Genomic DNA, 121,896 nt, shown 5'->3' with positions numbered 1-121,896 from the left:
ATTTCCTTGTACAGGTGATGTGCTGATGCAGTTGAAGTTGAGTGACGGCCGAAGCGACAGTGAGCAAGATAGCGCTGAGCAAAGGGTCAAGCGCTGTGTCATTATTTTGCTTTCACACGTCCTTTTGATGCTTTGAGTCTCTCCGTCCATCCAAAGGTCTCCGTTCAGGATGGATCAGCAGCCAGGCAAAATTAAAATGTTGCCCTGGCGATGCTCATCAGAAGTCACGGTGCCTCATGTGGGAATTGCATGAGACAGCAAATGGTTCCCACGTCAGTCACACGGTCACCGCACACTAGGCGTTTCAGCGCTCGCTGAGGAAGCACAACCGAGGGGGCGATTTAGAACTTGATCTTGTGTAGACGGCTGCATGGAGGGATATCGCCTCAGCTCGCCGTTCACTCTCTGGACCACCTACTGACGGATTAACACCCAGATTCCACAATCCTGAGTCTTAAATTGGTTTTTGCTTTCTCTTTTTTTTCTTTCCTCCAAGCTTTCACAAAGAAATAGTCCAACACCGGTTAAATAAATCTTAACAGGGTCAAATCGGGGGGAAGAAGTCTACCAGCTGCACATATGTTTGAAAAGATATCAACAATTCCCAAAATTCTAGATTCTGCAAAGGATTAAAATGGGGGAATTTACGCTGTATTTTTTTTAACCTGCAACTGCTCTAGTTGTTAATGTAACCTTCAACACCAATTGGATATTTTGGATTTCAATTAAAATCTTGCTCATCTGTTTTGGCAGCCTCTAACACAAAGTATTTTCACTCAACTTTAAGACTGAGCCATCTTTCTTTTCATTGCGATTAAACCACCCACCGGCTACTTCTGCGATGTGCCCTTTAAGAACCCCCACAAGATGAAGAGCGTAACTGCTGCCACTTTCAATCAGAATTGGGCAAAAGTGGTCACATTAAAAGAGCTGCATGTACTGTCTGGGGCTGTAGATTCAGGAAACTTAAGGTGTTTTCGATCAATTTTCCTTTGAAAAACCCAGAGCATCTTTCACGACAGAGAACACTGTGGATTTTCCTTGTCTACAGTTCATCTATTTATAAATAATTGGGTTTGAACATTAAATATACTTCCAAATTAAAAGTTTCATCTTTGTAAGGAAATGGTGTTAGAAATAGAGGAAAAAGCAGAAGAAGAAAAAAATCGAGTCTAATAGAAATTGTTGTTGTTTGTTCCTTCTAGGCTTTAATAGGAAATGGTGGCCCCCATTAAACGAGAACTGCAGTCAACCGCAAACAGAAAGACATTGATTCCATAAAGGTAATTGCACACTGCAATAAACATAGGTGAGGAAATTACATTCCATTTTTTTCACGGTGTCTATCTGTAGCACACTGGGCCTTTACATGAAGACATAAAGACAACACTGAAGGCTTTTCTCTGTGGACAACATTTCTTCATTTCATTCCTCACTGACTTTGGCTTGAATTTGGTTAAACATCTCAGGGCATCGTTACTCACCTCAGGCCAGTGAAACTATTAGGAAGCCTTGACTTCTGGCTATCTTTTGGACAAATCTGTTCAACTACCAATACTTCACTACCATAGAGATGAACTTTTACCTTCTGGAAGCCCAAATATAAGCTAAATTTGTTTCAATACCAACCTTTGCCTTCCTCAATCACCTTTGTAAACAGGAGTCTTTAAGCATGAAGCTTGCAGGATTTTACAATGATGTCATGTATTTTTCATTCTTTGTTTTAACATGTGTTTTGACAGGCATATTGTATAGCATCACATTTGATTTTATCATATCATAGTGACACTATCATATCATACTTTATTGGGTCATATTATACTGTACAGTATTGTATAATATGATACTGTATGCTACTGTATTATACTGTATAGCATTGTTTTGCATCATGTCCTGTTGTGTCAAATCGGATCATATTGTGCTTGGGCACACTGGCAGTAACCAAACTGATTGGTCCTATTGCGACAGACAGCTGATTCTCCCAATCCCCTTCAAGTTATCGCCTCCCCTGTCACAAACATTTTCTGTGTTCCTTGATGTGCCAGGTTGTAATTTTTCCAATTTTTTTGGATTCCTGAGGCACTAAAAGTACTTTGGAGCCCTTTCAAGGCAGAGAGCAGTTGACCGCAAATGACAAGTCTCCCTTCACTAAACTGACCACGCTTGTCATGGGTGACCTTTCCCTTTTCTCTTGTAACGTCTGAACCGATTAGCTTTTCCTTGGTGGCAGGTACGGCACAGCTTAGCGCCACTGGCCAAGCTACCCGATAACAACTCGAGCAAAGATTTCCCCCCCTTTCAATGTTGGAGCTCACATCGTAGCTGCCCTGGAATTTGTTGGCTCTTTTTTGAGTGCAATAGATAGCCCCTATCTACAGATGTGTTAATTGGCCTTTCAGAAGAAGGAAGTCAACCTATTAGAATGACCTGGGGAAGGGAGAGGAGCAATTGGCAAAACGGACCAAAGCCTGGTGAAATCGCATGTGATTGTGGCTGACCTTCATCTAATTTGTAGTCTGGGGAATTGTACATAGCTGTCTGAAATAGCTTTGTCTACACTGTCCAGTAGATGGGTGGGGAGGGGGGGCGGGGGGGGTGGGGGTACTCCACCACCAACTGGCCACAGAAACACCCTGGAGTCAAGAGATGTGGTGCATAAATTTATTTTTTTCCTCATATATTAACATTTTATTTATATATTTATTTTTTATTTTTATTTAAAGACACAATACACAGAGTATTTACATGGACGTCTAAATCAACATTTCCTTGGATTGAGATAAATTAACATGGCTGCTCTCTGGAGCTTAAATTCAATTAAATTAAAAATTTAATTGAAAAAAGCATTGTTTTACATTTTCTCACATAACAACTCATATGAGAAGGAAAAAACAAACTGGACATAATAACAGGCAAATATCAGACAGTGCTTATGGCCATGATGGTGCTAGAACAGTGTGCCATTTACACGGGGGGGCTACATGTAATTATGGATTCAAAGGTCACGTTTTAAAATATCATGAGATATTTTTTTCAAGGATGCTCATGTTCCATTTCATGGCGTTAAACTGCATCACAACGCAGATTCCCTCCTTATTTTTTTTTCCCGAGCCGTCCACTCTGATGCCTGTCTTGTAGTGACATTAAGACGCCGCATTACACGACACACAGACAGAGCAGCGAGCTGCAGGGACGGGGAAAACTCATCCCACATCAATCCGCTGCCGGATTACCTTGCAACAGTCCCTGCGAGGCGTACAATACGTCCCTTCGAGGAGACGTCATCACCAATCAGGTCAAATTTGTCCAATCAAGGCAATGAAAAGAGACAAGGGAAAATGATAGTGCTTTGATTATATGTGAGGAAGACCAGCATTTCGGTCCTCGTAAAAAAACAAAAAAACAATAATAATAATAATAAAAATGACATGTGAGAATCTGCAGAAATGTGTCACGGAGCCTAATAAGCCAAGCAGCTGTCGAGAGGAGCGGTGGGGTGACTGGGAGGGGAGGACAGTGGCCAGTTGCTTCATTTGGGCTCAATTAGACTTGATTTTCAAGTGGAGGACAGAAGCTGAGAGCGCCGACGCTGTCACTATGGCGACAGAGCTGATGGGTCACACACACTCAAACGTGAATGATCGAACAGTTTGTGACGCTTTCGTAATTGCAGAGAAGAATGGTTGGCGCGGTCGGGATCAGTCACGGGCGACACAGCAGTCGTCCCTCCGGACGGGAGACACCTGGGCTCCGCCGTCGTCCTCATCCATTTGGAGGAGCTCCCACAGCGTGAAGGCCGGGAGATCTAATTAAAACTGAGGGCAGGAACGGGCGGCGGAGAGGAGGAGAACACCACGCGCCAGCCTTTTTGATTATAATATCGCATCTCGGCAATTTCAAACGCCACTTGCGACGCCGGGGCGGATTCATTTGTTTGCTATCATACAGCCGGATTGTGCTGAAGGGTCTGAATGGGCCGCGCTAACTGAGCGCCCAGGAAGCGTGATGATTCAGGGCAGGAAATGAATGATTCAAAAGGCTGTGGAGGCTGGAAGATGGAGGGATGAGCACATGAACACTTGAACGACTTCACAGGGTCGTTGGAATGCGATTCAGCTCAGGCACGAGCCCAAACGGCTAAACCTAAAACAGACAACAGCAGCTGCTACCATGTTGTACACTGTGATAGATTGTTTTCCTAATGTATATGTTCAGCTTTCGATATACTGTACATTATATTTTATTTTGTTGCTACATACAGTGCGTTGCCTTGATAGCAACTGTAAAACCCCAAATCCTCCCTTGGCCCCGGCCCTATAAAAAAATTGTAGAGCTACATACATCATACTACCTGATATTATGGTGCAACCGTAGAAATTTCACATGATTTACACTGAAGTCAGAATTTTAACTTGTCTTCTTTCTTCTTTTTTTTTAGAAAAAAATTGTGCTTTAGCATTTTGAGAATCGCACACACACACACACACACACACACACACACACACACACACACACACAGTAGGTAAAAAAGAAAAAAAGGAAGAGATATTTCATCTCCGTCCTCTTCGTTAACCAGTCTTTTCAATTTGTACCGTCCCTGTATTGTAATGTGTCACACCGGAATGAAATCTCACAACGAGCAGTTCGGGGGGGAAAAAAAAAAAAAGTGGAGGACGTGTCTCCCGGCCATTCGGCAGAGTTCCATTAATAATCAAACAGGAAGTGACCCACTGAAGTGTCCTGAGGTGATGTCAAATACTGAGAATTTGTCTCGGCGGCACCCACATGAAAGGCTGCTACATGGAGAATATGAAGAGTTCACTTTTCTCTCACCGTCTCTTGATAGTTTCATATCTTCTCAGAGAAGAAAACCCAATTTTATGCAGCGGACGTTATCAGAAGGGTGGCACTGAGACTGGACCGGGGGTCGCTCTTAGATCACTGGCCGTTAGCCGAGACGCTATCAGCCTCCCCGGAGCTCCCCAGATTGCTAAACTCTGCTTTCAAAGTCAGTTATGGAGCGATGGCTGAGAACTGAAGTCTTACTTAGGGATATTAGCACCGCCGCGGCGTGTGTGTATGTGTTGGGGGGGCGAAAACGCACGGCCGTCTGGATGGCAGAGTGAGCCGCTGAGGAGGAGCGACACCGGCGGAGCGTCTCGGTGGACGCCGCCGTGCTTTAAGGAAGCCGTCTTTGGTCATAAATCAAAACCCAAACAGCCATGTGCTTCTGATAAGCTGTCCGAGCAGGTGCCGCTGATTGATGACGCACGTTGCTGCGGCCGGGCGGGGTGGGGGGGCTAGTGTGATCCTGAGCTTCTCTCTCAAGCTGAAAGTACCTCTCTGTTTGGGGGGGGTTCTCGTCTCCCTCTGAGGTCGTCACCAACGACCTCTTCCCAGCTTTGCGTTCTCTGCGAAGAGCAATCTCGTCCCCACCGCTCACATTACACTCCGCCCGCTCACACGCAGATTTCGATGGCGGTCGCCATCACCATCTGGCTTTTGTTCTTGTCTCGACCCGGTGACTGGTGCTGTCCGGACTCGTCCCTGGGAGACAGGGGGTCGGAGAGGACGCTGCGTTTGAGCGGCGCCGGCCGCAGGCAGGTCGTCCCCGGCGGCGTGGAGGGCTCGGGGTGTCTGTGGGCGGCGCGCGAGGAGGACGACGACGAGGAGGAGGAGGACGAGGACGCGCAGCTGCTGGTGCACACACCCGAGCTGGACCTCTCACCCCGCTTGGCTCGGCAGGAGGCCCTGCGCCGGAGCTCGCTGACCAGCTCGTACTTGACGAAGCAGAAGACGTCCTTCACGCCGCAGCGCTTCTCGGGCTCAGCGGCGAGCAGCCGCTGAAACATGCGCAGGGCGTCGTCGGTGAAGCGGCGCCACTGGGACGGGTAGGTCCCCACGGGGCAGCCGGCCTTCTGCCAGCGCCGGAACTCCTCGTAGAAGGCGTCGGCCGGCAGCGCCGCCTCCCAGGGGAAGTTGCCCGTCAGCATGCAGAAGACCAGCACGCCAAACGCCCACACATCCAGGCTGGTGGTCACCACGAAGCCCTCGGCCCGGCTGGCCCGGCACACCTCCGGCGCCGTGTACGGGATGGTGCCGCTCACACGCTTGACGCGGCAGCCGACGCGGCGGGTCATGCCGAAGTCGGCCAGCTTGATGCGGCGGCACTCGCGGTCGAACAGCAGCACGTTCTCGGGCTTGACGTCGCGGTGCACCAGGCTCTTGCTGTGCATGAAGTCCAGCGCCAGGCCCAGCTGCTGCATGCAGCGCTTCACCATCTCTTCTGGGAGACCCACCTGAAAAGAGAGAAGACAGAGAGGGGGACGGGGGGTAAAGGGAGGAGTTAACAAAACAGACCGCTCCGTTGTGAGAGGTCCCAGCGCGAGGTGCGTTGGGAGAGAAAGGCTTTTGCTGCGTGAAGGTGAGTGAAGAAAGTGACTAATGGACTGAGGAGGGGGAAAAACACAAGCCAGCAGTGAAAAGTCAAACTGCCATGGCTCTAAATTCAGCTGCAACTGTTTTTAAGGAGTCTTTAAAACAAGTTTGAAGGGATGCGTTTCAAGCATCATCTACTAGAAATACTGCAAAAAAAGCAGAGCAGAGAGGAGGGGGAAAAAATGGCGCTGACACGAGGATCCAATCCCAGGGAGAGCTTGTTAAACTGGCAGACTGATTGGCACAGCTGCAGCCGATTGGGGACAGTGATTGGTGGAGATGGGGCAGCGCCGGCTGCTTTACCTGCGGTGGGATGATGTCGAAAAGGTCCCCGGCGGGGGCAAATTCTTGTCCGAACACGTAGCTGTCCTCCGTCTCGAAGAGCACGTCCAGGACTTTGATGATGAACGGGCTGCAGCCGAGCGAGCCCGTCAGGCTGTACTCCCGCAGGAAGTTCTTCAGCTTGGTCTTGTTCTTGGTGACAAACTTCAGCGCGATCTTGGTGCCTGCAAGAGTTGGAGGTTAAACCGGGCTGAGGAGAGGAGGCGTGTGGGGTTTCAACCATGGCCTGAAACTCTGGAGCTGCGAAGGGCTGCTCGCATTGTCTGGTGCTCAGCCCAAGCCTGGCGGCCCAACAGCTGATACGTTCATTCATATTAACATGTAGAGTGAATGATTAGTGCCGCAGTCTCACACATGCGACCAGCTGTTCGCGATCACAGCTGCAGAAATAGAGGCCCACGCTGCATTTTGAATGTGCTGGCCCCTCTGACACTGTTCACACTGTTTTGTGTATCAACTCACAGCTAGCATTCATTTTAATAGCTGAAAAAGTCCCATATTGCCCCCATTTCAAGTATTTACTTTTGCTTTTTGGGAGCCAGTGAAGCAGATTTTCACTGTATATTCTGAAAAAAAAAGAAAGAAAAGAAAACATCTGTAGCGCTCCAGAAGCATTGCACTATGTTTAGCCCTCTGTTTACAGCCTGCAACAGTCATCAACATGTGTTGAATCTAGACTGCGTGACCTGATTGGCAGTCTGTTACATCACAGTGTGTAACCTTTCACAAAATTCTGGGTTTCAACTTCTTGTTAAAAGTGTTGGAACCCACGGCATATACGAGTACTGCAAAAAAGTACTCTTTGTGACAGTTTTCTAGGAAATGTTTTTTTTTTTAAATGCAACAATTAAGATACATAACAGATTAACTCCCCCATCGATGCATCAAATTTGTTATTCTATAAGATTATAACTCATATTAGATGTTCAACAACAAACCCAAAATTATTAGAAAACTCTAAAGTGAATTTTGCTTCATATGGGACCTCTAAGCATCCTAATCTAAGTGTTGTATCTCCAATTCCACACACACAAAGCACAATTACAAGACAAAAAAAAGTTGGAGAAATGCCGTCTTCTCCCACTGACCTTGTGTCCGGTGCGCCACCAGGTCCACCTTGCCGTACGTGCCCTTCCCCAGCTCTCGGATATGCTCATATTGCTTGGCTACATCTGCTGCTGACAGAGAGGTGATGGCCAGGGCCTGCATGTCCTCCACGGGCACCGCTCCGCAGTAGCCCGTCTTGGATGTGGGCGAGCTCCCTCCGCTGCCCGCCCGGCCCGGCCCCGACGGAGAAAGAGACAGGCTCGCCTTGACGCTGTGGGGCAGACTGCAGGGAGAAGAGGAACGCTCAGAGCAGATCGTACACAGGCACGTCTTCATTTCGTCACGCGCGCTGCCATATACACGCTGCTGTCTGCACGCCAAGGGTGGCTAAATCAGAGGGACTTTAACGGGCCTTCATTTCCAGGCAGCTACGAGGGAAAGCTTTCAGCAAATGCATTGGACTTCCTGCCATCTCTATAGATCACGCCGGCCCGGGCTTTCAGATATGGCCTGTCTCTAACAGCACTTACTGGCATAGAGCTATGAGGAAAATCAATATGGGCAGGTAGAGGGACTGACAAATGAAGAGCGCGGACGGCTTTAAGGTGTGTCCGTTGTGGTAAGGCGGGCCACAGATCATTTGCCGCTGATGCTTCTTATGTACTAACGCTCTTGATACGTACAGAGGGGCTGGAAGAAAGCAGGGGGGCTTGGTCTTGCTCAGGGGAAAAAAGAGAGAGAGAGAGAGATCTGGTTTGCCAGAGTGACTTTTTGGATTTGCATTTTTGGAGCTGATTTCTTTCTTTTTTTTAGATGTGTCAGGTTCAAAATAGGTCGAGCTGATTTGAACCACTCCAGCAAAGATTGAGCCTGTGCCAACTGACAACAAATTTAACATCAGGGCATTAAAAAAAAAAAAAGTGCATTTTTAAATTGAAATTAAAAACAAGTAAAGCCAGTGTGGGCCTTCAGGGGGGGGGAAGAAAAGGGCATCGCGTAATGATCTTATCCACTGTCTCTGATAAATCCTCCCCTCTTCCCTCCACGCACTATCAAATTGAATCATTGAATCATCCTAGCAGGCGCGGCGGGATGCACACGCGTGCACATACTAATAGGCCCCCCAAATCAGCACAAAACAATTCTGCTGATGGCCTTTTTCATCCGTCACTCAAAGGCAGCGGCTTTGGCTCTTTGTTCTCCCTCCCCCCCCCCGGCCACCGCTTTTCTCCGTACCAGCGGTTTAAATAAGGGCATCAAGGAAATACGCCTGTGTCGACTGTCAGGTGCATTGTGAGAGGTGTCAAAGCAGCGCAGAGTTTTATTTCTTCCTAAGAAAACTCCGCCGGTCTCAGAGTCTCTCACATATCCTGTGATTATATTTAGCCGCTAGGACAGTGACGGTTAAAATAGGAAATGCGACCGCTGGCATTCTTGGCTCCTCATCGACGAGAAACAGAAAGACTGGCCCGCATGTATCTCGGCAGATAACGCCGGCGTCTTGACGAGCTTGGGGATCGTTATATAAGAGACTATGAATATTGTAGCCTACTCATCGCAGATCGCGCCCACTGCGTAGCCTTCGGCGAGCCGACAAAAAAGACTTTGATTGGGATCCAGATCAGTTCGCGGTCCAGGCCTGGCGAATTAAACATTGAGATGGGACGGGCAAGGCAGTCAGACAGACTGACCGGAGGCACATTTCCTCGGACCACCCATCCTGCGAGGACCCCCGGCCTTTATCGGCGGGAACAGCGCGGAGCGAGAAGGCGGTGCTTGTTTACTGACACTTCCTCCGGTCGGCCGACTGCGCGGCGCACCAGCACGGATCTTAATCGCATTACTCAGCTCCCGCCAAGACAAAAGCAGCGCACCCCACCCAGCAGCGCACGCTGCCTGCCGCTCATTTCCTCTGCAGAAGTGGATTAAGCATCCCGAAATGTGATGAGTGGCTGAGGGCTGTGTGTGGGGCTTTGTACATCGTTCCCAAGATGCCGTGAACCACAGACCTGAAGTTTCTCTTGATCTCCGGGAGATGATTGTGCAGAAGTGTTTGGAAAGTCAGGCTAGGGTTGTGGGGGTGTGGAGGGGTCTGCATAGTGGCACGCCGTCAAAGGCCTTTTTAGTGTTGCCACCTCCTCTGCTGCTGGGAAGCTCAGAGCCGGCAGCACGGCGCTTCCCTCTCTCCTCCCGAGGAAGTGGGACTGAGCGATAAACCCAGCGATAAACACAGATGAGGATTTGACTTGAAATGCGTTTTAATCCAGTCCCACATATTGTTAATCATCTGTAAGCCTTTCCGTGGGCTGCTCACTAATTCCTGTCTAGAGGTACCACCTTGGGGTTTTTTTCCCCCGCATAATTTTCATTATTTAACAGCGATTAATAAAAAAGTGTGAGGGGGAAAAAAAAACGCAGCAGTCAGACAAAAACATGTTGATCTCATTACTTCCTGAAAATTGACCTTTTCTCACTCAGCAACATTAAAATGTTTCCCCCATATTAACTTCCTCTCAAATAGAGATTGATGACCACGCTCCATTTAGCAGTCACTCAAATAAAGTGGAGTGCATTTACAACGCAACCCTCTTAAACACCGCATTGTTTCCAGGAAACTAAATAACATCCTGTTTTACACCCAAACGACCACAGGAGGGATGTTGTGCTGGACTTCACAAGTCTAAGCTATGGAAACTGATGACCTTTTCCTCCTACAGAGGCATAGCAGAATGTGAGAATGAAAATCAGCACTCCTACCCCACTGATAGATTTCCTCTCTCAAGCACTGTCTGGTTAGGTTGATACGAAAGCAAAGGGGCAACCAAATACAAAGTGTTGCACTGTTACCAACTGTTTCATTGGTATGGAAAAAATCTAATTGGCCTGTTTCAAAAGTCTTTTTTTTCCATTCAAAAGAGATGGTCTGCTTTATTTGTCTGCTTTGAATGTAAGAAACATTTAAAACAGACCGTCGGAGAAGAATAGACCAACAATAACAGACTCTTTGACTAAATGTGTGAAATGATTTCCGGGAATATATGCAGAGATCCAACATAAGAGGGTTTTCCAAGTTGTTTGCTATGGGATGACAAGAAAAAATAACATCTTGGGCAAGTTGTTTTTACAGGAAACTTAATATTTTTCAGGTCCCAGTTTTAAAAGGATCCTTCAGTGAACACGTGGGAAGTAGCTCCGATATGAGGTATTTGTTGTTGTTTCCAAGCGACGGGGGAGAGACATTCATTCTGGATCCTGAGTGGACGTCTGTTCAGCACTGGGCAAAGACTGGATCTTTGTTTACATCATAGGTTCAAGGCCAAGGTCCTCAATAACGGAAATAAATTGGGCTTATTTGTTCTCAGTGTACCCACTGAGCACCAACGCTAACACGTTTCCAATTCATTATCGAAATAAGGTGGACTGGCAATTAAAAAAGAAAAAGAAAAACAACACAAACATCTGTGCAGCATTTTTTGCAAACTGATTATGATGAAGTGAAATATTTTGTTCAGCTACACTGTGGGAGTATAGACTTCCTGGGCAATTCTGTAACATGACACAAAACATTGATTAATGTTGTGGGAAATACACAGTTTCAGACACCAATGTAGACACAGGCAGTTTAATTGGTGGCGCAGAATTTTCTTTCATTAATTCACAAAAAGCTAGACTTAAATATAGAATTGATTTTAGAGTCAGTGGCTTTTCACACTCCACTGATTTGGTCTTATCCTGTCCCGATCGTCTCTTTGCCTCCTGTCTGTTCCAGGAAATGTAAACGAGGGACCACTGGAACAAATAAATAGATCGGCTCTCGTCTTTACCTCCCCTCCATCACTAATGGACTAGTTGCTGTTGCTCTTGGCAGACGAGTCATTACGGGCGAAGACTGATCTCCTGTGTCCAATTTACTGTCAAAACGCCAAACGTGCCTTGCCTCTGGGTCAAAAGGAAAACAGTGAGTGAAATATGATGTGACTGCTGAGGCGCCTCTCGCAGTCTGTCCGGGGAGAAGGGCTCTCTGGATGGACGGACGAGGTGTCTTGTTATATACAAGAGGCAATTTTCACCAGTTTTTCTATAGAGATCTACTAATGTACTCGATGCTACACCAACACACCAGCCTGGGCCACTATACACTGTGCAGCCAAATCCAAACCCAAGCTTGTGACAGACAGTTGCAGTCAGCCCACTTTATTCCCCATTGGCATAAAAATATAAATCCCCTCTTTTAACGGAGCGTAAACCAGAAAAGCCACATTGAAACAGTGGGTTTAGCCTCTCCTTGCCATGAAGCCTCCTGCTGTGTTGTGATACGTTAACCTGCAGCCCAGACCACGGACGCTTGCTTTGATAAATCACCTGTTCTCAGCTTTGCCCGACTGTCCTGATCTCCCGCTGAGATAGCGCTCCTTCCCTGACATGCCTCCCCTCTGCTCTCCTTCCCCACAGCCACTTTCCCCCCTCACTGTGTCACACGTCCTGTGGAGATGGCGCTGGAACTAAGTGCGCCGGCAGGAACCCGGTTGCCTTTTGGGGACCCTGCTGGGGGTGACCTGTGACCCCTGAAGACATCACCACCAGAGGTTTTAGAAGGTGGCTTAGGCTGCACAGGAGGACAAAAAAATGTGTCCATAGTAAAAACAAAACATGGCATTTGCAGCGTATTGTTTCAGGTTAAATATTTGGAATTAGATCCTGCCGAGCTTCTGGTGAGTGCTGTGTCATCGCCAACCTCACTGTAATCATGTCCTGCGAAAACATTTACCGAGGGAACACGGTGTACCCTCCCGTCAACATATTCTATTACAATCCAACAGCCTCAATTTCCAACAGGAATGCCTCGTTGTGACCACAGAGAGACACAGTGATGCAGGCGTAGCGTGACGGGGGGAATCCAATAAGGCAGAATAAGGTGTTTCTCCCATTTCATCAGATCTTAGACCATGTTCTTATGATGAGGGATACATGGGGCAATGCGAGTCTAATACCAGTGACAAAACAGGGGTCTGGGGAAGGGGGGTGTGGCCAAATGATCTTATCACAGGCTGAGGAGGACACGGCAACCACACAACGATACGTGTCGATTAGCGGCGAGGCCGGTGAGCGAAATCGATGCGCTGGCCGACGCCGATTGTGATCAGGCTGAGCTCACGCTGTCTTCCTCCTCCCGCCGCAAGTTCAGCTGCCATTGCACAGCTGACAATAAGCAATTAGCGCAGCGTCAATGCGAGAAAAGTAAGGCTATTAGAGAGAACACACTTTGCGCGCATCAGACATGGAGGAAAGCAAATTATGCACATAATGCGATTATATTCCTATAGCAAACACACCCACACACACCTCCAGTGTACATAGTGTGCAGACTGTCGGGCGTCGCTTCTGTATTTTTTTCCAGTCAGCAGGACACACGATTGAAAACATCACGGAAGAGGTTGGACCGAAAAAAAAAAAAAAAAAAAGCTTCTTATTCGCTTTGTGTCCAGTTATTTACAGAGTCTCTTTCCTCCCGGCAGGCATAATTGTCTTTCAGCTCATTTAGTTTCGCCATAGGATTAGTTCATCCCCCCCCCACCCCCTGCACAGCTTACTGAGGGCCCATGTTGGATGAGGAATGTGAATTCTTTATTTCACAGTAGACTGACGCTGATGTATACCTTCTGTTGAAGAACACTGTAGGGTTACCAAGTGGAGCCGTTCAATTATTGATAATTCAATTATTGAATTACACTTAATAACGATCTAGTTATGGTTTTAGGGCAAGATGAACATGTGTATACAACCCATTCAGGGCTCCAGTTCTAAATATTTGCTTGTTTTGAGGTAAAACATTGAAGTAAATGCATCTTGGCCTAAATGCTGCTGCTCACCTCAACCAAAACAATAACAGTGACAAAAACAAATCGGGCTGCCGTCTTGTTTCATTTGGAGTCCTCTCCCACTGTCTGGGTTGTCCCTCCCTCCCCGGGGTTTGATCTGTCAGGTCAGCTGCTTATTTAAATGCATTAGACAGCGTTAATGGATGATATCACCTGTCTGCCCCAGACAATGTATAAGAAAACCATTAACGTGGAGTGGCCCGGATGCCCTCGCATCCATCTAGCACAAACTGAACCGTTAAGAACAGAGCTGGGAAACCAATAGGTGCGCGAACATGAGGATGAAAATGCTAATTAAATTGCAGCCAAACCATTAACACTTGATTTAATCCGAGGCTAATGGCATAGTAATTTGTAAGCCTCGGTTCTTTGTTATTGTTCAGTGCATTAGTATTATATGAATATAGTCCATTAGAGTGGGTCAAAGTTTAAATAAGATGAAGTGGAAGCAATGCTCTCTGAATAATAAACGCGTGCGCTTAATAATGTGTCTGGGTGAACAGACAGCCTTGGATAAGGCACATGCTTTGTTTTGATCTCCCTGACTGTATCATGATGCCGTACACACTGACCCCGATTCTGGCACCTCGGGGTGCATCCTGACCGGCTCACCTGCTGGCGACCTGTCTCTCTCCTCCATGGTCCTGCATCCGCTCGACGCACAGAGCTGCTGCGCTCTGATCCGCTGGGCTCCGCACGAAAGCTGGCAGACGGGTGGCTCTCCTTCCCGTGTGAAGAAGTTATTTATAAATTTTTTAAGAAAAATAATAATCAGATGTTAATTCTCGCGAAACAGTTCGCTTCCGTTGAGGAAAAAGCCAGCTATTCTTCCGTGCCGTGCAATTCCAAAGCTAGAAAGATCTTGGATGAGGTCCGTCTTTGCGTTGCGCTCCTCCTGCCTTCTGATGATTCCCCGTCCAGTTTGTGGAGATGCTCGTCAGTTTGTGACTTACTTCGGGGGCGGATCGAATCACAGCATCATCTGATGGCCGAGAGCCGCGCTGAGGACTCAACCTGGGATCCCTCCTCTGCGCGCCCACCTTCTCAACCTGCCAAGACGCGGGAGGAGAGTGCGTGTTTATCTCTCGCTCCTCCGGTGGTCCACATGACCCAGTTCGGCATCGCGCACACGCACAGACTCGCACACGAACCTATTCATTCACGTCCACACACAGGGTGGGTTCTGAGTCTCTGCGACACGCGCGCGCGCGTACACATACACACACGCACACGGGCAGATCTTGCGCGTCCCCTGTCTATCTGGAAGCTGCGCGGCGCGTCCCGCTCTGCGCGTCCATCCGTCAGTACCCGTCTGTCGGTCGGTCCAGCGCCACTCTTTTGGGGGGGGGGGGGTTACGGATGTGGGGCGCAGGGGCTTTCAGATGTTCCTCCGCTGGTTCCACCAGTCAGCTCCCTCATTGTTCATCGTCTCCACCCTCTGGCAAACTAATACGCTCACGTGTCCCGGGTCCTAGCGCCGGGACACGCTTAATCCAGTCACTCCGTGCGCATTTATTATTTAATTAATGAATTATTTATTTATTTATTTATTTATTTATTTTTTACTATTTTTTATTTTTATTTTTTATTTTTTTACTTTGATTCATGCTCTGAAGGAACAAGCTGCTGCCCTCTTGCATAATTCAACAGCTTATGGCCCCCAAGAACTTGACGCGGTGACTTTGCCAACTGTCCTGATTAGGTAACAGCGAAGCAAGACTTTGAGTTAATTCCCCGCCCTGGCAGCGCGCCCCTCGTTTTTTTCTTTTAAACTGTACTCGTTTAACAACAGGCCTGCTGCCAGCAGGAATAGATTGGTCCAGGTAATCATCCTCATGTCTGGGATCACTGTAACGACCCAACACCACTGAGATAAAGTACATTGGAAGGGAGGGGATGTTAAAGATCATGCATGATGACTGCTGTAAAATGTTGTATTTCTCCCACCATGAGCCCATCCGATGTGGCCACAAATGCCATAAATGGTCCTGATATTTCTTGAAAGTCATGTAATTGTGATTTATCATTTGCACCTAAGACAACTTAACATTTTTAAGAAACCAGAAATGCAGGTGCAACCAAGTTTATCGGCTTAGAAAGCTGAAAATAATGTTTTTGTATGTTTTCAAGCAACAACAAAAAAAGCTATTCTCGTTGCAAGTGATGTTTAATTTTATTCCCTGATGCAAAATAGCCTCTGTGTTTCAAAAGAAGTGAATGGACATCACCTTGAGACTTTGCTGGTGCAGCAGACTTGGCACCAAACAGGCAGCATGGGGCAGAGTTTCCTCAGGGTTATCGCGAAGAGAGTTGTCATAAATCATAGTGAAGGTCAAGCACTTTGGGTTGACAGCAGGCAGCATCCTGGTTCACACACATGGGACATACACACACACACACACACACACACACACACACACACACACACACACACACACACACACACACACACATGAGCTTTGAGCAAATGGAGCAGCACCGCTCCTTCCTCTCTCTGCAAGCCAGCTCTCCTTACTCCATCTTCAGACACCACTTTCGTGTCCTAGTTCTTACTTTTAATGTGTCACCCCAAGTTCTTCCAAATCTTGCTGCAAAGTGCTGGCCTTGTTTTCTCACTGTGCTCAAAATGATCTTTAAGCAGCAAAACACTTTTAACAGCAGTGTCATTGTTCAAGGACATCCACAAGGTACATATCAGTGTTTTTGCAAGCATTTTTAAAACTATATAATTGTCATTGATTCATGTAAAATTGTGGACTGTGGAACAATTGATGATCAACTTTTTTTTTTCTTTTTTTTTTTTTTTAAAGCAAAGGATGGTTTCGTTTTGCAGCTTATGATGCCAACTACTGGAATTCAAACACATTTAAAATCAGGGAATCAACATTTGCTGTTTAGGCAGAGGGATTAAATGAAGATGATCAAACCGAGTTGCTTTCATTTGTCATTCATCCCCACTTAAAATATTTACAGTAACGTTTGCCTCAATTTTCAGATCAATAAAAAAGTGAGTCATCTTTATCCATCTTTGATTTCCATGAACATGAATGACTCAGACATGTTACTGTCTTTAACACAATACGTTGTTAGCATCTACTTAATTTAGGATTTTTGGAATTCACAAGCCATACTGCTGGCCTGTGAAATATTTTTTGCTCCTTGGATACAAAAAGTTGTTCATCTAAGTCCACATAAATAGTAAACTTGCACACCTAGACTAAAACGCGTGTTACCTTGGGCGTTTTTGGTAAGTAAATCCCTAAAAGGCATACAGATGACGTCTTTCTGCTCTTTAACCAGCAAGACTTCGTTTCCCACAATGCCACAGGGTCATGCTTGCTCGCGGTTGGTTAGTCGGTAGGTGACGCCAAAAGCACGCGCAAGTAGGTAACCTTGTGATACGGCGGCGTTGTCGGCGCAGATGTGTAACTTCTGTGTTATTCCGGAGTCATGAGCAAATACATCTTACCGGTGTCTGTGTTCGGGACCGTTTTCGGCAGCGCTGTTTTGCTGAAGTGAGTAAAAAAAAAAAAAAGAAAGCAACGTCTTGTTCATTCATGGTCACGGTAAACTGACGTAACTGTACTGCAAGTGTTACTGCTGAGGTTGTAGTGTCTTCTCTTGTCTTGCCAGTCAGCGACTCAAGGTCCTGCGCTATGCAGACTTCTCTTTTGCAGCGATTTCAAATCTCTGATACATCAGTTTATTCGTTTTTGCTTGCTCTGCCTTTCAGTTTGCTGAAACACAGTTCTTGAAATTAGCCCGTTGTGACGCCAGAAAGAGCACCCCCGCCCTTTTCTGACGTCACACTCCCAGCCAGGTGCTCATTCCACCTTGCAGCTGTTTTAGTTTTAGTCTCCTTGGGAATATGTGGGAGTTCCAGCCAAGTATCAGCTTCTAAGGAGTCTGAACTTTCTTTTAAACATGTTTAGTACAGACATCAGTTGTTTGTTTTTTGTTTTTTGTTTTTTACACAGGAAACATACTTGACTATACTATGACTTAATCAATTATTCATTCAGTGATCATGATTCATTTTTCAAAAACAAATATTTAACTTGAAAATTAAGATGACGTTTCATGTACAGATTGTTAATAAGTGCATGCAAATGGCATCGTATGGTTTGTGTTCTTCATATGATGCATTGTTACCAGCACACTCATTTGATTAAGACCTCAGCATCGATTTTCTACATTACTTTAATGATTCTGGACAACCATGGACAGAAATCGCTGCTGGATTGTTGCAGAGTGATGCAACCAGGGGGTTACAATAATAGTAATGATGTTTTTTTTATTGCAAACTTTGAAATCTATCTAATCTATACAGTTTCTAGCATAAAGTGTAATCTCGTTAGTTGATTTCACAAGGTTATTATGTGTTTATTGGTTGGGGTTTTAAGCAATATGAAATAAAAATTAACTGGCCAAAAATTCTTAAAACTTCCTCAATTTTCAACAGAAACCATGTGACAGGAGGTCGGTGTACCAGTAAGGCCACCATTGATGGGAAGACTGTGGTCATAACAGGAGCCAACACAGGAATTGGGAAAGAAACTGCCCAAGAACTGGCCCAGAGAGGTTGGCAGCATGAGATGCAAAAAAAAAAAAAAGCAATATATCAAAACTTGGGCAGTCATTTTGCTCACAGTGACTCACCGATCTTCCCTTGCTCATGTCAACAGGGGGTCGTATCATTATGGGATGCCGGGACATGGAGAAGTGTGAGGCAGCCGCAAAGGAAATACGTGGGAAAACTCTTAATCATAATGTTTACGCTTGCCGCCTCGACCTGGCCTCCATGAAATCCATCCGGGAGTTTGCGGAGAGAATTAAGCGAGGTGAGGATGACATTTAGACACAAAACCCCATGCAGTGTTAAGTTATTGAAGGAAAGCAAACATAGTAACGGCTTCTTTTCTTTTCCCTTCTTTTCTTTGGAAACAGAGGAGAAGTCAGTGGATGTGCTGATAAACAATGCCGGCGTCATGAGATGTCCAGCATGGAAGACAGACGACGGCTTTGACATGCAGTTTGGCGTTAACCACTTAGGTACAATAGTAAACCAGACTGGGGTTTTTTCTTGTCCTTCGAGAAGAGACTGTTTCACGGTCAGGCGATAGATATACACAAAATGGGCGTAGTGAACGCGATGATGCAGCAAAGCACAAGGCGGAGGACATAAACATACAATGGCTCATTTACATGCATCAGGTACAGTAGCTGAGACGGTCACAGCCTAAACACAGCCGACTTGCAAAGCTGTTGTTTGTGGGGGACAGTTGTTGAGACTTTGTTTGGATCTTGGGACAAAGATAGTTTAGAAATTCAAGACTGAGTTTATTGTCCATTGTGTAAAGCTGAGGTATTTGAAGTGCTCCAACACTCCTTTATTTCTCAACCGGCGGTGTTGATATCTTTATTCGACAGAGTGAGAGTGACTTTTTGTTGAGTAGTTTCTAGTGTTGGAGGGTGTGCAGAGATGAGTACACAGCCTAGCAAATTGTCAACGCTCAGAATGATGATCTGTGGCGGTGAACTGTCAGCTTCTACTGCACGAGGTCTGTTTGGAGAGGAGTTTGGAATTTAACGGTGTTGTAGCTCTCTGATGGCCTGATGGTATCCGACAGTGTCGAAGACAAAGGTGAAGTTGATGAAGTGGAGTTGAGTGTCGTTGAATGAGGGAAGTCCTGACTGCATTTTTGATTGCGTTGCAGGTCATTTGATTTTGAGTATGGGACAATTTTATAGAGATTTTATTTTAAATATAGTGTACAATAATATGGTATCTTTTTATATGGCCCTTTTATCACAAGTGTTGATATTTGGTATTAAGCCCAACCCCCCCAACCTCCGTGTTATCTGTGTTTAGAGCTCCCATAAACATGACCCAATTCAAGACGAAACATTACATTTAAAAATAAAACTGGGAAGAAAAAGAAATCTGATCAGCTGTGGTTAAATGAACTCTCTCTTTTTACTCAATTGCTGCCAGATTGTGAGATCTTAACGCTTTCTTTCTCTCTCTCTCTCTCTCTCTCTCTGTCTCGCTCAATCTCACTCTGTCTCCAGGCCACTTCTTCCTGACACTTCTTCTGCTGGATAAGTTGAAGGAGTCCGCCCCCAGCAGAGTGATCAACCTGGCCTCTCTCGCCCACATCGTTGGGAAGATTGACTTCGAGGACCTAAACTGGGAGAGGAAGAAGTTTGATACCAAGCAGGCGTACTGTCAGAGCAAGCTTGCCAATGTTCTTTTCACCAGAGAGCTGGCCAAGCGATTGCAAGGCAAGTCGGCCGGCTGCTGCATATGTGGGCATGTGTGGGCGGAAGCGCAGCCTATGTTCTGGTTCGCTGTTGGTCAGTGGATGTATATTTGTGAACAATGTGCTTTCTTTGTGTGTGTGTGTTTGTGTGTGTGTGTGTGTGTGTGTGTGTGTGTGTGTGTGTGTGTGTGTGCGTGCGTGCGCGTGTTTAACAGGCACAGGAGTCACGGTGAATGCCGTCCACCCCGGCGTTGTTGCCACGGAGCTGGGGAGGCACACGGGTCTGCACCAATCACAGTTCTCCAGCTCGGTGCTCAGTGAGTGTCCTGCCTCCCTCCTGGATTCTGTGCTTGAGGGCAATCAGTCACTGCCACTTTAACGCATACACAACTACGAGTTGCAACAACATATACACTTCAGCAGGCTGCACCTGTGTTCCCATCCAATTTTCCCTTCTTGGCTAATCTGTCAGTCTGACAGTTTAGTTTCTGGACACTCTTTTGGTTTGGAGCCTTGATAGGGGAAGTATCATTTATGTGCTTCAAAATAACAGGGCAATTGTCAAATTCTCTGCAAAAAAAGAGTTTAATACAAACTTTTTTCTGATATGAAAAGTCTTTTTTATTTGTACATTTATATAAAATATTTTTTAGGATAGCAATAATTATTTTTCTGTGTTAGTTGTCGTCATATTTCACTTTTTGGCAGTTGAAGTTTGAAAGCTAGAAACTCAATTTACTTTTATGTCACGAGGCCAGGGGCAGTGAGTGAACGCTTGCAGAAAAAGAAATCTGTCAGGATCTTTTTGCTGCCAGATTTAAATTGAAAAAACAAAACAAAAATACATCAGCTGTAAATCATGCAGCGTGTGGGGTGATTTTCGTGATTTGAGTGGTGATGATGTTCAGACATTACGCAAGCAAGAGCTTTCATGTAGTCGGCCACGTGGGGGGTTTCTCACACGGAGCAACTACTAACAGCACTGTTGTGCCATACAAATAAAAATAGAGCTTTACTTCTTTTTGATAAATGTATCATTATAAAGAAGAAGAAGAAGTCTTTTATTGATCCCAGAGTGGGGAAATTTGTATAATTACGGCAGCAACTGCATGGAGCAAAAAGATGGAGAATCATATTCATTAAAAGAGATAAGGCAATAAAAAATAAAATATTTGTAGGGTATAAATGGAAAAGAAAACGATATTTACATCTTATGGACATTTTGATTTACAGCTATCTACATACTGACAAATAAATAACTTTATTGCACCTTTGAGAAAAATGTAAAGCTGTTAAGAGGGAGGATGCATTTTATTGAGTGCAGTTGTACAGCCTTATGGCTGCAGGCAGGAATGACCTGCGGTAGCGCTCCTTCTTGCACTGAGGGTGCAGCAGCCTTGAGCTAACAAAGACCTAACAAAGTTTAACATAATTGTTTATGTAATAGCATGTTTTTCAGAATATCTATTTATGCAGAATTTTTTATTTTATTGATTCGATTGGATTGATTTTAAACCTAGTGGCTTGGCAGTGCAGAGCAGTGGCTGGCACTGTTGCATCGCTGGAGGAAGTTTGTGGGTTTGATTGTAACAAAGGACTGTCTGTTAATAACAACAATCAGCTCCCACGACCCTGGAGATGGAGAGATGAAACTAATCTGCTGTTTGGACGACAAACTTATCACGTTAAAATGTGAATCAAGTTGCGCCATGGTCAATTCTAATGCGACAATGTACAACTCATGTTTAAATAGAGACAATGATTGGCATTTGTGGACTATGCCACATTTAGGCAATTTCATTTTGTCGAGATGTCGACATGGTGAAATTCTGGCTATCTGGCATGGTGGAACAATTAGTGTTATCAGTTCTGGCAAATGAATATATATTTATTGCTTTCTGTGGCTTTGTTGTTGCCTTTTTTAGCCCTTTTTTGTATTTCCAGTGGTCAGCCTGCTGTGCCTGAGTGAGCATTTAAACGCTGCTGAATTTCCCCTCAGGACTGATAAAGTTGCACTCAAGTCAAGTTTTAACGGCTTTCGCATTTCAACTTGATGTGTTCATAACAAAATAAATCATCAAGCTCTATTCCTACTTCAATCCCAATGCATGGGCACACATCTGTAGCCTGGACTGCCTGCAAAATAATGCCACATTTTTCTCCGTGCGCTGGTATTTTGTCATTTTCAACCGGTTCTGTGCTGCTTTCCCACTATTGCTACACCGTGGAGCTGTAATTGTCACAGCACACACTGGCCCTGATAGACCTTGCAGGAACCATTTTACACAGTGATTGCACACGTTTTTGTTTGATTTTCATTTTAAAATTAGCATGTGTTTTTTTTTTCATTCCCCATGCACAGGCTTCATTAAAATCCTCCGCTGAGGGGAAAACAGTGTTTGTTTTCCCCAAAAAAGTAAAAAAGAAAACAAAAAAAATGCAAGTGAGCCGAATATGCATAATAATAAATTAAATTTAACATGCGTGGTTCATTTTAATCACAGACCACAAAATAAACAACAATCTTGTTAGTACTTGGACTGATACATGACATACAATTCATGTATTTCATCTGAAATAAAAACCTGTGATCTTTGGTTCAAACACTAAAGCTGTCATCTCTTCGAAACCTCCTGCAGATCCATTTTTCTCCATGTTGGTGAAGAGCCCAGAACTGGGAGCCCAGCCTGCCGTCTACCTGGCTGTGTCTGAGGACATGGAGGGTGTGACGGGGAGGTACTACGATGTGATGACGGAAAAGGAACCAGCTCCCCAGGCCCTGGATGAGGAGGTGGCTCGCAGGCTGTGGGAGGTCAGCAGCAGGTTGGTGGGTCTGGCGCAGGACGAACCCTCCACCGAGATAAAACCCCCAGCAGAAGGTGGACAGAGTTCAGCAGCAGCAGCTGCGGGGTCGTAGGTCACCTGCGGCTGCTAGGACAATACAGGATGAGGAACTCTTTGAGGAAGATACGGGGTCAATTTCCTGTCTGTAATTCTGGTTGTCTTCATAATGATTGTTCTGTTGACATGCCTTAAGTTCCTGTATCAGGATATTATATCTGAAAAATAAATTAACTTTTTTTTTCTTAAGAAAGTCTGGAGTCTTTTGAAATGGCTTTTTTGCTTTTGTTCACTTTATTAAACTGTTGAAGTCACTGTACTTTCTCAGGAGGTTTGCAAGTGTGCAAGACTATGTTGGCCTTAATTACCCTTAAAATGCATTTATTTTATCAGTCACATGGATTTAAATGATCAATTTATGGCAGATTTTTTTTTCTATCTGTTTGGCGCCTGCTACAGTGTCATGAAAAGAGAAAGATGAATAGAGACAATTAGAAGTCTCCCCAAGTTATAATGAACAACATCTATTGACTAAGGGAAGAAAAAAAGCTGTATTTTTATTTAATATACATTTGTCTGCGCTTGCCGTGAGTTGCAGCATATACTCCCCAGGCTTTACATTTGTAATAAAGGATCATTTATTAATGAATGAAGGATTCAAATAACTGCTTCTATGATGAAAAAAAGTACCTGAGGATAAATGTTCAAGGATTGGAGGCAGCTGCTAGTTTGTATACAAGAAGGAAGAAAATGAGAAAGAGCGCCATCTGGCTACCAAATGATATGAAAAAAAGTGGAGGAATCCGGGTTTTAGTTTTTTCTAAGTTAATAGTCATGCACACGTATGTGTTTTTCATTGCACCTTGCAATAATGTAAATGTACAAAATTTTAAGACAGTCAAAACAACAATGAAAACATAAAAGGGTACTGAACACTAAACATCTGATGAACAGACAAATTATGGAAATCAATCATTATCCTTTAGCCAAAGATTATCAAAAGTTCTGTTTGCTTCTATACTTATATAGAAGCAATATATATAACTCAACCAGGCATCTCTGCAAATAAACCAGTTACAAATAAATAAATAAAGCTCCTGTGTTGAATTTTTGTTTCTCCCAGTTCAAAGAAAAACACCCATCTCTAAAAGTGTTTGAGGGATCTATTGCATGGGGCTGAGTGCAAATCGATTAGGGCATCTCTCTGGGCTAATGGACACTGATCAGCCTCAGGGGCTGAAACTGGACACGTTGGATCGTTCATTTCAGTGTTGTATGACCAGAGGAGACCCAGCCTGGTGCCATTCAAGATGATGATGATTATAGATCAGTAACAGAATATGAGTGTTTTCTTCAGCTCTAGAGACATGTGGTCTCAAAATCCTGATGCTGTCAGTGTTTTTCTGGCATTTATCCAGTATACACTGATGCAAAAGTTTTGTGCACACGTTATGTGCTGAACTTTGCATTTACTCTCTGCATAGTCCAGTCAGTGCACATCCAGTACTGAAATACACTCACTGGCCCCTCAATTAGGTACAATGATGAATTGCTTGCCATCTCAAACTGCTTATGAGCCAAGAGCTTGGCAGCAACTCAACATATTTAATCATGCAAATGTGTTAAAGACAACTTTTTGAATTTCTAATTTAGCATCAGAATGGGTAAGAAAGGGAATTTGTGACTGAACGTGTTGAACATGGTTGTTGGTGCCAGACGGGTTGCACGTCTGAGTGTTTCACTAACTGCTGCTTGATCTACTGGGATTTATTTTCACCATCTCAATCCATCTCTACGGTTTACAAAGAATGATTCCAAAAAGAAAAGAAAATATCCAGAGAGGAAATGCCTTGCTAGGGTCAGAGGTCAGAATGGGCAGACTTGTTGGAGACCATCGAAGGGGTGTCAGGGACCACAATAACCACTGGTTACAACAAAGGTCTACGGAAAAGCATCCCCGAACATCCCACATGCCCAATCTTGAGGCAGTAGTGCTCTTGAACACACCATTGGTGGACTTCATTACCCAGAATGCATTGTGAGTTGTCGTCAAGAAAGGAAAAGGTGAGCGTCCAAAGTTCGAGGAGTGAGGAGAAACACGTAATCTGAAGGGAAAAAACGTGAACAAGCCTTGTCAGACTGCATCAAAGGCGTCGTGAGTGAGCTCCGCGTCACTTCAGAAGAGTTGGACCGTGTTTCTGTATCGCAGCTCTTCGAAAGCTAGCTTGTTTTTCTGCAGGTAATGATGCGTTTCGTCATGATGCGTTTTCGTACAGTTTATTGGTGAACTTGACGTGTGTGTGTGTGTGTGTGTGTGTGTGTGTGTGTGTGTGTGTGTGTGTGTGTGTGTGTGTGTGTGTGTGTGTGTGTGTTTAATACATCACCAGTTGCGAACACTTTCCACTATTGATTTTTCTCCCGTGAACTTAGCTTTACTTTTCGTAAAATTTGTCATGTTGCTTTGACGATATATAGCTTGACGAAATACAGCGCCGCCACCACCACACGCATTAATATTTAATATATTCTTTTTTTTTTTTTTTTTTTTTTTTTTAGTAATAAAAAAAAACCCAACAACTTCTCTAAATGCTTGACAGAAAAGCTAAAAGACTTATTTGATTATTCAAAGTTTGCTTAACCAAAGCTCTCTCATAGCTGTTGGAGTGTAAATATATCTCTGTATTTACACACCTGCTAGTTGCAGCAGTGGGGACAGAACAGAAAAGTGATGGTTTCTTTAAACTGGTTTAAATCTGCATCATTCACTAGAATGGCAGAGCCACAGAGACAAGGTGAGCGGCTGCCGGAAGACGTCGGCACGGACGACTGCCTCACCTCCTATACACACATCTACAGTCCAGACTTACTGAAGTAAGCCCTGGTCCACAGTCACGAGTCCTCTAATGTATGTTGATGCTGTATGTGGTAATTGTGTTGAGGTAATTCTTTGCTCTTGGTTTCTTTTCTTTTTTTTCTTTCTTTCTGTTTTTTCGCAGAGATCAGGTTGCTTTCATCACAGGCGGTGGATCAGGAATTGGACTAAGGATAGCAGAGATCTTCATGAGGTCACAGCATAAAACTGCCTTTGCTGACTGATGCTCCTCTTACATTTTCAGACATGACTACTACATGTGTAGGCCAGAAAGAGATTCTTAAAATGCTAATTTTGGAAGGTTCAGCTGCACGTAATCATAAGAGAGCACATTGATATTTTTATCTAATCTAAGATAAAAAGAAACACATATTTTCTGTTCCATTTCACACCAATAGGCCCTACTTGATGTTATAACTTGAACTTTTTAAATGAAAAAAGAACACTGTGTCTTAGCTTTGACCCTGAAAGAGTCGAACTTGTGAGTGAGATAATATGTGTGTGTACTTTCAACCTTCTGTGTTATCTGGCCTTCATCATTTGACATGTGTGACAAGGCCAAAACAGTTCAATAATTTACTCATAATTCACAAAAACAAGGCTAACTTCTCTTTTTTTCCTAATCTGGCAGGCATGGCTGTGACACGGTGATTGCAAGCAGGAACTTGGAGAAGCTCAAAGAGGTCATTCCTCTTAACTAATTTCCATAATCCTAATTTCTTTCCTCAACACCAAATGATAATATATTTTCCTTGTGCATTATAATTGTTGGTTTGGGTGTGCGTGTCCATCCTTTAGGCTGCTAATAAGCTGTCTGCCGTGTCAGGACGCCGCTGTCTGCCACTGTGCATGGATGTGAGGCAACCTGACACCATTGCTGCTGCCGTGGATGAGACACTGAAAGTGTTTGGCCGTCTAGATATTCTTATTAACAGTATGTGCCGTTTCCCCTAAATGCATATTTATTTAGACCTCCAGGTTGCTCAGTTTGTTTTAAGAGCCGTGCCTAATGCAGCTGTTATATAACGGGTTCTCATTCACTCTAAGACATCTGCAAGGTACTGTTATCATCAAATTTCCTAATGCTGCACTTATCTTTACCTGCAATCTGTACATCTGTACACCCTTAGTCTCTTCTGCAAACTGTTATGTAATTTCAACGCTATCGCAACAGTGTGACCCAAAATTATTTCTTCTTCTGTGGAGTGAAGCATTCATTTACTTTTAATGGGTTTGTCAGGCCTTTCATGTGGTGGTGCTTCATGATTTTTGACTTTGACTTTAAAATGCTGTTGCTGATTTTGACAGATGCTGCAGGAAACTTCCTCTGCCCAGCAGCCTCGCTCTCCTTTAATGCCTTCAAGACAGTGATAGAGATAGATACCATGGGTACTTTCAACGCCAGTAAGGTGGTCTACGAGAAATGGTTCCAGGTACAAGTTATGATTTTTTATTTTTTTATTTTTTGTTAAAAGACCTGAGCTAGTTTTTCTTTTTTGTTTGTGCACTAATGTCGGAGGTTCCTATTGTCTGTTGTCCAGAACCATGGAGGCAACATCGTCAACATCTCTGCTACACTGCCGTATAAGGGACAGGGCCTCCAGGTGCATGCGGGCTCTGCTAAAGCCGCAAACGGTAATAGCAATGTAGATTTTTATTATATATACTCGAACTTTACAAAATCCCATTGAGATTTCCATAGCTCATTTGTCCTCATACTGTCCCAAGATGCTATGACTCGGCACTTGGCTGTGGAGTGGGGCCCCAGTGGGGTGAGAGTCAATGCTGTGGCACCAGGTCCAATCTCTGGCACAGAGGGTTACCGCAGACTGGGTACGGATTTAAATCAAGATTAGCAAACTGGATAATCATTTTGAGAAATGTTTATATGTCAGTAAAATGTAAAGGCATTTTAGTGTGGCTAATTTCTTAATTTCAATTTCCTAGGTGGTCCCAAAGGTGAAGCTGCCGGTGCATTCCAGTCCCTTCCTCTGCAGCGGGCAGGAAACAAGACTGAGATGGCTCACTGCACTCTTTTCTTGGCCAGCCGGGCCTCTTCCTACGTGACTGGAGCCATCCTGGTAGCGGACGGCGGATCATGGCTGACTTCGCCCAATGACGTCGCTATGCTAATGGGTATAGCCTCCTCTAAATCTGCTAAACTCTAAACAGAGGCTCATCTGTCCTCCTCCTAAACCCAGGTGTGTAGGAGGAGGATCTGCGGGTCCTCACTGCATGACTGACCATTGTGTTCACATTAACGTGAAATATACATTTATATATATATATATATATTAAAAAAAAAAAACATTTTCCTTTTTGGTTCTTTCAGGTTACTGGTCATCTGAGAAGACAAGAGACAAGTAAATGCGGAAATTAAAACAAGAATCATCAGGCCCCTCATCAGTATTACTGTATATCTGTTGCCTTCAGAGTATGTTGTTGGAGGAAGACATTAAACTCTCCCACTCTATACTTCATATATAATGTGGGTTTATAATATTCATGATAAATCAATATTTTTAAACTCATGTAGTAATAAAATATTTCCATTCACACTGACTCATTGTGCTTGATTTTGTAAACTATTGGTTTTGAGGCCAGACAACTGTCCTCTTCTTCTAGGTGGGATATAAATGTTTCTGGGACCCTGATTCATGACCGAGAAAATATAAGGCCATAATAAACATAAAGGTGCGCATTATACGAAATATAAGCAAAGTTGGTATTTAACGTTTGACCTTTTTTTTGGTTTATTTCCTCATTCAGTATTGGACTCCATAAGCAGCCAACTTCTTTAAAGTCTCAAATGTTATTCTGGTTATAATTTGGATTTATTTTTTTATTTTTTACAAAGCCATCCACCAACCCAGATTGGGTTGCTCACAAATATGCTCATATATTCAGGCACATAATGGGTAATAACTTTGTTTGCCAGAAGGGGGAGCCCGAACATCACAATTCAGAGTGTTCAACAACTCGTTTTTTCCTAAAGATAATACATTTCCACTGTTGATTGCGGTTTTCTACTTTATCATGAAAGCTTATTTAAATAGTGGCATCACAGAGCGCGTAGCTCATCACAACAAGGCTTTGCAACAGGATTTCCTTCATCAATAAGAGGCATGGTTTAACTGACGAGCAACCATCTTGCTGAGGTGATGCGAAGACAGACGGTGATCACTCTCAGCACCTTTTGAAGCACCTGAAGTGCAACGTGGTGCACTTCCAGCACTAATCATCACCTGTCGCGTTGACGTGCTGCTGCGAGCCCGCTGATACTGCGGGGTGACTTGTACGCTTGCGTGAAACGTCAGCGGTGTGTATGCGGCTGGAGGAGGAGGAGGAGGAGGAGAAGGCGGAGGATAGGACACCGCTGATGCTGATGCGAGAGCTTTAGGAGCCTGCTCGAGAACGTTACTGGACTAAACGATGGAGAACCTCGGCCTCATCCGCTGATCCGATCGCTTCATCGTGTGTACCGACGGGGACACTATTGCCATTGATGTGTGTTTTGGGTGGTGAGGGCGACGGGAGGATTTGATGAGCAAACAACGGTTTCGTCCCGTCACTCGTCTGGCCTGTCTTGTTCCTGACATCGACACAGGTGGATCGCCGCTGGAATGAAAGGCGCCGAAAACAGGACGTAAACCCGGACTGTCAAACTGGTGACATTTTCCCACGTTGCATATTCCGCCGTTTTAACTGCCGAAGGCGCAAATCGGTTCGTTTTGTGTCCGAGGGGTAGAAGCGAGCGCTGTTTGGAGGGTTAGCAAGCTAATAGGCTAATTTGCCCTGGCTAGCCAGTTAGCGGCTCCGCTGGCCAATGGCACCAAAGCAGTGGGATGCTCCAAGGAGGAGTTAACGTCAGTTGCTCGCAAAAAATAAGAAAATTCTACCGAGAGCTCCAGCTGCTCGTGCTATCCACGCAGTAAACCACCTTGCTGTGAAATTGTTGTCATTACCAGCCAGTGTTTTCGTCTAACACCATCAGTTTCTTCGCCATTTCACATTCACTGGCTGCGCAAATTAGCCAGCGATGTGCATGGCGCGGTAATCGGCTGAGGGAGCTAATGTTGACAAACAGCGGGGATTTAACGCGTTCGTTTGAACGGTCTTTCTAATCGGCTCTGCCGCAGCGATGAAGTCAGACGTCATATTAAGTCGTGGGGCTTGTTTTCGGTGGGCTTCTCTTGCTCTCGGGCCGGAGTAATGCATGTGGATGCCTGGTTCGCTCAAGCTGAATCATTCGGTAACAGCCAGAAATGGACCTGCCATGACCGAACGGGATGTCGTGAGTGAGAACGTGTTAAAAACGGTGCTCATTCATTAGGACAATGTCCATACGAAGGTAACGTTTTCATTTAGGCGTGGGTGACAACCGCAGAAGTTGAGAAAATGTTAAGTTGTTACTCCATTCCTGACTGTCATTCTTGCGAAATTAACCCGTCAAACGACATATACCTTTAATAGTGGATCTTATATTTTGTGTGTGCAATAAAGAAACCCACTAGCCTTTTACAGTCAGAAGTGGGTAATGCGTGTACTAATTAAAACACACACACTCTTTGCGTTTTACGGTTAAAGAACATGGCAATCATCTTGATAAACATGATCTTAACCACCTCAGTGAGATAAGACGCAAACGTCAGCTTTTCATGAGAATAAGAAAAGTGGAACGTCCAAAATAAATGGAGTCGACAGTCCTGTCTGGCCCTTTGGGGCACACACAGTGGGAGACAGACCAACCATTTCCCCTGGGATTTCACACACTGGGAACAGACAATGGAGGTGTGCCCTTTACAAACACGACCGGTCAGGCAGGTTTTCAGGATTTCAGGAATGGCGACCCGGATAAAACATCCCAACAAAGTGAGGACATTGTTTACAAGGACAAGCCTGTGGATTTGGACAACCTCATTGACATCTCTGACTTTTCATTTGGAGATTTAGAACTTGTGGGAGATCAGTCCCTATCCCAACTTCCTGTCTCTAGTTCTCATATAGTGGATTTACCTCTTACGGAAGCAAATGAAGGAGCTAATGAAATGAGTGACTGCACATTGCCTTGGTCTTTTTCTCCCAAACATATTGATATGGCTGGGAAAACATCTGCCAGTGAGGATCTGAGTCTGACACTTAAGGACCCTCTAGAAAACTCAGATGCCTCCTGTAATGAGGCAACTCTAACAAGACTCAATGCACCTGTTTCCCCCTCTGAGACTCCAGAAATTGTCACAGTGGATCCCTTTTTGCTGGTGGATCTTCTATCAAACGAAACCTCACATGTCCCTTCAGGTGAAATTACCCCACAGGGTGTCAGTGAGGAGCTGCTAACCCTATCACAAGAGGAACAGGCAGGCCTCCCTCCCTCACAGACGTGGGAGACTTTATCACCTGAAACCGGAGACAAAGGTTTATATTCTAGTCAAGTGACCGATCTGCCTGGAACCTGCAGCTCCAGCCTACAGGGTTTATCTGACAACAGCCCTCTGCTCAACCACATCAGCACACCACTGGAGATTTCTGAAGGAGCTGTGCCTTTGTTGGATTTGGATATTCCGGATTGTGACAGCGGTCTGAGTCTGTGCCCTTCGAGTGTGGGATCAGCATCAGCATCAGAACCAGAACCATCGATAGAAGAGTCTGAGGTGAAACATTTAGAAGGTGACTCAGTTACATGCCAGACTTTAGAACAAGGAGAGAATGAGTCATGTGCTGTGGCTTCGTCAGTGGAACCTTCGCCGTTGACAGGCGAAGATGATGTCACACTGGGTGCTTTCACCGGTGAGCGTCACCCTGCGAAAAATGACTTCAAAGAGTTGATGGAAGACGATACTTGTTCTGAAGCCAGAGGTCAGGGAAATGTGGCAATGGCTTTGGATTTGTGCTTGACTACTGATGAGGTATGCCATAAAGAGACCTGGGACTGGAAAGTGCAGGAGGGCATTCAGAATGGAAGCGTCCCCGATTTGACTACTGAACGGAGGGAAGGGGAGAGTTTGGCGGACGCTAACAAGTCAGAAGTATCAGACTGTCACGAAGTTGCTTCTTTAGACTTTTCTGTTCAGGACTTGGATAGTTCTACCCCGGAGGCTGGATGGACTCGCGAGCAAACTGTGACGATCTCGCTCTCCAAGATGGTGGCGGATGACTCACTGCCAATGGTCTCGGATGGGAGCACAAGGGAGGAAGATGTTTCTCCGCTCAAAGCTGTGTTTGATGCTCTGGACCAGGACGGTGATGGCTTCGTTCGTATCGAGGAGTTTATGGAGTTCGCCGCTGCCTACGGGGCTGATCAGGTGAGATACTCTTTAGAGTTGGCTCTCTTTAGCTCGCATCCACTGGCACAATGCATTCAAAGCGATGCTCTACAATAAAATACATTCATAACTGATTTATCATTGATTTCCTGCTGTGCTTCGAAGAGCTTCCTGCAAAGCGCACTTAATTCAATGAATTTAAAGCTATCAGACTGATGTCACTTTCCTGCTAGTATTTTGTGTCTGCAATAACGCAATTGAGTAAGGTGCTGTGCAGTTACTACCATTTATGGGCAGTAAATGCTTTTGTAAAGGATGCCATAGCTGAATAGTTGGTGGAGAGTGTTGTACCTTGTTTATTGTTGCAGAATTAATGTCACTGCTGCCTGTGAGCTGCCGTCATTTACCCAGCTGCCCTTGACATACGGTGAAATAGATTCCCCTCATGCCATGACATAGTAAAACAAAATGAAAAAAAGCTCTGGATTAGCTTGCTGTCCATATTTGGAGGGTGTTCAAGAATCCGGATTTAGGTTATCATGCAGATATATTTGTCAGACATATTGGCTGTAATGAATTCCGTCAGGCCAGGGACTTCCTCCATATGTCAGATGACACCGCCCCTCAACCCCCACCTTCCTATTTGCATATCCTGCGGTTTGAGGATAATCCCATGTGATAAGCTAATGCATCCTCCTCTGCTCGTGACCTGCATCTGTTTGTTGTGTACAGTCCCTTTGCGCTTGACAGTACACTTGTCTGTCATTTTTACTGTCAATATACAAGGCATGTTGCACAGGACTTTTTTTCTAAATAGAGTTCCTGTTGCAATATATTTTTTTTTTAAGTCCTGTTAATGGTCTACACAGACTCCATAAAAACTGTATGGAAAGCAATTGTTTTTTTTAACCTTATGAATGACTATACTCTTATACAGAGACTTTCCATGTGGTGAGTTGGTTTAGGTGTGTGACCTGAATTCGCTTCAGGCAAGACCATGACATCATTTTCTTTTCCTGTCAGACGTGCTTGTCTTCTGCAAGATATGTAAATAAACTAGAATGAACTTTAGCACGTGAAACGATTAGAACGTGACAAAACACACAACCTAAATGTATCAGCGTAATCACAAGTGTGTGCTATTCATGTTAAAATAAGGATGCTTTTTTTAATTTATACTTTTGTGACATCCTGTATATTGCTCTCATGACCAACTAAGACTATATGCGTGAGTTTAACAAGTCTGATTTTCCAACGATTGGCCTTAAAATGAGGATAGATTCTAGTTGTTAGTCTTCACGCGTTCGTATCAAGGAGTTTATGGAGTTCATTGCAGCCTATGGGGCTGATCAGGTAAAAAGCTGTAGTTCAGTCTCACTAATGCTAAACCCTTCTCAACCAGTTCAAATCGCTTCTGTACTGTTTGGTCCCATTTACCAGCTCTAGATATCTCTGGCTCCCCAAGCAGGAAAATGGGAAGGATTAAGAATAAAATGTATTTTCAGGAATCAAGGTGGCACTGGATTGTTTCCATCCCTCAAAAGTGTCTGTGACCTTACTTTCAGAGGCAGCAGAGGGAAGTTGTTGTCAGCTCACTCTCACCTAAGTAAAATTTCCCACTTTTGTTGACATGACATTGGGAGTTGGTTTTACACGGGCGTGGTGTGTTCTTCACTGGAACTCGTTACCGTTTGGTTTCTGGGGAAGTTCTCCAAAAGTACCTCAGCATTCCTTGTCGAGTCCAGCAGTTTTTTCCCTCACAGGGCTTTCCTTGAACTTCCAAAAAGACTTTGCTAATTTATTACAGCTGAATATTCCTTTGAGTTACTCTGCCGGCTATCTGGCTTTTAAGAGCCACGGGCTTAGAGAAAGCTCCTTTTAGGCTTCTTTTCTATGTGGATCAAAGAGAGGGAGCCTTTGACGCTGCTGACTTTTCGCATTCACAATAAGTAATGAGGCAGCAGACTGAATTATCTTCAGAATTTGAGGAATGTTATGTAACACTTTCAGCTCTTTTTGTGGATATGGAAGAAAAGTTGGTCTGATCTAATAGGACCTTCATGGAAGCTGTCTTATGGCGGAGCTCTTTTGACTTGTGTGACAGAATGCAAAGCTGGAGATGAAGCCACTTTTGATAGAACGTGTTCCTGTTAAACTTCATGCCAGCATGATGGAGGCCTCTGGAGGCCAATCACAGCCAATAACAGCACACAGCATGATAGATGGCAACATAGCAGCACGTTTACAGCCAGGAGTTGCTAAATACCACTGGTCCCACAAAACATGCCTAATTGGTGAACAAACTCTGTAATGTATTTCTTTTTTTCCCCACTGTAATGTATGTTAATGCACAAGGCAGCTCCTGGGGATTGCAAGCTCAAGGTTACTGAAGTGTTGTTGTGTTTGAGGGCTGAAAGTTTGACATTTTTTTAATGTCATAGCAAACCGGATACCTGAGAGTCTTGCGGTCGGTTGAAATGGACCACAGATGTGAATGTTTACACTTTCTTTTTAAGGTACTGCAAGAGTGCACTGCAAGCAGGTGAAGCAAATATTGGGTTGGAGAAGAAGGAAGGAAGTGTGTCTTCTTTTTGCTCAGCACCAGCTGCTAATTTAGACATGCAGCCACAAGTGGCAGGTTATGTGAATGATTTTAGTGAAACAGACTTCTTTACAATTTTCAGAATGGCAAGGAATGCTTTAAATGTTGGGTTTGTTTGAGATTTTTTTTAATTTTATTTATTTTACTTCAATGTACACGGTATTGAATGTTGAATGACAAATGTTGATCTTTAGTTATTGTTGAAAAAAAATTGAAGATGTACCTGTTTTGGTACTTGTATGTAAGTGACCCAGTGCTTATTTTGAATTGATCTGATTATGTTTGACTTGTTCCATTCACAATGCCACTTAATCAGATTTAGGTTCTATAGGAGGTAAAAAAAACAAAACAAATAGATGTGGACTTCTTGGGCCTGCTGTGCGAACGTAACCTAATACTGAGAGGTCCATAAATAACTAAAAAGTGGACTGTGAACCTTAAGTGCCTCACTCAGTACGTAAAAGAGTGAAAAATAATGTTTTCAGTTGTTGCTTTGTTTGTTTTTACTGCACCAAGTTACTTCCACTTGCCGCTTCTGTCCACAACAAGCATTCCCCAGCAACATGTTGTGTTTTCTTTTAGATGGTCGCAAGCAGGTTGTGGACTCTCGTTGTGTTTGTATTATCCTCTAATATCCTTGCAAATATCACAGCAGCCTGTCAGGAGAGAGTAGGGAGATATTTATAAGATATTTGCATGCATGTGGAACTTGTGCTCGTACGCCAAACCAAATGCAAATGCCTCCTCCACACACAGTCTAGGATGTGGCATTGAATGTATGTGTGTGCACATCGCTTGCTGTCTGGATAGAAGCATCTTGGCGTAGAATACTGTATATACATTTTAAAACTGCAGTCCGGATAGACCGACATTATAAAGTCACCTTCCCAATATGTAAATCTTGCATTTTATTTATGTGACCGTGCCTTTCCCCCTGTGAAAGTAACAGTCAAGATGGGAAATACAGTATATGTCTTCTCTTAAAGCTCATACTTCTTCCTTTAAATGCCTGATCTGCTTCACAAAGCAGTACAACACTTCAAACAAATGATTGTGGCGTAACAGCGCTGAATAGGTCAAAGTTACAAATGTGCACCCAAACTGTTGCAAGTTACATGTTCAGTGTTACAAAACAGTTTGTTGGTTTCCGTTGCTTTCTGTTTTGTCTCTGTTTCTCTGACACCTTTAGCGGAAACTGCTGCTGTCAAATCAGAGTATCTAGTGTCCTGGATCTTTGCTAAACTCCGCTCACCGGTTTTGACCCTAATTTTGCACAAAAGCCACATTGAACTGCATTGTGGCCGCGTCCCTCCCTCGCATCATTCGACACTAACCGACCCCACTTTGGCCAGCCAGGCCCCCCTCCCCCCGCTGGCCGCTTTTATTTGTTGCCCCTCTAATCTACAAAGGAATGTACCACACCATGAACCGTCCTCTCCCTTGAGTACCCTTTTGTACGCGGTCGCGTGAATGTTTTATCATCCACCAGTCATTCTGTCGTGATGCATCGTCTATTTTTTTTCCAGCCCCGATGGTGGTTATCAGTTTTGTGAAGGAACTATTGTGAAAATTCCCCTCCAGGAAAGACTCTGTGGGTATTCCTTTTCGCGGGGTTATGCACAACAGCGGTCTGTGTGGAGGCAGTCAACCGTGTCATGGCACTGATCAAAAACAAATAAAGGAAACTGAAAAAACCACAATGCCCACCCCCCAGGAAGTGTCTGACAGCGTTGCCTTTGACTTGGCTCGTTATCTTCCTCCCCACGCTGTGTCTCAGGGATAGCCTTACCTGATGTAAAGATACAAAACTCTTGCATTATACAGTCGATATTAGCTTTGGCTTGCGGAAATATGTGTTCAAACATGGCACACCTTTTGGAAATAATCATGAAAAGTACCTCGTAGTATATTTAGGAAGTCAATCAAAACAAGAACAAGAAAAAAAAAAAGTTACTGTGTGATCTCACAAGTCGTCAGTGGTGTAACTGAGGTCAAGAGTTTTGTTCGCGCTGTGGTTTAGTGATTGTTCACGGGACTGAAAGCAAAGGGGAACAAAATGAAACACAGTGTTATCTGTAAATAAACCGCTGGGTTAGAAACCTTTTAGAACATGTCACCAGAGAGGGCTGCATCAAAGATAATATACCTTTTATTTACACGTAAACATTCAATTTACAGGCATTGTTGTGAAAAAACGGCTTATGTCAGTTGTTTATGTCAGACTAAACTGTAAATCATTGGAATGAAGTCCAATTGGGGGCATTTACTGGACTTCTAAAGAGCTTTGAGCCCAATATGCCTCTGAATCCAACTTACACCCACCTTGTTTCATTATTACTAAATGCAACCCTAGAGATTGCCAACAGACGGTGCTCACAGGACCTGCGGGGCCTGGCACTGCTGCTCAGGCTTATCCTCGATATGGGTCATCGCATAGCAGGTTTTTATGGCAGCGGCCGCTTTAGCCGCTGCTGCACTTCATCCAGCTTGACCGTCGCTTCGTTAATGCGGCGTTAATGCTTTCGACGCCTCGGCTGTTCCAAATAAACTCTTGATGATAGCGGCCGTGTATTTCAGACTGCAGCCGCGCCCACCAGGCAGCCAGCTTCAGCTTGGTTTTCGCACCTCAGCTAGCAGAGGTGTTGATGAACACGGAAAAAGTGTCTGGTGCGTGGCAGATTTCTACCCAAGCGGTCGTTGCACTGTGACTGGGCCTCCATTTCACACGCCAACCTTAGCATTAAAGCACAGCGTTAGCCAGCGAGTAGAGAGCCGCCCCTTCGCTCCCGCTTGCCAAGTACAGCTGGGTTCAATTGGCTAAACCCAGATCATAAGCCACGAAGCCCGCCGAAGGCAGTTTATTATGAGTTTCAGCCTCCTAAAAACGGAGCTTGGTGTTGCTAAGCAGATTGGCTTGTTTTTAAGTGTAACCGATATAGAAAGTACATGCGAGGGAAAGCCACACAGGCTGAGGGAAAGTCTTTTTTTATTTTATTATGTTTTTTTCAAATCGAAGAACAAGCAAGCCGAAACCACTGGAACCTCACCCAGCAAGCAGTCTCATGCTGTCCAGGCTAAGTTTGTCAGAGATACACGCCTGGAATCAGACTGGGGTTAGTGCTGCGTCGTAATGGACAGTATTTAGAAATAGAAATAGATGCCAAACAAACCGGCATTATAAATGTAACACATTATGCCAACGCATTCTGCTGGTGTAAATGGTTAAGTTAGATGTATTCACACGCCAGAAATAAAAGTTTAGATGTGAATTTTTTTCATCTGCTCAGTAATGTGGAGATCGTAGCGCACCACCTCCTGTTGCCAGGTTACCGTGTGTGGGGGGATACAGAGAATGTAGGTGTGCTTTCATAACACATTTTAACAGCTGATGGTGGCAGAGTTGCTGCGCAAGAAATTCTGCGTCGCCTCGCAGTGTTTTTCTATTTTTTAAGTGTCGCTGCATTTCTTTTCACACCACCTTCCCTTTGGTCATATGCCCTGAGAAAAGACGCTGCCCTTTGCACACATTAAAATCCAAATAAACTTCACTCTGCTTTGTCTGCAAAAGCAGTTTTTCTCCCGCAGGTCAGCCTGTCCGGCTGTATAACTGTAAAGATGTGCTGTCAGTCGGCTCGTCATGCTTAAACCACAAACTAGGCTGTTCTTTAATACGCTACTCTGCTTATGTCAGCATTGCCGCCGTCTTCCCATGACATCATCCAGAAGCATCTGGACAGAGCTGATAAGAGATGAATGTGTTTGTGTTGCCGTGGCGACACTGACTGGAATTGATTTGGTTTGTTACTCGTGTCTTCCCAGGTGAAGGATTTGACCAAGTTTCTGGATCCCAGTGGCCTCGGGGTGATCAGCTTCGAAGACTTCCACCGCGGAATCTCTGCCATCAGCAATGGAGGTGAACCATCTCACCAGAGTCTCTAGTCAGCACATGAATGTCACTGACACTAGCTGAGTTTCCATTACAGTTTTTTTGCAAACTAAGCGATAATTTTAAAATTTCTACAAAGTACAATTGCGATTTGCAGGTGTTTCCATTGAATGGTGTCGTTTGTTTGCTGTCAAGAATGGTTGTTATATTTTTCTCTTTCATTACTGGTAAAATATATTCTGTCTCCTCCTGCGTCCAAACTTGACGCACCATTTTCACTTGACGTGAAGTCGTCAAGTGACCCCGTACGTCACGTCTGGTGACGTGTAAATGCGAAAAAAGTGTTTCCATGACACCTTTGCCATCTCTCTATCAATACGTCTGAAAACCACCTCATGAGAGTTTAGGTGTTTCCATGACCAGTTTTCTATTGCGATATTTTGCTTTTGTGCAATTTCAGGGGTAATGGAAACACATTAGTATGTCAAGTAGTCAGAAATTTCAGTCCGATTGGAGGAGGTGGTGTTCAAAACCCATCCAAAAAGATCTGATCATTTGATTCAGTTTTCATGTTAACGGGAGAGTCTGGTGCCTCAGTTTGAAATGGTTGAGTCAGATGGACAAAACACGTCACCATGTAAACACACCTTGTGCCAGCTGAGGTGATGGTTAACCAGACCTTTTTTTTTTTCCTCAAACGACTCAAACGGTGATTCCTTCCTCCTCAGATGTTCTTTTTTTTTCTCTCGAAACAAAACATCTACTGGCAAATCAGCTGCATTTCCCCTTCAAAACAAAAAGCAGGAATGATTGATTCCGCGTTGTAATTTGCACAACCAGTTGTGCCTGTGCTGAAGTGAAATCAGATGCCACCACGTGTGCAGTTGTATGCCAGGCTACTGTACGTCCACGAGGCCGCGTCAGGCTATCAATCCGCACTCCCTCCCTTCCCCAAAAAGGCTTTCTGGGTTGCTCCGCTCTTGTTACTCACACCATTAATAAGTCATGCACTGGAAGGCATGAGATGCTCATGGGCTCGCTGGCAGGGTTTCATAGCGGGAGAGACACAGAGTCCTATTCACATGAATTATTCACGCCCCTGGAACTGCTTTGTTCTGTCCGGTGGTTCTCTTTCTGTCCCCAGTCACAAAGCTGTGTGCCGAGGCCAGATTGGACGTTAAAGGCAAATATATCAGTGTAGTTGACACGTAAAAAATAAATCCCATTTTGTCCATGCTATTTGGTAGGCGCAGTGAACATTGTTTGGCTACTGACCTGAAGTCTAACTGTAAGGTCAAAGGTCAGAATCCAGCCCAGGAATCATTAGACCACATCCCCCCCTCACTCTGCTTCTCTTTCTGCTTATCTTCAATATTTTCTGTCTGGTCTGCACTGTGTAGCCAGTGAATCGGTTATTTTTCTGCGGTTTCCCATTACTGTGCGAGGATCAGCCCTCGGCCGCAGCCCTCCGGAGCTATTCACAGTCTGCCGACAGAATTCCACTATCCTCATAAAGGTGGAGTCCGCTCTACAGACACTTTACAGCCGAGCGGGATTTGCTCTCTGCCTGGAATGTATGAGAATTACAAATAATTTTTTCTTCATAATCAGGCCCTGTGCTGCTCCCACGGCTACATTTCCTTAATGCTCAAGCATCTTCTTTAATTTTCCTGATCCGACGACTTTCTCTATTTCATAAAAACACGCCTGCGGGCTATGGAAATGCCTCGTCCCCTGCAGACTGTGGCATGTCTTCACCAACCAGACCCGACGTCCAACAAGTCTACGTCCTCGGCCAGTTTGGCTTGCGTCCAAGGAGCTGCAGTTGTTGTGTTTTTCCAGCAGAACCCCCCCTTGAAGAGAAGACTTGTTTTAATGGCCTGCTGTGTCTATATATGATCAGGAGCAACAGGCAATGTGAACCAGGGACCACAAAAGCCCCTTGGATTTATTGGCAGCCTCGGAGGACGCTGTTTGTGCTCTGCTCTCTCAGCGAGGCGCCATTCAGCGCTCTGTTTGCTAGATACAGGAGCGCAAAGGTTGACAGGGCTCCATCTTGTTGGTTCGTCTCAAGTTACAGATTTTTTTTTTTCACCTTGATTGATTTTCAGCAGAGGCCCCGTATTGACCAGATGCTAAATTGGCTCCAGTCTGCTTTTTTTTCTCCACTGTTTTATTTTGCCTGCATATGGCTAGTACACGGCATTCTAGAGCCCTTGTGTAAAAAGAGGTGTAAAAGTTACACAATGCCAGCTGACTGTAAACATGACAAAGTAGGGCAGCCCGGAGCAGATAAAGCAAACACATTTATGTCACACAACAGGTGTCTATGATTAACGACAATTAAGCATCCAATAGCATAGCATTAAGGTTTTTTTTTTATTATGTATGTATTTGTGTATTTATTCAACCTTTATTTGCCGAGTCAAGCCATCAAGAGCAAATTCTTATTAACAAAATGCAGGTGGCTTGTTATGCAACATCACTGTGCAGTAATGTTTATTGTTCCATGAAATATCGGATTAGTCACCTTGTCACCTTTTTTTTGCTGCAATATGTTTTTTCTGTGTGCACATGTGTCTGTGATGTTCGCTGACACACACACAGTGACGCTTACGTAACTTAATTTGATTCGTTTTTACGTGCTAATCCTCCCGTTTTTGTCCTGTTATTGCAGGTCCAGAGCCGCAGCTCTACAGCGCCAACTTCAGTCAGGGTGACAGCACTGGGGGCTGCCCGGAGGAGTATGACGAGGTAGGGGGCGCCGCATCCATCCGTGTGTGTGTGTGTGTGTGTGTGTGTGTGTGTGTGTGTGTGTGTGTGTGTGCGTGTGTCGCAAGTTACTGATCCTCCATTTTCCCGCCTGTTCACATGGGAGCAGAGCGCGGCACTGGTGCGGCTGAACTCCCCATGCACTTTCACTCTTCCTCCTCCTGTGATTTAGCAGGCGGCTTGCACAGCTATCATTACCACTCTGTGAACGTTCCACAGACACTGAACACGGCGGTTTGGGTCCCACTGAAAACCCTTGGCAGGCCTGGCTGGCCCCTGAGCTTTCTCTGAAACAGTTGAATTTTCTGGAATGCGCGCTCAGTTTTTACATCTGTGCGGATTGGTGTTGTTACAGTTGTGGTTAGCATATCTGGAATTCCTGCCTCCTCTCGGAACCTATATATTTAACCATCGCCGCCGCCACTGGCCTCTGCAAAATTTCAGGTTTTCTGCCATTGTCTGCCTCTGGAGTGTTGCAGGCCTGTGACTGTTGTAACACTGCTCACCACCAGCGCCCTCTGTTGCTGCCGTCTGGAAGTGCAGCCCAATTCAACACATTTAAAATTAGGCAGAGCACTGCACTGGTGAAAACTTCTAGAGTAGAAGATTATCTGTAATATATTTTATGGTGCCGTGATTTTACCTTGTTTACTGTAAAGCATTTTGCTCTACTTTGATTGTTTTTTTTTTTTAATTTATTTATTTATTTAAAAGGGACAGTGCATATTAATAAACATGTAAATGTAAATATGCCAGAATTGGCCAAAGGCTACTTTCCATCGGCAGTCCCTGGCAGGTCAGAAAAAATAACAATACAAGGACAAATACAAATGAAAAATACAAAAAATGAATAATGCGATAAAAGAATTGGACAACTGACACTGACAAAGTAACAAAGAACACTAAGAGGGACCTAAATTTAAAATTAGTGCTGACAGATCTGGTTTCTTTTCAGCCACTTTTTTAGATTGACTTTGAAAGTGTTACATTTGTTACAGTCTCTTATTGGCGCTGGAATCTCATTCTAGACCTCAGTACCTTTGACTGATGGCACCTGATTACTGAAGGTTGTATGTCGATGTTGAACTGCACAGTCACCTCTAGTGGAGGCTCTCGTTGTTGCAAGTCCATGCAGAATCTTATACACAGATCTAGCAAGTTTAAACTTTTTAATATTATCAAAACTTAAAATATTGTATTTCTGGAGAATAGGGCAGTGATGGAAAGAAAAATATTTCTTATCCAGTACTTTAAGAACGTTTTTGAAGAGAGATTCTATGGGTTTTAGTGTACTTAGACTTGCCAGTGACAAGTTGGTGATCCAATATTATATATGAGAAAAAAAATCATACAGTGAAGAAACATTTTTGCAACCCTCTCTGGAAGTAACCGAAATATATTTGAACTTGTCCACACTTTTCAAATGTGCATTATAAATATAGTAGACTGCAGTTATCTCAATTCATTGCAAATATTGAATTTTGCGGTATGTTTTTTTTTTCATAATTGGTCATGCCTCTAATAAACCCTGTAGTCACATGTGTGTTTTTTATTTTAAATGAAATAGGAAAAAGAACCTTGTTTAAAGTCAGATCTTCCCCAGGACTGGTTTTATACTGCCAGTGAGACGTCAATATTTCATGCCCTCCGGTTTACAAACGTGCCTTTGTAGTTTCCTGGAACCTGCGCAGGGACTTCTGGGGAAGCTTGTGTTTGTGTTCTGAGGTCAGCGCTACACCTGTGCCCGAGCTCTTGTTTGTCCTTTAGGTTTCTGGCGGAAAGAGAGTTCCTCTCCCTCAATGAGCGTGCTGTTCCTGCGCTGTTTGCTTTCAAAACAGTCAAGGTGAAGCTGGGCGAGCGGGACACGGCACAAGGAAAGAAGAAGAAAAAAAAAAAAAAGGAACGTGCAGCCCTCCGTTTCCTTCCAAACATATTTTCTGTCGTTGCATTTCCATCTCACATCAGAGTTTTTACAGTAGCAGTTACCCCTTCTTGGTTGGTGTGACAGCCTGTCTAATGTTTTTAGAGTGAACGCCTGCTCTCTGCGGTGCTAAAGTCCATGTTAAAGACGCTGCATTATATCCATTTTAGAAATGGAGAACATGTGAAAACAGATGCTTTGCTGCAACTCCCACATCTTTGGAATGCAACAAAAAAGGGAAGTCTCTCAAGGAGCAACCAACACCTGCCTGGAGATGTGGAGAATCATGCTTATCTTGGAGGAGTACCAGTGTCCTTTCAAAACATGAACCAGTTTATTTTGTTCTGTTGACTTGCAGCGAGGCAGTTCTGACTGGCTGCTGTAATCTGTAACCCAGGATGAGCCCAAATAATAATAAGTAATGACTTCTGTCACCACCCTGGCTGAGGTGGAGACATAAACACACAGACAGCTGACGGTGTTGCTGCGTCTTCACTCACTTGATTGCACACCTCAGGCTGCAGCTGAGTCCTGCTACTCGTTGGACTTTGTTCCGTGACTCCGCCTCCGTGGCCGCCTGGTCGAGAGCCGGATGACCCCCTCCCCTGCCCTCCTCCATCCCTCTCTGCCTTGCACCCTCCTCTCTCCTGCACACACTTCCAACCCGCTCCCTTTCACTCACCGAGGCTGAAAGTGAGCGGGACGCAGGGAGGAGAAGGTCTCTCTCATGGCCGACCGTCGATCCTGGAGGTGACACCTGGCGGGGAGAGTCATGGTCTTGGACACGGCGGGCGGCCTCCTGGGCGCTGCTCCTCATGACGCTGCATTCGGAAGGGTACACTCATGCGTTGGTCGCATCGCACCTGTCTTTCCTCACGGCTCTGATTCCTGTAAAAGCGTCTCCAACGGCAAACGGCCTCATGTGTTTTCTGGCTTGTATTAGCGAGGGTTGCTGGGAAAAGCTTGAAGCTGAGTCATTTTTACTTAACCCGCTTTGCTTTGTGGTTTTATTGCAGTCAGGGTTGCATAAAGCGCCGCAGATTGTCTCTGAAGTGCGCTTGTGTCTCTAATTACATGTTTTTGGTGTAATTGTTGTCATTTCCAGCGGTTAACAGACGGAGGGCTGAAGCTTTCTTTGCCACACTTTCCATTCACTTTGTGTTTTACCTGCCTTTAATTTGTCTTATCAGCTATTATAAAATTACACAGCAGTAAACCTAGTTTTGTTCAGCCTAGTTTTGTGAAAGAGTTCACAGGCCTTGCTTTTATTTTGATCCCAAAATTCAGCTTACATTCATCTTATGGCTTGTTTTGAAAGCACAGCCGTTTTCTTCACATGCTAATATACCAGTTGGTGCCTTCTGCAGGTTTTTGATTCTTGCTGCTCTTGACTCTTTCAGTGTTTATTTGTGTGCATGTGCATGTGTGTGTGTGAGACATGGATGTGACAAATGTTGGAATGGTGAGGGTGTCAGAATTCCATTCTGTGTACTTAACATTTCTTTCCTGTTCATACCAGATCAGTGTGTGTCTGTTTGTATTGAACGGGTTTTGCTCTCTCCTGCTTCCATCCGTGCAGCAAAATGAGGTGACGGACAGCGCCTACCTGGGCTCGGAGAGCACCTACAGCGAGTGCGAGACCTTCACCGATGAGGACACGGGGGCCCTCGTGCCCCCAGAGATGCACGAGGACGTGGAGACGGACAGCGGCATCGAGGCCACGCTGCACGACCCTGAAGATGGTGCAAATCGGTGAGTGCAGATCGGTTTTATGCTTCACTGGTTTTCAACTAATGGGCTCCTCGGTTCGCTGGATGCCCATTGGCTGTTGGCGTACATAGCTTGTGTCAGACCTTATCAGTTAAAATCTATAAGAGCCAGATTAGTGTCATGACAATCTTAGTGACTGCAGCTTAATTTAGGGCCTGTTTGCCTCAGAAATCCGTCTTTAAGTTAGCCTTGAAGTTCTAAACAGACTCCTTCTGACCAACCACATGACCGGCGACTCCTTAACTCTTCACGCTTGATCAGCTGGGCTCCCTCAGGGCGACTAGGCAGGTAATGAGCCTAATGCTTTAAAGGTTTCAGGTTTTACTTATTCTCAGTTGAAAAGCTTTGCAGATCGTAATATCCAGTAAACTGCATATTTTGCCACATTTGCAGCGTCTCGGTTTCGCTTCCTGCAAAAAATGTTTTGTTGAACCTTTCATATATATAGGTGGAGAGAAAAAGACGATTCTTATTTCGCTGGAGTTCATCAATAGGCAATAAACACACACAAAAAAGCGAGCCAAATATGAGATAGCAAATTTTTATTTTTGCATTTTAAGTGTTTTCCTTGTGAGTCGGTAAGATCCTGGCGCACCGCTAACAGCTCGCTGAAGCTCCTTCAGTCACCAGCCAGGCATTTCACTACTAAGAAACGTCACGCTTCCAAAAACTGGAATGTGCAGTCTGAGACCAAGAGACTTTTGAAGACGAAGCACGTCAGCCTCTCTGGTGTCTGTCGGCTCCTCGCCTCTTCTGAATTCACACAGTTTAAAGTGCTAGCGCTCACAGTAGGTGATGTGTTCCAGGTGCGATTCCCACACTGCACTCAGCTGCGTTTTGGTGTTTTGTCACCTGTTGAGATGCTTTCATTTTTTATTTATTTTTTTGACTTGGTGGCGTTGAAGGTGAACAGTTGTGCCAGTTCCCCTGTGTGACGCTGCTTTCGGAGCTCGATCAGCTGACCACTTCTGCCTTTCACATCTGCTTTAAATGGAAGGGCATGACAAGTTACACATTTGGGTCACATGTCTGTCTCAGTCTTTTTTTTTAATAGTGTACTGAATGTTGAACGTTGTGTGGTTTAGAGTTAGTGTTTTGAATCAGCCAACAGACTGATCTGAGGTCTGAGTTTTCTTAAGATTTCAGGATTATTAAACAACTACAGTTACTTGTGTAATATATGTCATTCATCAGTAGTAATTTAGTTTGGACCAAACGTTAAAAGGATAATTTTGAGTGGTCGTACATAGTGATCTACATATGATCTACAGTCTTGGATGTACAGAGGCTGGTATTTCCTGGATGTTGGTACTCGGAGCCCCATGTTTGACTCTGTGACCCATCTCCCCGGCGTGATGACAGATTGGAGCGCTCTGCCCGACGTGGATGTGTTTAGACTTCCCATTCCGTGATTGGAGCCTTAAATTCCAGGAAGTGTCGACTTAGCTCTTTTTTCCCCCTCCCTCACCACTGTTTTCTCTCTGTGCCACAGGCTGATATGAATGCCCTCCCTTCTTACTCACACCAGAACTCGCTGTGTTGCTCTTTTTATTTTACCTCACATTTATTATCCTTTGGGACTCCGTGACCGTCATAAGTTTTCGTTCCGTTGCAGCGTGTCAGAAATCTGGAAAGTCCAAGAGATAAAGACTCCTTCATGCCAGTATTTGTGTACGTTTTCAGACATCGTGCCAAATTCCCAACTCCTAAAGGGGGCTTCCAAGTTAAACAAAACAAACTGCTGTGATGTGTAAACAGTTGACTGACTGGTTCCAGCCCGTTTGATTCCCTTCGTTGTTATTTACGGCGGCAGCTTTGGAGTCATTGCGTTTCATCGTCCCCGTTGATTGCTCGGAAGAACGTGCCGCTCTCCAATTTCTCCATCAGCTGGAACCGAGTGCTGGCAGACAGACACCAAAGCAGCCAAGAACCGCTTTGCCTTTCCACGGGGACGGCTCGTCAGAGAGCCCACATCATTATAGCGCTGTGTACATTGCGCCTGTACAGTTCCCCACTTTCCCACAAGGGCGACTAATTCTAGCATCATTGGCTTTGCGGCTCTCCGTTGGCACGCAAACACAACTGCTCCCATGTACTTTTTGTGCCACTTCTTCACGTCCATGTTTGTTGCCGTGCTATGCTGAAGCCCTGCTGGCTGAGGGAAGCTTCTTCATCTGTCAAAAGATAAGAAACTGGTTCCACGTTGAGCATGGGTCTTGGAGCGGCTGAGGTCAAGAACGTCTAAAAACGTTTTTTGTGGCATGGAGTAGAATTGATGAATAGAGTTTATTGTCATTTGTACAGGTTAAAACAGGCACACTGGAATTCTTGTGCATGTTCCTGAGTCAGTAAGTCACAAAATTGACAAACAAACGGACATACATACGGTGTCTCATAAGGTGCAAGATGGTTTGGAAAACCTTGCTTATCCCTGCCTCTGCACAATTTGACTGTCTTTTGCACATCTGCTTTGGTTGTTTGTTGTACACAGATTCATTTGAGTGTTTTTGCAACTACTATATAGTTTGTTTTTTGTAAAAAAAAAAAATAATAATTGTGCTGCAACAGTGTAGTTTCCCAATTTGGGATCAATAAAGTACATCTGCAGTATCTATCTATCTATCTATCTATCTATCTATCTATCTATCTATCTATCTGTCTACCTGTCTATCTATCTATCTATCTATCTGTCTGTCTGTCTGTCTGTCTGTCTGTCTGTCCATTTAAGATGCATGAGAAAGATTATTGGTCAGCAATATACAGACACAATGTTCTATATCAGCTGATGGTATAAATGGCCAACATCCTGTGCAAGTGAATGCAGCTCAGAGGTCAGTAAGTGAGCAGAGATTCTACACACTGCAGCCTGGTTCTCTCGCCAACCATATTCAGTTTAAGAGTCCGCAGGCAGGCACTGGACTAGGGATTAAGATTCTAACAGGATTAGCCTCCCTCCGCCCCCACTGTGTCCTAACCGCGTCCCCAGGCACATTTGGCCCCCGGACGGTCAACAGGACTGTCTGCCTGCCGCTGCTTAGCCTCAAATCTACTTAACCCACTCACGGTCAACCCTCTCTGGTTGGGCCACGAGTCTGCGCGCAGCTCAGTCGACGCGTCAGTCATGTGCTGCGCGCTGTAGCCTTGTTGGACATCGGTACCGCACGCTTGGACGTTCCCCAGGTTGCCCTTGGTTTCCTCTCAACGAGAGTCTTGTGTGTGGGGGTTTTTTGGGGCTTTTGTTTTGTTTTTTATATCGTTGTTGGCCGCGAGACTTCAGGATTCCACTCTGGTTGTCCGGAGTTTTGACCCCGGTTGCTCCACGGCTCACACGCCAGGGCAGCGGAGGCCGTTCAAAGATGCGTTCGCTCCCCACACCGTCCCTCTGTCCAGGGAACCTGAATATGGGGCCAAGCAGTAATAGCCTGGGTAAAGGGTAAGTGACTTCAGAGCGACTCGCTGCTATTTCTGTCCAGTTCCAACGTGTCCGCACGAAGGCACCGCTGAGTCAAACTGCGTTTTTGGTTGTTTTGCCTTAAACGGGACAAATGTCGTTCTTATGGTGAACAAGTCAAACAGGCCGTGTCACGGCATGCTGAGAAAGCAAGGTTTTTCTGCTGAAGCTGCACCTCCGACGGACGACGTATCCTGTGGAACAACAGGAAAGGACAGTTTTCCTGTGGAGCGGAGATCAAACGGATCATTCACTGAAGTTGCGGTGACACTTTCAACAGAGAGCCCTCATGTCAACCAAGTAGGTGTTTGTCTTTGGCTGCGTTAGTCCAGCCAGCCACTTAAGAGCCCCTTGTCTCAGCTCGACTCTCCAGGTTGACCCACATTCAACCACATGAAGGCTCCTCTCACATGTCTCGAGTGTTTTCCGTCGGGAGTTTTACATCAGCGGCGAGCCAAAAGACATTTTGTTTCAGCCAAAGCAGCCTTGGGGATTAATCTGAATTAACAGATTACCTTCGAAGACAAGTGATCGGCGAACTAGTCCAGATTGCTGCTCCAGGCTGAGAGGGAAGATTAATTATACTTGTTTGAGGATTAACAGAGAGACTCGTCGGGTTACTTCCAGGACGCCAACCAACTTATTCCCATCCCTGAGCTAAACTTAACTCTGCTGCTGCTGCTGTTATTGTTGTGAGCCCACGTTGACCTGGTAATCTGTCCTCACGCGTCCCTCAGGTTCTCCCTGAACTCGGAGCTCCACAGCCACCAGCCAGCCATGGTGACGATGATCAGCGGAGAGGAGGAGCACTTTGAGGACTTTGGGGAGAGCAACACGTCAGAGCTGCTCCTGGAGGGCATCGTGGAGGTGACGGAGGAGCAGGTCGACTCCCCGCTGGTCAAGACCCCCGAGCAGGTCAATGGCTCCTCGCTGCTGTCTCCCAGGTAGGAGCTCCAGGTCGATGCAGAGCAACTTTGACAAGTGCACAATCAGATGCAAACAGATGCTGACTTTTCACTCAGCCGTCAACAATCTTTGAACAGCCCATCTTGATTTGATGCCGCTCATAATTACTCTGATTTAAAACAATTCAAGTTATCAATGTTTTCTAACAATGTTATGTTTGTCTAGTCCAGGGGTCACCAACGTCTATTCTAGGGGCCCCTAAGGATCTCATTAGTAGCCCGCAGGCCTGTTCAAAAAATTGCACAACTCATACAGCTGTGTGTAAAATTCAATTTTACCCAACCTTGTTAAGTCATTGTTGATAATTATTGAATCTCATTAACTTGATAAGTGTCTTCACAGAGATGACTATCATTAATAATAATATATAACTGTAGCAAAGTGGTAGCCCTTCATATGACTCAGGACCCATGAAGTAGCTTTCAGTGTCAAAAAGGTTGGCGACTCCTGGTCTAGTCTGTCAGTGAAATAAAAGAAAAACCTCAAATCTATCCTTAAATTCCTTAATTTTCTCAGATTTACAAAAAAAGCCCTGCTAAAATGCCCATTTCTGTAAATGAGGCCTTTGTGATGTCACAAAGGACATTTATACACTTATATTGTTAGAGCCTGCATGGCAGAATTTTCACATGAAAATAAAGATCTGAAAATTGTTATAATATGGGACCTTTTAAAACCCTTGATCTACGGCCTTTAGATAAAATATTTCTCTAACACTGATAAAAAAGCTTTCTCTAGACGTCCTCCAGTCTTTGTCCTTCTCCTCCTTATCTGTCCCCATTTCTACTGAAAGTCAAGATAAATCAAGTGTATTCAAAGGTCATTCCACCAGCAGCCTCGGCCCCTCCTCTGTCACGGTGCCTAAATCTGTTCTTGCACTTTTGTAACCAGTTTCACCGTCAACCTGTTGCTAATTCGCTCTGGATCCCACCGAGGTGGATGTTTCGGAGTTGAGTTCAGACGTCTTAGGGAGCGTCTAACTGGCTTGGCCTGCGTGCTGCAGTGGCGCAGATGTGCACGTATCTGGCCTCCAACTAATGCAAAACATCCAGCCGTACGAAAACACGAACACATTGTCAGTTGTGTTTAAAGCCCGATTGGAATGTGGACACTCGGAAATGTCGGAATCTCTGAACTAAAAAAAGTCAAAGACTAATAATTGGGCTTCTGGTTTCAGTTGTAGCTAATTCCCTCTGTTGAAACATTATGCTGGTCTTAGTGGATTACTATAATAATAACACAATAATAACACATTAATAACATTAGTAGCTTATCAATATTATCCGTTAAAGCTCCATAAAGCAGACTAATTTTGACAAAATGCTGCTATTATAAAAGAAAACCGGGGTGTGAATAACACACAGGCTTATTGTTTTCCCCCCTCAATGAAATGACAGCTCACAACCATCCAAAGTATGTGAAAGATTACATGACACACAAGCGGTGCAGGGAGCTACATGGTACTTAAGGCTATAAAAAAAATTATCGCTGCATCCCACAAACTTCGCCCACACGCTGCGAATGCGTCACTGTGTTTTGAAGCCAGTCATGCTCGTCTCTGCCGCATGGCGCAGCCCACGCAAACAATCCCACATTTACCCATCTGCATATCTCAGAGAGCTTTTGCCTCTTCGCAGCCGGAGTGCGCGGCCTGAGCGTTATTTAACAAAGTCATTCCCTTTTACGTTGTCAGCGAGGAAGATGTCACGATGGGACAAGTGACAGCGACAAAGTCTGCTGTGCCTCGTTTCTGCCGACATAAACCAGATCCGGTGCACTGCCAGCAGGTTGCATAATTCAGAGCCGACTCGCTCTGTGAATGAACAATCGGACGGTGGAGGTGAAGCCAGGATTCAAAACAATGACAGTCATCAACTTTGTGTGGCCCGAGAGCTTGTGTGTGTTTGCAGTTTGTTCACTTCAAGGTCCAATGTGTAACATCCACATGGACATAGCGACTTGAGGTTGAATAGAAAGTACTGCATGTACCCACACACTTGGTTAGATCAAGTGATTAAGATAAATAGCTGCTGTATTTCATGGTAAAAACAGGCATTTCCAGTTATTTGAAGAGCAGTTCTACTTGTGAAAGAAGCAGGTGTATTGCTTAATCACATGTCTACAGTAGTACAGACATGCATAGACATTTATCTGGTCAAAGTTTCATGATTTTTATCCTAAAATCAACGCTGATTAAGAAAAGCTCGGTGACGTCAAACATCCTTTTCCATATTTTTGGATAAGAATAAAAATGTTTTTATTGAGGCAAAGTTCTGCAGGACAAGCCAGTCAGGGTATTGTGCTTAAAGGTGACAATAGCATGACAGCCAGCACGGGCCTTGGACTAAAGATTCAAAATCTACAGCTCTTCATAGCCGCGTTCAGCAGACTGAGAGCCAAAATCCAATTTTTAGCCCATCCAGATTGAAACTGGATGGCTCTTTTGTCTGAGCAGTCACAGATCACATGAAATCCGACTTTTGCGAAACAGATTGAAATCACCTTCGGGAGATCATTTCAAATGGCATTTGGACAGGTGCGTCTCAGTCTGAACAGCACCAAACACATCGATGGGTTTTGACTGTCCGTGACGTCACTCTACACGACGCAAGACCCAATGCACCAGACCAGGGAGCGCCATTCCAAGTGCAGAGCTGTAACGTCATGGAGCAGACAGAAGAAGTAGAAAACAGCAGTCCCAGGACCGAGGAGGAAACTCATTGGCTAATCAATCTGTGGGGAGATAACTCCATTCAAGCCAAGCTCCAGGGCAGGTATCTCAGCAAGTGCCGCTGTCGCAATGATATGACGTCACACACTACACGCTACGCTGGACGAAGCTTCCGCTCCGATGTCGTTGCTACAGCAACCTGTCAGATGGGCCAATAATGTGGTCCAGTCTGAATAGAGCCAGATCCCATTTGGACACTTGCTAAACACAGTGTGGACAGTCAGTGGACAGACTGGTCAATCCCTAAAAATCGGATTTGAGAAGGAATCTGATTTGAATCACGTTCGCCTGCAGTCTGAACGCAGCTCATTTGTATGCAGAATACAGTACGTTTTCTCACCATGAGATGCTACTGAGCTTGTCACCACATGAACAAGTGAAAAGACAAAACATTTGTTTCCTCAACCCCGAAAAAGAATCTCAACTCACAACGCAGTTTGTCACCGTCACCACCAACACTCGCACACTTTTCCCTTTTAAAATGTTGTTGCATTTCACGAATAACACACCTCCCTTCACTCTGAGGCGTCCAGGCCCCTCCCCTGTCTTGTCTGTCACTACTCACCACTTCCTGCTCCTCTTCCTCCTTTCTGTTCTCTCCTCTCTCCAGTGCACCCGCTCCTCTCCCTGACCGCTTTCAGAGCTTCCTCAGGGAGGAGGCGCTGGACTTTTTCTGTAGCCAGTGTCACAAACAAATAAGTCGTCTCGAGGACCTCTCCACCCGCCTCAATTTCCTAGAGATGACTAGGTAACGCCTCGTCCACAGCCCCTCCACCTCTCCCCTCCTCCCGCTGTGTGCCGTGCTCAGTAGATGCATGCCGTCCCCCGTACCCACCGGGATGTGCAGCAGCAGCGTGTTGTGTTTTTATGTGTGTCCTAAGTCGTACTTGTAACACATTATGCACACGCATTAGCGCTCTCGTGCGTGGATCACCTTTCAACTCATCTTCCTCAGCGCTTCTTTCCAATGTCTTCTCATCCCTTTGCCCTTCGTCGTGGTTGCAGTGTGGCAGTTCCTACCATTGACTAATACATAAAACATATTTATTACATTTCACTGGCTGTCATGCATTACGTATGTGGTGGTTGAAAGTTTCTTCCCACCTCACCGACTTGACTGTGATTTGCCGCTCCATACATGATAAACGTTTCTCATCAAAATAAAAGCTTGTGAGGCTCATTGTGCACGAAGCGTGATTTCACAGGTAAGTGGTTTGTGTGTTTGGCCGTGATTTAGTGTCTCCATGCCATTATCGTCACGCTTCATTTGGTTTTCGAACCGGCTGCTGGTAGTTGTGTGAAGCTTTGAAGGACCTGCTTTCATTGGGACAGAGGAGCTGATCCAGGATCACTGACCAACAAACAAGAACAGAAACTTACCAATTCAAAAATCCTATTTAAGCTTCAGAAAGCTAATGATAATTCTTCTTCTTCTACTACTTCTTCCCATTCTTCTTCTCCTCCTCCTCCTTCTTCCCCTTCTTCTCCTTCTCCTTCTCCTCCTCCTCCTCCTCCTCCTCCTCCCCTCCCCCCCTCCTACTTCCTCTTCTTCTTATTATTATCATCACGATTACTATTACTGGCTTACTTTGAAGTTTGCTGTAATTCTGACCAGAAATAAAAGGATCCTGGGTGAGCTGTTGTCACACATGATTAGAGGACGTGTTTGGATTTAACTGCTGTGTTGTGTGAACTTTTAGCGTGAACAGAATTTATTTGTTTTTTGTTTTTTTTGTTTTTTTTGAAACAACACCTCGTCAGTGGGGCCTCCTGTGCCGGCTGACAGGCGCTCGGGGACAAATGTTCACAGATAGTGTCTCCTTCCTCTATCCGTCCACTCTTCCTGACCAGTTTTCCTGTTGTTTTGTCCTCCCCTCCATCCAGCGCTGGCAAGAGGCTGTCCAGCAAGAAAGTAGCAAGGTAAGCAAAAAAAACAAAAAAAACTAGCTCAGAAAAAGTGGCAGTTCAATGGCAGCGGCTCGACAAGGTCTGGAACTGTTCTCCAGAGGAGACAGAGTAGACTGCAGGGACAAGTGATTCAAAGCCTTCCTCTCTGCCCGTGCAGACATCTCCTCCAGAACAACTCCATGACGCTGGACACCATGAGCGACTTGACCCGGGACATCATGGAGCTCGCCAACAATGACATCACAGACAAGGTCAGGCCTCGCTTTCCCGAAGACGCAGCTGATCCGCCTTTACTGTAAATCACAACCTCTTTTGTTCTCCCCCAGGTGCTCCTCCTGGAGCGCCGGGTTGCCGAACTGGAAAAAGAGTCTGAGTCTTCTGTGGAGCAGCACGCACGGCTCCGCCAGGAGAACCTGCAGCTGGTGCACCGGGCCAACGCCTTGGACGAGCAGCTGAAGGAGCAGGAGCTGTGCGCCGACGAGCAGATGCAGCTGGAGAGCCGTCGGCAGAAGGACGCCATGGTCAAGATGGAGAGGGAGAGAGGCCTGGAGGTGGAGAACCTGCAGGCCAGGTGAGCAGCGTGCGCTCTGGCTCATCGCTGAACGATTGTTACGCTTTCCGATTGGATTTTCCAAAAACGTCTGTTGTTGCGACTTCACCCTCAAAGCAGGAAAATGTTTCTGTTCTTTCCTGGAAAAGAAATGGTGGATGAAACCATTTACTCACCAAAATTCACGTGAGATTGCCTTGTAATGAAGGCCCAATACTGCCCCACTGTGGTTTGAGAATACCACAACCTGTCTGCAAAGTCTTCGCAAAGAACAATGAATGGACTAGGGATGCAAATTATCAATTAATTCATTAATGTTAGTTGATTGCCCTTATCGATCAACAAACAATTCATTTATAAGTAGCGATTTTTCCTGAGAACCTAAATTTCACAAGGAAAAATGTGTTAACACATATTTAACCCTTAAATAATGTTGAGGGTCCAATGTGAGCCATTTTTACATTAGAGAACAGTAACAACACCTTAAACACCCTTTGACTTCAGTTGACTTGTAATGGGTCACATTTCAACTTTTTTTAAAAAAGTTTAAAAGTAACTTGTTCTAGGTATATTATGACCATCACAATCTCTACAGGTGAATAGCTCTTTCCTGCCATTACACTGTTATAAGGATATTAACTACCCGTGTAAAAAATGTTCAATTAATTGGGACTAATTTAATTTAATCAATTTAATTCTGAATCGACAATTAATCAATAACCGATTCATTGTTAACATCCCTAGAATGGACGGATGCAAATCCCTGCATTGTGGCTGAGTTTTATCTGCTCTGTGTGCATGTATCAGAAGGTTTTTTTTCTGTTCCTCAGGTTGCAGCAGCTGGATGAGGAGAACAGTGAGCTGAGGTCGTGTGTTCCTTGTCTGCGAGCAAACATAGAACGATTAGAGGAGGTGAGGCCAATGAAGTGGGACTTTTCTGGGGTTTTATTTGCCCACCTGGTGGACTCACTGGATTATTAGAAAGTGCAAACCCTCCTCATGCTCCCCTATTTTTTTTTTTTTTTTGTTATTCTCCAGGAGAAGAGGAAACTGCAGGATGAAACGGAGGCCATGTCAGACCGGCTGAGCGACGAGAGCGAGTCCCGTAAGAAGATGGCCGACAAGCTGAGCCATGAGCGCCACCAGAACCAGAAGGAGAAGGAGGCCACACAAGAGGTGAGGCTGCCAGTCGCTGTGCAGAGTACACTGGAAGCTTTGCAGAGATGTGAAATATTACTACACATGCAGTAGTGGGAAGACTTGCTCACATGATCACGAGAATCCAGTTTATCAGGCTTCTCTGACTTGTTTTTTTTTCTGTGGCTTAGCTTATCGAAGACCTGCGGAAACAGCTGGAGCACCTGCAGCTGTACAAGCTGGAGGCTGAAGCAAAAAGAGGACGCACGCCTGGCGCAGGCCTGCAGGAATATCAGACTCGCACCCGGGAGGCCGAACTGGAGCAGGAGATAAAACGGCTCAAGCAGGTAGAACACAGAATCTGAGAATTGCTGTTTTTTTTGTTCTTGTTATTACCACTTTTATTCCATCAGATTTTTCTTGCACCTCATGTCTACAGCAGTTGCTGATCTGCTCTGGCTTTCGCGGTCTTTGCACTGACGTCAAAGCTCAAATAAGAAAAACACAAGATAAAGTGAAACACCTGCAAACAAGGATTAACATCAGAGTCTTTTCCCATATGGAATTTCTTGATAAGAAAAATATTTGCTGATGTGATGCCGACATCGTTGATTGCAATTTGTTATTTATTTATTTCTTGATAGTCGGAACTAAAATGACAACAAGGCAAAAATTAAAAACAATAATAAATAGTTTTACATTTTTGCACAGTATGCTTTCTTACTAAGAGATGCTGCTAAATGTTGAACACTGGTCCTTTAAATATAAGAACGGCCTGAACACTGATGTTAAATTTCTCCCGTGATGCCTTCCTGCAGGACAACCGCAGCCTGAAGGATCAGAATGATGAGTTGAACGGGCAGATCATCAACCTGAGCATCCAGGGAGCGAAGAACCTGATGTCGGCTTCCTTCTCCGACTCCCTGGCAGCCGAGATCAACTCAGTATCTCGCACAGAGGCATGTCTGAAAACGATCCTAATTCTGATCGTCATAGTTTAGCCTTCACCTTTAATTGCCGTATTTTCAACTGAGATGTCCCTCTGTGTTTGCAGTTGATGGAGGCTGTACACAAACAGGAGGAGATCAACTACCGGCTCCAGGACTACATCGACAAAATCATCGTGGCCATCATGGAGTGCAACCCCTCCATCCTGGAGGTGAAGTAGACAGCCTGCGGCCGCACACAGTCTGTTCTCTGGCTGTTGGAAAATACTGAAGACTCTGCCCAAAGAAAATGTAAAAAGAATTAAGACATTAGATCACTGGTTGGACGACAGCAAGACACTAAACTTTATGAACTCCCCGCCAACCCTGAAAAGAGAAGAATCGCAGATCCACAAGAAGCCCCCTGACCAAGCATCTTTTCATTGGATATCCCTTGTATGTGTATGTGTGCGTGCGTGCGTGCGTGCGTGTGTGTATGGGTATGTGTATGCTTGTGTGTGTGTGTGTGTGTGTGTGTTAACCCCCCGAAGCTTGGGTTCTGGTGACTTCCATGTTATTTGATCAGAGGTACCTTCCTCCTTTAGAAAGTCCTCAAAAATAGAAAAGAAGTGATTGTTTGGTTGAGCTCCAAAACACGATCAGACACATTTACACTACCGAAAAGGCCTTAAGTGGAAGGTTATCTTTAAAAAAAAAACAACAACCCATCAACAGTTCGTCGCTAACATACCTCAGGAGCTCTCTCCTTCTGAACCAGGCTGAATCGGCCTCGTATTGGTCAGACGATCGCATGAAGCCTGGCGCAGCAGAGCAGAGCAGCATTTCCCTCTCGTTGAATCGTCATGTAGTTTGTTTACCAGCTTGCTGTGCTGCCTATCTCTGTAAATGACCGTGTGACAACATGTCTTCCCATTGAACCCAAGTGAGGGACGTTTCTGAGCGGGAAGATCAGAAATGGCCGGAGGGGTTTTTTGTTTTCTTTTGTTTTTTGTTTTCTCTGTGTGAGTGTGGTTTATTATTTGTCCTCATTTACCTGGGAATAATTTGGGGATGACAATGAAGGAAGTGTTTGGTGTGTTATTTGCCTCATTTTTTCGACATGAAGAAACAGGGTCCTGGAGCTCAGGTGGGCTGGAAAACTGCAAAATATTCGACATCTTAGGTGCAGCAAAAGTAGAGCCGGTTATTTCCCGCTTTGTAATAACAGGATGAAGAGAAACTAAATTGCGATTTTACTGTAGTGTTGTTCCCTTTTGGTTCCTCCTGCCCACCTGATCCCAGTGTTGCCCACACTGACTGAAAATGAAGGCAAGCGATCTCTCTCTTTTCTGTTGTTGTTGATGTTGAAAATGACGACAAAGTTGTGAATAATCAAACTGTTGTACTTTGCACTAATTTTTTTTTTTTGGTATGTTATTTTGTTGTTGAAAAGATTTATTTTGAAGGGATCAAACTATAACTGAACATTTCAGGGCCTGTATGGGGACGACGGTGTGCAGCTTGTGTAGTAACTGACAGTAGCAGCTGGGGGGGCTGCAATCCAACACTTGAAAAAGAATGCGTCACGCAATTCATTTTGAATTCCATACTGAATTTAAAATATTAATGAATAATGCATAAAATAAGCAATTTGAAGCCACGTCTTAAGTCTTTAATTCACATACTATATCGCTTTATTCCTTTTAGAGGTTTTTTTTCCTTGATCTACAAACTGTTTTACATTTCTTCAAAACCTGATCTGCAGATGATGATGATTTGGAAATTGGTGAAGGGCAGGTTAAAAGAACCATCTTCATTTCCTGTACTGGATCGACTTTTCTCCCAGAGAGGTTGGAACTGATTCTTCACAGATTGACATTCATCACACCACACTTTCTCACCGAACAACTGGACAAAAACTTTTCACTTCAGCCACCAGATGTCTTGATGGACTTATTTGTCCAGACAGCATGACGTTCTGCACCCTTGTGGTCAAAAAAAAAAAAAGTTCCTGTTCTTTCTCACCCTGTTCACCACTGCTCTGCACCTGCCACTCCACTGTAAAAATGGCCTTGGATGTAAATGACTTGTACATGTAAAAGTTTTTTCTACACTCATTCTAGATTCTAGGTATTTTTATAGTCGGGAAGAAAAGTGTTTCTTCTTCTTGTCTTACGCTGAGAGACAGCCGCCTGTACTCTTCTCTAGCATGTAGCGTGTACAGCACCTGATGATGGTTTTGGTTTCTTTTTTTCTAGTTTGAAATAACATGCTGATATTTATTCTTCATTTGTCACAGAGGACAACTCACTTAGATCTGCTGAAAATATCTCATCACTTTTGAATCTGAGAGAGGTTAGATGAGCTTGGTTCGAAATGTCAACAGATGTGAAGGAGTTTCTTGTACTACGGTCCGTTTTTCTTTTTTTCTTTTTTTTTTTCCGGTGCTGGGTTGGGAGTTACTTCATGGGACTTTACCCCCGCTAAAAGGCCGACTGTGGCCGGCTCGGAATGACCATTTGTCAAGGTCGACACATTCCCATAACGATGATGTTGCTCTGACCCCTACAGGCTTCTCTAAAATATGGCAGAGTCTGCAGTTTCTGCTGTTGTCTTCCCAGATGGAGTCAGGACATGCATGAAATCACCTACTTTTTTTATTGTACAGTGCAAAATTCCAATAATTTTGACGGACAAATCACATTGTTGAGAGAGTTGCAGGATGTGACACCTTTATGACAGACACACACATACACACAGACAGCCATACTTCCAACAGGTTTAACATTTCCCTGAAGTTCTAAGTAATTTTCAATGGGCTCACACCTAATCAGCAAAGGTTTAACAGACTTCATTTCTCCCTCTGCTTTGTACTGACGTGTCTGTGTTTGATGGCTACCTTGGAGGGTCGACAGGAACAGAACAAGTCGACAGTGACACTGCAGAGTTTACAGAGTTATTCCTTTTAGGGCAGAGCTCAAGGTGATTGCACTTTATCCACGTTCAAATTTCTGCTCTCAAAATGACCAAAGACAGATGTGAGAGCTTCAACTGTTTAATCAATCGGAATCATCGTCGCCATAAATCAACCAACTGTGAATTTGCCCTGGAAGGAGAACAAAACTGGGCCACTAGTCGAAACACTGTGCCTCTGTCTCACACTTGGCCTCCTTCCCAACCTGATGATGATGATTATGAGCCCTGGGGGAAAGCACTGACCACATGACTCAGTTTGTTAAATGATGAAATCTAAACTGTAAATATGATTTGTGATCTCCCCTCCTCCCCCCTGTCTTTCATGGTCTCACACTCACTTCTGGTGTCTGGAGAAAGTTTGCTCAAGGCACAAACGTCACTACTGTAGTAGTGCATGGCTTGCCATTATGTGACATGGGAAGATTGAAAAAAATAAAATAAGAAAATATTGTAGAAAAGAGTTTAAATTTATTCCTATTTTCAAAGATAAATGTATAAATTATAACAGTATTGGTTACAGCTGTATTTTATTTTGAAGACCCCCAAATGATCTAATCCTAACTGTTATCGGGGGAATTATACTTTCAGTCGTTGTAAAAAGAGATCAATTTAAAGGTAAGCAGTGAATCTAAGAGTAGAAAAATAAATGGATTATAAAATTACTCTGAGATTGGTTGTTTGTTTTTTTTTCTCTCTGCATGTTTCCTTGTGGTCTCAGTTTGCATGTTCTGCACTTATCCAGAATTGTTATGGTTGTTTTTTGCATTATAGGACATTGTGTAAATTTCACTGCACTTTGAGTTGACCAAGTGCTGAGAGTGCACACGTCACGGCTATAAGTGTACATTTAGTCCTTAAAAAAAAAAAACTAGCAAAAAACTAGTATTTCAGATATTTTCTAAATTACTTTTTCAAAAACAAAAACAATAGCAAGACTTACATACATCCTCTTCTGCACTTTTACATTAGCTGCAATAGTCCCTCAAATTCATAGTTCCCACTTAACCGTGACCTAATAATTACAATGTCGTTATCAAGACCGAAAATGCATTTTCCCGCTTCTGCTACAAGTTTAAATTGTCGGTTAAACTTTGTCCAGAATCATATACACTATGTTTATTCAAATCTATTTGAAGACTGATGTTGTTTAGAAGTTTTCAAAGCATTACAAAAACCGTAGGTATCTTGAACACAACACGCGGACTATCCCCGGAACCATTTCCTCAGCACTTGGCCTTCCCACGGACATATTTTGATGGAGCACCGTGCGCACCATTTAAGTGACTCGTGTGGACCTTCTCGTGAAGGCATTCACGAAATGACAGATATTTCTAATCTGTAAAAAGTAAATATATGGCGGTCACGCCTCAATTGTAACTCCGTCCCATTGCTGTAAGGTAATGTTTTTAAGAAGTAAAACAAGCTAGTTACGTTACAGAGATGGAACCAAACACGCCGAGTTCGGAGGTTCGTCTGGCCGTAGCTCAGTGTTACCGCAGCCTCACTGCATCCACAGACAGCGACGAAGGTATCACCGCACTGCAAACTTTCCACTCCTACCTGGATGAAGGACCAAACAGCAGGACCACTGTGGTCCAGCGCGAGGAGTTCAGGAGAGCTCACTTCACTCGGACTCTTCAGTTCCTGGTCAGCAACATCCAGGCCGACTGGTTGCGCCGCCTCTCAGTAGCCCGGCGCGTTGAACTATGGGACGGCCTCTTTCTCAAGGGCCCTGCGGAGCAGACGCTGCTGGTGTTGATGCAGGGAATAGGAGACCTAAGGTGGGCGGGGTTGATCAAGCTATACATATATATATTTTTTATTATTTTATTATTAATTCATTTCTGTAAGTATGTATTTTCACTTTGCTAAATACCAATTACCTTTGTTTCTTCAACAGCCCGAGTAAAAATCTGGACCACTTAGTCGGCATCACTGAGAGGTTCCTCCAGACTGGTCGCCTTGCCGACCTCCTGTGGTTCTACTGTCAGCAGACGGGTCCTTGTGACTCCCCCCAGCTCAGAGAGACTCTAATTGGTCGCATTGTGGGACTGCCAGACCTCACAGCAAACAAGTTGCATCTAAACAACAAAGCTCTTTTTTCCCCTCAGCAGTATTACCTACTACTTGCCACAGAGATGCTCACTGCCCTGGAGCGCACCTGCCAAGCTCTGAAAGGCAAATTAACAGCCGTTTAAACTCTTGTCAGTGTTTACCACTTTCACATTAGAGGTTTAGAATTGGGACATTACACTTTTTTTTCTCCTTTCTGTTTTCCCGAATTTGTTGACAGATGGAATGGACTGCTCCTTGACTTTCCTGGCTCAGGTACTTGGCAAAGTGTGCATCCAGGGCCACAGTGGTGAGTTCCGAGCTTGTTTCTTTAAATGTCATATTTAAAAATTAGTTACTAAATTGCAGTGCATGTGATGTTAAAGGTTTTATAGGCAAAACATACTGCACATCCTAAACTATTTTTCTTCCTATTTGCTTGTTTGTTTTTTCTGTTTTATTTTGGCTTCTGAAGTCTTAAAGTGCATACTTTGACATTATTGGCTACATTGACATTAACAACGTTTGAATATTTTTTTCCTGTAATGTCTGTAATGTAAAGCATTGTTTTACTCTTCCTGTGCACAGGCTTAGTTCTGGGAGTGATGACTCCTCGGCTGTCGGCGCGCAGCCGCACAGACATGGTGTGGCAGAGAGTTTGCCGGAAGCTTCTTGAGGACGTTCCACAGCGCTGCATGGAGAGCGTTATCACCGGTCTGGTGCAGGCTGTCAGCGGGTAAAGAAGCCGTAAAACAAAGTGTTTGTGGTTTATTTTCAGATACAGCACTTTTCTGTCTCTGTTTAACAGCCTGTTTTTGTAGGCCTGACGTTTTGGGTCAGATCATTGGGAATTTGGTCTTGACAAATAAAAAGACTCAGTTTGTCATAGCCCATAAGCTGCTGTTACTACAATACAAATATGAGGTATGCAGATGAGCTGAACACTGACATGAATCATCATAAATGAGCGTTTTGTGGAGAAAAAAAGTTGACACCAAGCAAAACATTACTCTCCACAGACTCGGGTCCTGAGAATTATTCTGGGTTACCTCGCAGCAGACCGGGAACGACGGCCGCTGCTGGTTCAGGCAGGTTTAGCACAGTGGCGAGCAGTAAAATAACAACATATTATGCATTTTTGGAGATTTTCACCCTTGTGTGTGTTTGTGTGTGTGTTGTCAGGTGTTACGGTCTTTGTCCCAGGCCTGGGCTAACCCCAGTGCAGTGAAGCACACTCCTCTGGAGCAGCAGCTGTATGTCAGCAAAGCGCTGCTGCTGAGTGTGAATCTGCTGGACGACTCTGAGCTACAGCAGCTGCAGTCAGGTACAAAAAAAGCAGCAACAACAACAACAACAACAGTGATGTGTTAGCAGATGAAAAGCGCTCCTTTGACGGCTGTGGCCCTCTTTTCCTAGAGTTGCTGCAGTGCATGCTGGGTGGCATGCAGAGCCACCTGGACAGCAGTGTGGTGCGCATCAGACAGATGGGCATGGTGGTGGGAGAGTGTCTCAGCTCCCGCATGAATATCAACGGAAACAAGCTGAAGTTTGAGGTAATATTAAAGTGTTTTCTTCTCCCGTTTATGATTCTTGACTGACATGATTCTGTGATGGTTATCTTTGATTTGTCATCCTGCTGTGTTGCAGTATGATCAAGACGAGGAAACGCAGGAACTCCTCTCACTGATGACACCATGTGCTGAGGATGAGCCGGAGACTGATTCTGTGTCTGTAAATGGGTATGTTTTATTTTCCCTTTACATTACACAAATGATCACACCACAAAACAATCAAATCTTCATGTATTGATTGTCTAATCCTCTCTGCCCACAACCTATTTTGCGAAAGGGATCAATATCTCTCTACATGCAGCTGCACTATTGATATCAGAATTTACCTGCAGATGCAGGTACAGTGCAGGTGCAATATATGCTATTTATTTGGGTTATGTTCTATTTAGTGTGGCAGAGCCTTTCTAACAGGCACATGAGCAGTTTTTGTGTGTTTATAAATGGAACAGAATCAGGTTCTTAAATAGCACCTATAAAAATGCCCAGTAGCTCAGCCTTGTCTGATTAATTGGCTCTTAATGAAGTAATGAAGTTTAATGCAGTGATAAAGTAAATGCAGTTCTTCTGTATAATTCCTAACAACGATGAGCACTGCATTCCAGCCATTGGTTTTGCTCTAAAAAATATCTTATTCACCTCTAGGACCGACTCTTTGGAAGAGACTGATCTAAGATCTCCTTCTTCTCAAGATAATTTATCTCATGATAAACCAGAAGGTCAGCCAGACTCGGACCTGGACAGGTAAGTCAGGTCATCATTAGACAGTAATGACTGAATTCAAACTTTATTTGTGGTGTTTGATGTGTTCTGTTGCCTTTGTGTGTCTCAGCGATGATGAACTCACTCCATACGACATGTCAGGAGATCAGGAGATGAGCAGCGCCTCCCCACCGCGCTACCTACGAGACTGTCTAGAATGTATGGTTCCAATAATCCAAACCTCAACTTTCTCCCGCAATTTAACGCAGCAGTAACTCAGGTTTGATGTTTGCTTGTCTGTCCTCCGACACTTCCAGCTTTAATTTCGTCCGAGGACTCGGTGCGTGTGGAGCTCAGCCTGAGAGCTGCTGAGGATTTGGTGAGAAGGAATGTCTTTGCAGCTAAAGAGGTGAGCAAGACACAAATAGGAGGTGGGCAATTTTTTGGGTATTGACATGAAATAGAGCTTGAATTTTAATTTTGAATCACCAAGATCATTATGTCACTACATTTCACACTGTTATGTTTGTATTTCAGATCAGTGTCCAGCTGACTAAGGTCCTCCTTCACATGGAGGACAAATACAGCATAAAGGGCTTCCTGAGGCTCCGGCAGGCGACCATGGTGGCGATCACCGTCACTGACTGCGTTCCTGTACGATTCTAATTACCTCTATGCATTAAAATTTCACTTTGGTTTTACAAAAGCTAATTTCTCTCTTTTTTTCAAATCTGTATTCCCTGCTAGGTGACTCAGTACTTAACCACAGAGTTTTACTCCTTGAACTACAGCCTCGGCCAGCGGCTGGAAATCCTGGAGGTGAACAACACTCACTGATTGATTTGACTGGTCATCGCTATTTGGATTTGCAGGGAGTGACAATGCTGCTTGTTTCCATGTGTTTGGTGAGTCAGGTCCTTGCTCTGGCGGCGCAGGAGCTCTCCAGGCCCGACACCCAGAAGAAGGCTCCACCCGCTGTCAGTGCGAGTGATGATTTGTCCCCACGCGGCAGCGGCGACAAGCCCGTTGACTGGCGGCAGGAGGTGGAGAGGCGGATTCAAAGCAAGACCAGACGTCTTACAAAGGTAGTGACTGCATTCAGACATATGGGGCTTTTTTCTTTCCTTTTTTTTTCTTATTGCACGTTGATGCTAATTTCTTGCGTGTCGCAGGGCGTCACCAAAGCTTTACCCGAGGCCACGCCGAACCGCTACGCCAGCCTGGCTGGTCACTTCTTCTTTCCTTTGCTCAGGAATTACGATAAGTGAGTCTTTTCAGTACACATAAGCATCAAACCTTTTTTACAGCCAAGTGTGCAACAGTGCTGCTTTACTTAATTCTCTCTCTTTCAGGGCGCAGGTGACCTTCGATCTGCTGGGCAGCGACCATCTTGTCCTGGGCAAGTTGATCCACACGCTGGGCCTCTTCATGCATCTGGCAGCCAATGCACCAGTAAATGAATCTATTTGTCAAGAGATGTGGCAAGATCTTAGTGTCCGGTGTATTATTCTACTTATTGTGAACATGAATTCACCGTTGTTTGATATCTATTTTTTCCTTTCCTCACAGATTGCCACACAGATGGGCTGCGCTTTGCTGGACTTTGTGTGGGCGGTGCGCTACCATGTTGATCAGTAAGTCTGACGTGTGTCTAAATCCCTGGAGTTGTAATTTAAGTAGAGAGTCTGCAGGAAGTGTTTGTTAGTTTTAAATGGGAAAAGGTCACATTGGTCCTTTTAAAAACAAACCAGAATAGTGACTAGTTTCCATGCACCAATCCTCCTTTTACCAGTTTGGATGTGACCGCATGACCCAGATCAGAGTGGACCTTTTATTGGAGGGCAGGATAGAGCCAGCATTAAGGGCAGGATGTGGGAGTCAGGCTTGACCTGTTGTCCCTTAAATAGGAAAAGTTACAACTACACAACCAAGGCTATAGTGTAACCTGTACAGTGTAGACTAGAGTGGAAATCATGGATGTATAAATAGATACTTCCTATCCAGTTATGTCTGGTCCAACTTAAATGTACTGAATTGAATAATAAAAATGAATTATAAGGGTACATTTCAAATGATGATTACAATATTGCAGTAATTAAAACATTAGTAACGGCTGCACTTTCATTTACCAAATTTAGCCTGTCAATGCCTGCACTATGAAATTGACCAGATTTTAGAATGTTTTAGAAATGTAGCCATAGAAATGGCCATAAAAAGCTAAACTAATAAATAAAAAAATATTTCTGATCATCACCGCATTTAATCATCCATCTTCAATGAACTGCATCACATTCCTCCAGCAAAATGTGTTCTTTCCATGATTTATTCTGAATAGTCAGTATAATCTGCATTCTCTTTTTCTGACATCTGTGTGTTTTAGAATGGTGAGACGAAGCGTCCTCTTTGCCGTTTGCTCTGTCTTTATGAGCATGAACAGTCAGAACCTGCTGCTGGACCTCGGTGAACAACTTTTCGAGACCCGAACTTGGCTGGCTGGTAAAAACAGAACAATAAAAATTGATGCGCACGCACGCACGCACGCACGCACGCATGCGCACGCACACACACACACACACACTAGGTGGTGCATAACCGACCACATGTATAATAACTTGTGTCTATATTACTAAAATTAGACTTGCAGTAAAACACATGATTCTTGTAAATGCACAAAGGTCTTTGGCTGCACCTGCATAATGTAAATTTGTTGAGGATGTCCAAACGGAAACACACACACACACACACATCTGCACAGCTGGACGAAGCATTTCTGGGAAGTAGGTGAGGAGCCAGGATGTCCTGTGGTACAAGGGACCGTCCATGACGCCATTGGCTCATCCACAGTTGGACTCACTGTTCCTCTTTGAAGATAAAAGCAGGTTCACATTGGCTGAATGACACAGAGCTGTATGACATTGTGCAAAGGAAACAGTCTCCTCCCACACTAGATTGTTAATTGTGCTGAGGAGAAAAATAAAAGTAGGGTTACTCCATTTGCAAGCGCAGAAATTTGAAACCCAGTCGGTTGTTATTCTACGTTCGGATGAAGCCACTAATGATTTTCTGTGTCCGCAGATGTTGCTGAAGGAGACCCTGACGCAGATTGTCGGAATCTGGCCGTACAAAGTCTGGTGCTGCTGGATAAGAGTCTGAAGAAACAGTTACAGGATCAACAGTCCAGCTGATCATAACCTCGACAATACACCGCACACACCGTGGATGCTCCCTGCCTGAGACTGATGGACATCATGTTGTGGAGATTGGCAGGCGGGGACGCACATTAGTGAACGTCCTCCTCCACAAATATATTATGTTTCTAGACAGAGACAGTGTTTTGTTTAGCTGTATATAATTCCATGATCAGTGCACGAAGCAGCTGAAATATTGACTGAAAAGAAGGCAGAATAAATAATTTTTCCAGCCACCAATAATGTGCGTTGTGAGGATTTCCTTCCAGACGTCTTTCCTGCACTGGCACATCTCTCCCTTCTGAGGGCTGTTTGTTTGCTGAGGACATCCTGTGAATATTCACCTGCATGTGTTCTCAAATAATGGCATTGCTACGAGGGCCTTCCTCTCGTGACACAAACGCACATCTGTATGTTCTCATACAATAAAGTCGTTTTTTTTTTTTTTTTTTTAATATATAGCCTTTTGTGTTGTTTCTATTTATAATGAGGTGACAACCAAGCCATATTTAGCACGACCACGCTTAATTATTTAAGTGCGGGGTGTAAAGGGTTGTAGTGATGGAAAAACAAATGATGTCGCTATCTCATCACTGATTAAGCAGACGAGAATCAGAACTAGAGCAACAGTCAAAATGAAATTCTGCTGAGCTTTGCAAATTGTTGGTTGCAAGTATATAACACACAAAGTCTTTGTCAGACCAGAATTTTACTTGTTTGGTGGTTAAAATGAACACATTGGTCATTTAAATTAGAAATAAACTGTCATGTTTGTTTGTGTGTGAGTGAGAGAGAGATTTTAAATAAAGTAACAGTGAAGATTTGTATTTTTCATACTAAATGTGATTGCACAGTTGTGTTCCCTTGCGTGTTTTGTAAACACCAGTAATTTTCCAAATTGAACAGAATGCTGCCACAAAAGACAATATACTCAAGTAGGGCAGCGATAAAATGAGAAACGTATATAAAGGGATACCGATGTACTGTGACATGCCCAACAAGACTACAAGAAGAGGAACGTCGTGTCGGCATTAAGCCTACTTCGACAGTTCGGCTCTACTCGTTGTTTTCCGTAAATCCCCCTGCTCTCTGCCTCGCCTCCCGAGTTGTCAGGGGCAACTAACTGCCAACGACGCTTTGATCACACAGGGAGCTTCACGAAACACACGCTGAAAGTTGCGGGCAGCGCTGCTAGTTTGTTGCCGGGGCTGAACAACCACGTCGGCGTTAACCCGAAGACAGCGGGTCAGTCCTCCGATGAATCCAACAGAACGGTTCACTTCATTCTACAGTCACGGTCGCGAGCGATGAGTGCTAGCTTCGGCTAGCTCAGCTAACATTAGCAGCTAAAGCTAAATGCTGTGGTCATGACACCGGGTGTTGCTACGCTTCCAGCATTAATGGTTGTGTGTAGCTCTAACACTTACGATATATTAATATTTAAGTCCATGTTCTGCTTGAGTGCTCAATAGAAAATTGGTCAAGGCGGCGAACATGACATTAGCGTTACATCAAATTATAACCCATTCCGCTGCTAAATCAATGTGTTCATTATGCAGACAGTCGCTTTTAAGAGAGATAGCTCCTGATGCCAGGGAGTACTCACAGGTTGTACTTTTTTAAAACTGGGCTCCACCCTTCTGCCATGTTGTGATGCCTGTCACTCGCACAGGGCAGGGGCAGGGGGACATGGCGGTGTATTTTGACCACCGCATCGAGGCCCCTGAAAGCAGCGGTGCGCCCTCTCAGCTGACCTGGCACCCGGCTCTCCCTCTTCTGGCTGTGGCCTCCAGCAGCCGCACAGGTGGAGGCAATGTGGACGTCTACCTGCAGCAGGTAAATGATAAATATATGCTTGTGCACGAACAGCATCATGTGCAACATGCTCATCAAGGTGTGCAAACTTCCACCTTTGTCATCATGCAGGGAGAGCATGTGGAGAGCTGCCACATAGAGCGTCCTCACCAGCCCACGGTGCTGTGCTGGCATCCCACTAAGCCAGTGCTGGTGCTGGGCTGGGAGAATGGCGATGCGCTGCTGCTGACACATCCGTCTGGAGATCAGACCGCTCTTTCCAGCACGCACTCAGTCTGCATTACACTGCTGGAGTGGAGTAGCTCCGGGAGCCGCCTGGTTACAGGTGATCAGGTGAGTGTTGAACCTGAGTAGCGTTTTTCTTTTCTTTTGGCTGTTTCGTTCAGGGGTCGCCGCAGTAAATCATCTGTCTCCATCTAACCTTATCCTCTGAATCCTCTTGTCTCACATCAACAAGTATGTGATGTATGTTATATTAAAGTGCAGATGCCTACACTGCCTTCATACTGTCTTCTAGGGACACTGAAAACTAAAGCGTTTTTCGCAAAACAAAACAAAAATAAAGACATCAGCGTCCACAAAATAGATAACTCTATTTGCAGGTTTACTCTGATTGCTTTCAAACTTTTTATGAACCTAATAAGTTCATTTTTCTACATGCAGAATGGAACGCTTGTCGTATGGAAGATGGATGCCCGCGGGAGGCTACAGGGAAACTATCTTGTCAAGCACGAGTATGGCAAACCTCTCACCTGCTGCATCTTCCGGCCTGCCTCACCTGGGGAGTAAGTTTTTAGAATGCATTGATCACTTTGTCATTTTCTTGGTGAGTTGACAGAAATCCTTGATTTGCGTGGTCCCTGTCCTAATGGCTGGGGCTGACTTAAATTTCAGTGACGTTGCAAAGCTTGCCCGAGCATCAGTCAGTGGGGACGAGGCCGCTTTGGACATGTTCAGCTGGAAAGGAGCACCCCTGAAAATGGGTCCGCAGGAAGGACTGGCATTCTACATCAGCACTGCAGATGGTAGGAGGAGAACTGGACAATCTGTTTTTTGTTGATCCACTGCTTTTTTTTTAACCTTTACCTCTGTGCATCACGTATGTAGGTAAGGTCCACTGTGTGGACGAGCACTGCAAGACAAACATGCTTTTCACTGTGGAGGGTGCAATCAAGAAGCTGATCTTCCTTGAGAAAAGAGAGGCGCTGGCTGTCATCACCGATAACCTGATGCTGTCGCAGTACAGTCTCGGGCCTGAAGGTGGAGCTCAGGAATTTATGAAGGTAGCATAAAATGATCACAATGGATGCTATACCTCTTGCTTATCATAACAAGAATATCATAATTTGCATTTTTTTCCTGCTCCTTATTTCAACAGGTCAAGTTGAGCAGCAAGTCGGGGCAGAATGTCGACATTGTGTGGACAGAAAGCGGCTTGCTAATAACAGCGACTGGAGAACAAGTGGTCAGGTTGGTGTGCTCACTCCACTAGTTATAACTGCAGTTGCCTGTTTGACTCATGTTCATCGGGAGCTTTTATCATCCCATTTTTATTTTAGGCTTTGGGACCTGGAGCGGGATGACAATTATGTTTTACCCCTGGATGAGAGTCTGGGCTTTGAGAAAGGCGAGATCGTCAACTGTGTCTCATACTGTGCAGCAAAAGGTTAGCCTTAGCTCATCAGTCGCTCATTTCCATATGCAGTCTCTCATACTTAAAAAATATGTAGCAACACTCATGCTAGATCGGTCATACAAGCAAATGTTGCATTAAAGTAGTTGTTCCACAGAGTGAAAAGTGTAAAACATAACTTTTAAATCTCAGTTTTACTTCTGTTTGTCATTTTTAAGGACAATTTAACCTCTTCACCTCGCGGCTATGAAAACATTCTGTGAATGCATTTTCTGTATTTCAGACACATTGGCAGCAGGCACCAGCCAAGGGCGCATAGCAGTGTGGAGGATGGTGCACGGAGGTGGGAGCAGAGGTGACGCCAAGGTCCAGTGGAAGCTGCAGACACCCACAGAAATCGGAGGAAACGTCGTTCAGCTGCAGGTACGGCGACGCTGCCAGAATCTGCAGCAGCGTCAGAACAATAACCACCGTTGACTCTGGAGCCGCTCGGCCTTGTGTTTCAGTGGGGCTCCAGCCTGAACCTGCTGGGAGCCAACAACTCAGACACCGTGCTCATCCTGTCCGAGCACGTCATGTCAGCCCACTACGGCCAGCAGGTGGCAGCAGTGCAGCTCACCCCAAAGCAGCTGAGCGTCACTCAGTTCTCCTCAGGAGCACATCTGGCTCTGCAGTCTGACATACACGTCAAGGGAGTGTGCGCTACCAAGGTGGGTGTGGTCGATGTGGCTCTAATTTCACGTCTGGGTCACTTTTCACTTTGTTCTGAAGCTGATGACTCGTTCAAGATCTTTTTTTTTTTTATCTTTCTGTTTTGCATTTCAACTGCATTGTTGTAAAATGGTAGAGGCTCCTTCAGCTCTTTTCCTCATTACCTTAAATCACTGTGGATCATTATTCTTCTACTTTTTTGAGCCACAGCACATTTTGTGCATTGAAAAAAATGCCATGGCGCACCGCCAACTAAACATATTAAAAATTGACACCCTCTGTCAAACAGGGCCGTGTGAAATAACAGTAACACGCAAGCAATATTTTGCGCCTGTTGCCAGGCAGAACAGAACAAGAATATTGGCTCTGCTTGCTGAGTTGGTTTTGTTCTCTCTGCAAGTGAACGGCTCCACTATTCCAATAGAATCCTGCCGGGAACACTTCTGCTACCTGATCTCAACCTGATGCTATTTTTTCTCAGAATGTGATTGTTGTGTTAACTTATGTCCGAACAGAACTTAACTAAAATCCCCAATCAATCCGGATGTGAAACTGTGCTCACTGACTTGAGAATCAGAAAACAAATCATGTACCTCTGCTTCCTCAACCCTCTAGGACTCGGTGGCGGTGTGGAGTGGGAAGCAGATAACTGTCTACGAGCTTGCAGGAACTTCTCTGCACAGTATAGGTGAAACACTCGAGGACACTTTACCACCTTTATCCCTGTGGCACTTCCAAACCCCTCTCTGATTCTCCAGACTCTCTGACTCTCCAGGCTCATTTCCCTGTGACTCTCATATTGTGGCCGCGCACGGCGAGAACCTCTACACTGTGGAACCGAACAGGGTCCAGATTCGCACGCAGCAGGTTCACGCTCGTTCTGTGCATTGTCTCTTATAGATCCCCGGTCTTGTGTTTGACATTTCACAATGTGTGTTTTTTTTTTTTTAGGGAACGGTGAAGCAGCTGCTGACCTTTTCCAAGGCCGAAGGAAACCCTGTGCTTCTCAGTGTGTGTCAGTCGTATCTGGTGGTGGGCACGGACACAGCGCACGTCAGAGTCTTTGACCTCTCCAGAAGGTGTGAACGGCAGTTAGAAGAAGGCCAATTAAACTTTACGTTGCATGAATCGTTTGTGATTTCGCTGTTCAATCTCTGTCCAATGACGTTGTGTTTCAAGAGATGCCAAAGCTCACTGCAGTGCGAAAAACTTGAGCGACCAGATTGCCAATCTGGGAGCCCTGAGGTCAGTCAGATGTAACGCCACTGGCAGCCAAGTCAGCATTCTGATCTCTCAGGTACACAGACAGACACACGTTCAAAATGTTTTTTTTTTCTGAAAGTGGCTCGGGTCCGTATATGCTTTTTCGCCAGAAACCTTGACGTCCTCGTTTCCTTCAGGTTAACGGACGTCCTGATCACAAAGTGTTCTTTTACGACGTGGAGATGGACACCGTCACGCACTTTGACTTCTTCACAGGAAGGCCCTCCAGTGGGATCTCACAGCCAGAGGAAAGTGAGAGGTAGATAAAGTTTGTTATTTGTAGAAGGGATTGTACTGTTAAAGTGTGAACATGGTTGTGTGAGTCATCAGACACAGCCGATCTCAGATATCACAGAACCTGCACTGACAATTGCACGTGGAAACATTTGTTCTGGGTGCTTTTTTAAATTAAAAATGTAGATTTAAATCTGCATCACTAGTCTGTCTGTCAACTCTCCAGACATGACAATGGTCACTTGAACCATTTTGCTTGATTTCCTTTTCAGAAAATGCTAGCTAAAAAAAACAAAAACAATCCTAGTGCTGGAAATCAGCCCTTTGTGATGCGTCCCCCAGCCTCTGAGAGCGACTTACGGCTGACTAACACTACCAGTCAAAAGTTTGTACACACCTTCTCATACAACATACATACATACGTTCTACACTGCTGATAGATACTGAAGACATCAAATATATGAACAAGAGATATGTAAATATGCAGCAAAAAAAATAAATTGAAATACACTTTTCATGAAAGGTGGCTATTTTGGAGAATTTGAATATAAAACGTGTTTAATTTATTGCCTTCAGTGAGAAACTGCAATGTCAATAGTCATGAGAATGAAAGAAAAGACATGCAATTCATAGGGTGTCCAAACCTACTGATGTATTTCTGTCCCTTTCCGAACAGGTCCACTGCTCTTTGCTTCTTGCTAAAACTAATGCTTTTGCTGGAGGCTATAAACAAAGTCTTTTTTGTGCAGTTCTGTGAACAATAAACATCTGAAATTATGCATAATGGACATTAAAAAACAATACCCTTTGTAATGTTTTCTTGAAAAAGCTGCTGAACTGCCCGCAAGAAATCTGCTATGTGCAATTCTGCCTCCAGCACACTGGAACTTTAATGAGTAAATCAAAAGGGTTGTAGTTTTCTCTTTATTCCATGAGTTTCCAGAACTGACCTCTTTGAGCCGCTAACCACTGATCTCTTGCAGCTGCCGCTCTTACCTCTGACGCAGGCCCCTCTTCAGGGTGCTGCAGCATCGCCCCCGAAGACGCGTTTCTGCATCCGCACAACGTAGCGGTTCCGCCTCTGGTCGTCTCATGAACGCAAACTTTTGTTTTCCAGGCAGCAGTTCGAAGGGACGGAGCTAAGCGGCCGCTGCCCGCTGTCTCACTTCTGGGACGAGAGCGAACCTCGTCTCTTTGTCTGCGAGACGGTGCCCATCAGCTCCGAAGCCTCGTCCAGTAGATTCTTAGACATGGCGAGTACTGCTGACCCCTTCACTGACACGTAGGCAGCGTCCTCTACAGCTTAGAGCAGTGCTTCTCAACTGGTGGAGTCTCAGGAAGCCACATTTTTTTTTGTTACCTTATCATAAAGTCACAACCCCAAATTTATTCCACAGCACTCAAATTAATTAATAAAATTTTTTTTTTTTAATTTTTTCCTTTTTTCTTTTATTTATTTTTCTTTTTCTTACTTTTTCTTTTTTCTTTTTCAAATCTTCACAAAAGAAAAAAGAGGAAAAAAAAAACACTCACATTTATTCCACAAAAATAGAAACTTTCTTTCATGTCTAGTCATTTCATTATTGAAATTGTTAAATTGAATTGTGTGTGCTGCAAAATAAATGCCCAACATTTTCTCTATAAATATATATATTTGTATATTTTAAAATGCAACAAACTGCCATCGAGGCCGCGACCCAGTTCAAGCAGCTCTGCGACCCACCAGTCTTCGAGTCAACACATTTCTGACACTGCGCTGCTTCTCTCTCCCTGCTCAGACCGACGTGTCTGTGGTGACTCTCTTCTGCACGCAAGAACACGGCCTCCTCCTGCAGGACTGCTTCCCCAAACCTTCGGGCCTGCAGGCGCTCCTCGCTCTGGATGTTCCCTACTACTACTTCAGCTGCAAGGTAACCGGGGGGAATCTGCGCCGGCGCCGTTCTGCAAGTTCCTGCTGGCTCTCCTTCGGCCGTGTGTGTTTTTCATCACTGCTCTCGTGTGCTTGGTCTTAAAACTCACCCAGCTGTTATTTCGGAGGGGGAGTTTCTTTCGACCGGAAGTAAGTGACTGTCCCCTGCTCGGAAAGCCTCAGTGTTCTGGTCACCCAGCTTCTGACAGCTGTGCCTTGTGTTGCATCAAACGACAAAAAAAAAAACCCAAGCAGCATCACAAGTGCATCCCTTAACGATCCCCAGTCCCACTGTACTGTACCGTACTGTGCTGTTTCCCGCTAATGTACACGTAGCTCCTTCCACACACAGCCCCCACAGTATTTGTGATAAGAGGGTCCCACAGAGGCGGCATTCTGCCGATCTAAATGTGTAACTGCAGAGCCTGACGTGTGACACACATCCTGCACGACGGAGCGCATCCTGCAGCCGTCTTGCCAGCGTGAAGCAAATATCCAGTGTCTCCGCACGTGACGCTGCACTTCATCCTCCGCTGACAAATTTCAATGTTTCCCCAACTGGGAGTCGATGTCCTGGTGTGTTTCTGTCATCTCGACTCGTTGAGGAAATCACACGTCACCAAAAATCTCAAAAGTGAAAAAGGGATGAGGGATGTGAGCTCCCAAATTACTGTCACTGGAGGAGGTTGAATTGCCAAAGTTTCACAAGATGCCTCTCTGCTTTTTTTTTTTTTTTTTTTTTCGTAGTTGTTATAGACATATAAGGATTAAAAATCCCACATTTAAGATCCAGTGTAAAAGGGGCCGATATTTCCTGCCATGTTCCTCATAACTTTAATGGTATCATGTAAAAAGACCTTGACACACTGGATGTTTTCCCATCTGAATCATTTCGATAAAGGCAAGTACACTTACTGGTAATACTACCAGGTACCTAATAGAGTCACTGGTGAGTAAATGTATTTGAGTGTACTCATCAGTCACTACACTCTATTGGGAGACACTAACCTGCAGACCTTGGCTTTGACCAGTGGTTATGTGTGTTACTCTTCTGACCTCTGACACCAACAAAGCATTTTCCTCCACACTAAATGGCTGATTGGATGTTTGTGAAAACAGCCAATTGCACATTGTACCTAATAAATTGCCCAGTGATCAGACGTAAATATATATACGGAGCGCAAATACGAAAAAGTGAAATGAGAAAAACTTAACTTCATTTTCATTCGCAGCGAATGAGTCATCCAGCCACATCTCTCCAACAGCAACAAACCAGCTCAGTAGCTGCATCGCACAGTATAGAAAGTTCTTTGACAAATGAGATGCGAATCCTCAAAAAAACAATGTTAAACTCAACATGTAGAGTAAAGTGGAGTCAGACAAGGGAGCCGCTGCTCTGTTTTCTGAGACAAACTTTTTTAACTGTTAAATTCACACAAATTCCCATTGAGGCTTGTGTGAAGAGTTTTAATCTGAACATTTCGCATCCAAACGTCTCTCATTCTCACGTTGTTTGTGTCTCTCACATCCCGCCTCTGAAGGCTTCGACCATCTAAAATGCGCTCCCTTCATTTATCTGCCTCCTAACCGTCCGTCTGTCTGGTCCTCAGCCCGGCGAGACGGACACGGGGACGCCGGACGCCGCTCCGACGGCGTCTCCACGGCAGGCGGAGCCGGCGAGGAGTTCTGCCGGGCAACTGCCGCACATGGTGTCCAGACGAGCGCTGCGGGACTTTGTGGGCCTGGAGAAGTGCGAGAGGGCCACCCGCGACGCCATGCTCAACTTCAGCTTCTACCTGACCATCGGCGACATGGACGAGGCCTTCAAGGCCATCAAGCTCATCAAGAGGTAAGCCGGCGGGCGGTACGTGCGCACGGCCGCGGGGGCGAGGACGGACGTGCAGGACGGCACGTCTGTCCTCGGCCCGCCGGCCGGTGCCACCAGTCGTCCTCGCCATCCCACACACACGGCCGCCGCAGTTCAAAGGCTGTGCCGAGTCCGCAGGGATGGCATTGTTGCTGCAGCCTTGACACTTCTCAGAATTCCCCACAATGCACTGGAGAGGGAGGGTTGCAGCTCATGACTGACAATACAGCAGTGTTGCCATTTTTATTTCATTAATTCTTTTTTTCATTCAAGTGTTTTTTTTTGTTGTTTTTTTTTGCCTTTTCTTCTCAATTCAGATGTGTTAGATACATAGATACATTTAAATGTGTTTTAGCTGAATGAGCACAAGAAAACCAATTTTTCAAACTAACACGATCTATCTAACATCTAATCTTTGTAGGTTTTAGACTGTTGACAAAAAAAGAGTATTTTCATTTTGTCTTATTTATTTAAAAAAGTAAATGATAACATAATTAAAATATACTGTGTATAATTAAAGAAAAAAAAACACCGTCTGATCAAAATCTGGACATCCTAGAGTGGTACATCCAGCAGCCAAAACACTCGTCTTGCTTTTGTATATACACATCTTTTGGGGGGAAAAAAAGAGAAAAGGCCCAGAAAGACAAAAAAAATAAAAAAATAAAAAAATCAGACTCTGGAACCCAGTTAATAACGTTGTCTGAATCAAATTTAGATCCAACAGACCTCGACGCCACAACCTCTGTTTGTTTATGTCAGGACATGAAATAGAAATTTAAACACAGGATGTGATTAAGGACCTTTTCTGTCTGCGCTCAGGGAAGGAACTCTTCACTCTGTATATACGCCACTGTTTCTGTTAGCGCATGGGCGTGTTCTGAGGGGATGTACGTTTCTAAACACACTGTGACACACACACACACACACACACACACACACAGACACACACACAAGAAAAGTACCCATCTTATTCTTGGAATCATTGAATCAGGTCATTATAAGGGTGTGCGTGTGTGTGTGTGTGTGTGTGTTTGTGTTGTGTGATCGCTGATCATGTGTGATCCAGGTCTCACAGTCTGGACCTTGCTGAGGTTTTTACTCCTGCACGTACCCATTTGTGCAAAACAAACCTTCTGCTTCTCGTCTCGTCCGCCGGACATTTCAAAGAATTTAACAGCCTCGATGACAGCTTTACTAAGTTCCTCACCGATGGCTATTTTTACTGCACAGGGTTTTTTTCTTTCTTTCTTTTTTAGATGGTTATTGTGTTCGATTCGCGCATATCACTCGCCACAGGAATACGCGCTTCCTGCGGCTTGCGGTGAACCTGCATCTGCAGGGACTTTTCTCTCCGGCGCACGTCGCTCACTTCACAAAGGTTCACGTACTCATGACCCGCTTTTGACGGCGAGCTCGTCGTAAATCAGAGGTCACGGCGCGCGACTGGAAAACGCAGGGCCCAGACCCAGAGGAGCAGCGCAGCCTTGTCACCAATGTGTAGGTGAGCCGCTTCCTGCGCGGAGCCGACAGAAAGATGGAAGCTGTGCTTATTTTAAACTGATATTTTCAGCATGAAAGCCCCCTCCCCGCCTGCCGGAGGGGACTGTCAGATACAGGGTGGAATGTCTTTATACAGTGCAGTCTGTTGGACTTCCTTTCATTCACGCCGTCCTTGACTGTGGCAGATATGCCGCAGGGTTATCAGCCGATGCAAGTCCCGTCTCACCGTCCTCCGCCGTCGCCGTCGACATGTAGAGGGAGGGAGGTGGAGGAGGGAGGGGATCAACCTGCGGACGTATCGGGAGATGGACCAAGCCTCGCTGACCTTTGTTAGGTCCTTTTAATTGGCCTTGGTACATGTGGCCCGTGTGGCTCGAGTGCAAGTCATTTCTTCCAGTGCACTGATAAATAATGAATCTGGGAGTGTCTCAGGCTTTGGGCTGCACAATGGCTGGGTCATATGGTTGACAGCGCTGCCAGAAATGAGCAGCAGCAACGTTCAAGTAGTAGCATGTTAGCTGTCTTGCCGTTCATCATGCTGCACTTTATAAACTCCCTATTACTGTATAATTGAACTCAAATCCAAGTCAAATTTCCCCTTTAGAATGATACTTTCAGAATTACTTTTAAGAATGATAGTTTTAAAATTCAAAAATGTTAAATCCTTTGATTTTTTACAATTGTTTGTGGAGAATGCCCTCTGACACAGCACAGTGCCCCTGCCTGGTCTCACCTTCTCTCGAGGTTTGGCACATCTGCTCCATGTTTGGCCATACTCTCACCAAAGTTCTTTATATCTGTTATTTATACAATAACAGAATGATGACTGACTTTGCTCAAAAACACTTTGTTTCCCTTTTTACTTCACCAAGCTGAATTCTTTGCAAAAAATAGTATTGTATCACTTTCAGATACAACAACAGATACAACTAGAAAATATATTTATTTTAAGGTTTCTAAAAAAAAGAGAAAAAGAAAAAAAAAAGTTAGCCCTATGTGTGTAAAATCCACAAAGGCCAGCGGGTTCCTGGCAGAAGTACAATATGGTCACAACAATGTTACTGTTAATGTCAGCCTTTTTAATTATACAATTATATTAATTTAAGTATACATCATGTACCACAAGTTAACAGTTTCATACAGAAACATCAATAACAAAATGAACAACTGGATTTCTTTGTGTCATCCTACAATGCAGTACAGAAATGCAGAACATCACCACCAACTGAAATCCAAATCCAGTCCCAAATCCAAAAACATTGTTTAACAGGGAAGTTGAATTTTTGAGGGTTTTTTTCCCTACGAGGAAATAAAACCTAGAGTAAGAATATTCCCGACTGCCTTGTGGGTGGCGCTTGTTTTATTTTTTTCTAAATGGTGCTTTAAATTGGCTGCATTAAAGCAAAGAACATACACAAGTCACATCCCAGATCACACACTTCAATACATTGCACTTATTGTGCGACACACTAATGTCAACATGGTTATTGTTGTTGTCTGATTTTGCTGGTTTATACTTCGATCGGATAAATTACATTTTATCACACACAAATAAGACACACACTAGTTGATGCCTGATAAAAAAAATAAAAAAAAGTGTGCCACCATAGCTGGGAGTTTGTTAGCAAGTCATCGGTTATCTGGTGTTTAACGCCATCACAAGACTTTTGTTGAGTTCATGAAGAGATCAACATTTTTACCCTTTTGTGTGTTCATAATTGGTCGTTTTCATTTAACCAAATCTACTGTTGTTTACTCCATGTGAGCTCACCTGTTTATTTGCAACATACATAATTAGCTTTGATATGTATTATACTTGTAATATCATTTTAAAAGGATGTAAAATATGAGGTATTTTTTGTAATGACGATTTTAAGTATATTGGAGGCCATTTTTTTAAGTGCATATAAAACATTATAAGTCAAGTTCCAGCTTGATCTTCTTCTAAGCAGGTTGAGCCAAATCTCGCAGTCCCACTCCAGACAGTTCCTTAGCTACCTACTGGCTAGCCTAATCGTGAGTAAATGAGAAACTGTGTTAATATGTGTTGTAATGTTTACAGCTGCTTCTTGGAGAAAAAATTGGAACAAAGAACAACTGTATTTTTAGTGCATTTAGCAGCAACTAATTTTAATGTCTCATGTGTTATGCTGTGGAAATATACTTTTATAGTTGTAGTACATGATAGTTCAGTTGCATTGAAACTCCTGGAAAATCCCTCTCTCAGCACACTGGAGGCTCTGAGATAGAACAAGACATCCGTGTTTGATAGTCCTTTGAGTTGTGTGCCTCTGACATCCCATTGGCCAGCGTGGTGCAGTCCCATTGGTTCAACAAGGCGACTCCACATAGTCATTGTCAAGGCGTGGGAAAGGTGACGCCAGTGAGCGGCTGATGAATATAACCTGTGGCGCGAGACAGTCATCGCGGCGGTGTAGAATGTTCCAGATGAGCATGGCCGCCGCCATGGTGGCCAGCAGGCAAGCCGCAATGTCCACGTAGCAGGAGTAGGACAGGTGTGTGTAGGGCCCAATCCTGTAGAAGGTCACCAGCCCGATAACCAGGACAAAACCTGGATGGGAGCACAGAGAAGCAAAAGGTTACATGAGAATATGATATCCACTTTGTTTTTGCCTGATAAGCAGAGAAAAGCAAAACAAAACTTTAGCGTTAGCAGGAGGCTAAACTAACTTAGCTGTAAACAGAGGACTAAATATGCTGTTTTGAATAGTTTTTTCAGGCATCCTGGATTGACATAAAGATAAGAAAAAATCAGACGCAGCACATTAGCTAATGTTAGCTAGTACTGGTCATAGTTTATAATGCTCTTAGATCAGTGTGTTAGCATGCTGAGGCACCTGTAAATGTTGCTGTAAATACATTAATTTGCTGTTGGATTTTTTTGCAGCAAATTGGCATAAAATTCAAAGAATGACTTTATAGTCATCAAGCTGTTGTTGAAAATCCTGTGGTTAACATGAGTGGCTAGAATCTTAGAATGCAGCAGTCAACATACTGTATTAAGCTCATCACTGAATTTCAAGACAGTGGGTCACTTAAACTCAAAAGGCTCAAAGAATTCATTGTTTCCGAAAACAAAGCAAGAAGGAAAGAAACGTTGCACAACAAATTGGAACAAAGACAAAAATAGAGTTCAAGACTATTGATGGAAGGATGAATGTAAGGATGGATGCAGTAATCAGCAAAGCCAGTGCAGGAAAAGTAAACCCCCTGAAGTAGCTGGAAAACACTTTCTTCACTCTGTTTACAAACCCTACATGTCAGATTTAATGCTTCCTTCACAATGTGCAGTAGGTCTGCAGCACTGCAGCCTTTGAGTGGCTTTTTGAAACCCTCTAGTGTTGTTTTTAACCAGTCCAGCAGGAGCTCTTTGTCTCTTTGACTTCGGAAACCTGTTTCCCTCTAGGAAGAACTTCTGAGATTCTGCGATCAAAGTTGTGAATAAAGTGAAAATAGCGGAGCTCAGAAAAAGCCTCTGAGACGTTTTTATCTCCGGGTGTCTTTGATTGGTAAGTCACGCGAGGAGGAAATCCAGCATGTGGAGACGGAGAGCCTCACCCTCAGGTTCCATGCTGTTTCTTTTGTCTGCTTTTCTGTTTAATGGACCTTCCAAACTTGCAGCCTTCATCGTTTACTTCAGGTCCCCTTGAAGGCCTAAATCAGACCTAAACCAGAGCTTTGCAGGTTCATTCTTCTCAATTTATCATTGAGCATTTTTTAACTCTAGAAATCCGGCGACTAAAATAATCTGTGGAAATGTGGACGTTGGTGCTCAAGGATGTGAATCAACAAGTTTCCTGCAATAGTTCCTCTGTATTTCTTTGTCAACCTCCTCAGCCATTGTCCCAACTTCTGATGTGGCCCGAGTGTCGTTGCATCATGCTTAAGAATGCAACTGTTTGCTCAATCTGTCCGTCTTGAACCTGCCAGTTTCCTTATCCAACAACGTGAAAAATCATGTCCGCGTCCAGCCTCCAAGCAGGCCCCGGTCTGTGTGAACCAACTTTTCTGGCATGGATTTATCAATGCGACTTCCTTCCCCTTCTTCCTCTTTCATCCTTCCTTCCTTCCCACAACTCCACGCCCCGAGGTTAATATAATTTGTCGGACGTTTGACATGATCTGTCACGGGAGGGAAAATCTAAACAAGTCTCAAGTGCAGGGCAAGCCTTGGAAACTCGTGTCTCTCTTTTGTTGAGGAAGGTCCAGGTTGTTCTTGAAAGGCAGATAACAATACTCTCAGCGGCCCGCCTGAGCACCTCTGACTAGACCTCATGACGGCTTGAGCCACGGTTCCCCTGGAGGATCTTTGAGTTCCACAGAAGTGATAAAGTGCATTTGTGTGAGACGCCAGAGATCATGGCTTTCACCACGTATACGAGATGTGCCTGGCTGATAAAACAAAAGTCCACGGCCACCTCCCGAGGTGAAATAAACCAATATTGTTTTTTATCAGCTAGGAGCTGCTTGCCAACGCTGCCGAGATTCCGCTGAATGGAACTGGATATTGTTATTCCGAGCAGAGCCTGCAATAACTGAGCGTTTTTTGGCACGTCCAAAAATGAAAACATTCCCGAGAAAAAGTGTGTTGGGTAAAAATATCTCCATTCATTCAGTGTTGAAGCCCATTCACAGCCTCAGGGGGGAACTGTAGCGTAGGAAAATGGCGAAAGGCTTCAGGACTACATGAACTCTGCTGCTGTAGGCTTTTTTTAGTGCTCTTCTGAAGAAGCTTTTTTTTTCGTAGGCTTCTCGTTTACAAATGTTCTTTGATGATATATCACTCTGATAGGTAGTTGTGATAAGCTGTATATATATTTTTTTAAATTTTGTTTGTAAATGGCTACATGGCCATTTATACTGGATAATATTATGTTATTATTATATTATTATTGTATTATCTCAAAGCACAATTTGATTTGAGTTCTCAAAAATATAAAAATATTGCAACATTGTAAATGGCATAATATAACATAATCCTTGAAAGTCTACAAAAAAAATGCACCACAAAGTAAAAATTGTCTCAGGGGTCTATACAGTCATTTATTTATTAATATGTAATATTCTACCAATCTATATTGTCATTTAAGACCATTGAAAATGCTCAAATAATAGTATACTAAAGGCTTTATATGCATTGGATGCAGAAAAAATAAACAACACAGAAATGGTTAAATGTTGAGATCTTTTCACAGTGACAGCAAAGATTTACAGGTTGACCTTGTTGCTTATGATAAGTAATGTTGCTGTCCACTGTACTTTATTGTACTTATTACATATTTTGCATCACCATTAAAACCAATTAGAAAGAGGCCAAACATTTAAGTCCTGGTTTGGTTTGATATTTGATAAACTGTTGATAGCACAACTTACTCAAAGCAGTGCCAATAATTGTAATCTTTTTAAAATGGCATGTTTCACTTCGCCCCAACTTTCAATTACTTTCAGTTCTTTGTTTTGTCTTGGCCAGTGTTTGAAATAGTTGGGTTTTATATTGTTGACCTGTAAAAACAGAAACATTGCTACTGCTGATAAGACTCGATCCTTCACAATTTCTGTTGATAAATATTTCATTATAACGAAAGTTCCAAGTGCAAGCTCTCTTGTTTTCTTTAGTTTTCTTTTGTCTGGTTGAAGAAGCGAAATCCAAAAGAAACCACAGCTGACAAACCACCAACGTGTTCGCTCCGTGTTTGCTGTCAGCAAGTGGGATGGCTCTGACCTCTTGGCAGATATTCTCCGGGGTATTCTGTTTTTGGAACGTCTCATTTTTCCAAGGTAAATTTCATCATCGCATCACTTATTACTCATCTGCCTTGTTGACAGTGCTTGGTCAGTGACTAAAAAAGCTCTTACTATTAAAAGATGGCAAGGAAATAGGTGTGTTCTCCTCAGACTCCGTCACTCTTGCCGCTGCTGAAACCAGCCGTGATTGTCCTACCGCTGTGATTTATGGGATTGGAAATCTGCTTGTTGGGCTTTGTCCCAATTAATTAGACTTATTGAGCTGAGCTTCTGCTGCAGTATAAGAAATTTATCCCAGCCTGCTGTCAAGCAGAACATCCTGTAGTTGAAGAGAACTCTTCAATTAGAGGATGAAAGTCAAGACAATCTACGACCTTCCTCCTGCTGTATTTTATTTACTGCGGCACATTTCATTTCCAAAACACAAAGCCGCCTGCCTCCAGTGTGCACACACAAAACAGTGAGCGTCCCCTGCTCAAGCTGTCTTTACCGTCCACCCTCCCCTCCCTCACTCCTTTCCCTTGTCCAGCTTCGGGGGTTTGCATAACAGGTAGTCACAGACGTTTCCTCGTCCTGAGCAGGGATATCCTGGCGCCTGGCAGTCGCTGCCTGGCTCGCTGCTACTCTGCCTCATGCTTTCTGGACTGGAACTAAATTTAGAGCCAGAGCCGACCCCCCTCCTCCCCCATCAACCCCCACCCTCTGTCCCCCCACCACCCTTTCCTCCACCATGCTGCTCCGCTGCCACCGTGGTTGCCCGTCAGCACCATGTGAGCAAGCACTCGCCTGCAAACACACTTCCCCAGTTGGGGCACTGGGACAGGCCATCCTCACCAGCCCTTAATGTGGCACCGTGTCATTGCAGTGTTTTCGTTACCATGACTCTAATTTCCTAACTGACGTATTTCCTCCGTGTTGGTCCCCTTTGATTATCTTTTTTTTTTTTGTTTGTTTTTTATTCTTTGTCTCTTAGTGCTAAAAAGGGAAAACTCTTTAGTTGCTATAAAGGTTCATTAAAACAGTCCAAATGGCAGAAACCTGTTTGGCTGCACTCATCTACATTTTTCCTTAGTTAGTCCTTGCTTTTGTGTCATGAAATGTTTTGCCACTTGTCCAGGTTCTTTTTGTTTATGGAACCACTAAACAAAGGCTCAGTTGCCTTTTCTTTGTGTCTCCAAACATTAACAGCCTCTTCCTGCAGACGTACACTTGGAGCTTTTTAACAGGCTCTTTATTTAAAGGCCCTGTGTGATGCAAAACCAGCCTGACCAGTGTTCTCTTACAATGAAGTGATTCTTCAATCTGCAATTGAACGCATCAGGAAGGCAAAAGGTTCTTCCTGTCCTCCTTTTGCTCACTCCAAAGTGTGTTGAAACACGCAGTTCTGAAACGTGGCTCTTTGTGATGTCACAAAGGGCACCAGTAACTTGCAGATACCTCAGACAGGCATTTGTTACGTTGTTTTTCTGCTTTAGAAAAACATGCAATGTCCAACAAAGCACCAGTTTTAACTAGAAGATGAAACCCAGCGTTAAAAGACTGAAAAACACATGAATGTTTTAGGTTTTTGTGTGATGAATAATCCGAGGCTGCTCCATCTGAGCCCAGGATGAACAATGAATCTTAGGACAGGTAGTACAGAGGACCTTCAGTGACAGTCACAGGGTTAGATGCTGCTGCCACCTGTTCCACAGAAGTGTCCAACACAGAACATGCAGACTGGGTACGAGTGCTCAATACTCACTGGCTAGCTGGAAGAGCGCCGCGATGGCCTCCTCCCACCACTGGGAATCTCGTGTGATGAAAGGCAGCTCCACCAGGCCGAGGAGGAAGATCAGCTGACCAGCAGTCAGGGCCACCGTCGCCATCAGGTTGCACGCCCGCATCATGTCAAACTGCACTTTGGGGGACCAGAAGCAAAGCAAGGGTGTCAGATTTTTTTTTTGGTCTGCACTGCAAACTGAATGCATTCGTCAAGCGTGCATGATCCACGTCGCAGTTGTGCCCTGCAGCATCTCTGCCCAGTTTTGGTAGGCAGCGCTGCCCTTTGTGCCAAGTTAAACCGGCCAATAGGACGGCAGCTTTCCACTCACTTGTTCTTGAATGAAATTTTCTCAATGGAGTTTAATTCAGCTGGGAATGATAAGCCTGGTGCACGGCAGACTGGGATGCTGCGCACAGCTGTCCAGAAATACGTGCAGACTTTTAAACGAAATATATCAAAACATATTACATTATTTTTGTGATTTGTCAGAATGCTTAAAATTAAGAAATGAGAATATTATTTTTTTTTAGCCGTAAATATCAGTGTTTAGCTGAGAGTGTTCACATCTAGTTTTTACATTTATAAAAAACAAAAACAAACTTGCAACCTTTAGTATGACTAAATCCGTGACACAACTAATAACAAATAACCGTCAACATGTTGCAGATGGGATGATAAATTAGTAAGTAGCACATTTTTATTCTGTTGCGCTTGACACCTTAACGACAAAAACCAAGCAAACCAGTGACACTTACATTTGACGGTGCTGCGTGACTCCTGGTAGCCTGCGTACTCGGAGCCCCATCCCAGGCTTTCGCAGTGCCTGTGCGGCCCCTGCACCTTCCTCCCGGCGGGGAGCTCATCCCGGGCCCTCTCGCCGCCCGCCGGGCACATCCTCCACAGCCCCACGCTGCGCTTGCGCCCGTCCTCCAGCGCCTGCAGGACCCAGCTGGGGGTGAACGCCGCCACGTTGTTGAGGACCAGCGACAGCAGGGCCACCACCACCGCCGCCGCCACCAGCCTCTGCACGGCCCTGCGACGGCCGAGCCCCGCCACCTCGCCTCCTCCCTCAGGACCGCCGTCGGCGTCCTGCCCGCCGCTGCTTGGCCTCTCCTCCGGCCCGCCGGCACCGGCGGCGCTCCTGGCCACCGCCTCCTCCAGCTGTTGGCAAATGCTGTCCCAGCCTTGGACGGAGGTGGAAGCCTCGCCGGCGCTCTTTTGGCTACTTTTGACTTGAGCTAAAGAACGTCTCCATTCATCCTCGGCGAGGGGGGGCTGCCATGGAAGCAGACCCTCAGCCCTCCTCCTCGGACTGCACGGCGGGTGTACCGGGGTTAATCCAGGTGGCACCTTGGTCCATTCCACTGGCTACGGCTGGCTGCAGCTCCACTCTTTCCCTTTTTTCGAATCCGAAAAATTCCTTTTCTAATCCTCGCTCCTTCGCTGCGCTGCTTCACTCTGTCTCTCTCTGTGTTTGCTCGCTCTCTCTTTTGCTTGTCCCTGCTTCTTCTTTCCGTCGCCTTTTTCTTCTGCCTCCTCACGTTTCCCTCGATGCAAAAGAATTTGCCTCTGCAACCAGAGACTTTTGAGGCCACCTCCTTCTGCAAACGCGCCTCTCCTCTCTTTGCCTCTCTCGCAGCTTTTCTCAGAAATCTGGAGGTCAGAGTTGAAGTGCGTGGAGGAGGGTTCGCTGCCGACCACAGTCTGAGACACGCCGCTGTAGCAGGCGTCAGGGCAGACAGCTCTATCTCTCTCTCTCTATCTCTCTCTCTCTCTCTCTCTCTCTCTCTCTCTCTCCGTCTCTCTCTCTCTCTCTCTCTCTCTCCCTCCCTGTAGTTCAAGCAAATATGTGTGTGTGTGTGTGTTGGCGTGCTTTTGTGAGAAAATGTCCAGCCGACCCCCCTCTTAGACGTCACTGTTGTGTATTCTTTTGTCTGGAGCCTGCGGGGCGTTCGCCAAAGTCCTCTCTCCCGTATGCAACAAACATTTTGGCCAGCAACAGGATGTGTTTCCTGAGAGGAAAAGAGGATGGGAAGAGGGGCCAAATGTAGACCTGTTCCTTCGCTTGTCTTTCCTTTTTAGGCTCTCTAGATCTCACCGCTGCGTGTGTGCACAAAGCCCTGGTTTCTCAGAACGTTTCACAGGGTCTCGCGTTGCGTTTTTTCAGGCCACTCTGCGCAGCATGATTTTGGAAACTGGTTTTCTCGTCGCCCTGCCTCGGTTCCCAGTCTTATAGCAGGGCCTCTAAAGATTTGGGGTATTTCCTGTTGCTTAACTTTAATAAACGCACAACATCTGTATCAGCCAAAGAGACGAACGGCGGACGAGCGGCGGTGGGGGGGATGCAAATAGACTCCAGATGGCTGTGGAATTCAATGTTTTGGGAGTGAAGCAAAAGAAAGAAGTGGGTAGAGGCACCGATCACGTCAGCAGTGTGGAGTGGAAACCCCAAAAGAATCAACTGAAAACCCAGTCTGACATTTTTAATCAAACATGAATTCCGACAAAAATGTTGGCAGTAAACAGTTTACAGTGTGAAAACAGAGATTACAGTAAAACTGGGATATTACCAATAAAAGTTCTTTGCATGTTGTAGTACAGCTAGTCACATTTTTATTCATAACATTAAAGCCATCACCTCTTTTAACCCTCCCTCCAGGAAAAGTTCACTCACTTCCACCTTCCACCTTCAATCATTTTATTGTGTTGAATAATAAAATACCAGTGCAGTGAGCAACACGTTGACCTTTGCGGGCACGTCGCTTGTCCCCCTCTCCCTGCAGCAAAGCAGTGTGGGAAAACATGGCACGGATGTGTGTGAAAACCCGCCGCCTGGATGTGGCACGCGTGTGCCTCGGGAATATGGGAAATGCCAGGGCAGCAAAAGCACTGAAGGAGGCGGAGGGAGAGCCCGAGCCGGAGGCCCAAGTAGCAATGCTGGCCGTTCAGCTGGGCATGCTGGTGAGACTCAGACACCATCGGACACTGTGGACATGTGTTGGTTTCTGCATGGCTTTTTGTTTCTGATTTAAATGCCCAGTATGTGACATTCAAAATTAAATTAAATTAAATTAAATTAAATTAGATAGATAGATGCTTGAGTGTTTTGAGCTGATGAAACAACACAAACAACAGTTGTACTTGTGTTTGCTCATGAAAAGCATTTCATATTTCCATACAGAGCAAGGAGGTGATCTTATTGTGCCGCCATGATTCTACAGTAAACATGGATCAACTTGCACTTGTCTTGACTTTACCTCAGTTTTACAGATCAGGCGGACACGAGATCTTGAGGCACTGAAGAATACAATAATTATCACCTTAAAGATCAGAATTCTGTGATTAGAATTCAGTAGTCCTGCCAGTCTGGTTGCAAATGATTCTTCTTCTGAAGCTATTATGACAGAGTTGCCATGGCAATGTATAATCTTTTACAGGTGTACTTTGTTTGCTATATGCTTATCTACCACTAGATGGTACTAAATCTTACACACTGAGCCTTTAAGATGTACTTCATCGACATTTTTTTAAAGGTTGCCTTGAATTTGGAAATATGATTCATATAACAGAGGTAAAAACTATTTCTACAGTCTGTGTTTTGTTCTTAAGTGTCACTGCCTTTCGTTTTCTTGTATACGACCTCTTGCGTGTTTGAGCACCACCCCTCACACAGGGACCTCGGGACTTTCCAAAAACCAAAGGCATCAGCCTCTCTGTCCCGTTTCCTGTCTTCCAACAGGAAGATGCAGAGAAGTTGTACAAGGGCTGTAAGCGCTACGACCTGCTCAACAACTTCTACCAGGCCTCTGGACAGTGGCAGCAGGCCCTGGAGACGGCAGAGAGCCGCGACCGCATCCATCTGCGCACCACCTACTACAATTACGCCAAGTACCTGGAGTCCATGGGTGAAAAGACTCACGCCCTCACATAGTAAGACAGACGCTAGTAGTGTAGGACAAGTTTGTGGGGCAAAGTTGACGTTATAGCACAGTTTGACACTCAGCTTGTCTTGTTGCAGCTATGAGAATTCAGACACGCACAGGGTTGAGGTGCCCAGGATGCTCCAAGATGACACAAAGTCCCTAGAAATCTATGTGAACAAGATGAAAGACAAGTATGTGGAGCCGCATTTATTACCATACTCTTATGTTCAACAACGTACAAGTTTAATTTGTAAGTGTCACACATTTCCTTTTTTTTTTTTTTTTTAAATCCAGGAACATCTACAAATGGTGGGCCCAGTACCTGGAGAGCCAGTCAGACATGGATTCAGCGCTGCATTTCTACGAGCGTGCCCAGGATTACCTGTCACTGGTTCGAGTCCACTGCTACATGGGGAACATTGACAAGGTAACAAACTGCTAAAAGTGCTTTTATTTTCTTCTACATTGTCCACTATACAGCTCAAACTGTGAGTTTTCTGACCAAACAAACCTTGTTTATTGTCGGTCGTAGACCACCAAAATGTATTTATTAAAACACGCTGTAAAAGGGCCACTTTAAAAACCAGAGGTCCCCGCGGACCTACCTGGCTGACACTGAGGGGTCTCGTATTTCTCATGTGGGGCATCTGGATAGAATTAAACAGAAAATAACTGAATCCCTACTTTGCTTTGGACACTTCGAACCTCCTTCAAGAAGGAGACACTGAAAATGTATTGCACGTTCATGTCATACTTTTTACCCTGAAATGTACATACAGTTTTAATACCACAAAACCCAGTCAATGAATTACTCATTAGCACTGATTATCTGTTGTTGCGTTTGTGTGACGGCAGGCGTCTGAGATCGCCAACGACACGGGTGACAGGGCGGCGTCCTACCACCTGGCCAGGCACTACGAGGGCCACGATGACATCAAGCAGGCCGTGCACTTCTACACACGGGCGCAGGCCTACAACAACGCCATTCGCCTCTGCAAGGTAAAGCTCTCAGTCACTGCACTGACTTGTTTACTGGGTTACAATCCCCCCTCCCCGACAGAAAATAATGTTTTCATTCGTTTTTGGATTTAGTAGCGTGTTTTGGTAAGAAATCAGGTCGTAAACAACATTAGTGAGATCTACATTCTGCCGATGCTACTGCTACTGACCTCCGACAATGTAAATTGAAGTGCTTGTTATTCCGTCTCAGTCCAGTGCATCCCTTACATTGCTTGACAGGAGAACAGCCTGGATGACCAGCTGATGAACTTGGCTCTGCTCAGTAACCCGGAGGACATGATGGAAGCTGCCTGCTACTACGAGGAGAAGGGAACCCACATGGACAGAGCGGTGGCGCTCTTCCACAAGGTAGCTCACCGGCTGCGACCTTCCAGCAAGCAACAAGCTGCCTCCAGTTCCATACGTTCAAAACCATTCCAGAAGGGGGCGACGTTGCATCATGTATGCCTTTTCCCCTCCTCCCCTCTAGGCTGGCTACTTTTCCAAAGCCCTGGAGCTGGCCTTTGCCACCCAGCAATTTGCTGCTCTCCAGCTGATTGCTGAGGACCTGAATGAAAACTCCGACCCCGCCCTCCTGGCACGCTGCTCTGACTTCTTCATCACCCACTCCCAGTACGATAAGGCTGTGGAGTTACTGGTGGCAGCCAAAAAGGTATTTTGTTGTCGGCAGCACTGCAAAATATCACATCCTGCAGGTGCTCTCATGTGTTTCTGCTTTGTTTTTTTTTCTGTGTGCTGTTCATGAACAAAGTACCATCAAGCGCTGGAGCTGTGCGTCACCCAGAACCTGACCATCACAGAGGGCCTGGCGGACAGAATGACCGTCACGGATTCAAAGGATTTGTCTGAACAGGCCAGGAAGGAGCTGCTGGAGAGCATCGCCGACTGCTGCATGCGTCAGGGCAACTATCACCTGGCCACCAAGAAATACACGCAGGCGGGAAACAAAGCCAAGGTAGTGCCAGTCTAATGCCAGCACGCAGGCAAAACTGCATCAAGACCAGCGTCATTTATCTGTGTTCTGCACGGTCTTCCTCCTCTTCCTCAGGCCATGAGGGCGCTGCTCAAATCGGGCGACACGGAGAAAATCATCTTCTTTGCCAACGTCTCTCGTCAGAAGGAGCTTTTCATCATGGCGGCCAACTACCTGCAGTCGCTAGACTGGCAGAAGAACCCCGAGATCCTCAAGACCATCATCGGCTTCTACACCAAAGGCAGGGCGCCAGAGCTGCTGGCTGGCTTCTATGAAGTCTGCGCTCAGGTACACGACACATGGGTTCCCGTCACTTTGTTAAATAATGCCGATGGTAATGAATAATGCTGATGGAACTGGATTGGATGCTTCTTCATTTTGGGCTGTGGGTATAAAACAGAACAAACAGCAAAACGGGTTGTAAAGAGAGAATATTTCTTCATCAGAGGTTTTTCTCACTTGTAGAATTTAAAGATGGAAGTGATCCTTGCCACATGTACCTATTTGTAATCCAGGAAAGTTTTTCTTGGAGAAAGTTATTTTAGAACGATCCTTTAATGTAGTACGTCTGCTAATGTACAAAGTGTCCTCCTCATTGTCGTTGTTTAGGTGGAGATTGACGATTACCAGAACTACGAAAAAGCCCTGGACGCTCTGTCCGAGGCGTTCAAGTGCATCTCAAAGGCAAAAGATTCTACTTCTGCCAAACAAGAAGCGAGACTGGCTGACCTGCAGCACAAAATCACCCTCATCAAGAAGTTTGTCCAAGCTCGCAGGTAAACAGCGCAAATCACACTTTTGTTGTGTTCTGTTTCTGAATGAATCCTGTCAGTTGCCTTGGAAGAGAGTCTGAGTCTTTACTCCCCCCTCCTCCTCCTGCAGGCTGTATGCTGAGGATGCAGGTGAGGCCGTGCGGCTGTGTGAGGCCTTACTGGACGAGCCAGAGTTGGACCCTGCTGTCAGGATTGGAGATGCATACGGCTTCGTGGTGGAACACCACTGCCAGCAAGGCAACTTCCAAGTGGTAAACACTGTTTTCATTTTTAAAAAATAAAAAAGTCACTCAACCGGAAGTTAGAAGGAAGTGGTGATGTCTGGTCGGACTTGTGTTTTTTTTATCATTATTATTATGATTATTGGTGTTTGTTCGTCTTTGTTCAGGCCTACCGTAAACTCGAGGAGCTCCAGAAGCTTCTGCCTGCTCAGAACATCAGGTACTACATCAGCCAAGCCAGCCTGGAGGCCTTGCAGAGAGAGATGGGTGTGCCCATACATCGCCAGGACAACAGGCTGGGTGGGAAGGAGGAGGATGAAGTGGAGGAGGACCTCAGTGTATCTTAAAACAATCTCACTCACTTTTTTACAGCAATATTTATATTTTTGCACACATTTGCCTGGTTAATTAATGATTAACAGCATTTTTATTGAAAAGACTGTCCAGTTGGTACGGCATTGTGGTCTGTGTCAGATTTATGGCTGAGGCCTGGTCCATGTGTACATGAGGATGACAAAAAAGGCAGTTGTTTATAGTTTTTTTTGTTTGTTTTTTAGTCCTCCTCTTTTAAAAAAAAAAAAAAAAAGTCCCAGTACATATGGACAGTATTCCAAAAATAATCCCGTCCACTTCCGCTCTATGTGTCGGCTGTTGATGTCACATGCATGCTAAACCAAGGAGTAGCGCTGTATGCACTAAGCATAAGGACACATTGGTCAGTTAGAAACATGGCGTGTCATGAGTGAACTGACAGTGAAGTTTGTGGTTTGGTGTTGACACAGAACATTGTGAGTTGACTCTTCTGAGCTCCTTTACCTCTGTTTTTGTCACCCTAAGAACCTGTTGGCGTGTGAATGCAATCGAAAAGTCTGTTTGTAAAAATGAAATATCTGCATGTGTGCTACAGACAATTTAAAGTTGCTCGTCATCCTGACCCGCTTATTTTTGGACTGCGGGAGGACGGCAGAGCATCTGGGCAGAACTGTGAGGTACTCAGAACCGACAAACATAAAGGGATAGTTCAGCGTTTTAGCCGTGATCCCCATAGTCATGTGAGTATTTGCAGTCCGTTTTCTGACGGGGACATTCAGCACGCTAATGAAAGGCAATATACCTATCTACCCATGACTATAGGGATTATAGCAGTAGGCCAATTTGCTAAAAGTTTAAAAAAAATATTGAACTATCCCTTTAAGCAGTCATCAACCTGCTACAGCAATACAAGCTCAGAAACATAAACTCATTAGGGTGAGAAAAGGTCCAAATTAAAAAGAAAAATATTAATTTGACCGGTGAGATATGAAGATATTCGTGTTAATTCTGAATGTGGAGGCTGTACGTGTCTGAGGTCCCAAAAAGTACATTTTCAGAAGGGCTACGTCTTAAAACTCTTCTTCCTGTTTGTCAGAGATTGATTTTCAGATCTAATTTTATGCTTTACGATTCCAACACTTTTGTACAGACGACCTTTTTGTATTGAGTGGGTCTCATGATGAATTGTGTATGTTTCCTCTCAGTGTCAAAAAGCATTTTGCAGCTATTTTTGATAATGTATCGATTTCTATTTAGGAAAGAATATGATGTTTAACTTTATGTCTTAAAGTTCAGATAATAAAAAAAAATATTTTTAAGACTGCGTGGCCTCATATGTCATTTCCTGTACTTTGCTGAAATAATCATGGAGAGGAAGAGTATGTCCAACAGGCGGCGCTATTGTACCATTTGAAATGGAGTCATGTTTTGCAAGCTGGGAAATAATTTTTTATGATTATGTAGCAATGGTTAATTTTATAAACTTGTCTTTATATTAGCTGGATTGTTTTTTAATAGTTGAAAAGTCAAGACATCAGCCTTTTTCTTAAAACGCAATGGTTATGCTGCACTGAAGATAGACTTTCAGTAGCCTGATACCAAATAATGCACACGCACACGCACTCCGGTATCTGTGTAGCTCACCCACGGCAACGTCATGTTGTTGGATACAGTGACAGTGAGTTTCAGGCAGCTGTGTGTTTACAGTGAACAGCGATGGATGCAGAACATCCCGGGCAGGCTTCTAGAGGACATGAGGAGCAACTCCAGGCTCTCACGCGAGAAAATGTAAGTTTGAAAACGAAACCACCTGACGTTCACTACTCAGTCAGGAAAAAATACATCCGTGGGCTTATTTCAGCTGCAGCTATGCGAGGAGACTGAACGCCTGCTTGCCAAGGTGAGCTACCTGGAGAGGAGAGTGGAGCACCTGGCCACCTCCAGTGCCGAGCTCTCCTCCAGGCTGGTCCGCAGCGAAGAGGACAAACTGAAGGTACAGCTCAGGGACTGTTGATGAAAGGCCCATTTTGCCAGCATTTAAAGATCCAGATTTTCCATCCTGGACTGCAGTGGAGCAGCAATGCACCTGGAATTAGCCATTAATGTTCTGGAGCGGAAGAAAATGTCTGGTTTAGCTCTCTGTTTTCAGCCTTCAGCAAAAATGATCATTTTTGCTTCCTGCTATGGCTGTAGGATTTGATCTTCAATCAGAATAGTCTTTGAACAAGCACTTGAGTCTATTGTCTAATCTGGGAGAGGTGCCCACTGTGACATGAAGGGTGCATTTGGCCAATTTATTTTTGCATTCATTTTCTTAATGTGGCCCCGTTACGACCAGTTCCAGATCTCATTAAAAAAAAAAATAATAAATTTGGTGGTCTACGTCCAACAATAAATAAAGTTTTATTTGGTCAAAAACCCCTACTTTGAGCTGCACATGCCTCACAAAACAAGTCTTTCTCTCACTGAAGAGCCTCTTTCATTTCATTGACATGTTCACTCCCGATGTTTCTAGTATGGAACCACTCGAATTGTCTTTCATTTCCGCATGTCTTAGATGGCCAAAGAGCTTGTGGAGGAGAAACTTGAGATGAGCAGGATGACAGAGCACCTAGGAGAGCAGATGTTTGAGCTGAAAAACAAGGTGATTTCCAAGAAGAGCGTGGAAAAGATGCGCTTTTCCCATCTTAAACACTAATCAAAGCCTTTTGATTGGGACCAAATGTGAACGACGACAGTTCCAATTGATGTGTCTTCTGATTAACAGTGTGGTTTCCAAACCATTTAAGCCCTCATGTGCTCCATTTTTAACTTTCCCTTTGATAGATTTTAAATCAAGACAGCGCAGTAGCACAGCTGGAGGCGGAGCGGCACAAGCTGCTGAGGGACCTCCAGTCCACCACGGCTCGCCTGAAGGCGGATGACAACCGAGGCCTGGCGGAGGAGAACGCGGCGCTGAGGGAGAACTACCAGGCGCTGGCCGAGGCCCACGGCAAAGAGCTGGCTCAGAGCGAGGAGCTGAGGGCAGAGCTGCTGGCTCTGGCTGGGGCGCAGGACGACCTGCGCAGGCAGGTGGAGGAGCAGCAGCAGAGCGTCGTGACCAGCAGCCGGGACCTGCACTGTGAGCTGGACAGGGTTCGAGACCTGATCGGCCGCCTGTCACAGGATAGAGTCAAGGTGGGACGGAGCACTGGCCTCACTGCTTAGTGACGCAGGAGAACCAGGCAGGAAAGAGGGTTTATAGTTTAGTTCCCCTTCCACAGTATTTCCTGCAGCAGCTTGGTCGAGGTCCACTAGTGTTGCTTTAACAGATGCCATACAAAAAATGCCTCATATTATCTAAACTTTACTTGACCAGCGTTTTCTCACTGACAAAACTGCCAATCACAGGGTTTCTTGCCTAAATAGAATCATATTTATCATTTCTAAACTTCACAGATGAATCGATGCCCCATCAGTATGAAAATCTTCCAGTCTTTAATTCTTGGCCACTTTAAACAGCTTCATTGGAAAATAACAAAAGAAAAAAAAAAAAAAAAAATCTCTGTACACCAACATCACACACATTTGCTCTAATAATTTTTAACAAACTAGGATACTATTTTTTTTTTACAGTACATCTTGAAAGGTCCAGTAATATGCAGGATTACTTTACCAGCGTTCTCCAGCAACAATCTGTGTCTATGACCCTCTAAGAAAAAACATATTTTGCTTGCTTCTTTTGTTTGCTCTGCTTTTCAGAAAATGTGTTTTTAAATCACCCAGGTATGAAAATCTGCAATTTGTGATGTCATAAAGGGCAGGGAGAGCTCGCATACCGTTCTGCTCTCTGAGATCCAGTCAGGACTGCCTTGTTTCTGTTTCTAATAGAAAAAAGAGCACAAATCTGATGTTTTCTGGAGATTTATGAGCGAAAGTATTTTTTCTTTATTTTCTCAACATTTAATCGTGTCGCTGCCCCACTGGAGTCCAAGATGAAACATGAAGTTCAGGAAATGGGCATCATATGGTCCTTTTAATGATTAAATTGTCTAATATGTGCAAGAAAACCAAACCCAGCTGAAATGTGGGATCAAAATTAAACTTTTCAGTTCAAAAGTAAAATTAGAGGCTTAATAACTAGCATAATAATAATAATAATAATAATAATAATAAACTTTTATTTGTACAGCGCTAAATCACAACCAATGGCGTCTCAAAGCGCTTTATACAATCAGAGAGAACCAACCGGGCTCCCGGAGCAAGCAAGATGCGACAGTGGCTGGGAAAAACTCCCCTGTGGGAAGAAACCTAGGGCAGAACCAGAGGGCCATCATCTGCCTATGAGTAGTTGGGGTGAAGTAGAAAGATAGAGGGGAGACAGAGAAAGAGAGAAAGGAGCAGAGTGAGCCAGGGTGGCAGACAGGACAGAGTGAAAAACAGATACACCAACCAGGCAAAACGGATATAAACACAAAGAATAGGAAATAATTCAAGGCTGCTGTCCGCGTGGGCTGTAAGTGTCCATGCTTTGGAAGGCAAGAGCCTAGCTCGATGGACAATCTGCTGATAGGACAAGTCCAGGTCCTCAGCGTGGTGGTGGGATGAAGCGATGACACCAAGACCCCCAGGACAGCACAATCCAGCTCCTGGCGCAGTGGTCATCACCTGCCGGGGACACAGAGACTGCGGCAGTATCATAAATATTGAACATACTGTACAAAGCATAATGAGAGCTAGTTTGGACAGAGTAGGCGGAGTCAAAGATAAGGCAAAGCATAACCTTTTCTTGTCCATGTTTGTCACCCACACACAGAAAGTTACTGCACCTATTTGTGTTTCCATGTTGTTTGTTGTTTGTTTAGTCTCCCAAAAACTTTGATGCAGGCTAGAAAGCCATAATAAACGGTTTTCGGTTCAAGAAGAATTGAAATTTCACTTTGACACAGAACTGGCACTTTGACGCAATGATAAGACAGTTTTCCAGTGAGCTGTATGTCAATAACATGACGCAACGGCTAACAAAGACCAGAGACTTTAATAGTCAGGACGTTACTGTGTTCACAGCCTGAGGATCTGGCCACTCTGGCTGAGGAGCACAGAACTATGGAGAAAACTGTAAGTGTGTTTGTACGGAGCTCATATTCCACTGCGGTAAAAAGTGTATTTCATCCCTGTGCGTCGGCGTTTTCTTTCCGTGTAGCTGCTCGGAAATCAAGACCAGATCAAAGACACGCTGGCGAAGATGAAGAGCAGCTACGAGGATCAGCGGAGGGAACTGGAGGAGAGAGTGTGAGGCCCAGCTCGTCTTTGCAACCCCGAATGTTCTTAATAATCAGGCGTGATGATCCTCCAGTTGTCAGCCAAAGCATTTCCCTGCATTTCCCCGAATTCATCTGCTCTTTTGTTGTTGTTGCTGTTGTGGGGCTGCGGCTGCATTTGCTCTTGCGTGTGATGTGGTCTCTCTGCTCGTTCCTCTGATGTGGCTCCGTTTGGATTTCCATCGCTTCCTTCTTGTGGTGGGGCCCTGTGACGGGTCATCAGAGTGGCGATGGATGACGAGCAGCAGGAGAAGCAGAGGGCCCTGCACAAACGCCAGCAGGAAGTAACGGGGAAGAGTGCGGTGAGCCAGAGGACATCTGGATGGGATTGGGGCTATTTTTAGAGGCGGGATACAGTTTCTTGTTGAGATATGCTAAAAAAAAAAAAAAGAATTAAGATCAGCCTTGTGCGTGTGAAGTTTTATTTATTTTATTGATCTGCATTCAAAGGCCCTGACGTGCTCTCCGAGCCTGGTGAGGGAGGTGGAAGCCGAGAACTCAGCACTGCAGCTTCGACTGAAGAGGCTGAATGAGGAGTTTCGAACAAGGCTGGTGTGCTACATACAGGACTTGGCTGTGAGTGTGCAGCGCTCACTCTAGCACACACCTGCATCATCAAAAACAATATTACAATATCATGTATTCATCACAATATAAACTTTATTTAGCTTTCATTTTGATCTATATTAACCAGTGCAGCAGGCTGGCTGACTGTTGCAAGCCACTCTGATGCAGTTCTCCATGCAAAAGGGGCCCCAAAGAAGTAACTAAGGAACCTTTCAGATTTTTTTTTCTGTGTGGATTTCTGATTTGAATGAGCCGTATAATTCTCGAGATTAAAAAGCACTGCAGCACTTCATTTTACGTACATTTATTCCAGAACAAGAGTGGGCAAACTTTTTGACTGGTGGGGCCACAGTGTGTTCTAAAATGTGACAGAGGGGCCGGAGCAGGAGCAGATGGATGGAGTGTTTTGGTGGTGCACCTCATAGAAGAAAAAAATCTATCATGGGATGAGAAGAAAACATGTGCTTTAATGTCAATGAATGAATGAACAGAAGTGTTGTAAATAAACAACAAGTAAATATGAGTCTTTGAAGCCCCACAGTTTTCAGCTCTTTAGTGAAATGACTCTTTAAACACTGAAAAAGTGATGAAATGCAGCTATTTTATTTATTATTTACTATTAATATGATTTTTTTCAAGTTCGGCGGGCCAGAGTAGAAGGCTAAACGGGCCACATGTGGCCCCTGGGCCGTAGTTTGCCCATGCCTGTTCGAGAATATATCTCAGTGGGGGGGCAAAAAATGAAAGAATGAAAGAATGCATTTTTGGGGGATGCAGCTGATGAGGCACTGAATGAAACCCTAACAGTCACCGCGGGGCGGTCGCCTCTGTCTGAATGTTGTCCATTCAGGAGTACATTGATGGACTTGGCGAGGGGAGAGTTGCTCCACAGTCGTCGAGGTTGAGGGAATTCGTAGACGGGATGCTGCAGGATGTGCGCTCGTCCTACAGAGTGAGGGAGGAGCAGCTGGCCGCCGCCGTTCGCTCCTACAAGAAGAGTCTTCAGAGGGTGACGGAGACGCACCAGGCGCTCCTCACTGCGTACAGGTGTGACCTCTGTATGCATGAGCACTGTGCCCAGGTGTCACGCTTTCTTTCTCCAGACTGTTGCTCCAAACATCTTCCACCTTCTTCGTCTCTGCTCCTCTCTGTTCCTCTTGGCTCCCTCTCACTCGCACGCACATGTATTCAGTTTTGCTGCAGCTAACCCTGATGTGTCCTCATCTGCAGACTACAGAGGGAGCTGATCCTGGCCAACCCAGCCAGTGGCCTCGACCCCGGGCCTCCAGAAACCCACTTCAGCCTGGAGCCGCCTGAGGGCGCAGAGGCAGCCGTGGAGGATCTTCAGCAGCTCGGCCGGGGCGAAGCCAGACTGAGGGCAGAGAGGGTCTCTTGTTTTGTTTTGTCTGATCGGCGCTTGTGTTTGGTCTGCGGGGGGATTCCTGTCTCTGTCCCGCATCCAGGGTTTGTTTCGTCGAGCAAGTCAACCAGAATAATGGCTTCAAAGTTGGTGTCCCGCGGCAAGAAAGTGCTGCAGCGTGCCAGGACAAACAGCCATCCTGTTGAGGGGAGACTGGTCACTGTTGGCAGTTTGTTTTCTCTTTGACTAGTGAAACACCCTCTTTGATTATTGTTATTTTTTGGAGCATTTCAGATTTAAAGGCTCAGTATGCACGAGAAGTTATTTGCAAACAAAATAATAACAGTTTCTTTATCCTGCGTGGTGTTACACCCCTGGTCGAGTTGTCATTTTAGCTTCTGCCATCAAACTGCCAACTGCAGAGCGACTGAAAAATTAATGAACCACCGTGTGGAAATATGTAGACTCTGCTGTTCTGAAGGTGATGTTGATAAGATGTGAACATTGCTGTCAAACCTAATTTTGTTGTGCGACGATTAGCACTAAATAATAGTGTACTTATTTTATCAAAACACTACTCAGACATAATCTATCTGTTAGTTTATCTTTTACACTGTCTGATGATGTCACTTCCTTGTCTCCTTTTTTGCCTTTTTTCCAGGTAGCTGCCTTCCAATCGCCTCCAAAAAATGTGAGTATGAGGTTGTTGCTTGACAAATGATAAATGTGTCCAGCTGTGGATTTCCTCATAAAAAAACTGAGATCTGCCACTTTATTAGGCCCGCAAACCCGTGGCAAACATGCGAGGAATCCAGGCTGGATGTGAGGAGACAGCTGAGGGAGAGAACCCACTCTGCACTGGTAAACATTTAAACACTTGATCACATCCCCCCCCCCCCCACACACACACACACACACACCCACACACCCATCACGCACGCAGCTCATATTTGTTGTTAACTTTTGGCTGAAAGACCGTCGGATGATTGAAAGGTTCCGTGTCTCGGCACAGGACTCCTTGAAGAGGTGGCAGGTTCTCCTCCTCACCACGGCAACAGCTGCTGAGACGGAGCAAACTTCTGGGCAGGTGAGCAAGTCACATGATCTGCACCTAGTGGGCTGTTCCATTTAGCTTCAAGACCGTCTGTGGGTATCTGTCTCTGCAGACGTCAGCAAGGACACAAACTCAACAAAGGGAAATTGTCCAGTGGATTTTCATGCGCAGAGTGCAAGTGGCTTTCAGGTTTTAGTTCAGTTGTGTTTAGCTGGATTTTAATTAGTGCTTTATATTTACACTCACTGGCCTATGAGCACTTGATGCACTGCGTGTTCAGAAATGCTATCCTGCAGGTCTTGGTTGGAACAGTTGGTCATTTTAGTTCCTGTTATCTTTCAATAGTTTTCAACCACTCTGCCAATTCTGACCTTTGACCCCTGACAACAAGACTTATTTTCTCCCTCACTAAACTGACTCTCACTTGATATTTTCTCTTTTTGGGACCATTCTATGTCAACCTTGGAGATTATTGTGATGTGGTAAAAAAATAAATAAAAATAAAAAAAATCTCTGTAGATCAGCCGCAGGTTGTGAGAGAATCAGACCTGCAGCCCATCTGGCACCAACAACCATGTTCACCACCTTCAGTGTCACTTCAGATCTCTTTCTTCCTTATTCTCGTGCTAAGTCATCTTTACCACGGCTACATGACTAAATACATTGAGTTGCTTTGATTGATTACTTGTTTGCTTTAACAAAACAACCAAACATTATTTTTCAGTGTTCAGTGAGCGTATGTTGGTATAGTCATGCATGAAATAGCTGGTTTTATCAAAACAAATACACAGTATTTTGGTGTTTCCTCCCTGATGTCTGATGTTTGTTTTCAATTCACTACATATGTAAAAAAACAAAACAAAAAAAACAGCCTTTCCAGTTAAATAGGAAATATGTGTGTTTAAAATGCCAAAAATAAAAAAAGAGAAACCCAGATGATGCTCAAACACGGTCGCCTGGTGGCGCTGCCCTGGCTGCTGCCTTTCAGCATTAAAGACCCCTCAGTCCCAATGTTCCCCCCACCAAAAGAGATCCGGGCCTTGAGAAAAAAATGCATGGAATGTTTGCAAAGCTTATGTCAATTTCACGAGCCTGGGAGAAGAAAGCGTGGTGACAATGAAGGGTCACCGTGGTGAGAATAATGTCATTACATGTTACCCAGACACGAAAGCGCCCCTGAATACTTTCCCTCAGCACTAGAACGCTGAGAATAGCGACTCAAACAAGCCGGGCTTCTTCCAGACTGAGGCTCCATATTTATAACCTCGGCCTCGGCGTGAATAGCCAAGTTATTTCCTTTAAATCCCTTCAAACAGCGGCGGCATTTTTCACTGCCGTCTTTCGGTAGCCGGGTTCCGCAGGTTTCATCAGCGCCACAGCTGGCGTGTCTTCAAAAAGTGGACATTCCTTCTTAATGTTCCATCACAGCTGAAAGGTCTAATTGAACGTGTCTGCAGACCTCGCGCTTGGAAAAGCCTAAACACTGCTGGGGGAATGTTGGGAACAGTGATGGAAGGCGATGGAAGAGTGCCCTTCGCATGTCACCGCAATCCTCTTTTCGGGGGGCTCGCCAGCGGGGGGAGTTGCGGAGGGGGGCGCCGGGGTGTGAAAGTTTGAGAGGAATGGGAAGTGGGATTCTGGGAGTGATGTATTACACTCCCCTCAGCCTGGGAAAAGGAGTGGGGGGTTGGCTCAGCTTGGGCCCCGTGCCAACATAGTCAGTGTGCCAAAGCGCTGGGTGCCGGGGACCACTCCTCTCACCAGCAGATCTGTGGGAAAATCACAGCCAGGTTGTGCCCTGCCGCTCGGCCCGTAGAGACGAACCCAGCGAGGCCTCCGTCCGCAAACATCACCGCTGATTAAAGTGGAAAACAAATACAGAGCTGGTTAAATTTTTATCAGTGTTCAGGGTCCGATGCACAGTTCTCACCCGTCAGACCCAATTTCATTTGTTCCCCCCCCGACATTTTTTTCACCTCCTGGAATCTTTATTTTAACCATATGTGAGTGCCTAGGAGCCACTTCTTAAAAGGGCATTTATTTGCAGCTGGTTAAATGTTGTTTTCTTACCACAAAATAAACTTGACGTTGGGGGGGCAATGACCTTTAAAACGGAGGTAAAAGAGAAGTAAAAGGTTGTTGTAGCTGCTGTAGTACATGATGTGAAAATGTATCTGGTTCAAGATGAGGCAGCTTATTTAAAGGGAACCATGGTTCTTGTCAATGTTCTCATTCTAAGATTGTCAGAATACACTCTGCTATGCTATAAAAGCATGTTAGGAGTAGTAGCATGTTCACAAATGTAGTTTTTAAGTTAAGAAACAACTGTCATGCAACTAATCAAGTCTGATCACATCCCTTTTTGCTTAATTTCATAAATACTGTGTTAAAGTATATTATGTCATGAAGTTGTGTTAAAGTGGCATAAGGTCCTAACCGTAACCCCATCCATCCATCCATCCATCCATCCATCCATCTTCCATACCCACTTCCTCCTGCCGTCAGGGTTGTGGGGTCTGCTGGAGCCTCTCCCAGCTGTCATGGGGCAACACTCATCCCACACTCATGTGGATCCAAATGGAAATGATCAATTATCCAAATGACTCTCTAGTTCTCCAGGAAACAGCATATGCAAACTGTATTTTACTACATGTAACGTGTGTTATTGTTTTCTTCATATATTTTAAAAGCCAAATCGAAACCTTGTGAAAAAAAACTGCATTAGCCGAATGACAACTGCAGTATGTGCATTGTGCAGGAAGAATTCCCAGTATCAACAATCAAACAAATCTTTAATCCCGTAATTGCGGCGCTTTGTAGGAAACCACTCTGTGTCTGCTGCAGCACTGGGGGTTTGGTTCAGTTCTGCACCGCGGCTTTGTCGTCTTTCCAGCTCTATTTGCTACTTTCTGTACCCTTGTCTCTGTTTTGGTGCCGATACCTTGTGGCCAGATTTGTTTTGTGGCTGGTGCAGTGGGAAAGAGGTTAGATGAATGACTGCGAGGATGGGAAGCAGGGTGGAGCGATGCTGGAGGAAGTGCCTCACACGGCCCGTGATAGGCCACTCGTCAAGAGGCCCTTTGTTTTAGGGGCTTAATGCCTAATTGATACAGGCTTAATGAGAGCGGGGCTGTGTGTGCACAGAGTGTGTGAGCCGGAGTTCAGTGGGGTGGGAGCGATGGGGAAGGGAGGGGAGCGGAGGGGAGGAGGACCGGACAGCCCACCCCATGCAATAATTGGAACGGACAAGCCTTGTGCACAAGAGGGAGGAGATTTATGGGAACACAAGGAGAGGAGCCGAGGAAGAAAAGGTGACAATGAGCGTGAGGAATGCGGAGGCGGCAGCGAGAGGAATCCGCTGCGAGGGGTAAAAAAAAATATATGTATCGGAAGATCCTGAGAAAGATATGACGTGTCAATGGACGTGTGGGCGTGATCAGCGGCCAGGATGTTCCCATGGTTGATTCCCATTCAAACTCTCTGGCTGGATTCTGGAATTCTCCCATGGAACATGGGAATGATGGTTGATTACCAGGAGAGGGTTGCAGCCGACGATTAAAGGCCTTCAAGGCTCCGTGTTATGGAAGGTTCCCTTCACCGCTGATTTCCAACAGCCTCAGGAAGAGTGTGCTAAAACTTGCACTACTCAAGACCAGACATTTATGATGTCACAAAGGGCACCGATGTCTCAATATGACTGTCTACATATAGTATTGTTGTCCGGATAATTAAACATGCAAAGAATGTCTCTGTGGTGTGAAATGAAGATCTTAAAGTGTGTAAAACATGAGTCCATTTTGGTAAAACTGCCCTTTAAAGTGCCAGACAGTCACAGCACGGTCGGCGATTCGTCTCGAAATCTAGTTCCACCATCTCGCCAAGCTCTCACTGAAACCGTTTCCAATCCATCTTTTAAAAAATGCCACTAGATTCTAGAAACTGCTGCTAAGGTGACTGGTGACGATTCTGCTGTACTGCCAGGGATTATTATTTAACTTTTTTGCCGAGCATAATTATCTGTGTGGAATTAAAAAAAAAAAAAAAAGTGAAAATGTATAGGTTTAACATGGGCCCTTTGATTGAAAAAGTTTATTAATCAGATTCCCACCAGAGCAACTTCCAGTCTGTAACTGTCTCCTTTCTGGGGCACCTGTCTTTTTTTTTCTGACGAGCCGTCTTGGCCACCCCCTCCCTCCTTCTCCTCCTCCTCCTTCCATCCCTCCCTCCCTCTTCCTCCTCCCCTTCTCCTCCTCTGGGCCTGACAGTCTCAGACTATTCATGCAAGAGTCCCCAGCTCCCCTCCAGACAAGCCGTCGGTGTGAAGGCTGCACAGAGGCATTAAAAAGAGGGAGGAGGGGGGGGGACGGGGGCTGCAGAGGCGAGGGGGAGGGGGGGGGGAGGGGGGCAGGAGCCGGCGAGCACACAAGAGCCGTGCACTTCAGAAAGCCCCGAAGAATTAGGGCTGAAAGCTATGGAGATTTGTGTTGTGGCTATGAAAGAGAAAGTGGGAAAAGGGATGAGGGGGGGAAGAAATGAAGTGGGTCGCTGTGCATAATTCTAAAGATGACAGGGGAGAATGCAGAAATAGATTTTGCACAAGCGGGCTCAAGTAGCTGTAAAAAAAAAAAAAAAGGAGGGGAGGAAAGACAAAAATGAGGGTGAGAAAGCAGAGGCGGTACAGTAAGGGTGAGAGTGATAGGAGGGAGGGAGGGAGGCTGCATGAGGCCCGAGCGCCGGTGAGGGAAGCACACAGGCACCGACGCCGTGTTTTCCCACACTCGGCTGGTTCCCACAGCGGACCTGGCTAATCCCTGTCTTAATTGGGGGAGAATTCCAGCACACATGTTTGGGCCGCGGCGAGCGGCGAGCGGCGAGCGAAGGGAGCGCGAGGTCTCAGGCCTGCGCGACACATCAGACGAGGCGCGGCGGCCGGCCCGTCGCTTGGCGTGTTCAGTGTGTTCAGTGCACTCTGTCGGAATATAAACACGCCGCCCGGCTGTCAGCGCGTCTGAGGTGTGAGACGCCCTCGCCGGCCGGCGGTTCTGTCTCCCGGGCCTGCACTGAACTGAAGGGTGCTGTCAGCGGCCACGACGCCTCGTTCACTTTCACAACCCTGAAAACAAAAACTGTCTGAAATACAGCCTGGCACGCAGGACTGAACATTTTCTTAACCCCTATGGGTTATGTTACGAGTCCATCTGGGTGAGAGCCCACTGAAGGTGTTTTGACTGAGGAGGCAAAGCTTGGAACATTTAGTTCATTGCAACCTGAGTTGTTTCCAGCTAGTTTTCCAGGTGGCTTACTGCTGAAACTGATGCTTTGCTGGGCCCTCAGCATGTTTGGAAGGAGTCAAAAACAAGGCAGTGTCAGTGGGCGGGGCAAAACCTGGCTGAGCCTGTTGCCACTAACCTGTGAATGGCACCAGGGCTCTTTGTGACATCATAAAGGGCTGATTTCCAGAGACTGATTTCCTACAGTGCTAGCTTGCTCCTCTTTGTGCAAGCAACAGAAGCAATTTCTGATTTCTGTGGAGCTCAATGGCAGTCGGTAGAATGACTGTTGCTCCCATATTAATGGGGTCTTTATAAATGTATTGCATACCTGTATCATTTTGTATTCCTAAGACTCGTAACTGGTACAATACTGGTGAAAATGTATCCAGTTAGAGTGTCAGATGAAGAATAGACCACCTGGGTGGGTTTCAAACTGATTTGCTGAACAACTCGGCAACTTCAGCAGGATGGAAACATGAGGAGATTTCAGTTACGTAAGATACACAACCTGTGAGCGGCAGTTTCGTTCCTGCCTCCTGCTCTGTCTAGTCAACACTCGGAACAACGGACACGGTGCGGCGTGTTTCAGAGGAGGTAACCCAAGATGTGCTCCCTGAGGAGGTGGACGACAACAAGCAATAAACAATGCAGCCCGGGCACTGCTGGAGGATTAAGACAGGGCAGCACAGAGGAGGTGGGGGGCAGGTAGAAGGAGAGAAGAGCCCAACTGATCCTCCTTCTACAAACCAGGCAGGTTTTAGTTACGGAACAACACTGGCGGACAATGACAAGGGTGGAAGAGCCTTTTAAAGACAGGTGTGTTTGCCTTGTTTTGGGTGGGAGGAGGACTTTCACAAAGTGGCAAATGCACTTTCAGTGGCCAGTTATTACCGCTTTTGGTGGGAGAGTTGTTCCGTCTTCTGAGCTCGGACTTCAGTGCTCTCACAACTTCCTCCACGATTGTCATCATGGTGGATATTTTGGACTTTCTAACATTTTGTTTGTTTTTATTTCATGCTTCCTGCGGGGTTGATAAATGCTCTCAGCATTTTCATGATGGATTATTTTCTTATTATCAGACAAACATCCACATGTTTGCCCTCAGAGACACAGTTGAGGTTGGCTTGATGTTGATGTTCTGGATGTTGTGTTTTTCACATTGTGAAAGTTCCGAATTGATCCCAAAAAGTGTCGCTTTTATCACATCATCCATAGTAATAATCAGTGTGACAATACTGATGCTCAGTAAGAAGTTGAGAATATAAATGTATATGTATTTTTCTTGCACCAGTGAATTACTTAAAGGAAGACAAAACAGATTGAATGCATCAAAAGAGCAAAAATTGTGTATTTGCGTTTACTCAGCATTTCCCCAGTGGGCTGAACTGAAAGACAAAGACAAAGAAGAACAACACACACTAAGACCCAACTTTTCTGCTGTACAGGGAAGCTAACGTTTGCTAGCGAACGTCAGTCAGTGCATAAGCTACCAACAAACACCTCTGCCACCAACTAACAACAACAAGAAGAACCAATCAATGACATAAGACAGGCTGCAAGAATTACGTTAAAACTGTTTTAACGTAATTCTTGTTTTTAAAGAGTGCGACACCTACTGACTTGGAGGTATAAATGTCGCATATATTACCCTTGAAGTCACAGTCACTTAGGTTACGCGAGTGTAAGGTCACTGTGCCACCAAACACTTAATGAGTTGTACATATTTTATATGAATGCAATTCCAATTTGTCTCAGTGCTGCTCTAGTCTATGTATTAAAACTTAGTTGAAATAGTATGATTTTGACGGACTTTGTCATTATTAGCCTGTTGATCTATCCATCCGTCCATCCATCCATCCATCCATCCATCCATCTGCTTCTTAGGTATTTCCTAATCCTGCCTGAGTGAATACCTCCAGCTTTATTAGGGGATGATGTCAGTGTTCAGGGTTTTTTGTGTGTGCGTGTGTGTGGCTGCACTCCATGTGGCCGATGTGCATACCCGTGATGCTGTAAAGACACGGCAGCTGTGTTCACCTCTAACAGAGGGGTTGGGCTGCCGGCAGCTTGCAATTCACTCTCCCCTCACAATAACTTTTTGGCGGGAAAGCACCAAAGAGCCAACCTGGGGTTCCCACCCTGAGAAAAGTGTGGCCCTTCTCCTCCTCCTCCTCCTCCTCCTCCTAAACTCCATACACCACGTCCACCCGGTCTTGACTGATTTTTGGTGCACATTTTGGAGGGGATTACAGCCATCTGCAGCCCCTCCAGGAACAAAAGGGACTCGTCGCTCTCCTCCCTCCAGCACTTTGCAGGGATAACATGACCAGATAAACACGCTCTACATTTGTTCGCCATTCGGCTTTGACCTCTCAACCCACCCAGACTGCCCACTCCACATAAAGCCCGACCACATTCTTCCTTCCAAAGGAAATTGGAAATGCACACTACAGAAAAGCCCCAATATGAGTCAGTGCCTTTATAAAAGTCGCTGCACTTGAAGCCATCCAAGTGCCACCGGGGCCACGGTGCCTTTTTGTTTGTCTACTTCGCGTAAGTCTCCTTGGAGCGTTCGTGCATAGCAAGCAGGCACGCCGCTGGACGTTCACATTTTCCAGATGGGAATCGTCACTCCCAGCTGTTTGAGGGCGTTGTGGGAAAGCAGTGGACCAGCTGGGATGCCAAAGTGTGGTTCTGGACTCAGCCAGCGCTGAGCTGATGGAGGGTGAACGGCAGGATGTGCAGCCACTGAGTCATCCCAGAAGCTGGACGGACGGCTTGGCCTAATGCTGGGGTCGAGGACACGTTGGATTAGCAGCATGGGAGCATAATTATTTTATTTGGAAAACAAAGCCCAGAGGAATTCACAGCTGCTCTTCACTGTTTGGGTTAATGCCTGTGCAGAAACTGCATGCTTTTTGCACTCAAGGCTTTAATATTTGGCCTTATGTAAACAGCATTTACTTAAAATGTGCAAAAAATCAAAGAAAAGCCAATCCTGTTATTATTTTTTGATTTTCTTGTTAAGTTATTCAAAGGCCTGGACGCTTATGTAGGCGTGAGAAACAATCTGGGGACTGTGGGGAAGAAGTTGGTAATATTGTATCTGGAAACATCCATAAAAAAAACGCAGTTGGCATCAAAATAGTGGAAAAATTAACACATTTATTGTTGCGAAAGGGTCGAAGCTTGAATCAGACTGGAAGATATTCAATCCTTTGGGAACCTTTGGCCATCCAGGCTTGTATCAAGTGTGTGTCAGAGCATGACGACGAGACTGTTTAGGATCCGTAGGAGCAAAACAAGCAGCAGCTGTGCACCGAGCTGAGTGGAAGATGAGAGAATAAACCCACAGACGTGATGTTTCCAGTTGGAGGGTCCAGAAGCAGGAACTCTACTGTGCTGTGCAGGCAGAGACGAGGCTGTGGTGCATGAAAAGGATCCATTCAGTTTTGTTTGCAAATGTCCTTTTTAGCTATGTGCCACTCACTGGATATATTTTCTCTTTTTGGGATTGTTCGCTGTGAAACCTGCTGGTGTTGCTTCAATCACTTTCCTTCTTCAATTAAACTGTTCAGTGATTGTGTGCACAGCCTTGTCTACTTGCTATATTATCCTCAGCTAGCAAATGATAACAACAAAAATGAGAAGCTTCGTAGGAAGCGGTGCCCACAGTGCTACTCTGCAAACGATTTTCTCTCACCAGTGATAATTCCATGCATGGAAGGGGACTCTGATGTCAACCTGTGTTTCCTGATGTCCAACTTAACGTTGCATCAAAAGACTTGAAAATCCTTTGCAAGGTCAAAAAAAGACTGCAAACATTTTAAGGCGGACAAGGAAAGTTTTCTCCTGGAGCCACGGGCCTGCTGTGCTCTGGGTGTGGTGCTGTTGTTGGGAGGGGTGAGGGTTGGGGGGGAGGCGTCCTGTCCGCCCTGTGGTCTCTCACCTCTGGAGCTTTGTCCTCAGCCACTCTCCTAAATCACCCCCAGGGCCTGACGGAAGTCCACACCTCAGAGCTCTTGGAGACTTGCTCTGGATTCTCCTTTCCTGAGGGCTTTCCACTCTGCCTCACCTCCACCGCACAACAAAGAACCGGCTGAAGCTTGGGGCCCAGGCGATGTTTGGGGGAGGGGGCTTCATTGTGTGTCTGCATGACTTTGTGCAACAACTGAGAGTCAGTCGGCATCCATAAAAGTGCACGTGCAACTCTTGCTGGTGATCATAAATACAATTTTCACCACAATAAATGCAACGTGCATCGGTGGAAGGAAGGTATCAACTTTAAATGCACAGTTTTGAATCGTTTTTGTTCAATTAATTCAACTGCTCAGCACCTTTGAATCCACAGGCAATGACTACTGCTTACATGTAGGCTTTCTATTGCATCTTTTAAATTGCCCCATGTGTAAAAAAATGATAGTAATAACCTGTGGGTTTTTACAAAGACAGAGCCACTAAAAGTAGCTGTTTTAACCAAAACCAGGTGTTTTAATCATTTTCAATCACTAATTGCCAATATTTAGTTATTTACATGAATAGCAGGTCCACTTTTTTGTTTAGTTGCAAAAGGTTGACAAGCCAAATATCCACAGTAATAGCAACCATATGTGCATTCTTTGAATGAGGCTACTGTATATATACACTATATTACCAAAAGTATTTGCTCACCCATCCAAATGATCAGAATCAGGTGTCCTAATCACTTGGCCTGGCCACATGTGTATAAAATCAAGCACCTAGGCATGCAGACTGGTTTGGCAAACATTTGTGAAAGAATGGGTCGCTTTCAGGAGCTCAGTGAATTCCAGCGTGGAACTGTCATAGGATGCCACCTGTACAAAAAAATCCAGTCGTGAAAATTTCCTCGCTCCTAAATATTCCACAATCAACTGTCAGCTTTATTACAAGAAAATGGAAGAGTTTGGGAACAACAGCAACTCAGCCACGAAGTGGTAGGCCACGTAAACTGACGGGGAGGGGTCAGCGGATGCTCAGGCGCATAGTGCAAAGAGTTCGCTGACTTTCTGCACAGTCAATTGCTGCAGAGCTTCAAACTTCATGTGGCCTTCAGATTAGCCCAAGTACAGTACGCAGAGAGCTTCATGGAATGGGTTTCCATGGCTGAGCAGCTGCATCCAAGCCATACATCACCAAGTGCAATGCGAAGCGCCGGATGCAGTGGTGTGAAGCACGCCGCCACTGGACTATAGAGCAGTGGAGACGTGTTCTCTGGAGTGATGAATCACGCTTTTCCATCTGGCAATCTGATGGACGAGTCTGGGTCTGGAGGTTGCCAGGAGAACGGTACATTTCGGACTGCATTGTGCCAAGTGTGAAATTTGGTGGAGGAGGAATTATGGTGTGGGGTTGTTTTTCAGGAGTCGGGCTTGGTCCCTTAGTTCCAGTGAAAGGAACTTTGAATGCTTCAGGATACCAAAACATTTTGGACAATTCCATGCTCCCGACCTTGTGGGAACAGTTTGGAGCGGGCCCCTTCCTCTTCCAACATGACTGTGCACCAGTGCACAAAGCAAGGTCCATAAAGACATGGATGACAGAGTCTGATGTGGATGAACTTGACTGGCCTGCACAGAGTCCTGACCTGAACCCGATAGAACACCTTAGGGATGAATTAGAGCGGAGACTGAGAGCCAGGCCTTCTCCACCAACATCAGTGTGTGACCTCACCAATGCGCTTTTGGAAGAAAGGTCAAATATTCCCATAAACACACTCCTCAACCTTGTGGACAGCCTTCCCAGAAGAGTACAAGCTGTAATAGCTGCAAAAGGTGGACTGACATCATATTGAACCCTATGGGTTAGGAATGGGATGCTACTTAAGTTCATATGTGAGTCAAGGCAGGTGAGCAAATACTTTTGGTAATATAGTGTATATAAAAAAATCTATAAGACTGTATTCTGGTTATAAGGACCTTTTCAACTTTTCAAAAGATGTCCTTCATACTATTCATCATATTAAAACCTAAACAACCAAGTATTGGAGCTTAATTATTGTGACCATCCCAAAATGCTTTAAATGCAAAACAAATAGTTAAAGAGTGAAAAGGGATGGAGAGGAAAAATGGTCACATAGGATCAAGATCAAGATTCAAGATTGCTTTATTGTGTCCCGAGGGAAATTTTCCTTGGAAAAACAGGCTGCTACAAAACACAAAACACATAACATGACAAAACAGGATAGAATGAAATCATAAGATGCCTAAAAAACATAAATAAATAACATGACGGTATAGAAACCCTCTGCTAACGGCAGCAGATAATGGAATGAATGAGAATTTGTACCATCAGATCAGTGTCTTTGTCGCACACGTGTGAAAAGATTTTCCGTGTTGATGTTTACAATATCAAACCATTCATTCCGCAGCGTTGGCTGAATCTATTCTTAACCAGTTCCACTATCTGGAAACACGGCGTGCCGACAGGACGGCGACAGTACGAACACAGCCTGATGATGTATGGCGTCGCGTCTTTTCTTAGCATCACAAATGTGTGTCACTTTAATATGCTGCCATGGTTATGGTGGGGTTCAAGCCGGGGTCATCAAACAGTGACAACAATGCAGGAAGTGGAGCTTTGGCTGGATGATGCATCGGTCCAGGGAGTGTAACTGAGGCTTTCTTTGTTTTAGCTTATCAGTCCAGCAGCAGCAGCAGCAGCAGCAGCAGCAGCAGCAGCAGCAGCAGCAGCAACCTTGGACCCACTGTTGTGGAGGGTGGCAGTGGCTTATGTGTGTGACAGTGTGTGTGTGTGTGTGTGTGTGCATGTGTGTGTGTATGTGTCCAAACAGGGCCCCCAACCCTTCAGCCATGTGCACTGAGGCAGTAAATGGTGGAGGTGGTTTGAGGTTCCCTTACATGAACCAGTGACGCAGCCGTCAGCGAGCGTCTCCAGGCTCTGGAGGCATGTTGAGCTTGTGTATCTAAACACCAGGCTAATTCCACCATGCTGCCCTTCTTTTAGGAGTTTTTTTTTCGTTTGTTATGTGTTTTTTGTGATTTTCAGGTGTTTTTTTTGCATCTTTTGCTGTGCACACTCTGTTGCTTCCAGCGCACAGCTTCAGCTCAGCTTGTATCTTGGCTGCAGGTCGAGGTGGAGAGCTCACACTCCTGGCTGACTGGTGGTTTGCCTTCACAGATGCGCGGCCAGGATGAGGCAAGCGACTGCGTGGCACCTCAGCTCAGCCCAGCCTGGTTGCTCCCTCAATAGCAATTTATTGCTTCCTGCATGCTGCAAATGGGAGGCAACAGAATTCCAAACGCAAAGGAGGCTCTTTTTTTTCACCCCCTTGGCTTCCCTGCCTCAGTCCACAGCCTCAGGTTCCTGAAACCAGCGTAAATCTCCGGGCCTTTCAGGCCTCTCGCTCTCCCAGGCATGTCGGAGCTTTAGGGGAGCTGATTTATTGGCACTTGAAGTGACTTATGTCTGAGAAAAGTTTACAGAGCCCAAAACCTTTAGACCCAAAGTGGGAAGAGGTGAGCCGCGCCGCATTGATGTGTTAGTGAGAGGGGCTGCGTGTTCCGATAAATCAAAGATTCACTGACCGTTGTGTTTGTGGAGCCGAGGAAAAACAGCTTGTGAAAAAAGAAAACACAAACGTTTTCAATGTTTATGTATATATATTTATATATACTTTTTATTGACAGACAAACATAAAAATAATCCACAATACTGACAGAGCACAGCGTGTTTTTCTTTTCTAGAATTTCTTATCAACATATTTACACATATTCACATATTTAAAAAAGAAACAGTCAAGTGGCAGTGAACACATTTAAGACAATACCGTTTCAGCACATCACAGTCATTTGGTATGAACACCTTCCCCTGGCTAATATATAGTGCACATCTGAGAAATTCCTTTTTCAGCATTTTAAACGTCCAATGCATATTTTGACTTTATGATTTCTAGAACGAGCCTGGTCCAGTGTGACAGAAAAACTGCCTTGTTTATTAAATAAAATAACTGGATTAGATTCTGCAAGGCCATTGTCACTGCTGAGCATCTCAACTGAAAAAACAAAACAAAAACGACACTAGTTCTTTTTGGTTTGAGTTTCTGCATACTGACGACTACTGGATAACAACATCGTCTAGAACTGCTTTGGCAGCGAATCCAACCCTGACACAGTTTTCTCAATATTCAACGTCCAATCGTGACATTTTTTTGCAGACATATCACACGGCTACTGCAATGAATACACATAGAAATCCTAAAAAAAAAACCTGCAGAGGTAAGAAAAAAAGAAAAAAGAAGAAATCTCAGCTTTGACTACAGTGTGAAAGTGCTTTCAGCACTACTTCCAGCCATTGGCTGCTCAGGTCGCCATCACTCTCTGGTACTGAGTGCTCTGTACTTATATTAACTTCTCAGTTGCTCCACTATGCTACATATAGTTGCTTTTTATTTGGTTTTCAGTGCTTGCAGCATCGCACGTTGCAGATAATCCCCTCCCATTATCAGTGCAAATACGTGTATATCTATTCCAATATATATATTTGTATATATAGTTATGCAGGACTTTTCTGTGATAATCTTCTTGATAATACTAACACTGTAGACCCCAACAGTGCTGAACCAACCAGCACAACTGCACCTCCTCATCACCACGCTAGGTGTCTGAGGTCTGTCCCTGCTGGCACTGAGCTTTCTGTTAGACCTTGCAGAAGTTTGACTTTTTCCTGAGTTTTCCAACACGGACACTCAACAAGCCTGACTCGTCACACTTAAGTTCTCCCCTCGAAAGCTTTTTTCCCCCCACGATAGATCTTCTCTGGAACTTCACAGCAGCGTCGTTCTCGTCACTCTGGACTCGGCGTCTCGCAGGCCCAACCGTTCTTCTCCCGACCCGCCGCCACCGAAACAGAACGCGGTCCAAAAGTCCATTTCATTTCACAATTGCCCCTCGGAAGGATGCGTCAGCTCACATTTTCAACAGTGGCTTCTCCTTCTCCATGGCCGTGGACTGAGTGGTTCATTTTTTCTTCTTCCGGGCCTTTGCTTCCTGCTGTGGCCTCGACTTCTTCAGCTGTAGACTGTTTTGCGGAGTTTTCCGGCTCAGTCCACCGGCAGCTCGCAGGGGATCTGCTGCGCTGCCTTGGCCATGGTGTAGGCCCGCTGGAAGTCCTTGTAGCGGGGAGCGCAGCCCAGCCACGCCTCCCCGAAGTGGACGCGGCCGGTGAAGAGGAAGCTCCCGGGACCCGGCTTGACGCCGCACTGCAGCAGGGTGCGGATCTCGCCGCGGCTGCCCAGGCGGCTGTTGCCGGTGAACAGGGTGTACTTCTGACGGAACACCCGGGTGGCGCTCACCTTGATCACGGCGGCCTGCGAGTCGTCGTCTGCTGCCACCGACTTGATGTTGCCTCGAACGACTGTGGAAGGACGGGACATTGTGGTTAATTTCTATTTAATTATTATTATAATGACAGTGAAAGACTTGAAGTCACATTGGTTTGCTTTGACTAGCGGGGAGGTACATCATGATGCTGTCAATTCTGCCCTATTGCAGTAAGCAGCTGCAGCAACTCCAGTTATATTGGCCTGTGGTTGCCTGCCATCCTGACATATGGAACAATCTGAGTTTCCAATATTTGTGAAATTAGGAAACAAAAAAGGTGACGGCCAGTTAATATGCTGTCGTGGACTTTGTGCGGCAGTTCATTCGTATCCTTAGTGTTTTTACATCTCAAACCGGCTGGTGGTTCCTTTACTGGCAGCCACCTGAGGGCTACCACAGAGAGTCCCGGCCGCGGCTCTCTAATCCCCTTCGTTTAATGCCAGTTGGACTTCTCCTCAGGGCCACTACAGCTCAATCAGAGGCCTGCAGATTAGTCCGACACTCCTTCCTGGGGCGGGGGTGGGGGGGAGTTAGGGTTTGTGGGGGTCGTGGGTGAGGGCGATGTTGGGATTAGTTCGCTACAGTGCCTCTGACGGGTGGGGGTGTAGGTATTTGCCATTTCACCTTTAACCTTCGGACTTTAGAGCAGAGAGGATTTGGAGGCAGAGGGGTGGGCTGACTTTAAAAAAAAAACAACACACAATTCGACACCCTTCGATTTTGAGCGAAGAACTATTATTACTTTGCAGCTTTGGCGCTGGCGAGTAACGTGATTTGGTGGCCCGGTTTGGTTCCACTAATCGTGGGGTGGGGGCGGGGGGTTAATTAGTGGCTTCAACACTGTATTGAAAGCTGCTGAGACAACTCACCAAAGTCACTGGTGCAAACGGCCATCAGGATCTCGCTGTTGTTGCAGGGTCTGCAGGCATCTGGGTGGGAGACAAACAAGAGAGAGAAGAGTCAGTTGGTGACCTTCCACGCTAAACCTCCCAAAAAACAACCAAAAAAACAACCAAAAAACAACACCTATATGCTAATGCAAAGTTGCAGGACATCTACTCGTGAGGCTCCCTCGTCCAGGAATGCGGGACGTGAATGGGGGGGAAACTGGGCAACAAAGCAGCAGAGTTCTGAGTGGCAGCTGCTACTTTATTTTACAGTCGGCACAGGAGGACGAGGAGAGTTTGGAGGGGCGACGCACTTCCAGCCCAGACAACTTAAAAGCCAAAACCACACACACACACACACACACACACACACACACACACACACACACACACAGCACCCTCCTCCCCTGCCCCTTTCCCTCCAAGCCTTTCAAGGTGTCTACAGTCACACTTCATGAAAGCCTGTGAGACGGCGGCCAAGGACTTCAAAGATCAGAGCGTAATCCCACTTCCCACAATGCACTTCCCCTCTCTTTTTTAAGACACGTTTCCTTTGAAAAAAAGAGAAAAAAAAACAAAAAACAGTCCATGCACCTTTACTGAAAAACTCTTAATAGGGTTTGTAAACCTGTGCCTACTGCACCAACTCAACTGTTGACACACACGCACACACACACACACACACACACACACACACACACACACACACACACACAAAGGTCTTGGCATTTTTTAAAGTTCTCCTTGCGGTTCCTCGGAGGCCCCCTGCCCGCCCCACACATTCTCCCCCTCCTCCTCCTCCTCCTCCTCCTCAGTGAAAACCTCTTGATAAATGAGATTCCTTCCTCACCCTCTATCGCTCACTGCTACCCCACCCCTTCACCCCCTTCACCCCCGTACCAACCCAAACCACTGAGTGTGTGTGTGAGAGGGAGAAATGCCGGGGAGGGGGGAGAGAGAGTGAAGTTGGTGGGGGGAGGGGTGGTCTCCACTCCTACAGACATGTCTCCCCACAGAGAGGCGACTCAACAAAAGACAAGAGCATCTCAGCTGGGCAGAGGCCTCCCAGTCTCCTAGGCGATGGCAGTAATCCCAGCATACTCATGCAGAGGCCATTGAAAAGGGCCCTGGACGCCGCAGAAAGACCCACATACTGAGCTTTTGTCCCCCCCCCCCCCCACTCTCAGAGCCGGCACCGAGGCTTCTACTTCAAACCCGCTCTGAGCCAAAGTTTGGCTGCTTCCTCCTCCCAGAGCTCAGCGTGGCCCAGAGAGGCCTGTTAGGAATCTTTGAACCGGGTGATGCTATGGTGGTTCTATCACTTTATCTCCAAACTTTCCAAACTGGCTCCATAGAAAAGAAAAATCCAAACATGTAACTTGCAATCTTAATTTTCTCCATGTTTTCGAGCAAAACTGTGAGTTTTGCAACTCGATTGGGTAAAACGGGGGGAAATAAGAGCTCCATAAAATCCTCCAAGTACTTCAGCAAGTTTTAAAGGTACTGCATGGTGCGATTTAAGATTGATGTGTGAGAACCAGCTGGGTCTCTAGTCTGTCACACAACTTTCATGCAATTCTGACCCTTTCTGATGTCACCTGTGATGGACCTGAAACCTCATTGACACCTTGCCATGGTTTTGTGTTCCAACATAAGCACCTTCCCTGAAGCAGGATGCTTAAACTCAGCCTTTACTGCAGGAGGCTGCAAACACAGGGCTAAATATGCTGTTTTTTTTTGGAGGGCTTTAGATTTTTTCTGAGACACTTATTGCCCAAGGATGCTAAATTGGAATAAAAACAAACAAAAAAACAAACAACAACATACGAAGACAATTCCACACAAATGGAAGTAACTCTCAAGCCAACATGGCCGACTCACCCTCAGTGTTGATGGGCCGGGAGTCCAGTGACAGCTGAGCCGTCCAGTCTCCTCTCAGCTCGTAGCGGAAGGAGGCGATCCTGCGGCTGATGTCCTGGTGAGGGGTGGCCTGCAGGAACAGGGCCACCCGCTGGCCGGGCAGACGGCTGAAGCAGCGGACCCTCGGCGGCGACGAGGACCCCAGCCGGTCGCCCACCAGCAGCTCCAGGACGCCGTCCCTCTCCAAGTAGAGCTGGGCGCCGTGGAACTGCTCCGAGGGCTTGACGCAGGCTGTGATGAGGCCTGAGCTGCCGCCGCCACCGCCAGCACCGGGACCCACTGCCACGGACGGCAGGCGAGGGGACAGGCTGAGGCGAAGGGCCCCTTTGGGGTAGAGCCAGTCCAGAGTGCCCTCTGAGCAGTGCAGCGAGATCTGCTCCACGCTGCCCCGCTGCTGAGACAGACCACTGGGGGAGGAAACAAGAAGGAAGCAGAGTTATTTCAAGGGGAATCTGGTGTTGGACAGTCAGACACAGCAACAGTTGTTTGGTTCAGCGAGATTATTGATTCATTCATTTAGCTTTTAAACTCGTCCTGAGGAGAACCACAGTGCATCTCATCAGGCATCTCCACGGGAGCCGCCTACTGGCGACTCTGCAAACACGTCGTGCGGCAGAAGCATTTGTAGCGCAAAACTTTCAAACGAACGCGGAATTTGCACCAAGTTGCACGCGTAGATGCAAAATAGCATAAAGTTCCAGGAGCATCCGCGGCCAACCGGCTCCGGTTTCCCCCCCTCTCTTTCTCTCTGCAGCACTGCGAGCTATAATCCACCCAGTCTCCTGCCCGTCTGTCTGTCTGTCTGTCTGTCTGGACCCCCCAGGTCCCCTGCACACAGCCCGTAGGCGCAATCGCTGCACGGCACCGCAAACATTTTGATTGCGCCCGAGCTGCGTGTCACAACATGTCGCAGCGGCGCATCGGACACTCGCCGTAAAATAGTCACATTAAAATTATACACGCGCGCGCGCAAGGAGGCTCCTGTGCCATCGCTGTTTTGGAATATTTCGTTCAGGCGCACGAACGCACGCATGCACGCACGCACGCACGCACGCACGCATACGACTGAAAGGAGTTGTAATGTTTTTCTCTTTAAAGATGACTTGCCTGCCTCTCCAGCTGCACTGGTCCTCAGAGTAGTTAGAAGAAGCAACATCCAGAGTGGCGCAGAATAAAATCCAAACAGCGTTAATCCAGACTGCGGACATTTTCAATTGAAGGCGATTGCAGAGTCAATAAAAAAAAAGATTTAAAAACTAAAAAAATACGCAGAATGAGGAATCCCAAATGGGCTACAGTGCTACTATAAAGCTGCTCTGACGCTCCCTGTGAACACCTCCATAGTTCTGGTGCGACTCTCCGCACCCAGGACCTGCTGTGCGTGTCACGGTGCGCGGAGTTTCTCCAATTTATCAGCCCCGAAAGGAAAACTTGGCGGACCAATGAGAGCGCAGGGAGTGAAACTTTAAACCACTCACCCTGCGGAGGGGAGGGGCGCCAGATAGCAGACAGCCAGACAGAGAGACTGGGGGCTCGAGGCGAGTTTCACTGCGTGATTGTGTTTGACAGTGTAAATAGGGAGCGGTGATAAGGCAGCACTGAGAGAAGGTGAATTAGGCTTTAATGAATATAGTGTCTTCAAACTTCATTTATCTTATCAGTTTAAAACCAACAACTGGTTTCTTGACTCAGCGATACATTGGAAAATACACACACCAGGATTAGATTTAACTAAATGCCAATAGATAGATTAATAGATCTATTACCATTTAGGTAAACCTAATTCTGGTGGATATATTTTTCAATGTGTTTGCAAGCATACAATTAACAAAGAATGATGATTCCTACCATGTTACTGTTTTCCCTCAAATAAACGTATAGAAACATTCTTAAAGTTGCATGAACTCTCCCCCCATTGATAATGAAACCATTAAACTCCATTAATATTTATAAATGTATCAAGTGAAATGAAGAAAAAAGCCATATCCTCCATCAGTGTTCTGTTATTTCCTCTGAAATGTTTGCACACTTAAAGCGATGATTGATAGAATTGGGGTGGAACAATTGCTCCACTTGTTCTGCAGGTCAAACTTGACTGTGAGGAAATGAATACGCATTTTGTGATAAAAGATGGATAATAAATGCTCCGTAACAAAGCCTGGTGACGTGGCTTTTACACTTATGTTGTGATAAAATATTCCTTTTACGTCTTTTCAGTTGTCCTGAGCAAGAAAACGCCCTCTATAATTTATATACCCCAAATTCCATCATTGTGCATGAAATAAAGCTTCTTCGTCAACATCCTCATAATTTAATTTCTTTAAAACATCACCGGCCCTTTTTTAAAAAGAAAAAAAAGAGTTTGTATTGTTGGTTAATATCTGTCTCCATAAGATTAAATCAAGTGAAACGGGCAGAAAGAGGCCGTGTAAAGCGGCGGTCACAGTTCAGCAATGCTAACCTGATTTTTAGGACACAGCAATATGACGGGGATGATGATGAAGATTTCGCCTCCCCTGGTCTCCGTGGCCTCTGGCCTTCAGCCCGCTGGGCTCCTCTTTCATGTTGCAGTATTTAGAAGCAAATCAAATATTCTTTTGTGCGCGGCACCGCCATCCGTCTCCTCGAGCCAGTGACTTTTTGGTGTTTGTGCGCGTGCATAATGGACGTCTCGGCCCCTGCGATGGAGTTATGACAAGGCTGCGGCAACAGCACAAAGGCACATGTGCAGAAATCCAGCTGCTTCATTGTTCGGCGGCGGGACGGTAGCTTTTGTTCTGTGCAGCGCAGTTCAAAGCGGCCGCAGTCGGACGTACGGCGCGGCGGGAGCATAGACGCAGTCGAGGAGAAGTCGAAGCACACAGTTCCGCTCTTTCTACTCAGATACGAACTCCACGTGCGCACAAATCCGGACAGTCCGATTTGCACACTTTGTCAAACAAATCAGTGTGTGTGCATTCATACACACATCCGTTAAAACAATGGCACGCACACGCCCGCTGACCCCGGCACGACCCGCGGTACAGTACAGCCCGGCCCGGATCACGTTCTCTGCTTTCATGTTTGCTTTGCAGCACTTCAAACACGCGGAAGATTAAACTCATTTGATACGGCTGTGGAGACGGTTTTAGGGGAAGAAGAGAGACTTTCCATTCCTGACAGTGTCCTGCAGTATGGGACCCACCACTAGAAATTTAGTGCTTCCTGCAGGGCACTGTCTGACTTCTTGGAAATAAGGTTGTTACATTCCCGTTGTTCCTCTGCAGTTTTTGTCAACAACCAACCAATACTGATAAAATAGGTTAGATTCAGCACATTTTTTGTTGTTACACCTCAAGTTGTAGCTCCCCAGCAACATTAGAATTGGACTGCTGGCCCAGTTAGGATGAAGCTTAGGCTGCATGTTTCTGTTTGGATCCAAACGAGCCCAGCCCATG

At 45.2% G+C, this 121,896-nt stretch overlaps 9 protein-coding genes across 12 annotated transcripts; 6 read left to right on the top strand and 3 right to left on the bottom strand.

Annotated features, from left to right (window-relative positions):
- Positions 1 to 2,631: 2,631 nt before the first annotated feature.
- sbk1 (SH3 domain binding kinase 1) lies at positions 2,632 to 15,115 on the bottom strand. Its single transcript, XM_076034467.1, has 4 exons — positions 14,319 to 15,115; positions 7,869 to 8,110; positions 6,742 to 6,944; positions 2,632 to 6,299 (listed from the first exon to the last, which is right to left on the bottom strand). Exons 1-4 carry the CDS (start codon positions 14,354 to 14,356, stop codon positions 5,460 to 5,462), a joined length of 1,323 nt encoding a protein of 440 aa, XP_075890582.1. The 5' UTR covers positions 14,357 to 15,115; the 3' UTR covers positions 2,632 to 5,459.
- A 1,954-nt stretch (positions 15,116 to 17,069) lies between these two features.
- On the top strand, positions 17,070 to 22,987 carry LOC142893664 (retinol dehydrogenase 13-like). The gene is made up of 7 exons (XM_076034468.1): positions 17,070 to 17,221; positions 18,169 to 18,287; positions 18,392 to 18,547; positions 18,654 to 18,758; positions 19,779 to 19,991; positions 20,185 to 20,286; positions 22,609 to 22,987. Exons 1-7 carry the CDS (start codon positions 17,157 to 17,159, stop codon positions 22,884 to 22,886), a joined length of 1,038 nt encoding a protein of 345 aa, XP_075890583.1. The 5' UTR covers positions 17,070 to 17,156; the 3' UTR covers positions 22,887 to 22,987.
- Positions 22,988 to 24,866: 1,879 nt separating this feature from the next.
- Positions 24,867 to 28,238, top strand: decr2 (2,4-dienoyl CoA reductase 2, peroxisomal). Of its 2 annotated transcripts, none has more exons than XM_076034465.1 (10): positions 24,867 to 25,049; positions 25,580 to 25,681; positions 25,807 to 25,875; positions 26,314 to 26,365; positions 26,481 to 26,616; positions 26,991 to 27,115; positions 27,224 to 27,317; positions 27,411 to 27,515; positions 27,630 to 27,818; positions 28,015 to 28,238. In XM_076034465.1, exons 2-10 carry the CDS (start codon positions 25,581 to 25,583, stop codon positions 28,047 to 28,049), a joined length of 906 nt encoding a protein of 301 aa, XP_075890580.1. In that variant the 5' UTR covers positions 24,867 to 25,049; position 25,580; the 3' UTR covers positions 28,050 to 28,238. The 2 variants fall into 2 exon arrangements, with proteins under 2 accessions (XP_075890580.1, XP_075890581.1); XM_076034466.1 differs by having other exon boundaries at positions 24,868 to 25,049; positions 27,630 to 27,883.
- A 788-nt stretch (positions 28,239 to 29,026) lies between these two features.
- Positions 29,027 to 60,201, top strand: rab11fip3 (RAB11 family interacting protein 3 (class II)). Of its 3 annotated transcripts, XM_076034457.1 has the most exons (14): positions 29,027 to 31,984; positions 38,367 to 38,460; positions 41,111 to 41,187; positions 44,706 to 44,878; positions 49,085 to 49,291; positions 52,655 to 52,792; positions 53,929 to 53,964; positions 54,110 to 54,203; positions 54,279 to 54,523; positions 55,333 to 55,414; positions 55,541 to 55,678; positions 55,831 to 55,986; positions 56,458 to 56,598; positions 56,694 to 60,201. In XM_076034457.1, exons 1-14 carry the CDS (start codon positions 30,374 to 30,376, stop codon positions 56,805 to 56,807), a joined length of 3,306 nt encoding a protein of 1,101 aa, XP_075890572.1. In that variant the 5' UTR covers positions 29,027 to 30,373; the 3' UTR covers positions 56,808 to 60,201. The 3 variants fall into 3 exon arrangements, with proteins under 3 accessions (XP_075890572.1, XP_075890573.1, XP_075890574.1); XM_076034458.1 differs by lacking the exon at positions 52,655 to 52,792 and having other exon boundaries at positions 29,028 to 31,984; XM_076034459.1 differs by lacking the exons at positions 29,027 to 31,984; positions 38,367 to 38,460; positions 41,111 to 41,187 and adding an exon at positions 43,777 to 43,961.
- A 581-nt stretch (positions 60,202 to 60,782) lies between these two features.
- Positions 60,783 to 67,494, top strand: telo2 (TEL2, telomere maintenance 2, homolog (S. cerevisiae)). Its single transcript, XM_076034462.1, has 20 exons — positions 60,783 to 61,322; positions 61,442 to 61,719; positions 61,835 to 61,903; positions 62,182 to 62,329; positions 62,415 to 62,517; positions 62,613 to 62,681; positions 62,776 to 62,917; positions 63,010 to 63,146; positions 63,241 to 63,332; positions 63,807 to 63,905; positions 63,994 to 64,082; positions 64,181 to 64,272; positions 64,401 to 64,517; positions 64,611 to 64,682; positions 64,778 to 64,948; positions 65,036 to 65,127; positions 65,216 to 65,315; positions 65,433 to 65,497; positions 66,244 to 66,359; positions 66,939 to 67,494. Exons 1-20 carry the CDS (start codon positions 60,982 to 60,984, stop codon positions 67,046 to 67,048), a joined length of 2,502 nt encoding a protein of 833 aa, XP_075890577.1. The 5' UTR covers positions 60,783 to 60,981; the 3' UTR covers positions 67,049 to 67,494.
- A 578-nt stretch (positions 67,495 to 68,072) lies between these two features.
- ift140 (intraflagellar transport 140 homolog (Chlamydomonas)) lies at positions 68,073 to 92,991 on the top strand. The gene is made up of 29 exons (XM_076034456.1): positions 68,073 to 68,887; positions 68,978 to 69,199; positions 69,530 to 69,651; positions 69,761 to 69,891; positions 69,974 to 70,149; positions 70,245 to 70,336; positions 70,426 to 70,532; positions 70,783 to 70,922; positions 71,006 to 71,209; positions 71,826 to 71,898; positions 71,986 to 72,077; positions 72,162 to 72,289; positions 72,390 to 72,507; positions 72,611 to 72,732; positions 73,825 to 73,960; positions 74,486 to 74,617; positions 76,227 to 76,465; positions 88,301 to 88,478; positions 89,257 to 89,447; positions 89,536 to 89,631; positions 89,735 to 89,867; positions 90,296 to 90,439; positions 90,680 to 90,808; positions 90,930 to 91,112; positions 91,212 to 91,415; positions 91,509 to 91,721; positions 92,043 to 92,209; positions 92,316 to 92,457; positions 92,595 to 92,991. The coding sequence occupies exons 1-29, from the start codon at positions 68,705 to 68,707 to the stop codon at positions 92,772 to 92,774; spliced, it is 4,377 nt and encodes a 1,458-aa protein (XP_075890571.1). The 5' UTR covers positions 68,073 to 68,704; the 3' UTR covers positions 92,775 to 92,991.
- Positions 79,045 to 86,885, bottom strand: tmem204 (transmembrane protein 204; the record flags this gene model as incomplete). The annotated part of the gene is made up of 3 exons (XM_076035538.1): positions 79,045 to 80,558; positions 85,497 to 85,652; positions 86,273 to 86,885. Coding segments are annotated over 3 exons (1,011 nt in total), but the record flags the coding sequence as incomplete, so codon positions are not given.
- A 1,420-nt stretch (positions 92,992 to 94,411) lies between the features above and the next one.
- On the top strand, positions 94,412 to 101,938 carry ccdc78 (coiled-coil domain containing 78). Its single transcript, XM_076035516.1, has 13 exons — positions 94,412 to 94,527; positions 94,601 to 94,732; positions 95,297 to 95,383; positions 95,566 to 95,916; positions 97,786 to 97,836; positions 97,922 to 98,010; positions 98,263 to 98,341; positions 98,490 to 98,615; positions 99,457 to 99,653; positions 99,837 to 100,657; positions 100,746 to 100,827; positions 100,979 to 101,053; positions 101,133 to 101,938. The coding sequence occupies exons 1-10, from the start codon at positions 94,456 to 94,458 to the stop codon at positions 100,210 to 100,212; spliced, it is 1,560 nt and encodes a 519-aa protein (XP_075891631.1). The 5' UTR covers positions 94,412 to 94,455; the 3' UTR covers positions 100,213 to 100,657; positions 100,746 to 100,827; positions 100,979 to 101,053; positions 101,133 to 101,938.
- An 11,975-nt stretch (positions 101,939 to 113,913) lies between these two features.
- Positions 113,914 to 119,852, bottom strand: metrn (meteorin, glial cell differentiation regulator). Its single transcript, XM_076034454.1, has 4 exons — positions 119,567 to 119,852; positions 118,421 to 118,866; positions 116,522 to 116,581; positions 113,914 to 115,686 (listed from the first exon to the last, which is right to left on the bottom strand). Exons 1-4 carry the CDS (start codon positions 119,665 to 119,667, stop codon positions 115,373 to 115,375), a joined length of 921 nt encoding a protein of 306 aa, XP_075890569.1. The 5' UTR covers positions 119,668 to 119,852; the 3' UTR covers positions 113,914 to 115,372.
- Positions 119,853 to 121,896: the final 2,044 nt, after the last annotated feature.

The sequence above is a fragment of the Nelusetta ayraudi genome, unplaced genomic scaffold (assembly GCF_046127955.1).
Source record: "Nelusetta ayraudi isolate G7.1 ecotype Tasmania unplaced genomic scaffold, CSIRO-AGI_Nayr_v1 ptg000042l, whole genome shotgun sequence".
Taxonomy (NCBI): Eukaryota; Metazoa; Chordata; class Actinopteri; order Tetraodontiformes; family Monacanthidae; genus Nelusetta; species Nelusetta ayraudi.
This window is presented reverse-complemented; position numbering and strand designations above follow the sequence as displayed.

What these genes read in the sequence shown, in the direction of transcription:
- sbk1 (XM_076034467.1), bottom strand. Translation starts at nt 14,356, where the DNA reads ATGCAGGACCATGGAGGAGAGAGACAGGTCGCCAGCAG. An exon ending in GAGAGACAGGTCGCCAGCAG is followed by an intron (nt 8,111 to 14,318) that starts GTGAGCCGGTCA and finishes TTCTCCCTGCAG; the next exon opens with TCTGCCCCACAGCGTCAAGG. An exon ending in TCGACATCATCCCACCGCAG is followed by an intron (nt 6,300 to 6,741) that starts GTAAAGCAGCCG and finishes CTCTCTTTTCAG; the next exon opens with GTGGGTCTCCCAGAAGAGAT.
- LOC142893664 (XM_076034468.1), top strand. Translation starts at nt 17,157, where the DNA reads ATGAGCAAATACATCTTACCGGTGTCTGTGTTCGGGACCGTTTTCGGC. An exon ending in CCAAGAACTGGCCCAGAGAG is followed by an intron (nt 18,288 to 18,391) that starts GTTGGCAGCATG and finishes TCATGTCAACAG; the next exon opens with GGGGTCGTATCATTATGGGA. An exon ending in GTTTGGCGTTAACCACTTAG is followed by an intron (nt 18,759 to 19,778) that starts GTACAATAGTAA and finishes CTCTGTCTCCAG; the next exon opens with GCCACTTCTTCCTGACACTT.
- decr2 (XM_076034465.1), top strand. Translation starts at nt 25,581, where the DNA reads ATGGCAGAGCCACAGAGACAAGGTGAGCGGCTGCCGGAAGACGTCGGC. An exon ending in ACTTGGAGAAGCTCAAAGAG is followed by an intron (nt 26,366 to 26,480) that starts GTCATTCCTCTT and finishes TCCATCCTTTAG; the next exon opens with GCTGCTAATAAGCTGTCTGC. An exon ending in CTCTGCTAAAGCCGCAAACG is followed by an intron (nt 27,318 to 27,410) that starts GTAATAGCAATG and finishes TACTGTCCCAAG; the next exon opens with ATGCTATGACTCGGCACTTG.
- rab11fip3 (XM_076034457.1), top strand. Translation starts at nt 30,374, where the DNA reads ATGGAGTCGACAGTCCTGTCTGGCCCTTTGGGGCACACACAGTGGGAG. An exon ending in GCCCGGAGGAGTATGACGAG is followed by an intron (nt 41,188 to 44,705) that starts GTAGGGGGCGCC and finishes CCATCCGTGCAG; the next exon opens with CAAAATGAGGTGACGGACAG. An exon ending in AATTTCCTAGAGATGACTAG is followed by an intron (nt 52,793 to 53,928) that starts GTAACGCCTCGT and finishes CCCTCCATCCAG; the next exon opens with CGCTGGCAAGAGGCTGTCCA.
- telo2 (XM_076034462.1), top strand. Translation starts at nt 60,982, where the DNA reads ATGGAACCAAACACGCCGAGTTCGGAGGTTCGTCTGGCCGTAGCTCAG. An exon ending in CTGGTGCAGGCTGTCAGCGG is followed by an intron (nt 62,330 to 62,414) that starts GTAAAGAAGCCG and finishes CTGTTTTTGTAG; the next exon opens with GCCTGACGTTTTGGGTCAGA. An exon ending in CCGTCACTGACTGCGTTCCT is followed by an intron (nt 64,518 to 64,610) that starts GTACGATTCTAA and finishes ATTCCCTGCTAG; the next exon opens with GTGACTCAGTACTTAACCAC.
- ift140 (XM_076034456.1), top strand. Translation starts at nt 68,705, where the DNA reads ATGCCTGTCACTCGCACAGGGCAGGGGCAGGGGGACATGGCGGTGTAT. An exon ending in TCAGCATTCTGATCTCTCAG is followed by an intron (nt 72,508 to 72,610) that starts GTACACAGACAG and finishes CGTTTCCTTCAG; the next exon opens with GTTAACGGACGTCCTGATCA. An exon ending in CCAGTAGATTCTTAGACATG is followed by an intron (nt 73,961 to 74,485) that starts GCGAGTACTGCT and finishes CTCCCTGCTCAG; the next exon opens with ACCGACGTGTCTGTGGTGAC.
- ccdc78 (XM_076035516.1), top strand. Translation starts at nt 94,456, where the DNA reads ATGGATGCAGAACATCCCGGGCAGGCTTCTAGAGGACATGAGGAGCAA. An exon ending in AGGCTCTCACGCGAGAAAAT is followed by an intron (nt 94,528 to 94,600) that starts GTAAGTTTGAAA and finishes GGCTTATTTCAG; the next exon opens with CTGCAGCTATGCGAGGAGAC. An exon ending in TGTCACAGGATAGAGTCAAG is followed by an intron (nt 95,917 to 97,785) that starts GTGGGACGGAGC and finishes CTGTGTTCACAG; the next exon opens with CCTGAGGATCTGGCCACTCT.
- metrn (XM_076034454.1), bottom strand. Translation starts at nt 119,667, where the DNA reads ATGTCCGCAGTCTGGATTAACGCTGTTTGGATTTTATTCTGCGCCACT. An exon ending in CAGTGCAGCTGGAGAGGCAG is followed by an intron (nt 118,867 to 119,566) that starts GCAAGTCATCTT and finishes TTCCTCCCCCAG; the next exon opens with TGGTCTGTCTCAGCAGCGGG. An exon ending in CGTTTGCACCAGTGACTTTG is followed by an intron (nt 115,687 to 116,521) that starts GTGAGTTGTCTC and finishes GTCCTTCCACAG; the next exon opens with TCGTTCGAGGCAACATCAAG.